Genomic DNA, 120,467 nt, shown 5'->3' with positions numbered 1-120,467 from the left:
AAGTGGCCTATATGTAGATCAACAGATGAAAGGAAAAGGAGAATATAGTATATATACACAACAGAGGGATAAATTTGAGTCATTTGTAGGAAAATCGCTGCACCTCGAGACCATAATGCTAAGTGAAAAAAAGCAGGTACAGGAGGTTAAATATCACATGGTTCCTCTTAAATGAAAAACTCAAAATACAAGTAAAGGGCAAATAAAAGTTAGATGACAGAAAACAGGAAGGTAGACTTGCGGGAGATGGGAAGGGGATCTGGAGGTGGGGGAGAAGGGAGAGAGATGAGGGGAAGGGGAAATAAAATGATTAAAGTGTGATACGTATTTGTACAACTCCCCAAGATGAGTGTGATTGTTAGGTATTGCAAACGGATGCTATTACAAATACTGTCATGTGCTGCTGCCATGTTGGAGGCAGCAGAAGGGGAGGGTGTTTCCAGGCCTGGAAATGGTGACAGGTGACCCTGGTCCCCCCTTCAGACCTGCAGCCACCTCTCTGGAAGTGGAAGATGCAGCTGTAGATCCTCAACGGGCTCCTGCCCTAGCCCACGGCTTCCACTTTCCTTCTAACAAGAAGCCAACAGGATGCTGCACAGTTATGGAAGAAGAGCAAAAGGAGATGGAGAATGCTGCTGCTGTCACCTCTCTCACCTTCCTAACCCAAGCCAGGCCTGTTCTCATGGAGATGAACTCACACACTTCTATCATGGCTGCAGTTTCTGCTGGGACAGGTTCTATATTTCTCTTTTTCTGGATATTTCTCTTATTCTTTTCATATATTATGGAGCATTTGCATTTTCCGTTTTGGAACACTATGCTTTTAAAATTTTCTGTTGAACTGTTTGTCACTCCTGTGGTTTGAACCCAGCACCTGTACATGCTAGGCAAGTGTTCTACTAACAAGTTATGAAACCAGACTTGTCTTTTTAAATTAATGTGTACTTGAAAGCATTCTTAAATTGGCATATGGTATCAATGTTTTTGTGAATTATATGAATTGCTGATTTCTTTAGATATGTGGCTCCCTTTCAATCATCTATAAAGTGTTCAGTGTATGCACAAAATCATTCAGTTTCAATATGGTTGAATTTGGCAATATTTTTCCTAATGACTTGTGATCAATTTTTTGAAAAAAAAAAGTTTGTGGTACTGGAAATAATCACAAGGTCTTCATATTGCTTTCTACCTCAACCTATTTGTTAATTTTTTAAAAAAGTTTCTTTCTAAGTCGTTAAATTGTTAAGACTGAGTTCAAACATGAAATCCTCCTGCCTCAGTTTTCCAAAGTCAAACGCCATTATGCTCCAATGTGCTTAATAATTCTTGATAATGAAAGCCATACTTACATCAGTACACTTAGAGCACTGACTTGTAGACTTGTAGTTTAGACATAATACCACCTGGAATTTAGTTTGCCTTTGAATTGAGTCAGAAATCTAGGGTCATTTTTGTGCTCAATTCACACATGAATAAATATCATTTAGATGATATTTTCTTGACATCTTTTCTGAACAATGGGATGATCATATTTATCCTTGCCCTAATCCTAATCACGTCTTAATGATTGTAGTAGCACAGTGCACGTGTTTTACTTTCTGTTTTTGGAGGATGATAACAAACAAATGATAGTTTTGTATTTTTGTATTGGGGATTGAACCCAGGCCTTTATGTATCCCAGGTGAGTGCTCTATCACTGATCTGTATCACTTTCTTCCTTTTATTTTTTTAATTTTAAAATTATTTGTTAATTTCCCCAGACTGGCTTTCAAGATTTGGTTCTCTCACCTCAATTTCCTAAGTGGCTGGGATCACAGGCTTTGTGTCATCACACACAGCTTCATGAGTTACTCTTAATTAAAAAAAAAATACTCTCCAAAACTCTCATTCTGTTCTTGCTACAATCTCATTCTCTCCTCCCTTTGAAACAATACCCCTCAAAGGTGTATTCACTCCTCTTAATTCTTCTATATTTTTCTGAGGTCAACACAATCAGGCTTTAGTGTGATTTTTCATCTTTCATTCTCCACCAGTCAGATTTCTGCTCCTGGTTGCAGCTTCTTGACTTCTGGTGCCTGATGATGTGGAATGTGTCCCCAATCCATCCAGCAAGGCAACAGTGAACTTGCATACATTCTTCTTGGAGACATTTCTGACCATTTCAGGTGTTCTGAATCTATAATCATGGGGTATAAAAGTAATATAAATAGGTCCCTAACACCCAGAAGGAAGCTCCCCCACCACTAACCCATGCTCCTAGGACAGAGAATGTGAGCCAGTCCCAGCACCCAGAAGGACGCTGCCCGGCCACCATCCTATGCTCCTAGGGCAGAGAAGGTGAGCCATGCAAGTGCAAGAAGCACCACCACCCCGGAAATGAAAAGACATGCAACCAAGATTCAAAAACAGACTTCCAGATCACCTACAGCAATCCCAAAGGGAAAGGAGATGGAATAATCTGATACTCAACCACCTGGACTCTCTGAACTGGCAACAAAAGAGGATCTGGAAAAAATGAAATCAGAAATAATTAATCAGATAACAGCAAAGATTATGCTTATAGTGAAGACATGATTAATAAATCTAGAGAAGACAAAGATGAAAAAATAGAGGATCTGAGGAACATGATGGAATCCCAACAAAGGAAACAAATGGAATGCATAAAACAGATACAAACAGATTTCCAGGAGATTAAAAACTCCATCGAAAGTCTGTGCAGCAGAATGAACAAATGTGAGGATAGAATTTCACATATAGAAGATAAGATTTCAATTAGTGAGGAGGAAAAGAAAAATTGTTATAAAATTGTAAGGAACATGAGAAAGCAATCCAGCAGCTGCTAGATGATGCAAAGAAGAATAACATAGGACTGATTGGAGTCAATGAAGAAAGAGGAGAGAGTGCAGATGACATAAAAAACTGTTCACAGAAGTGATGGCAGAAAACTTCCCAAGCAGGGGAAAAGAACTTGACATACAGATAAGTGAGGCATATAGGACTCCAGCTAGCATTGAGCAAAAAAAAAATCTGCACATAGACATATTATAGTTAGGATTCCAGAAGTCCAACAGAAGAACAAAACTCTACAAGCAGTGAGAGAAAAGAAACAAATCACATACAAAGGGAAGTCTATCAGAATCACAGCAGATTTCTCAGTGCAAACCCTCAAGGCAAGAAGAGCTTGGAGTGATATGTTTTAAACCTTAAAGGAAAACAGCCTCCAACCCAGATTGATGTACCCTGCAAAACTATCTTTCAAAATTGATGGAGAAATAAGATACTTTCATGATAAAGAGCACGTTAGGAACTTCATGAATACCAAACCAACACTCAAAAAAAAATTTTAGACAATATCCTAGGAAAAGACAATGAGGATCCCAACCCCAGGACACCCAGCAGAATGAATCCATTGGGCATGACAAATTAAATGCAAAGGAGGAGAATCCAACAAAAAGAAAAAGTCATGACAAGGCTTTTAAAACTTTTAATTTCATCTCCCTAATGAGTGTATAATTCAATCTTGTTATTGTACAGATTGGTATTTTTCTGATTCTAGAGTTGCGCACCTTTCCTTGTGCTATACTGGCTATTTATCATCTTCTTGTGTCTACTTTTTAATTGAGTTGTCTATTACTGAGCTGTAAGAGTTCTTTATATGTTCTGGTCATAATTTATATGCATTGTAAATATCGTCTAAGGACTAGTTTTCATTTTAATGGTGTCATTTAAAGTTCTAAATTTTGATGGAATCTCATTTATCAATTTTTTTTCTTTTATACATCATGGTTTTTTGTATCCTAGGTAGTTCTTACATACCCTAAATTCATAAGCATTTTAACTTACAATTTCTTCTTAAAGTTTCATACATTTAGGCTTTCATATTTAGTTTCATATATTCTTTCAAGTTATTTTTATGTATGGAAATAAAGGATTGAGGTTAATTTTTTACATATGGATACCAGGTGTTCTACTGCCATTTGCTAAAAACATTATCTTTTCCTCAGCTCTTGAATTGAGTTTATATTCTATAAAATGCTAATGTTAAATAATTTTTCAAACTGAGTGGACCATATATGTGTGGTTCTATTTTTAGATTCTCTGTTTTATTCCAATGTTCCATATGTCTTTCCCTACACCAACACTGCCTTGATTACTGTAGCTTTAGAAGAAGTCTTAAAACTAGGTACTAAACATCTTCCAACACTTTTTTTTTAAAATTTTTCTAGGCCCTTTTTACTCCCTACATAACTTTTAAATTTCAACATCCAATTCTTCATTTATAGCAAGTATACACAGACCTGAATTTGTATATATACCTTGTGTTTTTTAATCCTGCTAAATTCAAATACAAGTTCTAGGGGCCCCTAGAGATTTCTTACTATTTTCTCTGCAGCTAATCATTTCATCTACATATAAAGATTTTACTTCAATACCTTGCCAATCCTATCCTAATTGTGTCATTTTATTGCCAGACTATTTTGGTTGAGGCTAGGTTTCAAAGTTTAATGGACAGATAAAGAGTAAGCATATCTGCCCTTGTTTCCCACCTTAAGGAGAAATCATTGTATCTTTTCCATTCATATAAGGTGTTCTCACTGGAAGTATGGAGTATATGTCTTTAATCTGTTGAGAAGGTTCTGTTCTACTTCCAGTCTCCTGATAACTTTTACCATGAACAGCTGTGAAATTTAGTCCAATACTCTTTCTCCAACTAGTGACAGGATCATATGGCTTTTTCCTTTCCTCTGTTAAAATGATGACTTTTTGGGTTGGATATTCCAACGCTGAACCAACACTTCCATCCCTAAAACAAAACCACTTTCCACATACTGCCAGAACTGACTTCTAATAGTTTAATTTGTCAAACAAATTTCTATCTATGTTAATACTTTTTTCTTTTATTATCTTTATCCAGTTTTAGGATTAGCACAATGTTGATTTCCTAAATTGAAGGGAAAAGTGTTCCTTTCTTTTTCTGCCTTAAAATGTTTGATATAATTTGTCAGTTAAAATATATATGAGCCTGTTGTTGTCATATAGGTAGGTTTTCAAGCTAGGAATATACTTTATTTAATAGGTGCTATTCAAATTTTATATTTCCTCCAGAGCTAGTTTCATTAATTTGTCTTCCAAGGTACTTCTTAGAAGTTGTCAAATTTATTTCAAAAAGGATTTTTGTAATATGCTTTCTATATCCTTTTAAATTCTTTAAAATCTGTGGTAATGTCTCCTGGGTCCTGATATTTTAATCTTGAAAATGTATAATTGATATTGTGTAGTAGGATGTAAAGGTCTAAAGGAGCAGGGGAAGTGGGAGATGTAGGAGAAAGGAAATACAGGGGAAAATATGAGAAAAAGAAAAAAATGGAAACAAAATCTTTGAAAATGGGGAAGGGTGGAGGGGGTGAAGGGAGGGCAGAGGAAGGGGAAAAAAATAAGAACCAAGATGCTCATGTAATGGTACAAGATCCCAATGATGTATGTAAATGTATTTTATACCTAAAATGTATCAATAAACTTAATGGGGGAAAAATATTGAAAAGTAATATAAATAGGGAAGAAAGAAGTCAAACTGTCTTCATTTGAAGATGATATCATCCTTTACAAAAATGACCCAAAAATTCCACCAGAAGACCTTTGAGATAATAAACAATTCAGTAAAGTGGCAGGATACAAAATCAATAAAATTCAACAGTATTGCTGTACAATAACAATGAACCTACCTAAAAATTTATGAAGCAAATTCATTCTTAGTAGTTTAAAAAAATTAAATCCCTGAGAATCAACCTGACCAAGGAAGTAAAGATCTGTATAATGAAAAACAAAATCTTTGAAAAAAGAGATTGAAGAAGATGTTACAAAATGGAAAGACATCCACTTTTCCTGGATGGGCAGAATCTATATTATCAAAATGGCTATATCACCACCACTGTTATATCAATTCAATGCAACTCCAATCAAAATGCAAGTAGTATTTCTTTTTTTTTTTTTTTTTTTAGTACCAGGGATTGAACTCAGGTCCTTGTGTTTGTGTAGCAGGCAGTGAAACCACTGAGCTAAATCCCCGGCACAAGCAGTATTTCTTACTGAACTAGAAAAACCAATCCTAAAATTGATAAAATGTATAGGAAACCAGAAGAGACCTAGAATATCCAAAATAGTCTTGGGCATAAACTCCAAAGTGAGATATTTTATAATCCCAGATTTCAACTTACACTACAAATCAACAGTACTTAGAACATCATGGTACCAGCACAAAAATAGACATATAGACCAATGGACTATAATAAAAGACACTGAAATAGACCTACATATTGACAACGTTGTTGAAGACCCCTGTAGTGGGACAAAAATTTGAGTCGTTTGTAAGAAAATGGATGAATCTTGAGACTATAATGCTAAGTAAAGTAAATCAGACTAAGAAGGTTGAATATCACATGATTTCTCATAAATAGGAAGCCAAAATATAAATAATTTAAAGAGAAAAAGAAATGAAAGATGATAGGAAACAGGAGTTAAATATTTTAGAGATGGTGAAAGGGATAGGGGAAGGAGGGAGATGGTAGGGTGGTGGGGAAAGGTGATTAAAAGTGAACGAGATGTGATATGTATATGTATTGATTCTCCAAAATGAATGTAATTATTATTGCAAACATACTAAGAAGATAAAATATTATATCATCATAAAAACAAAAGACAAACATGGGTGATATCTCTCATAAGAGGAATGTAACTGATTTGGTCTGATGGAAGTGGGGAGCAAAATAATTATTACTGGAGTAGGGGAGAGTAAGAGGGAGGGGTGAGAAGGTGCTGTCAATCAATAGGTACCATATTATTGACTGAGAATCGTAATGGGTTCCAGTGTTCCAGGGCACAGCAGGGAGACCATACTTAGCAAAAATGCTTTGTATATCTCAATCTAGGTAGAAGAGGAAAATTTGAATGTACTCACCAGAAAGAAAAGAAACTGTTTAAGGAAATGGATAGGGTAATACTCTCAGTTGCTTATTACCTAATGAATACAAGAATCAAAACATCTCACTGTACATCAGAAGTATGTGAAAATATTAAGTCAATCAAAAAGGAGAAACATTACATGCCCATCTATATATTCCTGCCTGCCACACCATATGTATATATGCTTATATCTATCGATACCTATATTTCTGTCTGTATGTCCATTTACCATCTATCTATTATCTATCTATCTATCTATTATCTATTATCTAAAGAAGCTGGTTATCTTTTCTTGGAGACTCATCTATTTCCTGGACCTTTGGTTGTCATTACCTAAAAAGAACTACTTTCTTGCTCATGGAGATGAATCCATAGAGCCTTTGACTTCAGCCTGCTCAATGGGTCTTGTTTCCATTTAAAAAATTTTAATTTTCATCAAAGGAACAATTTTATCTACTTTTTAATGTAACTGTCCTCTCTGTGTTTCCTGGAAAATTTGAAATTATTTTTAATCCTGTTAATGATTTTCTATTTTTATTTGCTATTCTTTTTAAAAAAATGAATTGAGTTAAGATGGTGAATAAAGATACCACAAGCCCATCTTGCCATGAACTTCAAATAATTTTCCTGAAAATTATAAATTCATATAAAATCATTAAATGTGCTATAAACTCTGTTGATAGACACATGAAAATATTGACGTACTTTTCATGGAGCACCACCTATAATTATGAAATGATGGTTGAAATCTGAAATTATGTGCTGAGAATATAGACACATTTGCATAGTACTGCCATTTAGGGATTTTTTAATTGAGTTAACACCTTTCTTTATTAAAAATGAAGTACTGAGTTAGGAACGGTGATGCATGCATCCCAGAGTCCCAGCGCTGGGGGAGGTTCAGGCAGAAGAACCTCAAGTATGATCTCTGCCTGGGAAATTTAGCAGTCTAGTGAGAACCTGTATAAAAATACAAATTAAATGGCTGGATGTAACTCTGTGTGCAATCACACCAGCCCCAAATAAAACACAAACCATAACTTCCACTAACGTTCTCTTTTTGTGAAAAAAATTATTGAAACTATGGTGACAATATTGAAAAACCTGGTGAAATCAGGGCTTCTAATTCTAATTCTAATCAGGGATTGGGCGTCCTGTGTGTATTTCTAGCAATCTGTGTTGACCAAACAAATGAATTAAATCTTCCTTGTGAAATATAAAAAATAATCCGGTTGGGACATCAGTCTTATATAAAAAGACACTCCAGAGAGCATACATTTTATAATAATTGAAATAGGGCCAGGGATTTAGCTCAGTGGTGGCACTGCCTGCCTCACAATCACAAGGTTCTGAGTTCAATCCCTAGTACCAAAAAAAAATGAGATAATATTAATAACTATGTTGTTTGTACTGACATATATATGACATAGATTCATACCTAAATTGGGAATCGAGCTGCCTGATTTGAGTACAGTAATTACATACAGATACCTTCACTTGTAACTTTAAAGGAACATGGGAATATGTTAGAGAAGTGCTCTGTATTTTGTATTCAAGATCCACTAAATGGAAAGGAACACAGCAAACAACCTCAAGGAATCAAATTATTATAGAATTCTCACTTCAACAGATTTGGCCTATGAGAATATGCATCGTTGAGATCAGAGTGATTGTAAAGTAGCTGATCTAATGATGAGCTTTGGATATAGACACCCCCACCAGGATTGCAGAGACTTTGGGAGTCGACATGTGACCACCTTTTTCAGCAGCCTGTCATAAGGCAACACCTGGACATTTTCCAAGAGGTGATGCTTCCTGACTTAGAGGCTGGTGACTGTTTTATTCTATTTTCACTTCATGATGACACGGTTTCCATCTTACATATGCATGTCAGATACTACTGATCATTGTTCTTCTTGAAACCAACCGGGTAACAGAGTGTCCCTTACCAAACGCTTTGGAAGTGAGGACAGATATTCTACTAAAATTTCATTTTGTGAAGAAAGAAGGCATGCATAAAATGATGAAAAATAAAGCCTATGTGCCTCTCCCATCAAATATCGCCCATCCTCTTGGCAGTTCTCCTAAATATTTGCATCTACACTCATTACTCAATCCACAAGGACTACTTCTCATGAGAAATCAGCCCTTTCTAAAGTGTGATGAGCATTACAAAACATTTTCACATTCACTTTTATTCTCATGGTAATGTTGGGCAGTGGGGATTTGATGAGTGTACTTATGGGTAGGGCTCTCAGAAAGAATTACCAGAGATTACAAGAATTAGCAATAGAATTTATTTTCATAGTTTCAGAAGCTAAAGTCCAAAGATCAAGGTGCCTACAGAGGTGGGTATCTAATATATTTCCATCTATGCTGTACATATATTTTAATATTTACCCCATTTATATCAGATTCTTCAATAGCATAAAATGTATAAACTAAACAACCCTTCAGAATTCCTTCCCCTAGGACTATCAGATGACCCAGGGCAGCAACCTGTCATCTTCACCCTCTTCCCGGAGATGTACCTGGTCACCATCCTGGGAAACCTGACTCCCACCTCCATACTCCCATGTACTTCTTCCTCTCCAACCTGTCCATGGCTGACATCTTTTTAAGTACCACCATAATCCTAACGATGCTGGTGAACATTCAAGCACAGGATCAGAGCATTACCTAGAGGAAAATCCTCTCCCAGGTTGGCTTTATCATCACTTTTACATTCTTTGAAAACTCCCTCCTTGCTGTCCTAGCCTACGATTGCTATTTGGCCATCTGTCACCCCTTCAGGTACACAATCTTCATGAGCCTTTGCCTCTGTTGTCTGGTGGCTCTTTTGTCTCTGTTATTAGCATTGTGCATGCCCTGCTCCATAGCCTGATGCTGCTGCAGCTGTCCTTCTGCAGAGACCTGAGAATCCCCCACTTCTTCTGTGAACTTAGCCAGATTATCAAACTTGCCTGTTCTGATATTCCAATTCATAAGATCCTTATGAATGTTGTATCTGACATATTTGATAGTGTTCCTCTCTCTGGGATCATTTTCTCTTAATCTGCACTGAACTCTCTATTTTGAGAATGAAGTTCTCAGGAATATAGCATAAAGGCTTTTCTACTTGTGGATCTCACTTGTCTTTTGTTTTCCTGTTCTATGGGACAGATTTTGAGTGTGTACATTGGGTCCACAATTACTGATTCACCCAGGAAGGCTGCAATGGCTCCAGTGATGTATACCATTTTCCATCAAATGCTAAATCAATTTACCTACAGTTTGAGGAACAGGGACATGAAAAGAGCCTTGAAAATACTCAGTGGTAGGTTAGTTTCTTATTCATGATGATGTGTAATTTGCTTTGGACTTACGTTTCTAGAATGAGTCAAAGAAACAGCACCCCTAGTGATCTCGAATGTAAGAAACTTCTGTCACTATTACCTGTTAAATGACTAAGCAATTGACTGACCAGGTGCATTTCATGTTGCTTAGATATGGGCTACTGCCTGGACACATGTCCACCTCTGTAATGTGTAATACTTGATTTATATTTTCCAAACAGAGTCAATTTGTCCAAGTTCTACAGAAGCAAAATGGGAAGCAAATGTTCCAATTCTGTGAAATATTTTTGGTACACACTTTAGACATGGCAAGTTGGAGAAGATGTACAGGCTAGGATATTATTTAGCAAAGCCTTTGGCCATATCAAAAGAATAGCTTCTACCTGATAGTGTAGTTAAAGTCATGTGAATTGCATCCTACAGTGGGGCTAAGCAGTGGAAGCTCTCTGTATGTGAAAGAATTACTAGGACCAGCTCTTGATACATTATCTCTTTCTTATGCAAAAACAGAATCCACCATATTCAGGGTCATTGTTTATCAAACTGTCATTATTTGATGATAATGTTAATTTGGACAGATCATGTGATATTTGGAACTGATCAATAAACATTTTTAATTGTAATAAGAAAAAAAACCAAAACCTTAATTTCAAAGCACTAATATCTTTAAACAATAGAGTTGCCTTTTGTTAACAAGGACTCCAGGGGTCAGGTATATATCAGATCAGTGCTTAGAGCCTCATTGTAATCTCCATGAACTATTCTCATTGTAGAATTAGTTCTCCTTCATGTTAACAGGTAGTTGTGGTAAATGCAGATGTCATACCTGGTCATGATGCCAGAGACAGGAAACTGGTTTTCTTGGTCCATTGGTGGTTAAGTTTCTCACAGATCATTTGTACTATCTCTGTAATGGACAGAATTTAGGCTTGAAAATATGTCCAGATCCTGTCCCACTAGTATCATATTTTCTCATATGTCATACGGGTGCATGTTGCTTGTTGGCAGAAAGGACTAATTTCTTGATTGTATGTTTGACTCCTAAAACGTGATTATATATTTCCTTATTAGAGAAAGAGAGAGAGAAAGATAGTTCACTGGTAAAGTATGAGTTAACTATGGGGGCAGTAATTGGATTGATCAGCCCATACGTAATTGCTCCTATCTACTCACTTTTGCCCACCAAAGCCATTATTTCTCAGATCAGTTCCACAGACATCCCCAATTTCTTTAACTAGTCTTCTTTTTGAGCCCATGGAGGTTCAAACTGCTAGAAGGATCCTCTATCTTGTTATGTTCCCCGACATTGTGTTTCAGAATCAATTGGCTGGATTTAGATGTCATTTACCTGTTTTCAATGTTTTTTTTACATTGGGTTTGATGGCATTAAAAATAAGAAGCTTTATTAAAGTGTGTGTTAGTAATACAGAATGGTGTGCTTTGTTTTAGGAAGTTCATACACATATTTGATGTATTTTGACCATTTTTAATCTCATTACTCCACTATCTGTCTTCACCCTCTCACCTTCCCCATCTCTAAATATCTACATCCTATTTTCCTGCCAAATCAAGTAAGGATAATTTCTGATGTAGCCTAAGTGCTGAGGATTTTACCTACTCTTTGGATTGAAGTAAGGACCTCTGCACTGAGCTATAGACCCAACCTTCTTGTGTTATGTATGTATGCTTGTATGTATATATTTAGAGATTTGGTTTCACTAAGGTGTTAAGTTACCCAGATCAGGCTCTGATTCTCTTCCTATATGCTATGTACACATATCATCATCTTCTTACTCTTCCCTTACCATTCTAGTCCTTCCCTCTCCCTCCTTACACAGATCCCCTTCAAATCTCTACAGACTATCTCCTTATTCCTTCATGTGCTTCTTTATTTTCCTCTTTAAATTGTTTATATTTTGGGTCATTTATATTAAAGAGAACATGCAATATTTAATGTTTCATGACTGACTTATTATCCTTAGTATCACTGTGTCAAGATCCATCCATTTTCCTTGAAAAATTTCAGATTTATCCATTATGGGTCCAGAAATTTAGCTCAGTGTTACTGCACCTGCTTCATAAGCACAAGGTCCTGAGTTTGATCCCTGGTACCAAAACAAAAAAAAAATTATCCTTTATGTTTGGCTAGTGTTTCATTGTGTATACAAATCACACTTTCTTCATTCATTCATCTATTGATGGCTTTTTCCATGATTTACACATTGTGAGTTGTTTTTCTGTAAACATGGATGTGCATATATCAATGCAGTAGAATAACTTTAGCTCTTCTGGGAACATAACCAGGAGAGAGAGGTATAGCTGGGTCAAATGGAGTTTCTATTTTCAGTTTCAGGAGAAATTGCTGTGGCTATTTTCAAAGTGGTTACAATTGTCTACTTTCCCCTCAACAATGTAGAAGGGTTGTTTTTCACTCAACTTCTCTGGCTTTTGCTGTTTTTTGAATCCTTGATAGTGGTTATTCTTACTGAGGTGAGAGAGAATCTCAGTATTGTTTTATGCATTTACTAATAGCGAAAGATGGTGAACATTTTTTCATGTATTCATTGACATTTTGTATTTATTCTATATTTCATTAATATTTTGCAAAGTGTATATTTCAATTGCCCATTTTTTTGATTGGGTCTTTTTATTTTGGTGGTCTTTTCTTTTTAGTTCTTTATTCTAAATTAAACCTCTGGCCATAGAATAGCTGATCAAATTTTATTTTGTATTCTGTAGGTTGTCTTCACTCTGGTGGTTGTTTCCTTTGCTGGAGAGAAGCTTTTTAATTTGATATAATCCAAGTATTTGATTCTTGGTATTATGTCTTATGATTTTTTTTTCCAGTAGGTCTTTGCCTATGTCAATGTCTCCAGCAGTTTTATAAATTTTTCTTCCAGCAGATTCAGTGTTTCTATTTTTATATATAGGTCTTTAATCTGTTTTGATTAGATTTGATTGGATTATGGGATGGGAGATATAGATCAAGATTCATTCTTCAGCATGTGGATGACTAGTTTCCCAACACCAGTTGTTGAAGAGGGTAGCTTTTCTCCCATGTTTATGAGTAACATCTTTGTCAAAGATCAACTGGCTAAAGATGCTCTGTGTTATTTATCCACTGTGAATTCTATTTCATTTATCAATATGATGATGCCAGTACCATGTTGTCTTTACTGCCATGGCTTTGTAGTATATCTTGGAGTCTGGGATTGTAATGATTCCTGCCTTGCTCTTGATGTTCAAGATTGCTTTGGCTATTGTGTGTTTCTTCTGTTTACATATAAACCCTAGTTTTATTTTTTTCTAGTTCTGTATAAATAGCTGCTGTATTTTGATGAGGATTGCTTTGAATCCATATCTAATTTTTAGTAATAGGGCCATTTTGATGACATCTGCTTATTCAAGAACAGGAGATGTCTTTCCATTTTCTAATGCCCTCCTCAGTGTATTTTTTCAGAGCAATTTAATTTTTGTAGAGCCTTTTCAGTTGGTTAAGTTATTTACAAATATTTACAAAGTTTTTAATTTTTTGAGGCTTTTGTGAATGTGATTTTTTTTTTTTTTTTTTGTACTGGGGATCGAACTCTGGTCTTTGCACTTGTGAGGCAGGGGACAGAAACACTGAGCTAAATTCCAGGCACTGAATGGGATATTTTTGCTGATTTCTTTCAGTAGGCTCATTCTTAGTGCATAGAAGTGCTACTGTTTTTTATGTATTTGTTTTGTATCATGCCACTTTGCTTAAATTTCTTTTTGAATTTTAAGAGTCTTCTCATGTTGTTTTGAGAACCTTTATGTAAAGGATTCTATCATTTGCAAATAAGGATATTTTAACTTCTTTCTTTCCTATTCAAATTCCTTTTATTTATTATTCTCACTTAATTGCATTAATTGCTAAAATATTGAGTTCTGTATTGAACAGAATAATGTTAGTGGGCACCCTTGTATTTTTCTGTTTGTTTTTTTTTTTTGTACCAGGGATTGAACTCAGGACTTTGTGCTTGCCAGGCAGGCACTGGACCACTGAGCTAAGCCCATGGCCCCTTTTTCTGGTTTTAATGTGATGGCTTTCAGTTTTTTTGCCCAATTAATATGTTGTTGGTAGTGTGTCTTAAATGTTATTTATCATTTGAAGGTAAGATCCTTATAAACAAATTTTGTCAAGGTTTTTCTCATGAATAAATATTGGATTTTGTCAAAGTAATTTTTCTGTATCTATTGAGAAAATCATGTGAATTTTATCCTTACTTCTGTTTATGTGATGTATTATATTTATTGTTTTATCAGTGTTGATCCATCCTTTCATTGGTAGCAACTGGTTATGGTGTTTGATCTTTAAAGATCTTATTCTCTGGGACAGACTTGGGGGAGTAAATTTGAAACACAGTTACTGATCACCCAGGAAGATTTCTGTGGCTTCAATGATGTATAGTGTGGTACATCCACTGCTGAATCTCTTTATCTATAGTTTGAGGAACTTGAAAACAAAAGAATCCTTGAGTAAATTTATTGGAGGGACAGCTTTTTCTAATATGTCATTTAATTTGGATTTGTGTTTCTTGAGTAAGTGGAATACACAGCATCCCTAGTGATCAAGAGTATCTGAAACTTCTACCATGACAGTCTGCTATATGAATAATTTAATAACCAGGCTCATTTTCACTTGACTTTAACTAGGATATTGATTTTTGTCTAGCTCACTAATTTTTGACACCTGCTTTATATTTTTCCAAACATAATCCATGCACAATTACGTTGTTCAGGTTTCATAAAAGTACAATTTGAAGTAAATGTCCTAGTTTTGGTGAATTGGGGGGGCCCTTTAAATGTGATGTTGAAAAAGGTGTACAGAGCTGGAAGTGTTTTAAACAAAGCTTTGGTCCTATATAGAAAATATGCAGAGAATGGGTTCCACCGTGTGCATTGATTACTAACGTTAATCCTACTGCAGGAAAAGTAGCAGACATTCATTGTTTGTGAAGCAATTAGTAGGATCATTTGCTGGCAAAACACTCTTCTTTTAAGGTAATAATAATATGCACCATATTCTGGGAAATCATCCAAAAATTGGCTTAATTATATGTTCTTTCAGTATTGTGAATTATGTCACATGAATTGTCTATTCCCCTTGTTATGAAGGAAATAAAAGATACTTTTTTATTCAAAGGGGAACTATTGGCTGTAATAGAGTGGTTTTTCATGTTTTGATATTTCCAATGAATTTTCCTAAGTGATTTCAGTCACAATCTGTGCATATTTAATATTTCCATTAAGCTGAATGTCTGATTTAAAAGCTTATAATATTTCTATATAGTTGAAGTAGATCTTTGGGGCTTATGTGTGTGTGTGTGTGTGTGTGTGTGTGTATAATTCATTTTTAAGAGGGTATGTCTTTGTGGATACTTCTAGTGTTTAGTTCATGACCACAAATACTTAGTTTTAACATTGTTTAGGATTTTCCCTCATAGTCTGTGCTAAATAGGTCTTAATATCAAAATCTGTAGTTTTCTCAATATAAGATTTGTCATCTTGTGTTTAGTAAATGAGACTAAAAGCACCTGAAATGAAGGAAAACTCAAATCAAGAACAAGATAAGGGCATCCACTCTTACCACTCTTGTTCAAAATACTACTTGAAACACAAGAATCAGGCATGAGCAAGCAATAAAAGGGATCTGGATAAAAATGAAGTCATATCTTTATTTGCAGACGACATGATCTTTTACATAGAAAATTAAATATACTCCACCAAAATAATCTTAGAAACATGAAAAACTAGAAAATCACAGGTTACAAAACCAATACACAAAACCAACCACTTTTTGTATAGCAGCAATGAATGCACTGACAAATAAATCAGGAAGATAATCCCATTTGTAGCACTTTAAAAGTGTTTAATAAAAAGGAATTAAACAATCAAGAAAGGAAAGGCATCTGTAATGAAAAGTATAATAATTTGAAAAAATAAAATATTAGAAAATAGAAAGACAGTTTTACTTGATAAGTAGGAACAATATTCTCAAAATTAATGTATTATCAATGATACATAAATTTAATGCAATTCCAATAAATAAACCAACAACACTCTTTAATGAATACAAAAATCCTACAATTTATATGAAACCCAAAGGAGCCCCAGTATACACAAATCAAACCTGGGTAACAATAGCAAAGCAGGAGGTATCACAATCCCACACTTCAGATAATATAACAAATCTGTAGTGATAAAAAACCCTGATACTGACACTGAAACAGAAAAACTGATTAACTAAACAGCATTGATCATGAAGAAAAAACTCCATGCACTTCCAGCAATCTTATTTTTGATATAGGGCCAAAGACATACATTGTAGAAAAGATAGCCTCTTTTACACATAGTGTTGGGAAAACTGATTAATCTATATGCAGAAGAATAAAATTACACTCATTTACCTCACCCTGTAGGAAAATGAAATAAAAATGTATGCGAGACCTACATAGAAAAGCAGAAACACTGAATATACTGGAATATAAAATAGGTAAAACTCTTGAGATTATTGGTGTAGGCAAGGACTTTCTGAGCAGAAGCCTAATTGCAGGAGAAATAATACTAAGTAGCATGAAATGGAATTATATCAACTATAAATATGCACAGTGAAGGAAATAACCACAAGAGTAAAGAGACAACTTTTGGAAGGGGAAAAATTTGTTCAGTTATTTCTTGGATAGAGGAGTAACACCTAGATTATATAAAGACATCTAAAAACCAGATATAAAAAAAAACTACCTTAAAATTGGGTGATTGAAATGTATAGGCACTTGTCAAATGAAGAAATACAAATGGTTGATAAGTTAAAATCAGAATTAGACTATTATATTATTCACTACATAAGGATTCATCTGAAACTAAAGGGTAACACTGGATGTAATATATGTAATGAGAAGTATGTAATATATGTAATGTTTTCAGGCCCCATGAAATGGAGATGAACAGACAAAATGCTGAGAAATAAGTGATGGAAACATGTTCCCATGGGCCAGAAAATTCCTCACTTCTATAGAGTTGATCTTTAAGGATATGTACTTCTGGGAGCAGATTTATAGTAAAATAGCTGGCTTAATGAGGAGCTTTGGATATTGATCCCCTGGGGATCCAGATATTGTAGAAGTCAGCCTGTGACCACTTCCCCCACTGCCCTGACCAGTTAAGAAGAAACACCTGAGCTTCCTGCCAAAGATGGTCTTTGTTGACCAGAAGCGTGTTGATTCATTCAATCCACCAGTCCTTCTGGAGGACACATCTCCATTTGCAATACTCAGGTGAGATGCTGAGGATCATTTTTTAAAGACAACCAGGTAATAAAGTCTCATATTTAATGCTTTGGAAGTGAGGTCAGACATGACTCATATATCTAATTCATTTATTATTTATTTCACTTTAGTTGCTACATATTTTATAATATATCTATGCCAAAGGAATATTGGTATTATTGATGTTTCTTTTCTCATTTTTTCACCATGACCATCATAACCAAAGGTGGCTGCAACACATAAACACTTTCCTAGGATTTTCATTTGTTATGCTAGCAATGCCCTCTTTCTTTTTTCTTTCCTCAGTTGCCTTGGTACACTGCTTATTTATGAAGAAAGAATAGTTCCATGTATAATAGTACAAGACAACACAAAAATAAACCAATATGAAATGTGAATACAAACATTCCATGTGCTGATCTCTGTGTTGGGTGTTTGAATCTATTTGTTTCTCACCATATAACACCCCCATAGTTTTTTCCTGGTCTGTATAAAATCATTGAATAAAATGTATCCTTGGAAGGGATACAAAGTGGTGGTTGATACATATATAAAATGAAAAATGATCATTGCAATCAAACAGCAATCATATTTCTCCTGCTGTACAAATATGGGGTCTGGATTCTCATATCCTTGAAGATTTTCCCCTTTTAGAAAGCACGTAATAAGGCCTGGGTCGCATTCAACATGTATGACTCCAGTATTGCACCGAATGATAAATGATGTTGGAGCCTCTTTTTTATCTCTTTGAAAAAAGAGACCATTGCTCTACCATGACACTCCTGGGAGGATCCTGATTATCTTCTAGGTATCTTACAAATCTGTGTTTTCTTGTAAGTTTCTGTTTTCTGAATATGACCAAATAATTTTTGTTTTCATGTTCTAGAAGTCTATGTATGTCACTATTTCTCTCATTTAGCTGCTTTAGTAATGATATGTTACTTCTGAAATTAAGAGAAGAAATAGCCAAGAGACAGAGAATGATATATACAGAGGTGTCCAGTTTGTTCTAAAATTAATTGCTAAAGAACATGGCACACAGTTTGTAGAAGAGTCTTATGAACTTGAAGTTTAGAGGTAACCTTCTGTAGTCTTTGCTCAGGTCCACTGAATAGATGTCAAAAACCTGCTGCAACTAATTTCATAGGTAGAGATGGACAGATCTTGAAAGAAAAAGACTAGAGGAAAATATTAAAATAATGAGAATAAATGGTGAGATCGCAGTTATCAGTGTGCAATGACAATTCTGTCATAATTGTCATATGCTAGTGTAGATAATCATTTTGTGTAAGATGGAAATCATATAACTCTAGGCCTGAAGAGAAAATGAAGTGAAAATTTATTGTGAGAAAGAAACACAGCTGGGTGCTCCATTGATGGAGTCCAGAACAAAGGAGACATTTGACTCTTATGAAGTCTTCAAAGAATATCATTAGTCATTAAAGTTTTCAAAGGTTCAAGGGTCTACAGTTGGAGTGGAGTTTGGTTTCTTGTATGAGCTTCTCCAGTTTGCCCAGGAAGTCTGCTATCTTATCTCAAGGAGTGTAGCCAGCTGCCCCTTTGATGAAACATCCACTTTCTTTCTCTCATTATTGCACGGAAGTGTAACTGCCCTCTTGTTTCTTTCTCTCTCCCTCTCTTTTTTTTTTACCTCTTCTGTTCTGCATTTTTTTATTATATATTTATTTATTTATTTATTTTTGCTTAAATTCTTTTATTGGTACATTTTAGGTATACAATACATTTACATTTATCATTGGGTACCTGTACCTGTACATGATGTATCTTGGTTCTTATTTTTTTCTCCATTACCTGTCATCCCTTCACCCCCTCCACCATTCCCTATTTACATAGACTTTGTTTTCATTTTTTCTTTTCTCATAATTTTTCCTTTCCCTTCTTTCCTTTCCCCTTCCCCTCCCACTTCCCTTACACCTTTGGACCTTTTCTTACTATTTCAAATTATCAATTATTTGTTTTAATCCTTATGACCACTTGTTTCTTGCCAAGTTGTTACTTCAAAGTCTTTCCAGCTCCCTGCCTCAGTATCCAGAAGCATTAACAGTGCAAGCTCTAGAGAATTAACTCAGCAGTTAGTGTAGCTGAGGTCAAACATAGGTTTTTCCAAGTACTGTTTATTTCATATGCACAATGTAGCATCGCTCTACCTAAGGATTCTCTTACATAAATGGGGATGGTAGCAGGAAATCACATGTGCAATTTGACACAATCTGCTGGTTTTCTAAGGCAAGTTAGATTTAGGGAACCATTGCATTGGAAGACAGATTTCATAACTGCATTCTCATCTTTGGTTTGCCTGAGCCATGGAACATTTCTAATTGTCAGCTCATCCAGAAGGTTTATTGACACATACACTGCTGGCCCCATCAGCAGAGTTTATGATGAAAAAGTTTGGAGATGGGACAATGAACTTTCATTTTTACATGCTTCCAAGTGATACTGCTGATGGTGCTAACACATTATTTCATGCCATATTTCCATCAGATGCAATGTGGAAGCTAGAAACCAAACAGATGTTGCAATTTTTTTCTTCTTGCAATAACAGATGATCCAGCTCTGCACCTGCACATCTTCAGCCTGTTTCTGTCCATGTACCTGGTCACCATCGTGGGGAACCTGCTCATCATTCTGGCCATCAGATCTTACTCCCACCTCCACACCCCCATGTACTTCTTCCTCTCCAATCTGTCCTTCACTGACATCTGTATGAGCACCACCACAATTCCAAAGATGCTGGTGAACATCCAAGCACAGGATCAGAGCATCACCTACATAGGCTGCCTTACTCAGGCTTGCTTTGTTTTGTTTTTTGCTGGTTTGGAGAATTGTCTCCTGGCAGCAATGGCCTATGATCGCTATATGGCCATTTGTCACCCCCTGAAACACACAATTATCATGAACCCCTGCCTCTGTGGTCTCCTGGTTCTACTTTCCTTGCTCATCAGTACTCTGAATGCCCTCCTCCTTACTCTGTCAGTTCTGCGGCTGTCTTTCTGCACAGATCTGGAAATATCCCTCTTCTTCTGTGAACTTGCTCAAATCATCAAACTTGCCTGTTCTGCCACCATCATCAATAACATCCTCATATATGTTGCAGCTTTCATATTTGGTGGTGTTCCTTGCTCTGGAATTGTTTTCTCATATGCTCAAATTGTCTCCTCTGTTTTTAGGATTCCATCAGTTAGAGGAAGGTCTAAAGCCTTTTCAACGTGTGGGTCTCACCTGACAGTTGTCTCCCTGTTCTATGGGACAGGATTGGGTGTCTACATTAGTTCTTCAGTTATGGACTCCTCCAGAAAAACTGGTATGGCTTCAGTGATGTATTCTGTGGTCCTTCAAATACCAAAGCCCTTTATTTACAGTCTCAGGATCAGAGATATGAAAGAAGCATTAAGGAAGTTCTTCAGTAGAGTATCTTCTGTTCTGTGATATATCTTTTTCTTTGAACTGGGATTTACACAGTAAGCCACAGTGACACAAATACTGGTGTGTTAGAATGCTTGATTCTTCCATCACCAAGTTCATCAAAATGACCAGATCATGATATAAAGGCTAAATATATTTCAACTTTGTATTTCATTCAACTTTGTATTTCATGTATTGGTTCTGCCTATCCAGGGACAAGGTTATCTTTCCATTTATGTGTGTCCCCTTAGATCACAGTTCTCATTGTAGAGGGCTTTCACTTCCTTGCTTAAATTAATACTTAGGTATTTAATTGTTTTTCAAACTATTGTAAATGCTATTGTCACCTTGATTTCCTTCTCAGTGTGCTCACTGGCGATATACAGGAATGGTATTCATGTTTGTGTATTGATTTTCGTGTCCTGGAACTTTGCAGAAATTATTAGTTTTGGTAATCTTTTGGTGGAATTTTTGGGTCTTCTATGTATTAGGTTATGTCATCTGCAAATATGAATATCTTGACTTTTTCCTTTTCTATGTGTGCCTTTTTTATTTTTCTCTTCACAGAGAGCTCTGGCTAAAGTTTTTATTTCTTGAATACAGTTTTATTAATTCCATCCAGCAATGAAAAATTATGGTGAATGGCTAGTTCAGGCCCACTAAGGAAAAACACGTGACATTAGAAGTTTTATTCTTTGAACGTAGCAATAAACTCAATAAATAAAGTTTTGAATTATATTGAACAGAAGTGACAAGAGTGGAAATCTTTTCTTGTACCTGACTTTAGGGGAAATATTTCAGATTTTCCCCATTTAATATGATGATGGCATAGGTTTGCCATTAATGACTTTGATCAGACTGAGATATGGTCATTCTATGTGTATTTTTTTCTTCAGGTGTTTTTATTATAAGTGGATGTTGGGTTTTTTCACAGCCTTTGTATGAATCTAATCAGATGATCATGTGGCTATTTCCCTTGCTTCTGTTTACATGATGTATTACATTTAGTAATTTATACATGTGGAACCATTCTTGTATCATGAGGATGAATTCAACTTGATCATGATGTATGATATTCTTGATGGTGTGCTACATTCTATTCACTAATATCTTGTTGAGGATTTTACATAGCTGTTTTGTAGAAAAATTGGCCTGTAGTTTCTTTTTTACATAATTTTTTTCTGTTTTTGATATCAGGATAATGTTATCTTTCAGGAATGGGTTTGACAATACTCCTTCCGTTTCAATTTCAGTAAAATTTCTGAGGTGTATTGACATTAGATCTTTTCTAAAGTTCTTGGGATTTCAGTGGTGAATCTTTTCAGGCCTTCATCTTTTCTTTTTCAGTAGATATTTTATTACTGCCTCATTGTCTGTTATTGGACTATTCAGTTTTTTATCATCTTGATTACATTTTTGGAACTCATATGCATTTAGAAATCTACCCATTTCTTTTAGATTCTCCAGTTTAGTGGAGTACAAGTTTTCAAAGTAGATACTTATAAAACTCTGGATGTTAGAGTGTTCATAGTGATTTTGACTTTTTCATTTCTAAATGTATTGATACAGTTTTGACTTTCCTTCTCTTGGAAAGTTTGGGTTGGGATTGTCTAGTTTGTGTATTACAAGAACCACCTTTGTATTGATTAATACTTTGTACTGTAATTTTACTCTCAATTTCAGCTCCAATATTTAAAATTCTTTTCCTTGGGTTAAACTTGCATTGTTCTTGTTTCTCTAGGGCCTTCAGATGCCCTTAGGTTATTTATTTGGGATCATTTTCTTCTGATGTGGATATTCATAGTTATAAACTTGTCTCTTAGAAGTGGTTTCATTACCTCACATAAGTGATGGTAAGGTTTACTGACATTATTGTTTGATTCTAGAAATTGATTGATCTTTTATTCCTCTGTGACCCATTGTTATTATTGTTACTGTATTGCTTAATCTGAAGTGTATTAATAATTTTTGTGGTTTCTTTTTGTCATTGGTTTTTATTTTTATTGTGCCATGATAAAAATAACATGGGGTTATTTTGATCATTTTTATTTAAGCAAGATTTTTGGGCTGTTATGTATTCTATTTTGGAGAAAAGTTCTATGTGCTGCTGAGAAGAATGTATGTTCTGTTGTTATTGGGAAGAATACTGTACAGATATCAGTTAAATTCATTTGTTCTAAGGTGTGGCTCAACTCTGATATTTCTTTGTTGATATTTTATCTTGTGGATCTGTCTATTTTTGAGTGTGGTGTATTGAGGTCCTTACTACTATTGTATTGATGTTTGTCTGATGTTTTGTGTTCAGTAGTATTTGTTTTACAAAGTTGGAAGTGACAGTATTTGATACATTTATAATTGTTATCTCTTCCTGTTGAATTCTTCCCATTGTCTTTATGTAGTTTCTCCCCCCACCCCAACTTTGTTCTTGGTTTTCTGAGACAGGGTCTTGCTTTGTAGTTCTGGCTGGTCCTGAAGCTAACCTCGAACTCAGGCAATCTTTCTGCCACTGAGTCTTGAGTGTTGGGATTACAGAAGTGTGCCACCATCCCAGGCTTCTCTGTTTCTTCTGATCACCTTTGGCTTGAAGTCTACTGGATAGCTACTCCTACTTCCTTTAAGCCACCTTTTACATGAAAGATTGTTTTCCATATTGTGATATTTAATCTATATTTTCTTTAATATTAAACGTGTTTCTTGTATGTATTATACCATAGGGTTTTTTTGTCTAGTCTTCCAATCTGTGTCTTTTAACTGGAGAATCCAGATCTCTTACATTGAGAGTTATTCCTGAAATGCATTGATTGATTCCTATCATTGTGTTGTGTTTCTATTGTTGATTCCTTCATTTTCCCTTTTCCTTGACTCCTCATCCTGCTTGTTCTATTCATTCCAGTATCTGCCCTGGTGTCTTTATTGTCTCTGTCTAGGATATCCTTGAGTACTTTTGTAGCATTGGTTTTATAGTCATAAATTTCTTGAAGTGCTTTTTGCTGTGAGAGTTTTTTAGTATTTCTCCAGTTTTTATTCATTAATCCATTGGTACATTTTAGGTATACAATATGCTGCCATTCATTATTGGGAATTTGTACCTTTACATCTTATATCTTGGTTCTTATTTTAAAGATAGTTTTGCAGAATATATTAATCTAAATTAAAATTATTTTCTTTAAGCACTTGAAGAACTTCCCTCCATACTCTCCTTGCCTTTAAGTTTTGTGTTGAGAAATCTGCAAGAATTTTAATAGTTTTACCTTTATAAGTGATTATTGCTTTTCTTTAGCAGCTTTTAAAATTCTTTGTGTTTCACATCTAGGATTTTACTATGATGTATTGTGGGGTAGATATTTTCTGATCTTGGGTCTTCAGGTTTCTATATGTCTCACTTATCTGTATGTCAAGTTCTTTTCCCATATTTGAAAATATTCTATGATATCTCCAAATGTACTTTTATGCCATTTGTGCTATCTTTTCAATTCTTTTTAATTCCAAGTAATCTTAGTTTAGTCTTCTTTGTGCCATCTAGCAACTGTTGGATCCATTTTCCATGAACTCTGTTTTTTTTCAGGTATCCACGTGTAGCTGGCCACCTCATCTCATCTCATCTCATCTTATCTTCAAGTGCTGACACTCTCTTCTCACAAAGGAATTACCACAAAGGAATTATAAATGTTTAAGATGATGCAGATATAATGGACACATGAATGAAAGCATCACATTGTGGCCATAAATATGTACAATTATTGTGACAAAAATTTGAAAATAACAAATATTTGAGCAGAAATACAGATAGCAAATAAGCATCTGAAATACTGCTTAGCCTCATTTGTCACTAGGAAAATGCAATTTAAATTCACAATGACCATGAATATGCACTTCTAGAAAGGTTATAATTAAAAAGACTAAAAAAATCAGAAGGATGGTAGAATGTTGAACTAGAATTCTCTTCAAATATTATTGATCATATTTAAAAGAAAAACTGCATTGGAGAACACTATGGCCACTTCTGAATCAGGTTGTGATAAATCTATATCATTCTTTACATTGAGCAGCATTTACCCAAGAGAAATGAAAACATATGTCTATTTGTACACAAACATCCACAGTAGTAACATTGGTAATGAGCAAAAACTGAAAAAAACTCAGTTCTCTCCAGAGTGTAATGGAAAAGCAAAGCATGAAACATCCAAACAATGGAAAACTACTCAGCAATAAAAAGAAATGAACTACTGATACAAAGTCATGGGCAAATCTCAAAGCAATTGTGCTCAATGAATATACAAAGAATTATGAAAAAGATATAAAAATGTGGCAGATGATAGATATGACACTAGTTTTGGTGATAAAATTTCTCATATATCTTTATATACATGTATATACTTGTATTCAAGTGTGAATATATATATATATATATATATGCACTTTTTTTTTTAGTACCGAGGATCGAACTCAGCACCTTGCACTTACAGGGCAGGTGGCAGAACCACTGAGCTAAATCCCCAGCCCATATACATATACACACATGTAAGAGTAAATATCAGGTACATATCTATTGACAAGTCTTCTTCCTATACATAAATACACATTTTGGTCATGTGATGAAGAATGCTCAGATGTGTGACTATATATATATATATATTTATATATGATTTATCTATATATGTATTCAAAAATATAAAAATCTGAACACTTTTAATATATAGTTACTATTTTCTAATTACAATTCAAAAAGCTTTTAAAAACAATAATTTTTAAAAACAAAATATTTCCAGGTGAGGCAACCCCAGTGCCAAGTAGGAGACTGCCACCCACCATTCCACAGCTCTTAGGGCAGAGGAGGTGAGCCAGTCTCAGTGCCCAGGAGAAGGCTCCCCCCACCATTCCAACACTTGCTCCTAGGCCAGAGGAGGTGAGCCAACCCCAGTGCCCAGGAGGAGGCTAGTGGCTGCCATTCCAATACTTGCTCCTAGGGAAGAGGAGGTGAGCCACGCAGGCGCCAGCACCACTCTGACCATGGAAATGAGAAGACACATAAACAAGCTTCAAAAACAGACTTCTAGATCACCTACAGCAACCCCAAAGGGAAACAAGATGGAGCAATCTGATACTCAACAATCTGAACTCCCTGAACTGGCAACAAAAGAGAAACTGGAAAAAGAGAAATCAGAAATAATTTCACAGATAACAGCAAAGATTGTGCGCACAGTGCAAGACATGATTAATAAATCTAGAGAGGACACAGATTAAAAAAATAGAGGATCTGAGGAACATGATGGAATCCCAACATAGGAAACAAATGAAATCCATAAAAGAGATGCAAACAGATTTCCAGGAGATGAAAAACTCCATTGAAAGCCTATGCAGCAGAATAAGCCAATGTGAGGATAGAATTTCAGATATAGAAGATAAGATTGCAATTAGTGACCAGGAAAAGAAAAATTACTTCAAAATTGTAAGGGAACATGAGAAATCAATCCAGCACCTGCTAGATGATGCAAAGAAGAATAACATAAGACTGGTTGGAATCAATGAAGAAACAGGAGAGAGTGCAGATGACATAAAAAAACTCTTCACAGAAGTGATGGCAGAAAACTTCCCAAGCGGGGAAAAGAACTTGACATACAGATAAGTGAGGCATATAGGACTCCAATTAGCCTTGACAAAAAAAAATCTACACATAGGCATGTAATTTTTAGGATTCCAGAAACCCAACCGAAGAATAAAATTCTACAAGCAGTGAGAGAAAAGAAACAAATCACATACAAAGGAAAGCCCATCAGAATCACAGCAGACTTCTCAAGGCAATCCCTCAAGGCAAGAAGAGCTTGGAGTGATGTATTTTAAGCCCTAAAGGAAAACAGCCTCCAACTCAGATTGATGTACCCTGCAAAACTATCTTTCAAAATTGATGGAGAAATAAGATACTTTCATGATAAAGAGCACGTTAGGAACTTCATGAATACCAAACCAACACTCAAAAAAAAATTTTAGACAATATCCTAGGAAAAGACAATGAGGATCACAACCCCAGGAAGCCCAGCAGAATGAATCCATTGGGTTTGACAAATTAAATGCAAAGGGGGAGAATCCAACAAAAAGAAAAAGTCATGACAAGGCTTTTAAAACTTTTAACTTCATCTCTCTAATGAGTGTATAATTCAATCTTGTTACTGTACTGATTAGTATTTTTCTGATTCCGGTGTTGCACACTTTTCCTTGTACTCTACTGGCTATTTATCATCTTCTTGTGTCTACTTTTTAATTGGGTTGTCTATTAATGAGCTGTAAGAGCTCTTTATATATTCTGGTCACAGGTTATATGCATCGTTAATATGGTTTGCAAAACTAAATGTGGTTTCAATCATTCATACTTATTGTTATGATAGGGTTAAGGAAAAGTAGAATTCAGCAACAGAACCAACATGTGTAAAAGGGCAAGGTACTTGAACACCCCCGCCCCCCCCCAAAAAGAAGGTGGTTTTCCTTGGCCTATCCAGGAGAAAGAAGCAACCAAAGCCAAGTACTTCATCTCTCAGGCTTGCTCCCTATGGATTTGCACTGCCCTGTAATCACATGAGACTGTAAATTTTGATTAATGAGAAGCTTTGGATATGGAAGCCCAAGGGCCATAGCGACTGCAAATAGTCTACCTGTGGCTGTGCCCCCACAGCCTCACCCAGGTCTGGAGGCAGCACCCCTGACCAGGCCCAGCAACCAGCATTTCCACACAGGAGCCAGGTACTTCTCTACCTTTCAGTGTTCTCTGAGAACAGAGCTTCCATTTATCTCCATCACACCCAGCCAAGATCTGAATGTCCTTCTTCAGTGTTGGCATCCAGGTAATGTTAAGTTTGGTGCTTTACCTTTTGTCAACAGTGAGAAGTGTTTGTCTACAGTCTCTGCTGTGGGCTAGGAGATGAGACATGAGGAACATGAGCAGAGCTCGGTCAGTTGTGTGGCGTCTGCATAATTATCATCTCCAGATATTTGCCTCTTTTATGCAGCAATATCAGAGCAGTTTTCATTCTGCTTATGTCTAACACTGACCTGGGGTCCAGGGATGTCTTCTACCCCAACAGTAATCTTCTGTTGCTCACCTTGAGGGATGTTCTGAAATTCTGTATCCAGAATTTGGCAAGTGGCAAAGGTGTATGCCCATCTCTTCTTACTCTTCCCTTCCCTAATTATAGTGCACATCCTTAGCTGACACTTTTCCCCTGTTCTTGATTATTCTACAAGAGAGAAGGTGGAGAGGACAGCAGATCCCAAGACTACACACTAGCCTGCATGGCATTCTGTGACATAATGAAAACTGAAAAGGCAGAAGAGAAAGAGAGAACAAATAAGCTCATATCATTGCATTTAATCTTAGCCAGTGTTGACATTTTGCAAGCACAGAATCTTTCTTAAAATAACAAAAACCCACATATCCATAGACATAATATTTATGCTCCATTCCTTCATTTTGCAAAGTTAATTTTTCTTCAGATGTTACTGTAAGGTTTTACCCATTGCACAATATTACATCTGTTTATATTAATGTCCATAAATGTCCATGTGATGTACAAACATGTACGTGTGAACTTATGTAATGTATGTTTATTTAATGTGATGTAACTAGATATTAGAATTTGGTAAGGTCAGGGGCCAGGGATTTAGCTCAGTGGTTCCACTGCCTGCCACACAAGCACAAGGTCCTGAGTTCGATCCCCAGTATCAAAAAGAAAAAAAGAATTTGGTAAGGTAATTAAAATTAATGAACCAAACCAAAAAATATGAAGACCAAAAAGTAATTAAACATACTACTTTTGACAAACTAATGAGAAAATACCATGTTTAACATAACATTTCAGCAAGTTGATCTGTCTCACACATGAAGTCTATAAAAACTCAACTATACTGGTGAATAGTAGGCATTTGGAAAGATTTAGGGGGGAGGATAAAAGACAAGCATTGGATTTTATCAGGGCACTCTGTACGCAGGTATGGAAATACCACACTGAATTCCATTAATGTACAAAATTTATATGTATTAAGTTCTTTTAAAGGAGAAAGAAAACCAGAACATAGTTTCCAGGAAGAAAAATTCAATGTATTGAAACTGCAAAGGAATAATCATTGCCAAGTTCATGGTGAGCAATGGTTCCTTTGGGAAGAAAAAAACATGATCGTCATATGACTGAGACTATGTATAAGTAAATATGTATTATTTTATATCTAATGCAAACATGACAGTCTACTTTATGACTGGCATATACCTTGGTCTTTAATGCCTTTCAAGTGTTTTTTTAATTCAAAATATAAGAAATTAAGAATTAATATTGGCGGTGTCATGGTCAGAGATAGGAGGAGAGTCCCTGCCACCTGGGGCCTGACTCTCCCAACCACTCAGAAGGTGGTGGAAGAATCAGATACAGGTCAAATGTGTAGATACAAATTTTGTACTTTTATTCAGCAAGCATGCAAGAATACAGCTGCCTTCTCTCAGAGACAGACAGGGGTGCCTGAAACGGAGCCACTCTTGAACTGGGGCTTGAGGTATTGACTTTATAGTAGTCGGGGGCTTATCCTGTCTCTGCCTGAGGATACCCCTACTTGATCGGTTGATTGGCTGATTACTAGGGAAGATGGGGAAGGGTCTTGGGGGCTTTTCACACTTTAAGGTCAGGTTTCCTTTTTTTCCTTTTAACTTTTGCAAGTGAAGCTTTGGTGTATACAGCGTAAAGAGGAAGTGTGACCTCCGGATGTCAGCTCTTCACAGGTGGTTAAGCCTGTTTAACCATCTGTCTAAACTCCTTCCGGGGGTCTCCTTCATCTTTCCCTACCTACAGGTCTCTATCCTTACAGTGGTATTTTAAAATCTATGTAAATTTTATCATTCCATAGATGCTTTATAAGACAAATTACTTCGTTTTTTTACATTTCTCCTATGTTTGCTGCCACAGGTAGGTTATTTATTCTAGTTGCTTGCTAGACATTATCTTGTATGTACAAGCGAGGTTAACATGGAGGTGATTGATTTGTCCATTCTTCTTGCTTCCCTATATATCCAAGATTCCCAATGAGACTTTGAGTACATCAATCCTTCCCTCTAATGTGCAATTATCAGACTAAGGAGTTTTAACAAGGTATTGTATTATTCTTTCATCGTTCTACATTTTGTTCCACTCATCATTTTTCTTGCATTAGCAACCATGCCAAGCAGTCTGATCATATCCATGGCAGAAACAAATTATAACAGACCTATTAAGTGTCTCGTACATAATATTAAGTGTCTAAAGCATTTGGTCTTATTTCTCATTCTTGCAACATATTTGTAAGGTTTTGTAACATTTTCCCCATTGTACCAGTGAGAAGACTGAGATTTCTTACACAGTTCCAAACAATTTCTCACACAGTTCCAAACAATTTCTCATTTACAGAGCAAGCACTAGAGCAATTCTGTCTCAGTTGAAATCTGGATTGAAGCTGAGATAGTTCATTTAGATTTAACATTGTTTGGTTTGGGTTTTCCTGATGATTTAAGGTTTGGAGAATTTTCAAGGGGAAAGGTATATGTGTTTTTTCTATTTAATTCCTACTTGTTGCAATGTAGGTAAGAGTAGATTTCCACAAATAAAATTTGGTTAATAATATAGCATAGGACAGTAGAGGACAGAAAGAAAGGAAGGTATAAAGGGAAAAGTGAGCAGAAGATAGAGGGAAAGAGCAATATTTGCTTCACTTTAATATATAGCTGTAAGAATTTTCTAAAGTAAAAAATCTGATCTCTCTCCCATTACCTGTATTTTCCTATTAGTCTCCTCACAAATATGGAAGCAAAAAACCAAACAAGTACAGCAGAATTCTTACTTTTGGGTCCCTCAGAGGACCCTGAACTGCAGCCCCTTATCTTTGGACTGTTCCTGTCCATGTACCTGGTTACAGTGCTTGGGAACCTGGTCATCATCCTGGCCATAAGCAATGACTCCCACCTCCACATCCCCATGTACTTCTTCCTCTCCAATCTGTCCTTCAGTGACATCTGTTTCAGCTCTACCACAGTCCCCAAGATGCTGATGAATATCCTTAAACAGAGCAGAGCCACCAGTTAGAAAGGCTGCCTTACCCAGCTCTGCTTCATCCTGGTTTTCACTGAATTGGAAAACTTTCTGGTTGTAGCAATGGCCTACGACCATTACATAGCCATCGGCCATCCACTTAGATACACAGTCGTCATGAACTCCTGTCTGTGTTCTGCTGACTCTGTTCTCATTGCTCACTCACACTGTAGATGCCCTGCTGCACTGCCTGATGGTACTCCACCTGTCATTCTGTGCAGACCTGGAAATCCCCCACTTCTTTTGTGAACTGGGCCAGGTCATCAAGCTGTCCTGTTCTGACACCCTCCTCAACACCATCTTGGTATATGCAGTGACCAACATATTGGGTGGTGTCCCTCTCCTTGGGATTATTTTCTCCTACTTTAAAACTGCCTCTTCTGTTGTAAGAATGCCCTCAACTGAGGGAAAGTACAAAGCATTTTCTACCTGTGGGTCTCATCTTTCTGTTGTTTCCCTGTTCTATGGGACCGCTTTTGGAGTGTACATCAGCTCTGCAGTGACTGACTCATCCAGGAAGACTGCAATTACCTCAGTGATGTATACAGTGGTCCCTCCAATGATGAACCCCTTTATTTACAGTCTGAGGAGCAGAGACATGAAGGAAGCCTTGAAGAAACTGATCAGTACATCTCACATTTTGTAACTGTGCCTTCTACTTTGGACTTAGACTTCTAGAAAGAATCAAGGAACAGGTAGGACCCTTCTACCACTAAATGCTTAGGAGAAGGGTGTTTCAACATAGATTAGAAAACTGAATTGGTGTTCTATAGCATAGATTCACAAAAATTTGTTACATTTCTGAGCTTTATTTCCTGGTAAGTTTGCACAGAAGTAGAACCTGAGCAAATAATTCTACTTGTAGTGGCTGGGAAGGGGGTTGCTTCTCAGGAGAATGTTAGTAACAGCAGGATTTCAGGACAAAGCAAGGAGCTAAGTAAGTATTCCATTATAGTTAGAGAACCAGGCTTCATCCATGGATAGTGCCATATATATAGTCTCCCTGAATTATTCTTATCTGAAAGTGTGCTTTATAGCCCCCTGTAATATCCTCAGCATTGTTACCTGGGCTATGACATGGATTTCCAGACAGAGTTTTATTCAGCTGAGGTAATTTGCCAGAGAACAGAGCATCTATTTATTATCATCACTAAATGCTGGCATTACTGAGGCTGGGCTCAGTGGTTAATAAAATTGTCTGTACAGCAATAATATTACCAACTACACTTGGCTTCCCATCAATGAAATTGTTCTAAATTTCCTCTTGTAGAATTTAACATGATTATGAAATATTTGAATTCCACCCATTAGTATGGCTGTGTCCCAGATATTACCAAAGTGATTCCAATCCAATTTGCTCAACTGGAATGATCGTCTTCAATAAATTGAGTGAAGGAGGGGTCCATCCGGGCAGAGCATACTGTGTTCATCATGTCTGAGTGAGCTTTACCCTGTGCTATGTCTCCTCATGGCCAACAGATAAAGCCAGGATCAATTGCAGTTGTCTTATTCTGATGTGACACTGAGAGATAGAAAGGTGACTAGGTTTTTCTTGGGTCTCATTTTAATGGAGTTATTCAGAAGCCTTACTTTGACATATTGTAGGCCAAAATTGGGACCTCTGCCCATCTGAAATCTAACAGGGGATTATCATGAGCAGAGAAGACTAAACACCTCAGTGGTTCACAGCCTTTGCTATGTTATTTGAATCAGCAGGACACCTTGTGGAAAGGTTCTTTGGTCCAGTTCCATTGTTCCAGTCCTGAGAGATTGGGCTTCACTTCAGCACATGGAGTGGGCCATGAATGTGGCTTTCTAACATGACCTTATGTGATGCTAACATGAGCAGCCTGAGGATGATCCTTTCAATGCTACTGATGTAGTGTCCAATTTTGGCATGTCTCTTAGCAGAATTCCTGGAAAATAGAAAATACTCAATACAATTTGGTATGATCATATTCCACACCTAGCCCATTTCTTATTTTATTGCATGTGAAGAAAGGCTGAGACAAGAAGAAATATGATTATCTTGCTGTTAAATTATTTTATTGCTACATTTGATGTATACAACACAATTACATTTCTCATTGGAAATTGTGCCTTTATATAATGCATCTCAGTTCTTATTTTTTCCCCATATCTAGCCCTCCCTTCATCCCCTCCACCCTTCCCTATTTACAAAGACTTTATTTCCATTTTTTCCATTTCTCAGCATTTTTCCTTTCCCTTCTTTCCTTTCCCCTACCCCTCCCACTACCTCTACCCCTTTGGACCTTTTCTTCCTATTTTGCATTATCGATTATTCATTCTAATCATTGGTACATTTTAGGTATACAATATAATGACATTCATCATTGGAAATTTGCACCTTTATATAATCTCTCTTCGTTCTTATTTTTCACCCTTGCCCAGCCCTCCCTTCAACCCCTCCATTACTCTCTATTTACAAAGATTTTGTTCCTATTTTTCCATTTTCTCATATTAATCCTATTCCCTTCTATCCTTTCCCCTAGCCCTCCCACTTCCTTCCCCTTTGCCCCTTTTCTTCCTATTTCACATTACCTATTATATATTTTAGTCCTTTATTTACACTTTCAGATTCTCACACCAGAGAAACTATTTGGTATTTATACATGTGTGTCCTATTTATTTCACTTAAGAATATCACCTCAATTTGAAGCCACTTAGCTATAAATGTCTCTAATTTCTCATTTTTTGATGGCAGAGTAGTACTCTATTTTATTAAAAAACACCACATTTTCTTTATCCAGTCTCAAGTTGATGGGCATTTAGGCTGTTTCCAAGTTTTAGCTATCACAAACTGTGCTTCTATGAACATGGGTGCATATATATCACTGTGGTATGATTCTTTTGATTCTTTGGGGAATATTCCCAGCAGTGGAATAGTGAGGTCAAATGGGACTTCCAGTCCTAGTTCTTTGAGGTATCTCCATAGTGATTTCCACAGTGCTTGCACCAGTCTACACTCCCACCAGCAGTGAAGCATGGTTCCTCTTTCCCCACAGCCATGGCAGCATTTGTTATTGGTTGATTTCATGATAGCAGCCATTCTTTCGGGAGTGAAGTGGAATCACAGCATTGTTTCCATTTGCATCTCTCGAATGACTAGTGATGATGAACATTTTTTCATGTATTTATTTGCTATTTCTACTTCTTTGTGTGAAAAAATGTGTGTTCATTTCAGATGCCATTTTTGGATTGGGTCTTTAAATTTGGGAGGTCTGATCTTTTTAAGTTCTTTATAGATTCGAGATAGTAGACCTTTGAGGAGAAGCAAGTGAAGATTTTTTTCCACATTGTGGGTTGTCTCTTCACACTGCTGGTGGTTTCTCTTGCTGTGCAAAAGCTTTTTAATAAGAAGAGATCCCACTTGTTGATTGTTTGTGCTAATTCATGGGCAACTGAGGTTTTGTTCATAAAATCTTTCCCTACACCAATGTCTTCAAGGGTTCTACCTAACCTCTGTTCCACCTGGTTCAGAGTTTCTATTTTAATATTTAGAACTTTAATCCGTTTCATTTTTAGTGTAGTGCATGGCAAGGGATATAGGTCTAGTTTTAATCTTTGGCAAGTTGAAGCAAAATTTTTCCAGCACCATTTATTAAGGAGGCTATCTTTTCTCCAGTGAGGTTGCTTGGCTCCTTTATGAGAAATAAGATGGCTGAGTGTGTCTGGCATTGTTTCTGCATCTTCCAATCTGTGCCACTCATCCTCAGTTCTGTTTCTTTGCCAGTACCATGCTGTTTTTATCACAGTAGCTTTGTAGTAGAGTTGCAGGTTAGGGATTGTGATACCCCCTCCCATGTCTCTGTTACTTAGAATTGCTTTTGCTATTCTGGGTCTCTTCTTGTTCCAAATGAATTTTAGGATTGTTTTCTAAAGGTCCATGAAGTATGCTGCTGGATTGTCAATTCGAATGGCATTAAATTATATAGCAGTTTGGGAAGTATGGCCATTTTCACTATATTAATCCTTCCTACCCAGGAGCAGGGGATGTCTGTCCATTTTCTGATATCATTTTCAATCTCTCTTTTCAGAGTCCCGTAGTTTTCAGAGAAGAGGTCTTTGATTTCTTTCATTAGGTTGATTACTAGGTATTTCAGTTTTTTGGATGTTAATGTGAAAGGAATTATTTGTCCTATTTCTCTCTCAGTGAGTCTGTCCTTCATATATAGGAAAGCTATTGATTTTTGTTAGTTGATCTTGTAACCAGCTACTTGACTAAATTTGGTTATTAATTCTAGATGACTTTTGTTGGAGATCTTGGGGTATTCTATATAGAGTATCATGTCATCTGCAAATAATGACAATTTGACTTCTTTTTTTCCTATCTTTATTGCTATTATTTCATTCTCTTGTCTAATTGCCGTGGTTAATGTTTCCAAACAATATTGAACAAGAGTGGTGATAGTAGACATCCTTGTCTTGTTCCTGATTTTACTGTGGCAGATTTCAGTTTTTCACCATTTAGTATGATATTGGTTGTTGGTGTTTGATAGATGGCTTTTATCAGTTTGAGGTAGAGACCATCTGTTCCAATTATTTGTAGGGTTTTTATCATAAATGCATGTTGGACTCTGTCAAAAGCTTTTTCTGCATCTATGGAAATAATCATATCATTTTTGTCCTTGGCTCTATTAATATAGTGTATTACATTGATTGATTTGCATATGTTGAACCATCCCTGCATCCCTGGGATGAATCCCACTTGATCAGGGTCTATAATCTTCTTGATGATCTTCTGCATTCTGTTTGCCAGTATCTTATTAAGGATTTTTGCATCTATGTTCATTAGTGAGATTGGCCTATAGTTCTCCTTTTTGGTTGGGTCTTTCTCTGCTTTGGGGATCAAGGTGATGCTTGCTTCCAGGAATGAATTTGGGAGTATTGCTTCCCTTTCAATTTCATTGAAGAGTTTAAACAGTAGTGGCAGCAGTTCCTCTCTAAATGTCTTGTAGAATTCAGCAGTGAAGCCATCAGGGCCCGGGCTTTTCTTAGTTGATAAGTTTTTAATTACATTTTCAATTTCATTGGTTGATATTGGGTTGTTCAGAATTTTTAGGTCTTCTTTGTTCAACTTTGGAAATTCATATGTACCTAGGAATCTGCCCATTTCTTCTGTGTTGTCTATCTTATTGGCATATAGGTTCTGGAAGTAGGTATTGATGATCCTCTGGATTTCTGCTGGGTCTGTTGTAATTTCACCCTTTTCACTCCTAATTCCATGGATTTGGGCCTTTTCTTTCCTTTTTCTGACAAGGTTGGCTAAGGGTTTGTCAATTTTGTTGATTCTTTCGAAGAACGAACTCTTGGCTTCATTGATTTTTTGTATTGTTCTCTTAGTCTCCATTGCATTGATTTCTCCTCTGATCTTTATAATTTCCTCCCTTGTATGAGCTCTGGGTTTGTCCTGCACTTCTTTTTCTAGAAGCTTGAGGTGCAGCATCAGATTGTTTAATTGGGCTAGTTCTTTTTTCCTAATATGCATATTCACTGCTATGAGTTTCCCTCATAAGACTGCTTTCATTGTGCTCCATAGATTCTGATATGTTGTATTACCATTGTCATTAATTGAAGGAACTGTCTGATTTCTTCTTTAATTTCCTCTGTGACCCATTGGTTATTCAGAAGTGTGTTGTTCAATTTCCATGTTTTTATGAAATTTTTCCAGTTTCTTTTGCTATGAATATCCTATTTCTTTGCACTCTGGTCTGATAATATACAGGGGATAACTTCAATTCCTTTGCACATACTTAAACATGTTCTATGTGTCAGTATGTGGTCTATTTTGGAGAATGACCCACATGCTGCTGACACGAATGTGTATTCTGAGTTTGTTGGGTGGAATACTCTGTAAACATCTGTTAATTTCATTTGTTCAATAGTTCATTTGAGTTCTAGTATTTCATTACTTATTTTTAGTCTAGTTGATCTATCTATTTGTGACAGTGGGGTGTTGAGGTACCCCACTACAATTGTATTAGTGCATATAGGACTTTTCCAGTCTGTTAGTATTTGTTTCATATAGTTGGGTGCACTAGTGTTTGGTGCATAGATACTTATGATTTTCATCTCTTCCTCTTGGATTCTTCCCTTTCCAAGGATGTAGTGTCCTTCTTTGTCTCTCTTAATCAGTGCTGGTTTGAAATCTACTTGATTTGCAAAGAGTATAGCTACTCCTGCTTTTTTTCGGGTTCCTGTCGCATGGAATATTGTTTTCTACCCTTTAACTTTCAGTCTATCAGTTTCCTTTTGAATTAAGTGTTTCATGTACCCAGCATATTGTTGGATTTTGCTTCTTGACCCATTCTGCCAGTCTGTTTCTTTTGATTGGTAAATTGAGACCATTACCGTTGATGGTTATACCTGAAATGTATTGACTTGTCATGGCCATGACTTTTTCTTTTTGTTGGGTTCTCCCCCTTTACATTTAATTTCTTGTCATGCCAGATGGGTTCATTCTGCTTTGCTTCCTGGGGTTGTGATCCTCAATGTCTGTTCCTAGGATATTGGGTAAAATTCTTTGGAGTGCTGGTTTGGTATTTACGAAGTTCCTACGTTGCTCTTTTTCATGAAAGTATCTTATTTCTCCATCCATTTTGAAAGATAGTTTTGCAGGGTACATCAATCTTGGTTGGAGGCTGTTTTCTTTTAGGGCTTGGAATATGTCACTCCAAGCTCTTCTTGCCTTGATGGTTTGTGTTTAGGAGTCTTCTGTGATTCTGATGGGCTTTCCTTTGTATGTGATTTGTTTCTTTTCTCCAACTGCTTGGAGAACTTTGTTCTTCTGTTGTGTTTCTGGAATCTTAACAATTATATGCCTATGTGTAGATTTTTTTTGATCAAGGCTATTTGGAGTCCTATATGCCTCACTTATCTGTATGTGGAGTTCTTTCCTCCTGCTTGGGAAGTTTTCTGCCATTATTTCTGTGAAGAGTTTTTTTTATGTCATCTGCACTCTCTCCTGTTTAAGAAGAAATATGTTAACATGGAGAAACCCCAAGTTCTCAAATGCCTGCATCAGATATCATTTATATATTTTTCATCTGTCAAAATTTATGTGAAATAACTTTAAATATCTGTATGAATTGCTCTCTGTTTGAGAAATATAAACAGCAAACTTTGAAGCTACCATGTTTTGAACATGTTTTATTTATTTATTTCTTTTTGGTCTGTATATATGTGTTGTGGAAGACATATTGATTCTTTTACTTCCAACTAACTACAATTATGAACAAGTATACCTCACAGACAATCAGGTTTTCAACACTGTTATTGTTGGTACAGCTTTGCAAAACATAATTATATTCATCTTGGAGAATTGCTACATATACTCATCAAATCATGTTTATTATATTTTTAGTTTATTAGTACGTATGTATAGTAAGTATGTAATGCTTGTATTCATTTTCAATTATGGGTACATGTACATAACACATCTTATTTCCTTGTTTTATCATTTCTCCCATCCCTCCCTCCCCCTTGACCCCCTTCTTTTTCTGTATGTTTTCATATTGAATCTTGATCATGTTATACTTCCCTTGGCCTCCTGATACTCTCTTTTCTTCCTTTTCTCATATCATCTTCATGTGTTCATAGATTCCTCATCTCATTTTGCTACTACCTTTTAATAAGTATTTACATATTGAAGGAGATATGGATGATTGTTTCATGGATATATTTTTTATTAGGTAAATCTTTAATTTATGTTTATAATCCTATATATTTATAAATTTTATAGGTCTTGTTTTGTGGAAAGTTCTCTAATAGGGCTAGGAATGTGGCTCAGTGGTAAAGCTTTTGGTTAACATGTGCAAGATTGTGGGTTTCATTAGACTAGTGCATTAACTAAATGATGATAATAATAATAATAATGACAATAATAGTTTGTAATGAATCATCATACCAAGACTGTGAATGGTTTAATTTTCCACGGAATTCTGTAATGTTTTACAACACACCGGTGCTTTCCTTTACTATATGTTCAGAATCTTGCAGTTCTCTATGGTTTTCCAAGACAGAATTAACTACGTGTACTGTTGAACATTGGTAAAGATAAAAGGCACAATCAGTAGCCATGAACAACTCCTCAGAACCCATCTTTAGTAAATAATTCTCTGATTTCTGCTACTGAATGTAACTATGATGTGTATCCCAGGCTTTTTAATGGTTTTGTAAGTTACCTGCTGCAACACTGGCAAATTTAAAATGCAAACCTGTGTCATTCTAGTATATTTGCAGAGTTGCATGCATTTTATATGGAATATCATATTGAATTACTTATGCCCAAATTCTTCTGGTCAACATTATATTTGTGATACTCCCATACTTTATTCCATTAAGCAAATGTTTATTCCCATTATCCCATCCATTTCTACTCTGTGAGTATGCACAATTTATTTGTTTGTTTGGGTAGTGAGCTGTCTCCAGCTGGGATTGTATTTTTATTTTTAAATTTTTTTAGTTTTCTGAGAAATGATGTCACTGTGTATCCCAAGCTGGCCTCAAATTGCTGATCCTCCTACTTCAGACTTCCATGAACTGGAATTACAAATGTGTACCACAATGCCTGGCTAGAGCTAGAATATTTGCTCAGTAGCACTGCAAAAGGGATTCTCCTGCAGGCTGTTAAGTGCACAATTTTGCATCTTTAGGAGTCCAATATTTATATCTTAGGGAATAGATATGGGCACATTTATTAAATACCACCATACAATGCTCCAAAGCAGTTGCATCAACTTAAACTCTCATTATCTTGCATACATACTACAATATCTGCTTTTTTCCTCTTGACTATGATGATTAGTATAAATTTTTTCTTTTCTTTCCATGTATTTTTTCTTTTCTTTTAATTTTTAAAACGAGTGCTTTAGTGATCATCTCTACTTCAGAATGAACTGGGATTTTAAACTAAGGAGGATCCCTCCCACTGTCTAGAGGTCAGAGCCTGCATCCAAGACTGAGATCCCTGGAAGCAAAAGGAGATGTGGCAGGAAGAGAATGGTATGTACCTGTACTCTCAGGTTCAGGAAATCAGTCACCAAGAGTTCTGCCCTTCTATGATCTATACCTGAAGGCTCTTAGCTGCCTTGGAGGATAAATGAGAATGAGCCTCTGGCTAATGAGGAGCTGTGCTAATTGAGCCCACAAGGCTACAGACACTGAAAATAGTCAGCCTGTGACCACCTTATCAGCAACAGGGCTCAGGTCAGGAAACACACTTGAACCTGCTTCCAGAGATGAGAACTCTCACCCAGAAGCTCACTGCCCATTGGTCCATCTGCCCTTCCTGATGATCTATTTTCCAGCATCATCTCTCAAGATCCAGTGAACAGATTCATAACACCTAGCTGATATCTTCCAAGTATTCTGAAGTTCTTCCAAAAATTACAGTAAGATATTGAAGTAACTTTGTCTGTCTTTTCCCTCCCTCCCTTGTTCCCTTCCTTCCTCCCTCCCTCCCTCCCTCCCTCCCTCCCTTCCTTCCTTCCTCCCTTCTTTCCTTCCTTCCTGGCTTAATGTCTTCCTTCTTTCCTTCCTTCCTGCTTCCTTTTCTCCCTCCCTTCTTCCTCCCTTCCTTCCTTACATTTGCTTACATCTCCTTCTAATTCTTTTCTCTGTTTGTCTTTATTTTGTATGTCCCTTTTCAGTTTAACCATTTTTGAATCCAGTTTTCACCTTCACAGAATTCAAGTGCTCTTCTTTCTTTGAAAAATATTTTTGTTTATGCATATCAATAGTATATATTTATGGCTTACAATATAAAAATTCAATACATGTAATCCTGTTGTTACAAATCAGGATAATTAGAGTGTCCATGGCCTCCTACATTTAAAATTTCTTTGTGGTGAGAAATTGTTATTCCCCTCCAGCTATTTCAAATTAAACACAACCCTATTACCTCAGTCTCCCTAGTGTGCAACTGCACACTAACACCTGACTGAGAGGACACCAGAAGAGAAGGTTAAATCCACAGAATATCAAGGAGTTACCTTTCCACTCCTTCTCTTTTTGAATTCCAAACAAAATATTATGAAATATATTAAAACAATCAAAGTGCACAGTGTGCAGAAAAACACAATTATTAATCTACCTTCCAGATTTAATCATTAATTCTGCTAGATAGCCACAGACATTTTTATTAAAATTTAATTAATGTATCTCATTTAAAAATAATAAAGAATTCCAAACAGAGACAAGAAATCTTTATGCTACTACTTTATGCCCCTCCCTACTATTCCAGGAGCCCTCACCCTGTAATTTCATTAAAATTCACCATGTTTAGTATAACACTATTGTTATGTGTGAATGTAGTAGGTAAAAGTAATTTATGGCTAATACAAATTCCCAATCACACAAGAATATGTGTTGACATTAACGTATGGTGGCTGAAATCAATATTAAGAAACATAGGAAATACAGTGTCCACCTAAAAAAATTACAGTTGTTGAAATAAAAACACAGCATAATGTCATTTATAACCAACATCCACATGTGTTAAAGAAAGTTCCATAAACACAGGTTTTTTGTGGTTCTATCATAATGTTTATGAGGCCATACAGGAGAATTCTTCATGAAAAGTTCAGTCTCACAGTTACCTTGGGGAGTGGAGGTCAGTATTGAAATAATGTGGGAGTACACCAATGTACAAAAGACATCTGCAGAGCTTTATTTTTACTTTTGGTACCAGGGATCGAACTCCTGACCTCGCACTTGTGTGGCAGGCACTGGAATCACTGAGCTAAATACCTGGCCTTTACTTTAAAAATATAAAACAAATGTATCCAAATATTTGGATTTGATTTTGAGCATTGTGGGTGATATGGCTAAGCCCTTCAGCTTCATTCTTTATACTTCTCAAATAATTGAAGAAGAGCTTTATAAAAAGAATAATAGAAAAAGGAGAGATGACAGGAAAGCAAAAGGAAGACAATAATCAAAATGTTACATGCTTTTACTTACAAGTTAAGATTAAATTGTGTATCTAATATGCACTGATAAAATTTTGAAAATGAAAAATAATTATTTTAAGGAATATTAATATCACATAAATTACATACTGATGTAGTGTTTTAATATTTGTTTAGTGTAATTTTATACATCTACCACCAACTTAAATGTACAATGTTTAGCTGATAAATATTAAAACATAAGTATACTAAGTTTTATTAAAATAGTATTAAAATAACATGTCATTACCTTGCTGAGCCATAGTCCATCTATTCCTGTACTGACATAGTTTAATTTTTTTCCCCCTTCTTCATTGTCCTGGCAGGGTTTCCCCTGGTGTTTTGAGCAAGTCTCTGCTTGGCTCAGCCTTGTAATATTGTTCCTGGAGTGTTCTATGTCTCTCTTTCCTCCTTTCTCTGTCATCCTCAACATTCCACAAAAACATCCAGCCTTGTCCACAGCTGAACACAAACTGATAGGAAAATATTTATAGGGCTCTGTATGCCAAGCCCTGCACTTAGCACTTTTCATCTATGTTTCTTCTTGGCAATATCTCTGTACATTTTCATAGCACTTCCACTACATAAATGAGATGATTGAATCTGCTCGTAGTTTCAGAAACCTCCCTATGTTGCAGATCCATGTTACAGTTGGGGAACTCATGATAGGATTTGTACCTGTCTTAGTCCACATCTCATGTTCAAGGACTGATTCTCCTCTCATCACCTGCCTCTCTCCAAGGAAAGTAATCTGCATTAATTTATGACACATGGTGGCTCACTATGCCTGTAATCCAGGCCACACAGATCACTGAGATAGGTGGATGGCAAGTTTGAGGCCAAACTGAGCAACTTAGCAAGAACCTGTCTGAAATTAAAAATAAAAAGGGTTGGGATATAGTTCACTAGTAGAGCACTTGCCTAACATGCTTAAAGACCTAGGTTCCAAATAGATTAAAGTTGTTCTCCCTTCATTCAATAGCACTTATGGTGGTACTGGTATTTTATCCTGTCTCTTGGGACATTATGACAGAAATTCACTCTTAGTAAGACCAAGAGGCAGATGCTTTGACATTGCCAGAATATGCTATTTCTTTTAAGTTTAAATACCGTTTTTAAGTATTGAGTAAAAAATAATTTTCTTCTTTTTCCAAAATAAGCATGCTTAATTGACATCAATTGGCATACAATACATCTCCAAAGCATTTTCCTTCATTGAAATCTTAGCTTTATGAGATCTTAATGTTAAAATTTAAATTAAAAAACCCCTATTTTGTTGTAAGTATAGGACAAATCAGAATCTAACATAAGGAAGTTCAATAATACTTTCAGATCTTCTCCAAGGACCAGCATTGTTATATTATTTCCATTTAGCAAAGACTGATCTTATTTAGCAATCTTCCCTTCTTATGTGCCTTCAAATTCACTAACAACTTCAAGCAACATTTTGAGAAAGTTATTGAATCCTAGAAATGTACCAGCAAATTCCTTATCACCCCTCATCAGGTTGTGAATTTTTCATTCTGTACATTTGCCCACAGATTCTAGTAAAGATTCTATGAGGGATGGTGAGATACTCTACAACGGGCCTTCATCAGACTGATTCTTCATTGTCTATTCTGGGATGCCAAGATTCATTTCTTATGAATCTGAAAAATTCACAGAGTATATGAGAGACTTAAAGCAATTCCTGTGCTGGTCCACATAGGACTTCACCAGGGATCAGAGCTGAGTCTCCATCATACCTGAACCAGAGACTGAGAGGGCTGAACCAGAAATGAGAGGAGGGTGGGCATGATCCAGGGTGGACTCTTAACATTTCCTTTCCTAATTGTATGAACATGAAATCTAGGTTGAGATAAATTAAAAAAGGGGAGAGTTATGAACTTAGATGAAAAGTATTAGCACAAATTATGAGAAAGGGAAAATTATAGGAAAGAACTACAAAAAAGGGGATTCCCCTAAAAGGAAAAGAAAAGAGCAAATATATTTCTCTAAATGTATCTATGGAGAGTAATTATATCAACTACTGTTAATAATTAAGCACTTTTGCAAGTAATCATTCACCTCTCTCCCTTTTCAATCTGTACTCAAGTCAAATGTTAGCATTTTTAACTCTCAATGAAATAATGGATGCATGCAATCATTATTAGTAGAAAAAGATAAGCTGATAATATGTTATGCATTTTCACTTGAAATTACTGGAGGATACCTAAGAAATAATGATGTTAAGCCTACTTGAGCTTCTGGACAATCAGGAGTCAGAATTTTTCAGTGAAAATCCAGATAGCAACAAGTTTGGGTTTTGTGACCATATTATCTTTGTGACAAGTGCTGAACAATATTTTTGTAGCCCATAAGCAACTATAGAAAATACATAAAGGAGTGAATGTGTCCCAGTAACCCTTTACTTACAAAATCAAGCAGGCAGAATTTGGCCTAAATATTGTGTTATCCCAAACTCTACTATACAGCCTTGACAATATTATTCTAGAATAATATTTGTGAAGACATGCTCAGGGAGGAGAAATGCTTTCCTTTGTGTTTTATTCTTTATAAGTGGCTCTACTTGAAATATAACAGGTGGAAAATAAAATCATTTTTGTTATAGTTAACAAAAGTGAAATACGCATTTTCAAATAGCTGGAAGATAGGGTTTTGAAATGCTCACCTTGAAGAGAAAGTATGAACGGATGATTTGGTGGATGTGCTACATTCCTGATTAGTCAATGTTATTAAAATGAATATTTTGATAATTATACAATGTGTACATGCTTCAAAAGAAACCTTTATACCTCATATGTATGTGTAATTATGTGTAGATTTAAAATGAAATATAGAGAAAAAATTGGATGGGAGAAATATTGAGGGCAACAAAAGATGAGTGAAGGAGAGCGGGAAAAGTTAAGTGGGAGGAAAAGTCTGTAGCTGATTTTGTCTCAAAATATAGACAAGCTTGAGGAGGTTTCAGGCACTATTTGTTTCCTTATCACTCCCATCTTTTCTCTCAGACTCATGAAAAAAATGAACCCAGGAAACTTCTCAGAAACTACAGAGTTCTTTCTCCTGGGACTCTCAGAAGATCCAGACCTGCAGCCTGTACTCTTTGCACTTTTCCTGTCCATGTACCTGGTCACAGTGCTTGGGAATCTTGTCATCACCATGGTTATCATCTCAGACTCCCACCTGCACACCCCTATGTACTTCTTCCTCTCCAGTCTGTCCTTTGTGGACATCTGTTTCACCACCACCACCATTCCAAAAATGCTGGTGAACATCCAGGTGCATAGTAAATCCATCAGTTATACTGGCTGCCTCACCCAAATCTGTTTTGCCTTGGTTTTTCTTGGATTAGAAAATGGAATTCTGGTAACTATGGGGTATGACCGCTTTGTGGCCATCTGTCATCCCCTAAGGTACAATGTCATCATGAAACCCAAACTCTGCAGGCTGCTGGTTTTGCTTTCCTTCCTCATCAGTGTCCTTGATGCCCTACTCCACACCTCCATGGCACTGAGGCTCTCTTTCTGCACTAACCTGGAGATTCCCCACTTTTTCTGTGAACTGGCTCATCTTCTCAAGCTTGCCTGTTCTGATATCCTCATCAATAATATCCTGGTGTATTTGGTGACAGGCCTGTTGGGTGCTGTTCCTCTCTCTGGGATAATTTTCTCTTACACTCAAATTGTCTCTTCTGTCCTGAAAATTCCATCAGCTGGTAGAAAGTATAAAGTCTTCTCCATCTGTGGGTCACACTTAATTGTTGTTTCCTTGTTCTATGGGACAGGTTTTGGTGTATACCTCAGTTCTACAGGTACTCATTCCTCCAGAAAGAGTGCAGTAGCCTCAGTGATGTATACTGTGGTCACCCCCATGATGAACCCCTTTATCTACAGCCTGAGAAACAAGGACATGATAGGGGCTCTAAGGAGACTTATTTATAAAATAACACCTTTCCCTTAATGTGCTAGGTACTTATACTACTAGACCATGCCATAGAGAACTAGACAATGAGTGATTTAGAAAGCCTGACCAGTGACTTTGAACACACGAGACTAGAGATGTAATACGAAGAATGGGAATTGTATAACCAGACCATTTGTTTGAATTCTTCCTTTGGTATACAGTAGCTACATGTCTTTAGACAATTTTTGTCAACTCTCCATGCACTGTTTCCTCATCACTAAAATTAACACTATATTAGATTATATCATTTGTCCCTGAAACAGAGTCTCACAAATGCTTGGAAAAATGACTGTATCAAACAAACCCTTTGGGTTTTGTGATGTTCCAATGATGGTTATGTTATTGGTAACTTTAAGTTTCTTTTTGTTTCTAAGGTGATTTAATTTGTTTTTCCATAAGAGATCTGTGTTCAGCTCTATATGTACTTAATCTAGACCAATGCTCTTATTTGTACATTGAACTCATTTACTCTTTTCCACAGCTCTGTAAATTCTCCTGTCTTCTGCACAACTATTTATTTAATTAGACCTTGGCCAGTAGTAGTCAATATATATAAACTTCTTTGAAAAAGTAAAACAAATCTTTATTTGAACCTCTCATCCTGCTCCAGCCAGTGTCATTCTCTTCTCCCTTTGCAAAAAGCTCCCAAAAAGAAATCTTTTTGCTTGTGCTCCTCAATTCTTCTCCTCCCCTATTTTTTCTGAGGTTCAGCCAACCAGCCTTTGCTTTGATTTCTAAACCTCAGGTTTCCAGTTGCCTTAACTCATCACTGGACTGGTTCTACCCTGAACTCAGTATATTGATTTCTGATACTAGATGAGATGGAGAACATTTCAAATCCATCCAGCAAGCCAATAGTGAGCTTTGTTAAGTTCTTCCTTGGAAGATTGTCTCAAGCTTTGAGGTGCTCCAAGTTGATGGTCTGAGTGCAGGCAATGCAACACTCATAAATTCACCCAAATTTCTCAAATAAAGATGCTCAATCTCTGCCATTTCACACCTAGTCTCCTAAAACATATAATCCTCAGTATAAAGAAAGAGGCATCTTTTCTTACCCTCAGAAATGAGCCCATAGGACCCACACAGGAAGCCATATTTATATCTTTTTTGGTTTTGTAACCAGCATTATTTTATCATATTTCTTCAATATCATGTTTTGTTAACTACTGAAAAAATGGACCTTGTTTTACAAGGCCATTGATACATTTATACATTTTTCCACTTCCTATTTTTAATGTCAATAAGGTTAAGATGTTGTAGAAGTGCTTATCTAAGATGTGTGAGGCACTGAATTCAATCTCCAGTATTGAAAAAAAAGATATTGAGGAAAATCATCTCAAGGTCATCTCATCACAAATTTAAAATAGTAAACATTGTACATTATGTATTCTTATATCAAGAGTTTATTTACTCTTTCATTGGAGCTCTGGATATTGGACTCAGGGCCTTGGACCAGCTATCCAGGTCCTCTGCCATTGAGCTATACCCTCCAACCTTTTAAAATTTTTGATACAGGGTCTCTCTAATTTACCTGGGGTAGGCTTGGGCTTGGAATTTTCCTGCCTCAGCCTTCTGAACAGTTAGGATTAGTGGCTTGCACCACCCAAACCCAGCTGTGTATGTGTATTTCTGACTTGGACAGTATAATTTTCCCCTACCTTGGTGTGACAGTGATATGATATGATATCATAAGAATATGATACAGATAAGAATATGATACAGTGTCTATGTAATTGTTAGTGGTCCTTTGACTGTGTCCTACTATCCATAGTTTGGTAGTGTCTATGTTGTGACAATGATATTTCCACCCTTCTTTCTCTTTGTGACTTTATATACAACTAGAGTCAGTTCTGTGCTTGGATGGATATGTATATATGTATGTATGTACTGCAATGCTGAATACTGGACCCAGGACTTAGTGAATGTCACTAATCACTCTACCTGCTGGCTGTACTGCAGATCCCAGAAAGTGTAGAAAACGTGTAAATGTGGCAAAATAATTTCATAAGCACAATATGGATGTCTTTAAATACAAAAGGTTTAAAATCAGTGCTAAGAGGGAGCACCATCTCCTGTAATGAAATAATGAAAACTGACTAGTTGTGCTGAGGATATTATATGCACATTGTGCACTATTGCTTTCTGTTTCATTTTCAAATAAATTAACATCTCATTTAAAAATGAAGAACCAAATATTCAACCAGCCTCCTTAGTTAAAGAAAACTATTGAGAGCGCCTGTATCACACATGTGTGACCCAAGGGTCGTTTTGCTCAGGATGTGTAGAGGTAGATGGTGACCCCTTGCTTTTTAAACCATTTATGGAGATTTCTCAAGGCTGTGGCTCACTAAGAGGCCACAGGTGAGGTCCTTCTCTTGTTCAGCCAAAGAGGTGAAGAAAGCTCCTGTGATCCTGGAGAAACTGCACAACAGGGACATCCCCGAGGGCCACCCTGTGAGGCTGGAGTGCCCCGTGATTGGCATGCCCCCACCCATGTTCTACTGGAAGAAGGACAACGAGACCATCCCCTTCACCAGAGAGAGGGTCAGTATGCACCAGGACACAACAGGGTATGTCTGTCTCCTCATTCAGCCAGCCAAGAAATCAGATACTGGCTGGTACACATTGTCAGCCAAGAATGAGGCTGGCATAGTGTCGTGCACTGGTAGGCTGGATATATATGCTCAGTGGCACCAGCAGATCCCACCGCCCATGCCCATCCGGCCAAGCCACAGTCACTATGGATCTCTCACCAGTAAAGGACTTGACATTTTTTCTGCCTTTTCCTCCACAGAAAGCACAATGGTGTATTCATGCTCTTCTAGCATAGTGGAGAGCGATGAACTTTAAGGCTGTCTGGGTGGCTGCTGTGTAAGGGGTGGACTGTGTGGAGGGGGCAGGAGGAAACCGATGCAGTGGATTCCAAGGAGTGGACGTGATGGATTCCCATGCTGAGGCGTTGTAGCAGGAAGTACTTTGAATAAGGAGTCCGGGGTCTCCTACACTCTGTTGTAGGGCTGTGTCTCTTAAAAGAGCCCAACAAAAATGTAAGCCGGCAATACAGATGAACCAAAGATGTCCCACTGCTGCCATCCACTGCTGTGGGGAAAAGCAGGAATTCCCCTTTGGCCCAGTTGTGTTAAGGATGCCTAGGCTCTACTAGGAGCAATTAGGGGCCATGTGTCTGGGCAGAGACAGTTAGACAATAGTAATTTAAAATATAACTAATTCTGCTGGGTGTCGTAGCACATGCCTGTAATCCCAGCACTTGGGAGGTTGAGGCAGGAGGATCACTTTGAGTTCCAGGCCAGGCTGAGCTGTATGGTGAGACCCTATCTCAAGGAAAAAAAAAAGATATAACGAATTCACCTAACAATGCAAAGGAAAAAGGTGGGGAAGTCACCTTTCACTGATTACATATATAGCAATAGTTTTGGTGACTTCATTAAATCAGCTTCCACTTAGCATTAGGAGATCATGCCATGCCACTCATACATGTGGTGAAACACTTGATTTGCATATCCTGGGTCTACAGAGCTGTATAGTAAGGTGCCAAAATGCACTTGAGATACAAAAAAAATTCACTGCAACACTCAGTATCACACAATGTACTTATTCTGTGGTCAAACAGGGCCCCCGCCAGCCTTGGCTGTCTGCACCATTTTCCTTTGGATGGTGACTCGTTTTTCTTGTTTCTGATTTTGCATAGCTCTACACTCTAGAACTAAAGAGTTATTAATAAACCAATCCAAAAAAAATCTGCAGGGTCACTTTTAAAATTACCAACTTCAATTGCCACTTGCAAACTGCAAAAGTCATTATCACCTGCCCATAGAATACCACCCCAACGTGCTCCTGGCCCTCCCCAAAAGTCTGGAAGTGTAGAAGGCAGGAAGGAAGCAATGCAGACAAGATGGAGTGTGGAAAGAGCATTGGTTTTCACTTCCCACATCAGAGTAGTGGTTGTGGAAAGAGGAAGCCTTAATAGCTATGAACTGATTTGAGATCATTGATCAAATTGCATTTTCTATGTAGAAAATACTATGCTAGCTGGGAAAGTGGAGGGAAAGGGGAACAAGCCTCTCTAGTCTAACCTACCTATTCCAAAACTGCCTCTCAACTTAAGGAATTTTAGACTTCCGTTCACAGCAATATCCCTAAGGCTTAGAAGAGTACCTAGCACACAGTAGCCATTCAGGAAACATTTGCTGGGGAAGTGAATCTTACATTAGACACAAATATCTTCAAGCCCCACCTCAGTCCAAACACTGCACCGGCAATGGTTGTCACAGCACGGTTTGCTCCAGGCCACCAGGCAAATGAATTGGAAGTCCTGTCACCCATGCCTTCTGCTTGGATCCCTGGTGTTCTGTGTGCCAAACCCCCTCTGCTGGTATCTTATGTGAGCAAGTGATTTAGATAGAGGTAGTAAATGCTTGGAAAGGCTTGAAAATAATTTCTTCACATCAAGGCAAGGGTTTCCAATATAAGAATAAATTCATTCATTCAAAAAAAGAGAAAACTATTGAAAATTGTTAAAGGGATTTACCAGGTGCTAAACAGGCAGCCATGGTACTGTCTACATTTTTGGCCATCAGCAGTAATCATAGAAAAGTATTAAAATCTCTCTGGTAAATAAAAAAATTAAGGTTCAATCAGCATCAATGCCACATAGGAAAAGGCACCCCAAGTGTTTGCATTTTAATAAACTTTAACATTTATAATTTCATTATTTATACACCCATGTATAATTCTTTCCACTTTCAATAGGATATATACTTCCTCATATCATGGAAGAGTCAAGCCTTCATCTATAAATAAAAAGAAACACTAGACATTTTAGAAAAGTCTGTGTTCTGTGTAGAATGTCTGAAAAATTCAGATGAGCATAAATAATGTAGAAAACTGACTCATGCAAACATGGCCTGCAGAGGCCAGGAAATTATCCATCCTGATTTCTCCTCCTGCATGGTCTTTGTCTTTAAGAATGTGTCCTCCTGGGGTTAGAATAACAGTGAGGTAGCTCTTCTAATGAGGAGCTTTGGATATTGGGCACCCAGGGACACAGAGACCAGAGGAGTCAGCCAGTGCAAATCCTCACTCAAAAGTCCTGCCTTGTTAGGAATCAATACCTGAATTGCCACACAGTGACAACACTTTTGAGAAGGACTCTCTGCACACTTGGCCACAACTCACCCCTTATCAACCTGATGACCAAACACATCTTCTGAAACCATGTGTAAGCTCCAGTACAACAGCAAGGCCTTACTTATGCCTAACATGATAAAACTAGTCCATGGGGCCGGGGACTTAGCTCAGTGGTTTGGCCACCTGCAGTGCAAGCTCAAGGATCAGAGTTCAATCCCTGGTACCAAAAAAAAAAAAAAAAAAACCTATTCTGCATACCCACAGAAACACAAATTTCCTTCCTGAATAAAAGGCAAAGTTTTTCTTTGGGGGATGATTATACTTTTCCTGAGATTCCATAACTTAACTATTATAATGTAGATATAACATTAAATACTAGTATTAAGTCAATCAATGCTATGGTACAAAGAAAGAAAACAAAGATACTTGTTTATTACATGTGCATATATATTCATGAGAATATTCATAAAATAGAGAAATAATCAATTGGACAATTGAAGGTCCTGTCACTGATGCCCTCTGCTTGGATCCCTGGTGTTCTGTGTGCCAAACCCCCTCCACTGGCATCTTATGTGAGCAAGTGATTTAGATAGAGATAGTAAACGCTTGGAAAGGCTTGAAAATAATTTCTTCACATCAAGGCAAGGGTTTCCAATATAAGAATAAATTCATTCATTCAAAAAAAAAGAAAACTATTGAAAATTGTTAAAGAGATTTACTAGGTGCTAAACAGGCAGCCATGGTACTGTCTACATTTTTGGCCATCAGCAGTAATCATAGAAAAGCATTAAAATCTCTCTGGTAAAAAAAAAAATTAATTGATATTACCATCCTTGTTTCTGTAGCTGGTCACATGGTTGTAGCTAGTATTTATATTTCTCCTTCTATTTCTCATTTTGTATTCTCTTGGCCTTCAGCAAGCACCTCAGCAGGTCTTGTTCTTTACTTAGTACAGTGAAACATCACTGAAGATTCTGGGCCAATTCTCATCCTGCTTGGATTGGGTTGTCATAGTTTCACATTGACCTTAACAACAGGGCAAGCTAATACTAAGAGATATGTTATGGGATCTCCTGCAATTCAAATATATTCTTTTTACTTTATTAAGGAATAGTAGTCCAATTTCCCTTAGCATCAATCACACTCAGCAACATCACAACACCATAGCTTGTTCAGTTAGACATGTGTGGATCCCAGAATGACTAGGCAAACTTCTTAGCTTTAAGCTCAATGGAATCATTTTCACGCCTCCTATAACAAGCCTTACCCCTCTGGAACTAAGACTTCTAGGCTACATCAGTACAATGTCTTTAGATCAGGAAGTGAAAATTTTGCAAGTGAGTCATTAGGAGTAATTTTAATGGTACCATTCCCACTTCCATTGCCTCGTACCTGTGAATCTTGGCTGTGGGAGAAATAGTATCATATAGTGGAGGCTGACAGAAAGCATAAACAGCCTTCTGGAGAACTTTGCCTTAACCTTACAAAGTATTACCAATCAGATGGCACTATAATTGTTTCTTCTCTAGGACATCAAATCTTTCTAACAATCCAACTGGTTCTCAGTGGTGGGGATCAGGGTAAGACCAGTGAGCATGAACATGAGCCCACTGCCATCCTTCTTTTCTTTGGCCATGAAGTATGTTCCTTGATCAGAAGCAATGCTCTGAGCAATGCCTTGGTGGTGGATGAGCCATTCTGTAAAGTTATGGTTGGCAGTTATGGCCAAAGCATTATGTGGAAGGAAGGCAAATCCATACCTAGAATAAGTGTTTAGTTAATTAAAGACAAAGCACTGCCCTTTTCTTGATTAAAGTGAACCAGTATAACCAACCTGCCAGCATGTTGCAGGCTGATCACTCCAAAGAACAGTGCTATGCCAGAGACTCAGTGTTGGTCTTTGCAGCTGACATAATAGCTATTCAGCAGTGGTTTTGGCTTTGGTCAGCCTTGGTGAGGAAAAGGCTATGTCTTTGAGCCCTACCAACATGATAACTTTGTTCATGAGCCCATTGAGAAATGAGAGGGATGGTTAAGGCAAAAAGTTGACTGCTATTCACAGAAAGAGTCATCCTATCTGCTTTGTCAAAGTCTTCTTCTGTTGAATTTGGTGATCATTTATATGAAAAACAAATATCTTTAGAACCTTCAGCCATATGGAGATTTCCATCCATATAGTTCTCCCCAGATGTCTTTGTCATCAATTTTCCAGTCACATCCTTTCAATATCCCTGACCATCTGGCCAGATAATTGGCTGCACTCCATCAATTGGCATATATCTACACACTTGACCTTTTTTGCTTTCTAGCAAAATATATGACCTAGTGAACTTCCCAAAGTTCTTCTTACTGTCAGGATTTCCTTTCACTGCTGTCTTTCATGGATGTCCTGGAAAGGGGTGTGGTACTGAAGCAGAACACTTTGGATGGTGCCTGAATACTGTGCAGAACCACCTGTAAGCCAGGACCTAGTCCTCCCTTCCTGATGACTGATCATAGAATACATCCCATGAAGTGTATGTTGCAGGGCAGAAGGAAAAATAGCAGGAGTATAAAACATGGCCATTTGGAAAACTTCTTGCAACTTGCTTGTGACTTCAAGATCTACCCAGGCTTGCTGACATATATACCACTCCATTTGATGATGGGCTCTTGCTGTGCAGGTCCAAGTTTATGTTGTGGTGAATTAGATTCCACCCAGTTCATAATGGACAGTTCATTTTACAAAGTTATGTGGTGTCCCATGGTGAACTGTTCACTTTTATCAAGTCTCAATGGCAGGCCAGGAGGTTTGTGTCAAAGAGAAAGTAGTTTTGTGCAGATGACAGTACAGCCTTTCTCCAAAATCCTAAAGGCCTGCACTGTGATGCAATATGGTACCATGCTGGAGGCCCTAAATAGCACCTTTATCTGCCACTGAAACCTCAAGTGTTACTGTATCTGCTTGATTGTTTGTTTCAAGTGGTAGAGAAGCCTGTATAGCAGCCTGGCCCTGTTGAAAAGCGTTCTTTTGTTTTCAGCTCCACACAAAACAATAACCCATCTCAGTCATTTGGTAAATGGGCTAGAGTAACAAACCCAAATGATAAATGCATTGCCTCCAAAGTCCAGTTACAGCCTCAAGGCAATGTGCCTCCTTCTCAGTTGTAGAAGGTGCTAGATGAACACACTGCTCCCAGAGCAAAGGAGGTGAGTCAATCCCAGGGCCCAGGAAGAGGCCCCCAGCAGCCATTCCACTGCTCCCAGAGAAGAGGTGCGCCAATCCCAGCTCTCAAGAGGAGGCTCCACGGCTACCATTCCACCACTCACAGGGCAGAGGAGGTGAGCCACGACAGCACCAGTAGAAGCCCCTCCCCCACCCCGTGGAAATGAGAAGACACGTAAACAAGCCTCAAAAACAGACTTGCCCATCACCTATAGCATCCCCAAAGGGAAACAAGATGCAACAATCTGATACTCAAACACCTGGACTCCCTGAACTGGCAACAAAAGAGGATCTAGAAAAAATGAAATCAGAAATAATTTCTCAGAAAACAGCAGAGATTGTGCCCATAGTGCAAGACATGACTAATAAATCTAGAGAGGACCCAAATTTAAAAAAATAGATGAGCTGAGGAACACAATGGAATCCCAACCTAGGAAAAAAATGGAATCCATAAAACAGATACAAACAGATTTACAGGAGATTAAAAATTCCACTGAAAGTCTTCGCAGCAGAATGAACCAATGTGAGGACAAAATTTCAGTTATAGAAGATAAGATTGCAATTAGTGACCAGGAAAAGGAAAAATGCTTTAAAATTGTAAGGGACCATGAGAAATCAATTCAGGAGCTGCTAGATGATGCAAAGAAGAAAAACATAAAACTGATTGGAGTCGATGAAGAAACAAGAGAGAGAGCAGATGATGCAAAAAAAAAATTTTATGGAAGTGATGGCAGAAAACTTCCCTAGCAGGGGAAAAGAATTTGACATACAGATAAGGGAGGCATATAGGACTCCAGCTAGTCTTGATCAAAAAAAAATCTACACATAGACATATAATTGCTAAGATTTCAGAAACCCAACAGAAGAACACAATTCTACAAGTAGTTAGAGAAAAGAAACAAATCACATACGAATGAAAGCACATCAGAATCACAGCAGACTTCTCAATGCAAACCCTTAAGGAAAGAAGAGCTTGGAGTGACATATTTCAAGCCCTAAAGGAAAAGAGACTCCAACCCAGATTAAGGTACCCTGCAAAAGTATCTTTCAAAATTGATGGAGAAATAAGATACTTTCATGATAAACAGCACCTTAGGAACTTCATGAATACCAAACCAGCAGTCCAAAAATTTTTAGACAGTAGCTAGAAAAAAGCAATGAGGATCACAAGCCCAGGAAGCCCAGCAGAATGAATCCATTCAGCTTGACAAATTAAATGCAAAGGGGGAGAATCCAACAACAAAAAAAGTCATGACAAGGCTTTAAAAACTTTTAACTTCACCTCCCTAATGAGTGTATAATTCAATCTTGTTATTGTACTGATTAGTATTTTTCTGATTCTAGTGTTGCATACCTTTCCCTGTACTGTACTGGCTATTTATCATCTTCTTGTGTCTAGTTTTTAATTGGATTGTCTATTAAGGAGCTGTAAGAGTTCTTTATATTTTCCTGTCATAGGTTATATGCATTGTAAATATGGTCTGTTTAAGGACTACTTTTCATTTTAACGATGTCATTTAAAGTTCTAAAGTTCCTTTATCAAGTTTTTTCTTTTATACATAATGTTTTTTGTATCCTAGGAAGTTCTTGCCTACCCTAAATTCATAAACATTTTGCCTTATAATTTCTTCTTAAAATTTTATAGTTTTAGCCTTTCATGTTTAGGTTCATAGATCCTTTCAAGATATTTTAATGCATGGAAATAAAAGGCTGAGGTTAATTATTTATATACAGATACCAGGTGCCCTAGTGCCATTTGCTGAAAACACTATCTTTTCCTCTGCTCTTCAATTGAGTTCATATTCTATAAAAAGTTAATGTTAAATAATCTTTCAAAACATAGTGGACCATATATGTGTGGTTCTATTTCTGGATTCTCTGTTTTATTCCAATGACCTATATGTCTTTCCTTACACCAACACTGCCTTAATTACTGTAGCTTTAGAGGAAGTCTTAAAATTAGGTACTAAACATCTTCCAACACTTTTTCCTCTTTTTCTTTTTAATTTTCTGGGTCCTTTGTACTGCTACATAACTTTTGTCAATTTGAGGGGGGGGCATACTGGGGATTGAACTTGGTACCTTGCACTTGTGAGGTAGGTGGTGGCACCACTGAGCTAAATCTCCAGCCCTCCTACATAACTTTTAAATTTCAATATCTCATTCTTCATTTATAGCAAGTATACATAGACCTGAATTTTTATATATAGCCTGTGTTTTCTAATCCTGCTAAAGTCAAATACAAGTTCTAAGAGCTCCTAGAGATTTCTTAGTATTTTCTCTGTAGATGATTATTTCACCTACATATAAAGATTTTACTTCTACCTTGCCAATCCTATCATAATTGTGTCATTTTATTGTCAGACTATTGTGGTTTAGGCCTATGTTTCAAAGTTTAATGGACAGATGAAGAGTAGGCATATCTGCCCTTATTCCTTAGGGAGAAAGCATTGTATTTCCTCCATTCATATAAGGTTTTTTTGCTGGAAGTATGGGGTACATGTCTTTGATCTGTTGAGAAGGCTCTGTTCTACTTCTAGGCTCCTGATAGCTTTTATCATGAACAGCTGTAGAATTTAGCCCAATATTTTTTTCTCCAACTAGCGACAGGATCATATGGCTTTTTCTTTTCCTCTGTTAAAATGATGACTTTTAGGGGTGGATCTTCCAATGCTGAACCAACACTGCCATCCCTATAATAAAACCACTTTCTACATATTGCCAGATCTGACTTCTAATAGTTTGTTTTGTAAACCAAATTTCTATCTATGTTCATATTTTTTTCTTTTATTATCTATGTCCAGTTTTAGGATTATCTCAATGTTGATTTCCTAAAATGTGTGAAGTGTTCCTTCTTTTTACTGCTTTAATTGTTTGATATAATTTAAAATGTATATGAACCTGTTGTTGTCATATAGGTAGCTTTGCAAGCTAGGAATATACTTTCTTTAATAGGTGCTATTCACATTTTATATTTCCTCCAGTATTAGTTTCATTAATATGTCTTCCAAGGTTCTTTTTAGAAGTTGTCAAATTTATTTCAAAAAAGATTTTTGTAAAATGCTTTCTAGATCCTTTTAAATTCAGTGAAATATGTGGTAATGTCTCCTAGATCTTGATATTGTATTTTTTTTTTTTTTGGTACCGGGGATCGAACTTGGGTCCTTGTGCTTGTGCAACAGGCGACAAAACCACTGAGCTAAATCCCCGGCCTGATATTGTAATTTTTAAAATGTATAATTGATATTGTGTAATAGGAAGCAAAGGTCTAAAGGAGAAGGGGAAGTTGGAGGGATAGGGTAAGGGAATGAAGGGAAAAGAAAAAATATGAGAAAAGGAAAAAAATGGAAACAAACCTTTGCAAATAGGCAAAGGTGGAGGGGGTGAAGGATGGGCAGGTGAAGGGGAAAAAATAAGAACCAAGATACTCATGTACTGGTACAAGATCCCAATGATGAATGTAACTGTATTTTATACCTAAAAAGTACCAATAAACTTAATGTGAAAAAAAAGAAGGTGCTCAAAGCAACAACATGTCCTCTCTAATACCACATGACTTCTAAAGGTTTCACTGAGCTGGAAGGCCCTTGAAATTTAGGTGGATTTATTTCCCATCCTTTGACATACACATGCTTTACAAACAAGTCCAGCGTTATTGCTATTTTTGCTCACATGGTGATACTTTATGGAAGGGAAAGTCAATGAACAACTCTCTAAGATGTGACAAAAGAACGGACAACTGATATGCTCCTGGAGGTAAGGCAGCAAAAGAGTATTGACATTTCCAGCAGAAAGCAAAGTTTTTCTTCTGGGCTTTTATGGATAGTGGTGGAGAAAAAGCAATTTACTTCAAACCAAGTACTAGGGGATGTTAATGTGCTCTGGCAAAGAAACCAAATGCAGTACAGAGCTGCAATTCTAGTCACCCCTTGATTAACTTTCAGGTAATCCACCATCATTCTCCAAGATCCTTCCACCTGCACGGGTCAAATGGGAGCGGTAAATGTGGACTTGTGCACCACCCCTGCATAGTTCAAGTCCTTGGTGATGTCACCAATCTCTGCAACCCCTCCATCAATGATTTACTATTTTTACAAGTAGGGCCAACTTTTATATTTCCAGTTAGTCTTTCCTACCACAATATCCCTCACACTACAGGTTAGAGAACCAGTATGGGGAATCTTCCAAGTAGCAAGTATATCTATCCCCATACATTCTGGAACTGGGAAAATGAACACAGGATGGCTTTGCAGGCCTACTGGTCTCATTGTGAGTCAGATCTTCACTAAACCCCATTGTTCACCTGGCCTGTAAAGGTTCCATATTCTTTTTTTTTTTTTTTTGGTATTGGGGATCAAACTCAGGACCTTACACTTTCAAGGCAGGTGGTGGAACCACTGAGCTAAATACCTGGCTCAAAGGCTCCTACTCTTATTGAGGAGCCATGATGATGTTTTGGGTCTCTTGGAATCAGTTTCCAGTAGTTCCTGTGATTTAGAATTATTCCCTTTTCCCCAGAGTATGGTTACCTCGACAGAAAGTGTCTTTGTGGAAGAATGGGAGAAAGAGTGAGCGCATACATGTTTGGTGGTGAACGAGGCCCCTTCCTTCAAAGGACTCAATGGCCCCTTTATTCACTGGGTTCTGGGTCTGTGAACTGGCTGAAGTCTGGGAATTGGTTCAGGGGCCATGATTCCCTGTTGCTATGATTTAAGGTAGATTTTTGTGATTTTTGTCCCAAAATTTAATAGACTTCCTATCTATTTCACTTCTGGGAACACCATGACTAACTAGCAAACTCCACAGATGTGCACATGTCAGACCATTCTGATCATTGCTTTACTTTTGCTGTTGATTATGGTAAACATACCCACCTTGTCTTTCATGGTTGGCACTGCCACATAGCCCATGCTACTCCAGAATCCAGTTAAATCCATCTCTTCTAAGTTTCCTAGTTGATGAACTGTGGTCACCTTCATAAGCTTTAGCACACAGAGAAAAGCAATACCAGGGGCCTTCAAGGAGGCTGGCGCTCCCCTCTCAGATCTGTTTCTTAAGATATTAGTGGAGGGTACATATTCTGGATCCTTCCAATATGGACTAGATTTTACCTAGAAAATGCAGGTCCATTTTCCTGAGCCTTTGAATATCCTTCATTAACAGCAAGCAAAGGAATCTTAGATATTTCTATCTTATTGAAGTGGGTCATCTTTTGATCCATATTTCAGCCAACCAAGTAAATGAACTATGATTACCTTTTTAAACTCTACGAACTGTGATTTCAATTCAGAATATCTAGTTAATGGGTCTGTATCAAGAAATGCATCCAGATCCAAGTCTATGGTTTTTCTACCATCATTTCACACCCTTAAATTTTATTCTTATACTCATTTCTCAGACCTCAATTTTAAGAATTAGAAAACCCAAAAAGTCCCTTCAGAGTGTAGTGGGTTTCATCCTGGGTCATTTTGAATACTGTGCCTTTTAGGAACCTTCTGAAATATGGGCCTGGTTATAGGTCTAGGAGCAAAAATGAGTGATGACAGTGGGTCCATCAGCATCAGCATAATATAATTTTGGAAAAATTCAAAATTGCAACTGCATCTGGAATGGCCACTACTGTTTCTGTAGGCAACCCAGAATTGACTTACTTTGAAATAGGAGAGTCCCAAACTACAGGGCTGGGGGTGCCACACCACTGAGGGAGGAGAAATCTCTTCCTCTGGCAAAATAATCGCATCAGAATTTAGAAGTTTGGTGTCCCAGCCTCATCAGGTTTCTCCCAAACATGCGCACTTTAATTTACAGAATCCCAGTCTTTTTTGATCAGCACCATCACCTTAACTTTCTATACAATTCAAGGCTGAAGTTTAAACTTGCACTATACTTCAGCCATTCAAATTATGAAGGCTTGTGTTTGTTTTTTAGCAAATTAATTCCTATGGCTAAAAAAGAAAATTCTCCTTCAAGACCCTTTTGAAATATTTAGATTGTTTATGAGTGCCCGCAGCTGGGAATTGACTCTTTGAGAGCCTTCTTTTCCTCTATTACATTGTCTTCACATGTATAAGCACTTTACATGATTATTCATGTCTGCAGTTTATGATTTTCCCTTAGGACTTGTCCAGAGATGCTAAGAGAAACCAGCCAGCACCATTACATTTCTTCATCTTCACAGATTTTCAAAAGTATTGTATATAGAGCTTAAATTTATTGAATCTCAAAACTGGAACATTAGGATAATCAAATGGCTTTATATTTCATATTCCTTTCAACAGTTCACATCATTAGTACTCTCTACATTATCAGAAAGAGAGACCATGGCCACTCTAGGTGTCATCAAATTAAACAGTCAGCTATAGGAACCACTAAACTGATTAGACACATTCATCCTTACATTCTATTTCTCTAGAACCATTTCTGGTACAAAAGTCTGCATTATTTAAGGTTCTCTAAAGCATATATATGTAAAATTATATAAGAGGATATACTAGCTGACCTTAGATGATCAGAGACAAAAGACTCATAATGGCTCTCTATAGGATCATGGGTAGAAAAATGCAAAATTCCATCTGTGAATTAGTGAGACAGAGAATCCAGCAGCAGTCAAGTGTCAAAGGCTTGGAAGTTGGCTATGTAGTCATGGGTGCCAGCGTATATTGGAAAGCAGAAGAATCTTCATGGAAAGGCTTAAGAAACTGAAGAGCAATGTTCAAAGGCAATAGGAAAGGCTGGCGCTCTTCCAAAATAGGGAGAGTCTTCATTCTTCTTTCCCTCTTTATCCTGTCTTGGCTATAAGCCATAAACACATGGCAGAGAATGAGTGACTTAAACACAGTTCTGGTAGCTAACTGGCAAAAATCAAGATGTCCCACAGGAAGATTTTTAAACACATCCCTATTTTATATTGCTGGTACTGTTTAATATATTTATTATCTTTTTACCACTTTGTTTCCATGAGATTCTTTAGCATCATTGAAATTGGAAATAAATCAGCTATTTCAGTATTCTATCTCTTGGCTCTGACAAATAATGTAGAACTGCAGCCTTTCATCCTCAGCCTCCTGCTGTCCATGAAGCTGGTAACTGTACTGGGAAATCTATTCATCATCCCGGTCATCCACTGTGACTCTTTCTCCACAGCCCCTTGTATTTCTTTCTCTCTGTCTTTTACTAACAGGTGTTTAAACTCAAGCACAATTCCCAAACAGAGCCTGGTGAACATCCAAACTCAAAATCAGAGAATTAATCACACATGCTGCCTCATTCAGGTCTGGTTAGTCTTATTTTTTGATGGCTTGGACAACTGTCTCCTTACAGTGACAGCCTTGACTGCTATGTGGCCATTTGCTTACACTTAGGAGTGCATTAAGCATGATCCCCACATCTGTGTCTGTCTGGTTTTGCTCTCACAGATCATTAGCCCTGCAAGTGGCCTGCTCCACATTGTGATGGTGCTGCAGCTGTCCTTCTGCACAGACTTGCAAATCCTGCATGTCTTCTGTGTACTTTCTCAGATCATCAAATTTGCCTCTAGTGATTCCCTCATTGGTAACATCCTGATATACATATATTGCATCTTGGTTATTTGCTGGTATTTTGTTCCTTGAAATTATTTTGTCTTATATTCATATTATGTCCTCTGTCTTGAGAAAACTTCATCCAGAGAAAAGTATAAGACCTTTTTTACCTGTGGTTCTCACCTGTGAGTTGTATCTTTGTTCCATGGGACAACTTTTGGCAGCCACATCAGTGCTACTGTGACTCCTTCAGGAGGACTTTTGTGGCTTCAAGGCTGTACTCCATGTCTCTCACATGCTGAATCCCTTCTATTATGTCATTTGCTTTGGACTTAGGATTCTACAATAAGTCACAGTGACTGGCTTCCTGGTGAGCCAGATTGTCTGACTCTGTTATTATATTTCTTCTCCAATGATGGGATAACATAATACCCATATACATTTTAACTTGGCTGGAAATCTGTATCTTCCTTTACTTTTTCTAGCTCTGTGATATGATGTTTGACATTCTCAACACATTTTTAGCTCTCTGGTTCCACAGAAGCAGAGCCTGACCTGGGGTTCTAGTTTCAAAAAGTTTTTTTATGCTAAACTATCATAACAAGTTAAGTTAGTGAAGCAGGACAGGCAGATATGTAAATCAACTATGTCAGTATTCTCAGACAGCAAGTATTTTGCACAGGTGAGTTCATTGCTTAGCCATTTGTATTGATTCAACACTAAAGTTCCTTGAATGTAACAGCTGTTGAAGTGGCCAGGCTTACTTTGCTCAATGTCATTTTTGCAGGATCATCCTCTCATGAAATTTATTTTAATTTACATGTTATTAAACTTGTCCTCATTCTTCCTCCAGAGCACTTTCCTGTAAGAACTTCACACCTCTTGTCACCACACCCACCGTCTAGCACTTTGCAGGCACTCAAGAGATATTTACTGAGTTGAATATCTATTATGCCCTTTGCTCTTCCTCCATTTTAAATGTTTTTATTGTCATATGTTTGTGAATTATAGTGATTACATTCAGCTTGGGAACTGATACATATACATACTGCACCTTCATCATTCTCCTACCTCTTCCCCAACCTACCCTCTCCCTCTTTTCAGGTCTCTTTACCATCTCTAGAAAGTACACCTCTACGTTTTGTGTTCAGTGTTCTTCTTGAAATCTTTCTCAACTTTCTGTTCACATAGCTGCACAAACTTCCTGGATAGCTGTGTTTGGAGAATTTGTTTTTGTCCTAACATTCATTTTAGGACACACTAAGAAATACCAGATTCAGGAGTCAAGTGATGGGATCTTGTTCATGCTTCAGTATTTCCAAGCTGGTAATTCTAAGAGGTTACATCAAGTGGTGGTATGAAGTCAACAGTGCAGCTTGATATCAAAATTTCAAGTGTATGTATAAATTTCTCTTAAAATTTAAAAAATTCTGCCCAGATTTATTCTTCTACTTGAGCTACAAGCTCATTCTCTTCTCACTTGAGGCAGAAGTACTGAAAGAATATCATCCTACACTTTTCCTCTCATATTATTTTGATGTCAATCCACCCAGATATATTACAGTTTAGTATATATAAATGACTGTACATGTGAGCTTTGTGCTCAATTTTCATTGACAGTTCACAGTTGTTCCTATCATTAAAGTCAGAGCTCTGTTCCTAATTTCAATTTACCAAGACCTGCTGTTACATGAAGAATAGTAAAAATTCATCCAACAAGCCATGGTAAGATTGGTTAATTTCTTGTTTATAATATTTTCTGAAACTTGCAGGTGTTCAAAATCCAGTCATACCCAGTTTTTAAGTTCATTCATATTTCTCAAATAAAAAACTCTATGCCTGCCTTGGCAACAAATTTCTTCCTATGATACCAAATCTAACTCACACATAAAGGGGAAGTACTTTCTTGGTTATTGCAAAAGACCATAGGGACTCTTAGATTCTGTTTACTTGGCATGTTAGGTTTGAATTATTACTTTTCTGAGAAAATTTATCTTATTTTTAAAAATATTATTTCTTGAGTGCACAAGAAAATGAATATTGCTTTACAAGACCACTTATATTTTTTCCCTTAGTCTATTATTCTTTAAAAAAAATAATTAGATTAAATGGGGAAGAAAGTGCACATAGGGCCATCTTGTCATAAACTTATTTTGTGAATTCCAAATTCATGTAGAAACAAAATATGTTGTAAATAGAATTGATAGTCAGCAGCAAGCATTGAGCTTCTTAAATATCAAAGATGATAAAACATGGAGACCTGGAGAAGCATCTCTCTCTATGAAATGGTGATCAAAATCTGAGTACATGTGATGAGCATATGGACACATCTGCCCACAACTCTCTGTGGGAATTTTGTAATTGCATTCACAGCTCAATTAAAAATGAAGAAAGAGAAATCCAACTCACAGTAGAGTGCTCACAAAGATTAGCCACAAAATTTAAATAGGTGTTCATCAAACTCCAAGTGGGCCCTGTCTCTCTCTCTCTCTCTATATATATATATTTTTTTTCTTTTTTTTTTTTTTTGTACTGGGGATCAGCACTGCACTTGAGAGGCAGGCACAGTGCTACTGAGCTAAATCCCCAGCTCCCCCCTCTATAATTTAGCTACATGTTTTAGATAACTATACTCCATGGTAATTGTAAAGCATTAAAATTAAGGTTCATTCACATCAATGCATCAATGCTGTAGGCTAAAGACACCCATAAGCATTGCATTTTTCTACTCTTTAGCTAATATTTATATAATATTATTTATATCTATGCCCTGAAGATATAATTTCTCATTCAAAATAGGAGCCTGGCTTTCAGATACAATGAAATAGACAGAAAATTCTTAATTAATAACTAAAAAAGAACACTGAAATTACTTCAAGAGTGTGTGTGTGTGTGTTTTCCATGCAAGGCCCCCAAAACGGAGATAAACAGAAACAGTGGCGAGAACTGACAGTGAAATTTTGGCATCAGGAGTCAGGAAATCACCCATCCTGAACTCCTCTCCTCAGTAGTCCTAGTGAATGAGGCTATGTCTTCCTGGGATTAGATTGACATTGAAATGGCTGTTTTAATAAGGACAACTGGATATTGAACACCTCAGAGATAAAGAGAATATAGGAGTTGGCCAGTGAAAACACAAAACATCACTGCTCCAGTCACGGAGCAAGATCTGAGCCTCTCCTGATAGATGATCCTTCCTGACCAGTGTCCTGCTGGCTGATTTATTTTGTCTGCATTTCCTGAGGACACATTGTCCATCTTCAATTTTCAGGTAAAGTGTTCAACATCATTCACATTGAAGCCAAATAGGGAACACAAAACTTAGTCAATACTTTGGAAATGATGGCAGATGTTTTATATAATTTCACACAAGGAAGGAAAAGGAAACAACATGCATAAGTTAATGAGAAGAAAGTCCATCATGGATCTGCTATTAACTTTCTATCTTCATTCATTGTCATTTGTGAGCTATGATGAAAAGATACAGCTAATGTTAAATTTAAAATATCTATGACACTGTATCATTATCTTCAAAGCAGTTACTAAGATCAGTTCCTTCCACAAATCATAAGGACCATGAGATGTAAAACTTTTGAATCGATTCAGAACATCAAGGGAGCCACAAGAACACAAATTCAATCACTCATGAAATAGACCTAACAGAACTGCTTTAGAAAGTAGCAAGAATAATATGTGTTTAAAGTGAGAGGAATATTTGAATGATTATTAAGGAATGTGTCTCTTATTGTAATATTTTTTTAAATTAATCATTCTCAATGCCAAAAGGTGAGGCAGAGGGGAAGGGGAAATATGTAGAAGACAGTTTTATAGATAGTATGGTAATATATGTTGCAGCTTGCATCTTTGGTGGTGTCTCTGTGTTTGGAATCATGTTTTCTTTCATTAACATTATGTCATCTATCTCGAGAATAGCATCATCAGAAAGAACGTATAAGGGCTTTTCCACCTTTGGGTCTCACTTTTTAGTTGTCACCTTGTTCTATTGGACAGGTGTTGGGGTGTACGTTAGCTCTTCAGTGACTGATTCACCCAGAAAGACTGCAGTGGCTTCAGTGATGTATTCTATGATCCCTCAAATGCTGAACCCCTTTATCTACAGTCTGAGGAACAGAGACATGAAGGAAGTCTTGAGTAAACTCCTTTGTAGAAGAGCTTCTCTCATTTATTCTTCTCATTTATTTTCTACTTCAGTTTCCAAAGTAAGCTGTAGAGACTGGATTCCGGGTGAGACAGAATACCTGACCCATTTCTCACTATATGATAAGGTACTCTAATAGCCACGTACTTTTTAATATTTTTCAATGGCAGACTTTGTTTTTGTCTAGCTCTGTAATGTGATATTTGAAATAATATTTCAGTTTTCTGAACACAGAATTTTATTGGTATATGTTTGCAACACATAATAATTACATTCATCTTGGGAAATTGGGACATAGGCACATTGTATTTTGATCATTTTTGATTTGCCCTTTATATTGTTCTCCAGGTCACCTTCACATCTCCACAAAGTCCACTTCATTGTTTCCCTAACATTTATCATTTATTTTGCCCTGTAAAATACTTTGACTTTGGCCCTCTTCAATTAGAGAAATTGCAATATGCAAACTTCTGATTCCCTTTTAGTATTATGGTCTCAATGTCCACCCATTTTCATGCAAATAGCTCGTTTGTTCTTCTTTCAAGCTAAGCAGTAAGGTTTTGTTTCTCAGTTTCCACAGATGCAGAGCCTGAAGCACCGATTCTTGCTTTAGCAATTCATAAATGCCAAGTTAGTGAAGGACAGCAGAGATGGTAACTAAGAAACCTTGTGATCATATCTTCAAAATAGCTTCCACATGTTTGGAGCTCTAACTGCACCATAATGTCCATCTGATTGTGATGTACAGAACTGGAGTTCACACCTTAGAAAGCAACTACTGAGAGCTATTAAGGGCAACTCTATCTTTAGGAGGGAAAAACAATATCCACCATATTCAATGCCATTGTCTTTAGAATTGGCATAGTTAAATATTATCAATGACTTGGTGTGATTGTGACATATATGAAATTCACCAATGAAATTGACTTTTATTCTAAAAAATTAGTAGCAATAAACAGAGTTTCCTTTAGTTCACAGGACTTCCAAGGTAAAGAAAACCCTGAAGCAGAGCAGTCTCATTCTCTTACCCTGAAGTGGCCTCATAATAACACTGCTGCTCTTTCACAGCCCCAGGCATTGACAGCTGATGCAGTTGTCAGACTCAGAAATGACAGCAGAGACAAGAGCTGAGAGCCTGTTATGAGCTGACCTGATGAGTACATTCTCCAACAGTGAACTCAACTATCTGTGTCACACTCAGTGGGCCTCAAAATATGTGCACATTCTGTTTTGTGGATTTGTGATTAACTTACATTAGAAACAGATAAATGTCCCTTTTCTGTGAAGGGAATTCCAGAAGAAGAGAATTTAATGGACTATCGGCAGAATGTGGGCTTTAAATATATCATGTTTCCTTATAGGGCAGAAGTAGAGAGACAAGGAGTAAAGAAAGAGGTGTTATAACCATAAAGATAGGGACTGGGTTGATGCAGCCTGGTCATCAGTGTCAACATTTGGTCATTTTGCACCATGAAACTGTCCTTTCCATTTGATACTGAACAACTTGAAACACTTATGTGTAACCCTAAAAACCATATGTCATAAATGTGCTTCTATTTGACTTCATTAAAATTAAGATTGAATAATGAACTCCATATCTATAGGCTATTTTCATATTGCTTCACAATTTTCCTCTTTGTTTTAGTAGATTTTCCTTGATTTTCAAAGCACTATATTTTTATATTATGTAGGGTAGCAGTAAAAATAAAGTGCATTGCTGGCAGTGTTAAATTTTTGCCCGTGAACTAGCAAAATTAACAGGTGGGATCTCTTCTTACTAAAAAGCTTCTGTGCAGCAAGAGAAACCACCAGGAGTGTGAAGAGACAACCCACAATGTGGGAAAAAATTTTCACCAGCTGTCCCTCAGACAAAGGTCCACTATCTCGAATCTATAAAGAACTTAAAAAGATCAGACCTCCTAAATTTAAAGATCCAATCCAAAAATGGGCATCTGAAATGAACAGACACTTCTCAGACAAAGAAGGAGAAATAGCAAATAAATACATGAAAAAATGTTCAATGTCACTGGTCATTCAAGAGATGCAAATGAAAACAACGCTGAGATTCCACTTCACTCCCGAAAGAATGGCTGCTATCATGAAATCAACCAATAACAAATGCTGGCAGGGCTGTGGGGGAAAGAGGAACACTGCTGCACTGCTGGTGGGAGTGTAGACTGGTGAAAACAGTGTGAAAATCAGTATGGAGATACCTCAAAGAACTAGGACTGGAAGTCCCATTTGACCCTGCTATTCCCCTGCTGGGGATCTTCCCCAAAGAATTAAAAGAATCATACCACAGTGATATATATGCACCCATGTTCATAGCAGCACTGTTTGCAGTAGCTAAAACTTGGAAACAGCCCAAATGCCCATCAACTGGAGAATGGAAAAAGAAAATGTTGAGTTTTTTAAATAAAATGGAGTACTACTCAGCCATCAAAAATGAGAAATTACAGACATTTATAGCTAAGTGGAAGCACGCTGAGGTGATACTCTTAAGTGAAATAAATAGGACACATATGGAAATACCAAATAGTATCTCTAGTTTGAGAAACTGAAAGTGTAAATAAGGACTAAAAGGTATAATAGATAATCTGAAATACGAAGAAAAGGGGCAAAGGGGAAAGGGAAGTGAGAGGGGTGGGGGAAAGGAAAGAAGGGAATGGAATTAATATGAGAAAATGAAAAAAGGAAACAAAGTCTTTGTACATAGGCAGGGATGGAGGGGTTGAAGGCAGGGCAGGAGAAGGGGGAAAAATAAAAACCAAGAGAGAATGTAAAGGTGCATATCTCCAATGATGAATGTCATTATATTGTACACCTAAAATGTACCAATAAAAGGATATACAAAAAAATTTTTGGCACCTATTTTTCTGCTATTGTGAATTTAACTGAAATGTTCTCCTTCATATCTCCTAAAGAATGATAATATTAAAGGGAAAATGAAAATAGAAGCTTTGGTAAATGAGAAGGTGACCAAGAGTTGGAAGGATCAAGAAGGGATAGGGTAGGGGATTAAAATAGAGAGAGAGAGAGAGAGAGAGAGAGAGAGAGAGAGAGAGAGAGAGAATTAAGATGTATATTGTACAGGTATGGACTGACCATATAAATGTAATTGTTACATGTTGTAAACAAATAATAATTAAAAATTATGGTTTTGGAGTTTGGGATATACCCAAGTGGTGTTATACTCTCATAGAATGCCTGATTTTCTGGATTTCATTCCCGGAATCTGAAAAAATAAAATAAAAAGAAACACACTTAATACTTGGAATGAATTTACTGACTATAGTAGAATAGGTTTTTCACCTTTGGGGACTTTAAAGAGATTAACCTGGTTGACTTCCTGTTATATATTCCTGGGTTTGCATATCATCCCCCAAATATTTTTATTTATTCTGATATAAAGTTTGTAAAATATTGTTTTATTAACTTAGATATTTTGTGCTATGTAGTTTTCCCTCTTGAGAAATGTTATTATATATTTATTAAAATGATCATCATTTTATTAATTCATAATGTTTGTAGATATATTTGGCAATGCTTTGTATTTTAAATGCATATTGAAAATTTGTTACTTTTAGCGGTATTTGTGAAACTGAACCCAGGGCTTTGCAGTGAGCACCATCCCCTTATTATAATACTTTAAAATTTTGAGTAAGAGTCTTGCTAGGTTTTTGAATTGCTCAAGTTGGTCTTGAGAATGGAATCTTCCTTCTTCAAGTCTTCCAAAGTGCTGGGATTAGAGCCATGCATCATGTTGCCCCAGGTGCAAATTCATTCTTGCCAGGCAGGTGTGTCACCACTGAGCTAAATCACAGGCCCTTCTGCAAATTCATTCTTTAGGACTGTGGCTTCTCTTGAATGTTCTTTAAAGTGTTTAATATGTGCTTGCAAGTGCTTAGTTTCAATATAGTTTAATTTGAAACAATTCCCAACACATTCAGCAACCTTATCTTTGACAAAGGGGCCAAACACCTTCATTGGAAGAAAGATATACTCTAGTAAATGGTGCTGGAAAACCTGGCTTTCCACATGCCAAAGACTGGAACTAGACCCATGTCTCTTACCATGCACTAACCTAAACTAAAAATGGATCAAAGATCTAAATATTAAAGCAGAAACACTAAATCTTCTTGTAGAGAGAATAGGCAGAACTATTGAAGATATAGGTATAGGCAAAGACTTTATGAACAAAACCCAATTGCACAGAAAATGTTACAAAGAATCAACAACTGGGATTTTATCTTGTTAAAAACCTTTTCACAGCAAAACAAATCACCATGAGTGAAAAAACCCACAGAGTGGGGTAAATTTTTACCAGTTGTTCCTCCAAGGTCTAATAGATAGAATATATAAAGCACTCAAATAATCAGTCCCCACAAATTTAGACCCAAAACAAAAATGGTTGTTGAAATGAATATATACTTCTCAGATGAGATATAAACAGCAAACAAATATATGAAAAATATTCAGCATCACTGGTCATTCGTGAGATGAAAATTTTAAAAAAAGCACTGAGGTTCCATCTCACCCCAGAAAGAATGGCTATTATTAAGAAGGAAACCAATAACAAATGCTGTCCAGGCTGTCGGGAGAAAGGAACCCTTCTCCACTGTTTGTGCAAGTGTAGACTGGTAAAACCACTGTGGAAATCAGTGTGTATATTCCTCAAAATCTAGGAAAAGAGGTTCCATTTGACTCAGCTCTTTCCATTCTTGGTATCTTCTGGAAAGAATTAAAAGCATCATACCACAGAAATATAAACACACTCGTGTATAATGGCACAGTTTGTAGCTAAATCTTGCAAGCAGTTCAAATGCCCATTGATCAATGAATGGAAAGAGAAAATTATTTTTATACAATGGATACTAAGCCATAGAGAAAGATAAACTTGAGACATTTATAGGTAAATGAATGCACCTTGAGACTATACTCTTAAGTAAAATAAATTGAAAACACACATGTAAATACTGAATTGTTTCTCTGGTGTGAGAAATAAAAGTATAATTGAGGACAAAAATGTATAATAGATATTGTGAAATAGAAAAAAATGATCAAATGGGTAGGAGAAATAAGGAGGGGGAGGAGGAAAGGAAGGAAGAGAAGGGAAAAGAATGAGAAAAGAAGGAAATAATGGAAACAAAGCTTTTGTAAATAAGGAGGGGGAAGAGGGGTTGAAGGGAGTGGAACAGAATGGAAAAAATAAGAATCAAGATATATCATGTACAGGTACAAATTCCCGATGCTGAATGTCATCATTATGTATACCTAAAATGTACCAATAAACTTAATTAATTAAAAAAATCTAAATGTTTTTGGTGGAGTTTTGTGAGTCTTCTATTTAGAGTATCATGTCATCTGTAAATAGTGATAATTTAGCTTCTTCCTTTCCTATCCTTTTTCTTTTTATTTCTTTCTCTTATCTAATTGCTCTGGCTACCCAGAACTATAATGAATGGGAGTGGTCATAGTGGATGTCTTTGTCTTGTTCCTGATTTTAGGGTGAAAGTTTTTTTTTTTACAATTTAGTATGATATTGGCTGTGGGTTTGTCATAGAGACTTTTATCAGATTGAGATAAAGACTATCTATTCCAATTTCCTGTAAGGTTTTTATCACGAATGGGTGTTGGACTTTGTCAAGTGCTTTCTATGCATCTATTGAGTTATCATATGGTTTTTGTCTTTGGCTCTGTTGATATGATGTAGCACATTTATTGGTTTGCATGTGTTGAACCATCCCTGTATCCTTGGGGTGAATCCTACCTGGTCATAGTGTATAATCTTCTGGATGATTTGCTGCATTCTGTTGCCAGTATCTTATTGAGGATTTTTGCATCTATGTTCATTGGAGGGACTGGCCTGTAGTTCTCTTTCATGGTTGGATCCCTCTCTGGTTTTGTTTTCAGGATAATGATTGATTCCAGGATTAAGAATATTTCTTCCCTTTCAATTTCATTAAACAGTTGGAGCAGTAGTGGCATTAGATCTTATCTGCATTTTTTGTAGAATTCAGCAGTGAATCCATTGGAACCTGGGCTTTTCTTTGTTAATAATTTTCAAATTATATCTTCAATTTCACTGATATTGGTTCATTTAGAAATTTTATATCTTCTTGATTTAGCTTTGGTAACTCATATGTATCAAGGAATCTGTCCATTTTGTCTGTGTTCTCCATCTTATTAGCATACAGTTTCTTGAAGAAGGTACTGATTTCTGCAGGATCTGTTGTGATTTCACCCTTTTCATTCTTTTTTTTTTTTTTTTTCAGTATGGGGGATTAAACTCAGGATCTTGCACTTGCAAGACAGGCACGGTGCCACTGAGCTAAATCCTTGGCCCTTTTCATTTTTAATTGTATGCATTTGAGTCTTTTATTTCCTTTTTTTGTTTGTTTGGTACTGGGGATCGAACTCAGGTCCCCTGCACTTACGTAGCAGGCAGTGAAACCACTGAGCTAAATCTCCTGCCCTTATTTCCTTTTCTGATAAGGTTCGCTAGGGGGTTGTCATTTTTATTCAAACTTTCAAAGAACTAACTCTTCAATTCATTGATTCTTTGTATTGTTTTTTTAGTCACAACTGAATTAATTTCTGCTCTGATATTTATAATTTTCTCCTTTGTGCTATCTTTGGGCTTGACTTGTTCTTTTTAAGAAGCTCAAGCTTCAATATTAGGTGGTTTATTTGAGCTTGTTCTGTTTTCCTGATCTGGTAAGTCACCACTATAAATTTTCCTGGTAGCACTGCTTTCATTGTATCTCATAAGTTCCAATATGTTGTCATTGATATGTATAGATAGTTGTGCTAGTATTTGGCCCACATATATTTACAATACTTATCTCTTCCTCTTGGAAGAGATAATAAGAGCTATCTCTTGGAAGACATAACAAATATGTAGTTACCTTTTTTGTCTCTCTTGATCACTCTTGGCTTGAAGTTCAAGTCTGCAAATAGAATAGCTCCCCCTGCTTTTTTACTTGGTTTCTGTCTCATGAAGTATTGTTTTACATCCTTTGACTTTCAAATTATGAATTTCATTTTGAGTTAAATGTGTTTCTTGTATGCAATATATTGTTGGATTTTGTTTCTTGATCCATTCTTCCAGTCTATTTATTTTGATTGGTGAATTTCACATACATTGATGGTTATGACTGAAATGCATTATTTTAGCCAGTGTTGAGCAAGAAGCAAAAGACTCTGGCCAGCCAAAGCCCCTGATATTTATTTGTGACACAATTGTACTTATGTTGGGGGAAAGGGCCTATGCCAAGGGGCTAGGTTTAGTTGCTATGGATACATTGCTTATGAAGCCAAGGCTTATAAAGGAATAGAAAAAGCATTCTTGAATTAGGAACAGAACACACAAAATATAGGTTGTGGTTAATAATTAACCTTGTCTTTTTAGTAAAGGTTTTATTTTTGGGAATGGAATTTGGGTGCAAACCACCCTGACATCGGCTGTTACATTATCTCACATTAAGCCCCAATGCCTCACAGGCCATTTCTTTTGTCTCTGTTGTGGCCATTTGTGGAGAGGTTGTGCTAACTTGATACCACCCACAATGCTCCTATAAGTCATGTAGGCTTTCATCAGACTCACATCTTAATTAACCCAATTATGGAGTACTCTTTACAACCTGCACTGCTTATAGCCTGCTTTGGGCATCATAAATAGGCCACACCTTGAGACTATAATGCTAAGTGAAACAATTCAGAATGAAAGCTTAAATATTGCATGCTTTCTCCTATACAAGAGAATGAAATTATAAATAAAGAGCACAATAAAAGATAATAGGTTGTAGGGAGACAGGTCTTTCTCAAATGGGAAGGGTAGAGACAGAGAAGGAAAGGGGCATAAAAAGGAATTAGGATGAGTTATGTACATATACGAACTTCATACAAGGAATTTAAACATTATGCATTGCAAATAAGCACTAATAAAAATTTTAAAAGATGTTATGAGGTCATGTCATAAACTTCAAGTAACATATCTTGTCATAAGCTTTAAATAATACATTAAAATTCATGTAGAAACAAAATGTTGTTAATTAAGATGATCAATGTAGGCAAACTTTGAAGTTCTTAAGTATAAAAGATGGTAAAAGGAACACTAACATTGGGCAGCATCTCCGCCTGTGAAGTCATGGTTGAAATCTGACCACATGTGCTAAGTGATAAGCACATCTTCACTCTGCTGCTGCCTTCTAGAGATGTAGTAATGGAATTAATACCTCAACTAAAAGTGAAGAATCAGAAACTGATTTCAGTCTCTTCATGTGAAGAACACTTCTGTGACAAAATATTGTCTTTATCAAATTTGGTAATGTGCTGCCAAAGCAAGCACAAGTCTTTATCAAATTTGTAGCAGAATTTTTTACTACAGAGATTGTTAAAAGATTAGAATTTTCTGTGCTTATTATAAAGAACAAAAATTAAGTTTCAATGAACATTAGTGTTGTATAAGGAAAGACATGCATAGATGCTGCATTTTTCTAATATTTAGCTGACATGTACCACTACATTGTTGACACCCACATGTTTAGACCGTATTTTCACATTTCATATAGGGATAGGCTTCCAGATACCATGAAGTAGATAGAGAATTACTGATTTTAATCTGTAAATAAAAAATAATAGTGAACTCTATTAGGGAAATGTTATGTGTTTTGTTCAGCCGAAGTCCCTAAATGGAGATAAGCAGGAACAATGGAGACAAATAATGGGGCTTACTGGGGCTCAAGGCTCAGAAAATCACCCACCGTGGATTCATCACCTCTATAGCCTTGGCTTTTTAAGTGCATGCTTTTCTGGTATTAGAATGGTAGTGAAAAATAGTTTAACGAGGACCTTTGGATTTTGAGCACCCAAGGGATATAATGTCTGGAGGGGTCAGCCAGTGAAAACATCACAATACATTTCTGATCTGGTGAGGAAGCCACCCTGTGCCTCCTTCCACAGATGACACTTCTTATGCAGTATCCTGCTCATACATTTAGTCTGTCAGCTTTCCTGGGGACACATCATCCATCTTCAATATTCAAGTATGGTGTTGAAGATCATTCATTTTGAAGTCAAAGAGGGCCATGAAACTCGCTGATTTAGAAATGAGGGTTGATGTTTTAAGTAGTTTCTCCTTGGGGAGGAAAGATAAGAGGACAAACAGGTCAGTGAGAAAGATATCCACATTACTCTGTTGTCAACTCTTTCCAACTTGATATATTGTAAAATATGAGATGTTATCAAAATGTATGGTGAATGTTTATATTTTATTTTACTTTAATTTTTTAAATTTATATATTTATTGGTATACAATACATTTACATTTATCATTGGGTGTTTGTACCTGAACATGATGTATCTTGGTTCTTATTTTTTCTCCCATTACCTGTGCACCTTCACCCCCTTCACCCTTCCCTATTTACCCAGACTTTGTTTCCATTTTTTTCTTATAATTTTTCCTTTCCCTTCTTCCCTTTCCCCTTCCCCTTCCGCCACCCCCACACGCTTTTACCTTTTCCTATTTCAAATTATCAAGTATTCATTTTAATCATTTTCATCCTTATTTACACTTTCAGCTTCTCACACTAGAGAAACTGTTCAGTATTTACACATATGTCCTATTTATTTCACTTAAGAGTATGGCCTCAATATGCATCCATTTACCTATAAATGTCTCTAGTTTCTCATTCTTTATGGCTGAGTAGTACTCCATTTTATTTAGAAAACCCCCACATTTTCGCTATCCCATTTCCAGTCGATGGGCACTGGGCTGTTTCCAAGCTTTAGCTACTACAAACTGTGCCACTATAAACATAGGTGAACACATATCGCTATGGTATGATTCTTTTAATTCTTTGGGGAAGATTCCCAGTAGGGGAATAGATGGGTAAAATGGGACCTGTAGTCCTAGTTCTTTGAGGGATCTCCATACTGATTTCCAAAGTGGCTGCACCAGTCTACACTTCCACAAACAATGGAGAAGGGTTCCTTTCTCTCCACACCCCCACCAGTATTTGTTATTGGTTGATTTTTTTATACTAGCCAATCCTTGTGGGGTTAGGTGGAATCTCAGTTTTGTTTTCATCTGTATCTCTCAAATGACCAGTGATGTTGAACATTTTTTCATACATTTATTTGCTGGTTTTACTTCTTTGTCTGAGAAATGTCTGTTCATTTTGGATGCCCATTTTTGAATTGGGTCTTTGAATTTGGGGGGGTCTGATTTTTTTCAATTCTTTATATATTCTCGATAGTAGACCTTTGTCTGAGTTAAAGCTGTTAAAAATTTCTTCCCACATTGTAGGTTGTGTCTTAGCTCTGTTGGTAGTTTCTCTTGCAGTGCAGAATGTTGTTAATATGATGAGATCCCAGGTGATGATTCATTGTTCTAGTTCCTGTGCTACTGAGGTTTTGTTCATAAAGTCTTTTCCTATGCCAATGTCTTCAAGAGTTCTACCTGGCTTATCTTCCAGCAAGTTTAGTGTTTCTGTCTTAATATTTAGATCTTTAATCCACTTTGATCTTAGTTTAGTGCACATTGATAGGTATGGGTCCAGTTTTAATCTTTGGCAGGTTGAAAACCAGTTTTTCCAACACCATTTATTAAATAGGCTCTCTTTCCTCCAATGATGGTGGTTGGCTCCCTTGTCAAAGATGAGGTGGCTGAGTGTGTCTGGAGTTGTTTCTGCATCTTCTAACCTATTCCAGTGATCTTTGGGTCTGTTTCTTTGCGAGTACCATGCTGTTTTTATCACAGAATCTTTGCAGTATAGTTTCAAGTTGGGGATTGTGATACCCCCAGCCATGTCTCTGTTGCCTAAAATTGCTTTTGCTATTCTAGGTTTCTTCTGGTTCCAAATGAATTTTAGGATTGTTTTCTCTAGTTCTGTGAAGTATGTTGTTGGAATTTCAATAGGCATTGCATTAAATCAATATAGTAGTTTTGGAAGTATGGCCATTTTCACTATATTGATTCTTCTCACCCAGGAACAAGGGATATCTTTCTATTTTCTTATATCTTTTTCGATCTCCTTCTTCATAGTGCTGTATTTTTCAGTGTAGAAATCTTTTGCTTCATTTCTTAGATTGATGGTTAGATATTTCATTTTTTTAGATGCTATTATAAAGGGAATTATTTCCCGAGTTTCTCTCTCAATGGGTCTGCTATTTGTGTATAAGAAGGCTATTGATTTTAAGTATTGACCCTGTATCCAGCTACTCTACTGAATCTGTCAATTAGGTCTAGAAGACTTTTCACGGAGTTTTTTGGATCTTCTATGTAAAGTATCATATCATCAGCAAATAATGACAGTTTCACTTCTTCCTTTCCTATCTTTATTCCTTTTATTTCTTTCTCTTTTCTAATTGCTATGGTTAATATTTCCAAAACAATATTGAACAGGAGTGGTGATAGTGGGCATCCTTGTCTTGTTCCTGATTTTAGCGTGAAAGTTTTCAGTTTTTGACCATTTAGTATGATGTTGGCTGTTGGTTTTTCATAGATAGCCTTAACCAGGTTGAGATACAGACCTTCTATTCCAATTTTCTATGGCATTTTTATCATGAATGGGTGTTGGATTTTGCTGACTGCCTTTTCTGCATCTATTGAGATGATCATATGGTTTTTGTCCTTTACTCTGTTAATATAGTGCATTACATTTTTTGATTTATGGATGTTGAACCATTCTTGCATCCCTGGAATAAATCCGACTTGGTCAGGGTGTATGATCTTCTTGATGACCCTCTGGATTCTGTTCGCCAGTATCTTGTTGAGGATTTTTGCATCTATGCTCATTAGGGAGATTGCTAGTTGTCTTTTTGGGTTGTATCTTTCCCTGGTTTTGGAATCAAAATAACACTTGCTTCCAGGAAAGAATTTGGAAGCCTTGCTTCCTGTTCAATTTCCTTGATGAGTTTAAAGAGTAATGGCGATAGTACTTCTTTTTCAAAAAATTATATTGGTATACTTTATTGGTACACTTTCAGTGTACAATTCGTTTACATTTATCATTCGGTGCTTGTACCTGTACACAATATATCTTGGTTCTTATTTTTTTCCCCATTACTTGTGCGCCCTTCACCCCCTCCACACTTCCCTATTTACATAGATTTCATTTCCATTTTTTTTCTTTTCTCATAATTTTTCCTTTCCCTCTTTTCCTTTCCTCTTCCCCTCCCTTCACTCTTTCATCCTTGGACCTTTTTTCCTATTTCAAATTATCAAATATTCATTTTAATCATTTGAACTCTTGTTTACACTATCAGTTTCTCACACTAGTGAAACTATTCGGTATTTACACATGTGTAAAATTTATTTATTTCACTTAAGAATATTGCCTCAATATGCATCCATTTAGCTATGAATGACTCTAATGTTTCATTCTTTATGGCTGAGTAGTACTCCATTTTATAAAAAAACCCCACATTTTCTTTATCCTGTTTCCAGTTGATGGGCACTCGGGCTGCTTCCAAGCTTTGGCGATTACAAAGTGTGCTGCTATGAAGATGGGTGCCCATATATCACTGTGGTATGATTCTTTTAATTCTTTTGGGAAAATACCCAGCAGAGGAATAGGTGGGTCAAATGGGATCTCTAGTCCTAGTTCTTTGAGGTATCTCCATACTGACTTCGACAGTGGTTGCACCAGTCTGCACTCCCACCAACAATGGAGAAGGGTTCCTTTCTCCCCACAACCCTGCAAGCATTTGTTATTTGTTGATTTCTTGATAGCAGGCATTCTTTCTGGGGTGAGGTGGAATCTCAGGGTTGTTTTCATCTGCATCTCTCGAATGATCAGTGATGTTGAACATTTTTTCATATATTTGTTTGTTGCTTTTACTTCCTTGTCTGAGAAATGTCTGTTCATTTCAGATGCCCATTTTTTAATCGGGTCTTTGAATTTAGGAGGGTCTGATTTTTTTCAATTCTTTATATATTCTAGATAGTAGTCCTTTGTCTGAGGTACAGCTGCTAAAAATTTCTTCTCATATTGTAGGTTGTCTGTTAGCTCTGTTGGTGGTTTTTTTTTGCAGTGCAGAAGCTTTTTAATAAGATGATATCCCAGTTGTTGATTCTTTCTGCTAGTTCCCATGCTGCTGAGGTTTTGTTCATGAAATCTTTTCCTATGCCAATATCTTTAAGAGTTCTACCTAACTTTTCTTCTAGCAAGTTTAGTGTTTCTGTCTTAATCATTAGATCTTTAATCCACTTAGATCTCAGTTTAGTGCATGGTGATAGATATGGGTCTAGTTTTAATCTCTTACAGGTTGAAATCCATTTAATAAATAGGCTATCTTTATTCCAGTGAGCATGGTTGGCTCCTTTGTCAACGATGAGGTGGTTGAGCATGTCTGGAATTGTTTCTGAATCTTCTAGTCTATTTTACTGATCCTGAGGTCTGTTCCTTTGCCAGTACCATGCTGATTTTATCACAGTAGCTTTGTAGTATAGTATCAAGTTGGGGATTGTGATACCCCCAGCCATGTCTCTGTTGCTTAGAATTGCTTTAGCTATTCTAGGTCTCTTATGCTTCCAAATGAATTTTCGGATTGTTTTCTTTAGTTCTGTGAAGTATATTGTTGGAATTTCAATTGGCATTGCATTGAATCTATATAGTAGTTTTGGAAGTATGGCCATTTTCACTATATTGGTTCTTCCTACCCAGGAGCAAGGGATGTCTTTCCATTTTCTTGTATACTCTTTGAACTCTTTTTTCAGAGTGCTGTAATTTTCAGTGTAGAGGTCTTTTGCTTCCTTTGTTAGATTGATTCCCAGATATTTCATTTTTTTGGATGCTATTTTAAAAGGAATTGTTTCCTTACTTTCTCTGTCAGTGAGTCTGTTATCTGTGTACAAGAAGGCTATTGCTTTTGAGTGTTGACCTTGTATCCAGCTACTCTTCTGAATCGGTCAATTAAGCCTAGAAGTCTTTTGGTGGAGTTTCTTGGGCCTCCTATGTAAAATATCATATTGTCAGCAAATAATGACAGTTTAACTTCTTTTCCTATCTTTATTCTTTTTATTTCTTTCTCTTTTCTAATTGCTGTGGCTAATGTTTCCAGAACTATATTGAACAGGAGTGGTGATAGTGGGCATCCTTGTCTTGTTCCTGATTTTAGCGTGAAAGTTTTCAGTTTTTGAGCATTTAGTCAGATGTTGGCTGTTGGTTTTTCATAAATAGCCTTAATCAGGTTAAGATAAAGACCTTCTATTCCAATTTTCTGTAGGGTTTTTATCATGAATGGGTGCTGCATTTTGTTGAATGCTTTTTCTGCATCTATTGAGATGATCATATGGTTTTTGTCCTTGATTCTGTTAATATGGTGTAGTACATTTGTTGATTTACAAATGTTGAACCATCCTTGCATGCCTGGGATAAATCCAACTTGGTCAAGGTGTATGATCTTCTTGATGACACTGTGTATTCTGTTTGCCAGTGTCTTATTGAGGATTTTTGCATCTATGTTCATTAGGGAGATTGGCCTGTAGTTATCTTTCTGGGTTGGGTCTTTCCCTGGTTTTGGAATCAAAGTAACACTTGCTTCCAGGAATGAATTTGGCAGTATTGCTTCTCTTTCAATTTCCTTGATGAATTTAAAGAGTAATGGTGTTAGTTCTTTAAATGTCTTGTAAAAGTCAGCAGTGAAGCCATCCGGACCTGGGTTTTTCTTTGTTGGTAAATATTTTATTACATTTCCATTTCACTCATTGTAATTGGGATGTTTAAAATTTCTATATCTTCTTCATTTAACTTTGGCAATTCGTATGTATCTAGGAATCTGCCCATTTCTTCTGTGTTTTCCAGGTTATTGGAGTAGATGTTCTTGAAGTAGGTATTGATGATCCTCTGGATTTCTGTTGGATCTGTTGTAACTTCACCTTTTTCATTCTTAATTGCATGTATTTTTGCCTTTTCTTTACATTTTTTTGATAAGGTTGGCTAAAGGTTTATTGATTTTATTTATTCTTTCAGAAAAACAACTCTTTGATTCATTGTTTTTTTGTATTGTTCTCTTAGTCTCCATTGCATAGATTTCTGCCCTAATCTTTATAATTTCCTCTCTTGTGTGAGCTTTGGATTCATTATGCTCTTCTTTTTCTAGGAGCCTGAGGTTCTGCATTAGGTTATTTATCTGAGTTTTCTCTGTTTTCCTAATATGAGCATTCACTGCTATGAATTTCCTTCATAGAACTGCTTTCATTGTGTCCCATATATTCTGTATGTTGTACTGGGATTTTCATTTACTTGTAGAAACTGTTTAATTTCTTCTTTGATTACTTCTGTGATCCATTGGTTGTTCAAGAGGGTGTTATTCAGTTTCCATGTGTTTGTTGGGGCTTTGTGGTTTTTTATGTTATTGATCTCCAATTTTATTGCACTATGGTGTGATAATATACAGGGGGTAACTTCAATTCTTTTACATTTACTTAGATATGTCCTATTAGCTAGCATGTGTTCTATTTTGAAGAATGACCCATATGCAGCTGAAAAGAATGTGTATTCCAATTGTGTGGGGTGGAACACTGTGTAAACATCTATTAAGTCCATTTGTTCAGTAGCTTGATTCAGTTCTAGAATTTTATTGTGAACTTTTTGTCTAGATCATCTGTCCATTTGTGATAGTGGGGTACTGAGGTCCCCCACTACAATTGTAGTAGTGTTTATTTTGTTTTTCATGTCTATTAATATTTGTTTTGTATAGTTGGGGGCATTTGTGCTTGATGCATGTATATTTAGGATTGTCATCTCTTCCTCTTGGATTATTCCCGTCACAAGGATGTAGTGACCATCTTTGTCTCTCTTAATTAGTTTTGGTTTGAAATCTACTTTGTCTGCAAATAAGATTGCTACCCCTGCTTTCTTCTGGGTTCCTGTGGCATGGAGAACTGTTTTTCATCCTTTTACTTTCAGTCTATGAGTTTCTTTTTGAGTTAGGTGTGTTTCTTTTATACAGCATATTGTTGCATTTTCTCTTTTAATCCATTCTGACAGTCTATTTCTTTTGATTGGTGAATTGAGGCCATTAACATTGATGGTTGTAATTGGTAGATATTGATTTATCCTTGTCATGCTGTTTTACTTTTGTTGGCTCTTTTATTTCTTATTTTTCCCCCTTTCTCTTTAGTGTCTTACCTTGCCTGTTGGCTTCCCTCTGGTGAGCCTCATGGAGTTGTGACATTAATTGCTTTTTTCTAGGATATTGTTTAGAATTGCTAGGAGTGCTGGTTTGGTGTTCATGAAATTTCTCAGGTGTTCTTTGTCATGAAAGTATCTAATTCTCCATCAATTTTGAAGGATAATTTTGCAGGATAAAACAGTCTAGGTTGGAAATTATTTTCTTTTAGGTCTTGAAATCCTTCACTCCAGGCTGTCCTTTATTTGAGGGCTTGTGTTGAGAAATCTGCCATGATTCTGATTGGCTTTCCTTTGTAGGTGATTTGTTTCTTTTCTCTAACTGCTTGTAGGATTTTGTTTTTATGTTGGGTTTCTGGGATCTTGACTATTATATGTCTAGATGCAGATTTTTTTTGATCATGGCTAGTTGGAGTTCTATATGCCTCACTTATCTGCATGTCCAATTCTCTACCTTTGTCTGGGAAGTTTTCCACTATTACTTCTGTGAACAGTTTTTTTTTTAATGTCAATTGAGCTTTCTCCTGTTTTTCATGGACTCCTATCAGTCTTATGTTATTCTTCTTTGCATCGTCTAGCAGTTGTTGGATTGATTTCTGGTGGTCCTTTACTATTTTTAAGAAATCTCTATTCTCTAACCACGATCCTGTCTTCTATATCTGATATTCTATCTTCAGATTCCCTTTATCTGATGTGGATACTTTCAATGGAGTTTTTGATCTCCTGAATATCTCTTTGAATCTGTTTCATGGATTCCATTTCTTTCTTATGTTGGGCAATCATGGTTTCCATTTCTTTCTTATGCTGGGTATTTATGGCTTCTAGCATGGTTCTGAGCTCATCCTTTTTTTATCTGTTTCTGTTCTAGATCCTCTAATCATGTCTTTCATTTTGCTAACCATCTCTGTGGATACCTGGGAGATTATTTCTGCTTTGAATTTTTCTAGAGCCTCATTCATCTGTTTTGTTACTTCCTGTGCTATCAGTTCAGAGTATCCAGGTGGTTGGTTATGGGGCTTTTCCATCTCATTTATCCCAGGATTTACCCTTGGTGGGGTGGAAGTCTGAGTTTGTGCCTTGCTTAAATGTCTTCTCATTTTTGTTTTTGGTACTGTCCTTGGTTTAACTCCTGAGTTGATTATTTGAAATTGCTTATTGTAGGTATCTTCGTTGCTTGTAATTAAACTCTTATGGAATGATTGTTTCTCAGGATTGTCTTCCAGATATAGCTGGTCTTTAAGTTTTGAGTCTCTAATGACTCTAAGGCTGTCTCATTTTCCTTATACTTGGAAGGTTCATTGGCTAAATCAATAACAACACCTTAGCCCAAGTGATACAATCAGCAACACCACTGCATCAAGTACACCTTTGAAAATGACATTTTGTGGTAGTTATTAATCTATCACCTTTAGCTGTGTGAATTAAATCAAGAACGAGCACCAACCCAACATACAGTGAGTAAACTCTTCAATACAACAACTTTACCCTTTGGGATGGGGAGTTAGAAGGGGTTGGGGAGGGAGGGATAGATGTGAAGAAGTATAGGGGAAGGTTACCAGTGTGGTCAGAGGACACAGGTGAGAAGGAAAAAGAGAATAACAGGAAAATAAAGAACTCTGACTGAGGACCAAAACAGGAACAAAAAGGGAAGATAAACAATGTGGGAGAGCAAGAGAGTGAGTGCAAGAGAGAGAGAAAGGAAAGAGAAAAGAAGGAAGAAAAGAAAAAAATCGAGAGAAAAACAAACATTTGCAAAGAGTAGGGAAAAAATAAGGATAAGAGGAGCAAAAGAAAATAAAAGAGAAAAAAATCAAAATAATAAAACTAATTTTGGGAACAAAAAATAACCATGAAGATGAAGAGCCTCTTTCAGCATATGACTCTGCTGTCACAATAGACAATGTGGGTTGCAGTGTTCAGATATAAGTCAGTGAGTCTTATAGCAAGCTAGTCACAGACCCATGAGATTCTGGCAGATTTCTGGCTGCAAGGCCCAAGTTGAGCTCCCTGTCCTCCTTTAGGGTTGAACTCTGCAGAGTTGTATTGCAGATTCCAGCTGCCCTTCCCCTGAAGATAGTCCCCATCCTGATGGGATGGAAGATGACTCCAACTTACCCAGTACAGTAGTCTGGTGGTCCAGTGTCCTCTGCATCTTTGTAGTGTGGAACCAGGTGGCTGTACAGAGGAGCAGGAAAGGGCAGTGTCCAGTGGATTGCTGCTGGGGCTTCAGTGCATTCTGTGGGACTCGCGATGTTGCTAGGGCATCCTCAGACCTTGCGATAGTTCTTTAAATGTCTTGTAGAATTCAGCAGTGAAGCCATCAGTACCTGGGCTTTTCTTTGTTGGTAAATTTTTTTATTACATTTTTAATTTCACTCATTGTTATTGGGGTGTTGAGAATTTCTATATCTTCTTCATTTAATTTTGGCATGAATGTTTATATTTTAAAAACTCATTAAAGTAAAAGACATATTGCCATCAATCCCCTTCAAATAACTCCCCCTTGATTCAAATACATTTATCCTATTTTTAATTTTTTGAAATTGTTATGAAATTTCTGTGCTACATAATGATTACATTTCTCATTTAGAGTGGGTAAATGTGCATAATACATCTTAATTTTTTTGTCATCCCCTCCAATCCTGACCACTTTTCCATCCCATTGTCACCTTTTATTTGCAAAAGATCTATCTCCCTGACTGCTATTATCTAAATTTTATTTTACTCTTTAATTGATTGATACTTTTGGTTTCTCATACAAGAGAAAGCATACAGCATTTAAATTTGTGTGTCTGAGTTATTTTTCTTAATATTATGGCCTTAAGATGCATCACAAGAAATCAGATAACAAGTTTTGATGAGGTGGTAGGGGAAAAACTGAACCCTTTTACATTGTTGGTAAGAATGTAAACTAGTACAACCAATACTAGTATGGAGTACTAGTACTATTATGGAAATCAGTATGGAGGCTCCTCAAAAAGCTAAAACTAAAAATTCCATTCAACTCAACCTTTTCCCTTCTAGCTATCTTTCCACAGTTTTAAAGACATCATATTACAGTGATCAATGCATAGCCATATTGATAGCTGCACAATTCATAATAACTAAGACTTGAAAATGGCCTATATGTTCATCAACAGAAGAATGGTTAGAGAAAATGTGATATTTATCTCCTTGTCCTTGGCAATTTCTGAAGCACTTATGGAAGTCCCCTTTTCTGAGTGTCTTTATGAGGTGTGATAAAAATCCAGTGAATATTGTTACCAAGTGCATTCCGATGGAATAACAGGCCTGAAAAAAACACTATGCTGTGTTCTCATCTCCTTGTTCATTACATCAGGCACTGAGCAGCTTCTGGTTTTGCCAAAACTCAAAATGAAAATGGAAGATGAATGTTTTGAATCAATGCACGACATGGAGGCAGCAATGGCACTGGAATTAGACACACTTGAGGGCCGGGAATTTAGCCACTCAGTAGCACCATGCCTGTCTCGCAAGTTCAAGGTCCTGAGTTCAATCCTTGGTACCCAAAATAAAACAAAACCAAACAAAAACTACCACTCCAGAAGCAGGGCACCCTGAACAAAATGTGTGTTCAAAGTGAGGGGCAGCATTTTGAGGGTGATTACTGGCAATATACTTTCGTTGTAATATATTTAAAAAACTTAAAGCATTCACTATATTTTTATCATACTTTATATGTTTGAACTGATTCTCATTAACTTCTCATTCTGCTGGACTTTCACTTTTCCAAGGATACATCCTATCTCCTTCAGAGAAAAATCAGTCTTTTTCCAATCACAATGACTTTTATAAAATAATTTTCCATTTGCTTTTTTTATTCTGTATGTGTTAAGAAGAGAGATTTGTGAGTGTAATACTTATTAGTGCTGCCATAAACAAATTCCTCACAATAGTAGAGTCAGTAACAAAAAATTATTCATTCACAATTGTGAAAGCAAAATCCAAAAGATCAAGAAAGATGTCCATGGGATGATATTCTAACACATTACCCTGTTACATGTATCTTCTGCAAGTCTATATATTTTAATATCTTTTCATTACTTCTTTCAGATTATACCATGAGCTCATGGAATCTAGAAAAACCACTGTCTCAGAATTCCTTCTCCTGGGACCGACAGATGATCCAGAATTTCAGCCTCTCACCTTCAGCCGGTTTCTTTCCATATACCTGGTCACCATCTCTGGAAACCTCATGACCATCCTGGCTATTAGCTGTGACTCCCACCTCCACACTCCCATGTACCTTTTCCTTGTCACTCTGTCCTTTAATGACATCTGTTTAAGCACAACATCAGTCCCACACATGTTGGTGAACATCCGAACACAGGATCAGGCTGCCTCGCCCAGGTCTGTTTAGTCTTGGCTTTGAGTCATTTGAAAAGTTGTCTTCTTGTGGTAATGGCCTATGCCCTCTATGTGGTCATCTGCCATCCACTTAGGTACACAGTCATCGTGAACCTGCACTTATGTGTTTTACTGAGCCTAGTCTCTTTGTCTATTAGCATTATGTATGGACTACTCCATGGTCTATTGTTACTGCTACTGTCCTTCTGCACAGATCACCAAATCCCCCACTTGTTCTGTGAACTTGCTGAGATTATCAGGCTCACTTGTCCTGATATGCTCATTGATAACATAGTAATATATGTGGAAATGTGCATCTTTGGTGGTGTTTCTGTGTTTGGAATCATGCTTTCTTTTTCTTTTTTTTTTTCTTTTGTACTGGGAATAGAACTAGGGACCTTGAGCTTGCGAGGCAGGCAGGGGAACCACTGAGCTAAATCCCCAGCCCCCTATCATGCTTTCTTATATTCACATTGTGTCATATATCTTGAGAATGCCATCATCAGAAGGAAAGTATAGAGCCTTTTCTACCTGTGACTCTCATCTCTCAGTTGTCACCTTGTTCTGTGGGACAGGTTTGAGAGTGTACATTGGTCCTTTAATAACTGACTCATCCAAAAAGGTTGCAGTGGCTTCAGTGATGTATTCTGTGGTCTCCCAAATGATAAACCCTTTTATCTATAGTCTGAGGAACAGAGACATGAAGGCAGCTTTGTGGAAGCTTATTGCTAGGATAGATGCTCTTCTATTGTATGATTTGCCTGGATGTGTGGATACTTTATTCAAAATAAAATATTCCTGGTTAATAAAATGTCACTAACTAAAATGATCAGAAATGTAATGTTAAAGTATATTACATTACAGATTCAAACACAACATTGCTTTTTATCCAGTCTATGATATTTTCAACATAATTTCATTTGTAAATAAAAAATTTGTTCATGTTCCCTGAAAGATAGACTGGAGAGAGGAGAGAGAGAGAGAGAGAGAGAGAGAGAGAGAGAGAGAGAGAGAGAGACTCTAGTCTTCACAATTTTATGGATGTGCATGCTCTTAGTAAAGCAAGTTGGAGCAGGAGATGTGAAAAGGGACAAAATTTTGAAAGAAAACTATCATCATATTTTAAAAATAGCTTCTTCCCAATCAGATGGTTGGGTCTTTAGAATTATATCCTAGCATTATTGCTCTTGGAAAGCAAAGCAGTGGACTTTCGTGCCTTGTGAAGTTAATAGTGGGACCTGGTGCTGCAAAACTGTTTCCTTCTGAAGTAAAAAGTGTACTTAGCATTATCAGTTTGATTTTTTTCAAGAAATAGCCCAATTACATGACAGTGATTTGAGATGATTGTGAAATTCACCAATGAAGATATCTTGAATGCTAACAAGAAAAAGAAACCTTATCATTAATAAGCTCATGAAATTAAGAGAATTACCTATTATTACAAAAACTTCTGAGGTAGGGAATCTAGTAAAAAATGTAGGACTTCATTCAGTCCTCTGTGAGAGTTGTTACCCTTGTCTGTTTGTCATCCAGGTCACCCAATGACTGCAGGAAATGAATGTTTCAGGTGTCACACCCACTCCGGATGTCAGAGACAGAAAACTGCATGTCTTTCCCTAGGTACCTTCAGATGCAACTCTTCTATGGGTCCACCATACTCCATCTGTATTGTGCATTAAATGGTGGTCTTCAATATACCTTCAGATCCTATGGCACTGACTTAGGATGATCTTATGTGATAAATGAATGAATGATTGTGTTTGGGAAAGAAGGATTTACAGATGAAGGATGTGTCCTGCAGTATCTGATGAGACCCTCTGGTATCTGTAATAAGACAGTAAGAAGGGCAGAAATAAATAAATGAAGAAAGAAAAGAAAAAAGAGTTGTGCTCACTCACAAAAGAATGAATTGTTGTTATCAGGTTAGCTTGTTCTGATACATGTATTGATAACAGAGGAATATATGTTGCAGTTTGCATATTTGGTGCTGCTTCTCTGTTTGGAATCATGTTTTCTTACACTCACATTGTATCATCTATCCTCTGGATGCCACCGTCAGAAAGAAGGTATAAGGCTTTTTTCACTTGTGGGGCTCACTTGCCACTTGTAACTTTGTTTTATGGGACAGGTTTGGGGGTGTACACTAGCTTTGCTGTAACTGACTCACCTGGAAAACTGAATTGGCTTCAGTGAGGTATTCTGTGGTTCTTCAAATGCTAAGTCCCTTTATCTATAGTCCAAAGAACAGGACATGGAGGAAGTCTTGATGAGACCCCTTTGTAGAACTTCTCTCCTCCAATGCTCGTTTGGTTTCAACATCAGTTTTCTGTATAAGTCATAGTGACAGGATTCCTGATAAGCCAGAATATATGACACTTGCTTCACTTTATTCTTCTCAAATGATGAGATGGTGTAAAAACCAAGTATGTTTTAGCACACAGTAAAACTCATCCTTTTTTAATCGAGCTCGGTGATATTTGACTCATGATTTCAACGGTGAGCACTGTTTTTTATTAGTATGTGTTTATAATACATAATAATTATATTTATCTTGGGAAATTGGGATATATACATACTTGTATGTCCATCATTTTCATCTCTCCTATTCTATGTTGCCCTCCACTCTTTTCTTTCCCTAAATTGCCTCCCATCTCTACAGAGTCTAACTTTCCAATTTCTATCATCTCTCTTTTATTTTAGTCTTTACATGTACAGTTACAAATTCTCAATGGGGAATGTGATCATAATGTGTACCTAAAATGTACCAATAAACAATGAATAATAATAACAACGAAATTTTGTGGTTAGAACTAGAAATTAGCTTCTACATATTGGCTAAGTTGGGTGCCAAATTGCATCATACTGTTAGTTGCACTGAGGGCCAGAAGAGTGGATATCCATAGCCCATGAAGGAATTACTGAAAACTATTGAAGACAAATCTATGCTTCTGAGGAAAATACTATCCACCACATTTAATGCCATTGTCTTTAGAATTACCATCATTAGATGGTATCAGTTGTTTCTGATGACCTTGACATTTTTGAAAGACATTGTTCAAGATGCCCTCTATCCTAAAAGGAAAAACTATACCATTAATATTCTTAAACAATAAAGAGAATTCCATTTTCTTCCCAGTACTTTAGATGTTCAAAATTCACCGGAACTGAAGAGAGTTTAATTTACTTCTTCTGAAGTGGCCTCATTCTGGTATTGTTTCTCCTTCAGATTCCCAGGTGATGACAGCTAATGCAGTTGTCTACCTCTGGTCCAGATGACAGTGACAAGAATCTAAGAGCCTGTTTCAGGGTTATTTGATAAGTACATTTTCCAAGGATCAAATGGATTACATCTCTGTGTCAGTCTGAATGGTGACACGTGAACCACTATCTTCATTTGTGATTAACTTAAATGATAAATATTTGACTACTACATTTTTGAAAAGGGAATTTTTTAGCAAGAGGAGAATTTAATGGAATATTCATGTGAGCTTTAAATATACTCACACATTTCTCTCTCTTTTTTTGCTTAAATTCTTTTATCGGTAAATTTTAGGTATACAATAAGTTTACATTTATCATTGGGTGCTTGTACCTGTACATGATGTATCTTGGTTCTTATTTTTTCCCCATTACCTGTGCTCCCTTCATTCCCTCTACCCTTCCCTATTTACATAGATTTTGTTTCCATTTTTTTCTTTTCTCATAATTTTTCCTTTCCCTTCCTTCCTTTCTCCTTCCCCCCCCCCACTTCCCCTACCCCTTTGGACCTTTTGTTCCTGTTTCAAATTATCAATTATTCATTTGAATCATTTTAATCTTTATTTACACTTTAATTTTCTCACACTAGAGAAACTATTTGGTATTTACACATGTGATTCACACATTTCTTTATGAATAGAGAGAACAGAATAGAGAAGACAGTGCAAAGAAGGGATTGCTGCAACTATGGAGATAGGAATTGTGTTGATGTAGCCAGCTTTTGAATGCCAGAAGTGGATCATTCTTCCCCCACAAAACTTATTTTCAGAGAACTCTAGCATTTTCAACACTTCTGTTGCTATTCCTGTACACTACTTTACATAAATGTATGTCTATTTGACCTCACTAAAGTTCAGACTGAGGGAACGAACATCTGTCTGTTATTCTTATTGTGTTTCACAATCTATCGTGTCATTGGTTTTAGCAGATTTTCTTGCAAAGCACTATACATTTATATTACGTATGCTGGAATTAAAAAATAAAGAGCATGTTTGGTGATGGTGTAAATTTGGTCCTTGTTTTTCTGCTACTGTAAATTAGGCTGTTTGAGTAGTTGACTCCGTATCTTCTAAGGAAGGTAGCTTCAGGGTTGGGAGCAGAGCTGAGTGGTAGTACATGTTCATAAAATGGTCATGTCATGAACTTTATTTTCAGGACCTTAAAAAGGGGAAAAAATTGTTTTATACTTGGGGTAGAATTATTGAATATAGAGGTGTGGTATTTATTTTGGAATAGTTTCAAAGTTGAACATAGTTATATCTTTGTTACTTATTTCTGGGGATCCACAACATTCCCAAAACATTTTAATTTACTTTGAAAATTCATGTGTATAAAAATAGTTTCCTTAATTTATGTTTCATTTTCATGTGCTTATGAGTCATGTTCATTTAATGGAAGAAGAGAGGCCACTTAATCTTCTTCCTTGGGACATATTTAATTATTATATCTCAATCTCATCAAAAAGATACTCATCTTTTTATTAATTCATAATAGTTACATACATATTAAAATAGCAACACTTTGTACTTTAAGTAAATATTGCCTATTTATTGGAGATTTTTGGTATTGAGGATTGAACCAAACACTTTCAGGAGGAACTGGAAGCCCAGCCCAATTTCCTGTTTATTTATATTTGTAGCAAGGTCTAACTAAGATGCTATGTTACCCAGGCTGGGCTCAAAATTTTAATCCTGCTGACTCAGCTTCCCAGGGTAATGAGATCACAGGTCTGTGCCAATATATTTAGGATGTAAATTTATTCTTTAGGACTCTGTTTTCTTTTGTATTGTGGTATATGTTGTTTAAAACTTGTCCATGACTACTTTGTTTGAATACAGTTTAATATGTCAATATTTATCCTCATAGTTTTAAATAGGTCATGGCAGTCAAGGCTGTAGTTGTCTCTACAAATGACTTTTAGTCTTGCACTTTTGTGAGATATAGCTTATCTCTCTCTAGATATATTTTAAAAAATTTTAACTGTAATGTCAAATTTTGTGATTATGGGAGCATGAGTGTGATGCTAAGCATACTTCTAGAAAAAGACCTAGAATTCAGGGAAGAGTGGTGAGTCTATCTGTGAATGGCCCTTGTGATTGACATGACCAGAAAGAGCTGAGAGGAAGATGATATGCAATTATGGGGTCTGGAAATAAGAGATCAGCCAACATAAGGTTGAGAAAGTTAAGGAATTTCTCAAATTACTACCACATTTCCTCCATCCATTATCTCAATAACCATGCAGTGCAACAATTTCACACCCACCAGGTGAGTTCCCTGCTTAAACATTTGTACAGATGAAGTGTTCAACTATCCTTGGATATTGCAGCTCTTGGCCTGCCCTCCTTGTCTTTGAAATCTTTCTCAACTTTCCTCTCAGTTGCACAAGATTCCTGGACACTCGTGTTGGGAGAGGGTGTATTTGTCCTTCTAAGAATCACTTAAGATGCAGTGAAAAATGTTGATAGTTTATTCAGCTTTGAAATCCCCACTGTTTTATCTTTCTTCACTTTTCCGTAGTTCAGAAATAATATGTGCTGAGCTGGGGATTTAGCTCCGTGGCACTGCATCTGCCTCACAGGCACAAGGTCCTGAGCTCAATTTCCGGTACAAAAAAATAATATGTGCAACATATTGGTTTAACAGAATGTGATGTAAATTAATCTTAATAAAATATGCAAAATTTTGAACTCCTTAAATATAGAAGATGTCATAAAAAGGAGTAACATGAAAAGCTAATCCACCCATGAACCATCTTTCCACACATGCTAAACATATGGACAAATCTTCTGCACACAGTGATCTTCTGTGTATTTTGTAGTTGAATTCAAAATTCAAAATTCAAATATAAAGTCAGTCTCTATATGTGCAGAAAACTATTGTGAAAAATTTAAGGAAATGTTTATCAAAATTATAAGAAGGTCATGTCTATATCTTTGGTCAGCAGCAGTGATTATAAAAAGCAAATTAAAATACTCTGAATTAATTATACAGAACAAAAATTAAGATTCGGTCAACATTGATGATGTCTAAGGAAAGACACCCCTGAGTGTTACATATTTAGTTAGTGTTTGTAATGACTTATACTCACAAATATGACAACTATTGAGGTATCCAGGCTGACTATGATCAATGAGATTTTTTTTTCTTGTACAGATCACTTTTCTCATAAAATTGATTTTAATTAGAATTGTTATTAAACTTGTCTTCCCATCCTTCCTCCATAACACTTTCCTATAAGCACTTCACCCTTCTAGGTCCATAGTCCAAGATCCAGCTCCTGCCAAGTGCCCAACAAATATTTATTTAATCAGATTTCTATAGTATGCTTTGCTACTTCTGCATTTAATTTTTTATTCATATATATGTGCAATAAATGCAGGCTACATTCAGCTTGAGGATTGACACATATCGTATCTTGATCATTCTTACTTCCCTTGTACCTACCCACAAGCCCATCTCTGTGTTTCCCAAACCCCCTTTCCACCTTTACTGACTCTACTTCCCTGTTTCTCCTCATCAACCCTTTCTTAACTCTCAGCTCTCAGGTCTGCACAAGTTGCCCAGGTAACTGTGTTCAAAGATTATGTATTTGCCCTAAGATTTATTTTAGAATACAATGACACATGTTGAAACATTTGCAGGCTTTTGATTTCTCACTTATTTATCTTTCCTTTCCTTTCTCTGGTTTAGAAAAATATGTAGAACATATCACTTTAACAGACACTAATATAATCTTCAAGTACTTATTAAATAGACACCTCACCCAAAGAGTAGTGATGACACCTAAATTGTGAAGATTTCATTCTGGAAATTGCTAAATATGACCACTTCATCAGATATTTGGAGACCTGGAAAGCTAAAGTACTTCTGTGTGTCATTATTCATGTGTAATATTCAAGAGTCGGGTAATGGAATTTCATTTATCCATCACTATTCTCAATCTGGTATTTCTCAGAATCACATCAAGTGGTAGTATAAGGTCAACTGTGCAGTCTGACATCCCTAATTTAAATGTACATTAATTCTTCTGAAATTTTTTTAAAAACCTGTCTACATCTCTCATTCTGCTCTAGCCACACACACATTCTTTCTCCCTAAAAGGAAAACTCCTCAAAAGATACTTTGCACCAGTAATCAATATCTTTTCCTCTCACATTTATCTGAGGTCAATCCAACCTGATATATTATAGCTTAATGTATATAAATATTAATATAACATCATTGCAATACAATTGAAATTTGTGCTCCTTTTTCATCTGTCATATTAATACTTCCTCCTAGCCATCACAGGTCAGATCTCTGCTTCATAATTCAATTTTCTGATTCATGATGCGGGAAATTGTATAAATCCATCCACCAGCTCCCCGTGAGCTTGGTTCAATTATTCCTAGTAGTGTTTCCTAAAACTTTCACATGTTTGGAATCCAGTCATGAGTCTGAGCCATGACCAACTCTTTTATATTTCTCATATATAAAATCTCTATGTCTGCCTTGGAAAATAATTTTACCTAGGATACTGAATCCATTTCACCAAGAAAGAGGTAGTATATTTTTTGGTTGTAGAGATAAACCATACCCTTAGATCCTGTTCCTCAGGTATGCTATGTTTGAATTCTTCCTTTGTACATGTGGAAATTTATCTCTTTATAATATTATCCTTTCTTCATATTACATGAAATAATTAAAAGCCCTCTTTTTTTTGTACTTTTATCTGTTATTTTTATTTTTAAACTGAGCTGGATTAAGAATGTGAAGAAAGACAGTACAAGGCCATCTTGTAGAAATCATCCAGTAATCCAACTTGTAAATTACAAAGTCACATAGAAACAGAAAATGTGGTGTAAATGAAGTTGATAAATGTATGCAAAATCTGAAATTCTGAAATAGAAAAGATATTACATGGAGCATTAGCATGGAGTGACTTCTCCACTCATGAATTGGTATGTGAAATCTGCCCACGTGTGCTGAGTGATGGCCTCATTTGCACAGTTACCTTCTGGGGATGTGGTGGTTGAAATAACACTCAATCAAGAGTAAAGAGGGGCTGGGGATGTAGCTTAGCTGCCCTGTGCCTTCCTGGCAAGTACAGGGTCCTGAGTTCAATCCCTAATACCAAAAAATAAGGGACAATAAAACTCATGTGAATACATCCATTGTAACAAAATATAAATAGGTGCTTAACAAATTCAAAGCAGAAATTTTTTTACCATAAGCAGTTACCATAAAAAGTACTTAGAGGGCCAGGGATTTAGCTCAGTGGTTCCAGTGCCTGCCTTGCAAGCACAAGGTCCCGAGTTCAATCCCCTGTACCCACCCCCAAAACAAGTTATTAGAATTTTCTGTGCCAGTTTTGAAGAATAAAAATTAAGGTTCACCCAACATCAATGTTATATAAGGAAAGACACCCCTAAGTGTGGCATTTTTTTCCCATTAAGTTTATTGGTATATTTTAGGTATAAAATACAGTACATTCATCATTGGGATCTTGTACCATTACATGAGTATCTTGGTTCTTATTTTTTTCCCCATTCCCCTGCCCTCCCTTCACCCCCTCCACCCTTGCAAAGACTTTGTTTCCAGTTTTTTCCTTTTCTCATATTTTTCCTCTTCCCTTTTTTCCTTTCCCCTACCCCTCCCACTTCCCCTGCTCCTTTAGACCTTTCTTCCTGTTACACAATATCAATTATACATTTTTGAAATTACAATATCAAGATCTAGGAGACATTACCACAGATTTTACAGAATTTAAAAGGATATAGAAATCATATTACAAAAATCTGTTTTGAAATAAATTTGACAACTTCTAAGAAGTAAGTTGGAAGACAAATTAATGAAAATAACTCTAGGGGGAATATAAAATTTGAATAGCACCTATTAAAGAAAGTGTATTCCTAGCTTGAAACCTACCTATACGACAATAGCAGGTTCATATACATTTTAACTGATAAATTATATCAAACAATTAAAGCAGAAAAAGAAGGAACACTTCTCTCCTCATTTTAGGAAACCAACATTGTGCCAATCCTAAAACTGGATAAAGATAATAGAAGAAAAAAGTATGAACATAGATAGAAATTTGCTTAATAAAACAATTAGAAGTCAGATCTGGCAGTACGTAGAAAGTGGTTTTGTTATAGGGATGGCAGTGTTGGTTCAGCATTGGAAGATCCACCCCCAAAAGTCATCATTTTAACAGAGGACAGGAAAAAGCCATATGATCCTGTCACTAGTTGGGGAAAAAGTATTGGACTAAATTCTACAACTGTTCATGGTAAAAGCTATCAGGAGACTAGAAGTAGAACAGAACCTTCTCAACAGATTAAATATTTTTTTTTAAAATTTAGCTATTTGCAATTACATCCTTTATACTCACAAATTCAGGCCATATATTTTCAACTTAACCAGGCCTCCTGGTATCATGAAGTGGGGAATTAATTTGTAAATAAAAAGTAATGCTGCACGCTATGAGGGAAGTGTTTTGTGTTTTGTTCAGGCAAAGTCCCTGAGTCAAGATAAGCAGGAACAAGGGAGATAAGTGATGAGGCTCACTGGGGATCAAGGTTCAAAAAATTACCCATCCTGAATTCTTCACCTCCATAGCCTGGGGCTTTAAGGGCCTGTCCTTCTGGGATTAGAATAAAAAATAGTTTAATGAAGACCTTTGGATTTTGAGCACCGAAGAGGTATAAAATCTGAGTAGGTCATCCAGTGGAAAATCACAATACATGCCTACTCTCTTGAGGAAGGCACCTCTGAGCCTCCTCCCATAGATGATACTTCCTCTCTAGTATTGTGTTCACACATTTAGTCTGTCAACTTTTCCTGAGGACACATCGTCCATCTGAAGTATTCAGGTATGATGTTCAGTGTCATTCATTTTGAAGCCAAACAAGGAATATGAAATCCTTTATCTAATACATTGGAACTGAGTAAAGATAATTTGTGTAATTTCACCCCTCAGAAGGAAGAGGAGAGGAGATGCATAAGTTAAGGAGGTGAAAGTCCATGGCTCCCTCAACCTGCACACAATGACATATATGAGATATGATCAGATATACAGTAAACATTTAATTTTTTAAAATTCATTACATGAAAAGACACATTGCCATAATACTCTCAAATTACTACCCATTTCTTTAAACAGAATTATCCCATTGTTAAGCTTTTTGAAATTTTACTTTTTAAAAATGTTGTTAGTTCAGGTTTGTAGTTCATAGTGCTTACATTTATTGTGTGAAGTTGATACATGTTCATAACCCATCTTAATTTTTATATGCCCCTCCTCACTAATTCCCCTTTGTTTATCTCTTGGTCACCTTCTCATTTGCAAAAGATCTATCCCCATGTTTCCTATTATCTGTGCTTTATTTTTCCCTTTAATTTATTTATACTTTGAGTTTCTTGTATAAGAGAAAGCATGTGATATTTGAGCTTGTGAGTCTGATTTATTTCACTTAATATTATGGTCTCAAAGTTCATCACAAGAAATCAAATACTAAAAAATTCTGATGAGACTGTAAGGGGAAAAAGGAACCATTCTACATTGTTGATAGGAATGTAAACTTGTACAACCACTATGGACATTTCTAAAAAAAAAAAACTTACCACAGAAATTCTATTCAACTCGGCTATTCTCCTTCTAGATATCTTCCCCAAAGTGTTAAAGACATGCTACAGTGATACACGCTTATCCATATTTCTAGCAGTGGAATTCAGCTAAATCTTGGAAGTGCCCTATATGTCAATCACTGGATGAATGGATAAAGAAAACGTAGTGTTTTCCCATTGTTCTTGCCCCTTCCTAAAGCAATTCTAGAGGCCCTCTTTTGTGAATGTCTTTGTGAGGTGTGATCAAAAATACAGTGAATATTGCTACCAAGTGTCATCCAATGGAAAGGCAGGCTCTATAAAAGACTACAGTGTGTCTACACCTACTTATCCACCAGACCTGAAACTGTACAACTTCTGACTCTTTTTAAATTCAAAATGATCATAAAAGATAAGTAGGAATCAAAGCAAGATATTGAGGCAGCAATGACAGTGAAACTAAAGACACTCATGAGACAGGACTTTCTGAACTGATTGAGGAAATGGTAAGAACAAAAATGAGTTTGAATTGAGGGGGAGTATTTTAAGGGTGACAACTGACAATGTAGGCTTTCACTGTGCTGGACTGATACTCTTATGAAGGACAAGTCTTTCTTGTTCAGAGATAAATCCACCTCTTCTCAAAATCAATGACTGTTACAAAATAATTTTCCATTTACTTTTTTTCTCCTTCATAAGATGGGATGAAAGTTTTGTGAGTGTGTTACTTATACCTTTCATAAACAAATCTCTCAGAAAGGGAGACTTATTAGAGAAAAACTTTCTCACAGTTGTGGAAATAAAATTCTAAAGATCATACTGCCTCTGTTTGTCTTTATATTTTATCATATTTTCCTCTGTTTATTTTAGATCAGATCGTGAATTTATGGAAGCTAGAAACCAAACAGCTGTGTCAGAATTCATTCTCCTGGGACTGACAGATGATCCGGAGCTGCAGCCCCTCATCTTCAGCCTGTTCCTGTCCATCTACCTGGTTACAGTTCTGGGAAACCTGCTCATGATCCTGGCCATCAGCTCTGACTCTCACCTCCACACTCCCATGTACAACTTCCTCTCCAACCTGTCCCTTAATGACATCTGTTTAAGCACCACCACTGTCCCAAAGATGCTGGTGAACATTCAAGCACAGGATCAAAGCATCACCCACACAGGTTGCCTTGCTCAGATCTGTTTAGTCTTGGTTTTTGGTGCTTTTGAAAGTTGTCTCCTTGCACTAATGGCCTATGACCGCTACATGGCCATCTGCCATCCAGTTGGGTATGCAGTCATCCTGAGCACCTGCATGTGTATATTATTGACTCTCTCCTCCTTTTTCATTAGCATCATAGATGGACTGCTCCATAGTCTGATGATACGAAGGCTAGCCTTCTGTGCAGAGCTGTGAATCCCACACTTCTTCTGTGTATTTGCACAGATCATCAGGCTCGATTGTTCTGACACTTTAGTTGATAACATAGTAGTATATGTGGCAGCTTGCATCTTGGGTGGTGTTGCTGTGTTTGGAATCTTGCTTTCTTATATTCACATTGTATCATCTATCTTGAGAATGCCATGATCAGAAGGAAAATATAAAGCCTTTTCTACCTGTGGCTCTCATCTCTCAGTTGTCACTTTGTTCTATGGAATGGGTTTCAGTGTGTACACTAGTTCTCTAATAACTGACTCATCCAAAAAGTCTTCAATGGCTCAGTGATGTATTCTGTGGTCCCTCAAATGGTGAATCCCTTCATCTACAGTATGAGGAATGGGGATATAAAGAAAACTTTGTGGAGACTTATTAATAGGATAGCTTCTTTTCTGCAATGTGACAGTAACCCAAACTTGTGGGTGTAGGGCAGGTCAAAATAACACTATTTGTGTTGAGTGAAAATGTTTCTAACTAAAATGATCAGCAAACACAATGACAAGTGCATTATATCACAGATCGAAACCCAACATAGCCTTTTATCCAGTCTATAATATTTGCAAAATAATTTCAATTGTAAATATAATTTTTGCTTACATTCCATGAACAAGAGCCTTTAGAGAAGATTTTTAGATGTGCACGTTCTTAGTAAAGCAAGTTGGAGCAAGACATGAGAACAGGAACATATTTTAAAAATAGCTTTCTTCTGATCATACATTTGGGCCTTTAGAATTATATCCTAGTGATATTTCTGTTGGAAAGCAAGGCAGTGGACTTTCATGCCTTGTGAAGTTAATAATTCAAACTACTATTGGCAAACTGTTTTCTTCTGAGGTAAAAATAACATCCAGCATCCTCAGTATGATTTTTTTTGATAAATGGCCTAACTAGATGACAGTGATTTGAGATGATTGTGAAATTCAGCAGTGAAGATGTTTTTAATGCTAACAAGAAAACAAATCCTTACCATTAATAAACTCAGACAACTGAAAGAATCACTTTTCATTACAAGAACTTCTGAGGCAGGGAATCTACTGGAAAACAGTTGGACTTCATTTAGTCCTCTGTGAGAGCTGTTACCCTAGTCTATTTGTTATCTGGGTCACTAAGTGACTGTGGGAAATTCATTTCTCAGATTCTTGATGCCAGAGGCAGAAAACTGCATGACCTTCCCTAGGTTCCTTCATAAGCAACTCTTCCATGTGTCAACCAGACTCCATCTCTGTGGTGCATTAAATGGTGGTCCTCAATATACCTTCAGATCCTGTCCCACTGACTTAGGTTTATCTCATGTGATAAATGAATGAATGGTCATGTTTGGGAAAGAGGGATTTGCAGTTGAAGGTGTATCCTGCACTATCTGATGAGACCGTCAAAATTTTCTAAGGCAGTAAGAAGAGTACAAAAATATAGAAAACAAAGAAGAGTTGTACTCATACACACAGGAATGACTTGATGCTGGCAGTATTAGATTGCCAATATTTGATCACTTTTGCCACATGAAACTGTCCTTTTTTAGAAATCTCATGGATTTTCTCAATCTTCTATATATTCCTATACAATTTTTAAACAAATATACTTCTAGTTGACCATATTCAAATTTAACAGATGAATTCTATATCTTCTTGTTATTTATATTATTGTGCTACAAATCAACCCAGTGGTTGTATTCATTTATTTTTAAAGCCCTAAAGTTTTGCATTATGCATAACATTAAAGATTAGGAACAATTCTTATGTTGATGAAATTTTCTTACTATTTTTCTGTTATTGCAAATAAAATTGTTTGAATATTGTCCTCCATATTTTCTAAAGGAAATTAGTGAATGTTTTATAATTGGGGGTACTCAAATCTGTTTTGATTTTTTTCTGGTACCTGGGATTGAACTCAGGACCTTGTGCTTGTGCGGCAGACGCAGTGCCACTGAGCTAAATCCCCTGCCTAAATCTGATTTCATTTTGAAACCCCTATTTACCTTGCTCAAGAATTTTTAGTCTTCCCTTCTACAATTAAGGTTAAAAACAACTGAAGTTTATTCTTGCCTTTGATATGAGAAAAGAATCCAGTTTCATTTTTATTTCTTACCATCTTTAAAAAATTGTGCATTTATTCACTGTAAAGCCATCTAAGCAATAATGCATTGTGATGGTTAAGCTTAATTTTGTCAGTGCAATTGACTTTAGAATCTGCTTAGGATATTGGTGCAGCACACTTCCGATGTTGCTTGGCTCATAGAGGTGTGATCTGGGTGCTTCACTTGGTCTTTACCCATTCCTCTCTGACACTGATCCTCTCTTTTGCTTCCCACACACCATGAACTAATAAATTTTGTTCCACCTTACTCTTCTGCCATAATGTCCCTGCCTTGCAGCCAGCTTACCTTGGACTGAATCTCCTTAAAATATGAGTCAAATTAAAACCTTTCCTTTAATTTGTGATTGTTAGGTATCGTGTCCAGAAACAGGAAATCTAATATATGCCTTGATATTTTTGTAGATTCTCTTTCTGGAAAAACAGCTTTGTGCTCTAATGGCACATCTCTTAAGGACTGTGCTTTAGAAATTGGCAGAATTAAGCTGCTTGTTACAATACACAAGTACAAACAGTTTTTAAAATTTACACTCACAAAGTACAACTCACAATAATTTAATTGCTTTCCTAATAATTTATTTCCTCCAATGTGACAGTATTTGTAGGTAGGACTTGTGGAGAAAATCATGTTTCTATGAGGCTATGTGTCTGGAGCCTGTGATGGGACTGGCATCTGAACCTCTTCCCTAGGCTGTGGATGATACAGCAAACAGGTGGCCATTGCAAACCTCAGGGATGGCTGACATCCTTTGAATTTCTAGCATCTCAACTTTGGGTTTTGCCATATCTACAACTTTCAGATATAAATATTTATTGCTTAACCTACTCAATCTAGGATATTTTTAATGTAAGTCTGTTGAGTGAGAATTAGATTCATCCATGAATAGAAATGAGAAATAAACAAGAAAGTTTAGTGTGAAAGGTAGAGTTATGCTGTTATATCTTTAATAGTAATGTGAAGAATTATTTCCTCCATAGTTATTTATTGGTTTACTCAATCATTTATTCCCAAACAGGAAATAAAAATACAGTATCTCTGTACTATATTGTACATGCTGAGAAAATAACAGTATACATGCTGATGGAAACCCTTACATTCAAGGACTATTCACCCATGAGTTAAGAAACAGGCAAGAAACAAGTAGTATGGGCGTGATGGTTATGTTCTGCCTCATCTGGATTTGCTGTCTGATGAGGAGGGGTGGAATTATCACCTCAGTTACTGGAAATGCTGGGAGCAGGCAGACTTTTGTTGTCAGCCACTTTGTGAGACTGACCCAGCAGAAGAGACACTGTACTCAAGGTCACACTTCCTTCCCAAGGTTGCAACAAAAATTAATCAAGCAGATTTTAAAAACTTGAGCCTCATAGCTGAGCTCACTCTTAAGTCTGCTTCTAAGGTGCATGAATACTAGTAGATGCATGCATTGAGGCCAGTGAGCCCAGGTGAATTTACCAGGATTTTGTGCCACAAGCAGATGAACTGTAGGTGACACCTCAGCTTTATCAAGGGTTTAAGGACAAGGTCATCTTTCTGTTTATCCATTCCTGCTTGATATTCTGATTTTGGCCAGATAAGTGCAATCATTTTTGTAGAAAAAATTTGTCTTGCAGTATCTGGAAATATCTGGATACAATGAAGAATATTAGCTCCAATTTCTTCCTAATCAGTGCAATAACATGTTCTCCACTCACAAGAGAAGAAAATCAAACCTCAACTGATGACTTCCATTCTCCACCAGGATATTACTAAAATTTCTGAGAGTTATGAGATTTGCAGGAAAAGGCAAATTCTCAGAAAGAAGGGTGGGGTTCTATTGTGGACATTCTGAAAAGACACCATCAAGTGGAGCTGTCAGGCCTAGACAGTCTAATAGTAGGATGAGACCCACTCCACAACTGGCCTGTGGGTAGTTCAAATATGCAGTAAGATTTGTGACTCACCAGACCAATAAATCTCATCTACTCACAATCATCCCACTCATCACCCCAGGGGTTAATTTACAAATGGAAGAGGTCTTAATTTTGGACTAAGTGAAAAGATGTCTCCTTGAAGAAGTGTTTTCTCTGTTGAAACAAAACCCAAAGAAAACATACTCAGCTATCTCTAGAAAAATATAGGCATCTGAAACTTGCCACAGATGCAGGTTAATGAGATGAGTCAGCACAGGATGAAGCTCACAAATGGAATAATAAATGAGCCCAGGTATCTTCTATCTGCAAGCACATCTTCTGAGCTCTTATATATTCAAGTACTTATCATATTTCAGCTAATTTGAGTAAAAGCATTTTTATCTTATTTAAGCTAGAGCCATCCTAACTCATGAAATTCAAACATTCCAGAATAATATCAAGTCATGCAATACAGCATTAAGGTAAAATTCACCCTTTAAGCAGATAAATGTCCTAGGTTCTGTGGGTGCTATGCATACAGCACAACTATCAATCTCTCAGTCAACAACAATGCATAGATACTCTGTTCTCTGGAGAAGGACCTCAGCTCAACAGATGCTATAAAGGATAATCGATTGTTGCAATCCCAGTAAAAAAAAGCTCAGAATCTAATGGGGCTATAAAACAGGGCCAAAATGGAATGATTTGGGAAATCCATACAGTGGTGTGGTACATGTATTAGACGGAGGCTATTTCTTCTATTCTAATGTTCTTCTGAGATATCTTTCTAAAATCAATAGAGCAATATTCTTTCTATGTTCTTCTATTCTCTGACCAACAAATCAAATTTGGAAGATCAAGAGTTATCAAAGTTTCCAATGCCAGAGAAGATGAGATCAGTTTGCGAATCTAACTTCAAACACCTTCCATCATTATCACCTCAAGTCATTGAAGTACAAGAAACAAGTTGAGTAAGTGTCTACTGTTTTGTGAGCCCAGTGTTCCTGTGCTTTGATTCATTCCAGAAGACCATATTTAAAGCAGATGATAAAATTACAAAACTGGAGATAATCTGATTATTTTCCTCAAGGCTTTCTTCCTCAGACTGTAGATAAAGAGGTTCATCCTTGCACAGAACACAGTAACATCACTGAGGTAACTACAGTACTGTTGGAGAACTCAGTCACTGCAGAGGTGATGTACACACCAAATCCTGTCCCATAAAACAAGCATACAACAGAGAGGAGTTCCACAGGTTGAAAAAGCTTTATACTTTCCCCCAGCTGATAGCATTCTGAGAACATAGGAGATAATTTTAATCTAAAATAAATTATTCCAAACTCAGTAAGACTGCCTACTATGCTAGTCAGTAAAAACATGAACATGTTACTGTTCAGAGTATCAGAACAGATGAGTTTAATGATCTGAACAAATTTGCAAGAGAAGTGGGGGATTGTCAGGTCTGCAAAGAAGGAAGGCACAACACCATCAAACTGCAGCTAACCATCCACAATGCTAGTGGCAAGGGACAATAGAACCAACAAAACACAGAGACTAGAGCTTTTGATGACTGCCTACCTAAGTGGATGGCAGATGGCTGCACAATGATCATAAGCCATCGCTGCAAGAAGAAAGTTTTCCAAACCAACGAATACCAGAACAAAGCAGAGGTAGGCAAGGCAGCCTTTGTAACTGATGGCTTTGCTCTGTGTCTGGATGTTCACCAGCATGTTGGGGACCATAGTAGAGAGGAAGCAGATGTCAGTGAAGGACAGATTTGAGACAAAGAGGCACATGGGGGTGTGGAGGTGGGAGTCAGAGATGACAGCTTGGATGATGAGCAGGTTCCCAAGCACTGTGACCAGATACATGGACAGGAACAGTCTGAAGATGAGAGGCTGGAGTTCTTGTTTGTCTGAGAGGCCCAGGAAGAAGAATTCTAGTAAACATGTTTAGTTCTGTATTGAGGAGAAACTCGTGTTATTGAGGTGGTTGCTGAGATAAATAAAGATAACAGTAATGAAATCAGATTCACAAAGAGCCCTCTTATAAGAAAAATGTTACATCTGTAATAAAATGAAACAAATGTCATTAATCTCTGTTTGCCTTTGCCTCACTCTCTCTGTTTCAAACTCTTTTATTTCTGATTTCAACTCCCCTACACTATGTACCTGATAACTCAAAATTTAATTCACTTAATAACAATTGTCTTCCCATATTGTCTCACCTAGTAGCAATGGAACTTTTAAAAATATGGCTTTTTATTGAGATTGTTCCCTATACTTAAACAAGAAGTAAATCAATGCAAAAATACAAAATCCAAGCAAAAAACAGCTGAGTTGAGTTTTCAGTTCAGACACTTTAATTCTGGCTTCATTGCTTGCATTGGAAAGAAGAAGAAAAAAATAACTTTGTCTGTCGCCTACATTTTCTTTTTCATATAATGGAATACCATTATAAAACTTCATGGGAATGTTGCAAGGATGAGTAGCTTGACATATAAGCACTCATTAATTTATTGAGATTTTTTTTCCACCAAGGACAAGACCAGAACACCAAGGACAGTCCATTACAGAAGAGACAGGATGTGTGGAACAAAATGTAGAAAGATGAAAGAAAGATGGAGCATGCTTAGTTCAATGAATGCAAATTTCAGTGAAAAATCAGTCCTCAAACTCTTACTAAGAAACTTGCACATAGAGAGAAGCAAGAACAAACAACTTGAAGAACATTAAAGAAATTCATGGTATACACACAATAAAATTGAGTAAACAAAATGAATAAATCAGAGCTACATGTATCCACAAAAATTATTTTTTCATTTTCATACTTTATTTTAAACCATTCACATTTTTAATTATTTAATTTTATTGGTACATTTTAGATATACATAATGATCACTTTCATCGTGGGTAATTTGTACCTGTACATGATATGTCTTGATTCATTTTTTTACATTCCCCTCTCTTTCAATCACTTTTGTCCTCTTTATTTATGAAAGCTTTGTTTCCATTTTTCCTTCTTTTGCTTCTTTCTTTTTCCTGTCTAGTTTTCTTTTTTGTTTGAACATTTTATTTTAATTTCACAATATCTACTATATATTTTGGTCCTTATTCACACTTTTGTTTTCTAACACCAGAGAATCCATGAAATATTTCAACATGTGGGTCTGATTTATTTTACTTAAGAGTATGGTCCCAAGGTGCATCCATTTACTTAGAAATGTCTCAAGTTTTCCCTTCTTTATGGCTGAGTAGTACTCCATTGTACAAAACAACACACATCTTTATCCATTCATCAGTTGATGAACATTTGAGCTATTTCCAAGATTTATCTATTACAAACTGTGCTGCTATAAACATGGTGTGTCTCAGGAACAATACTACATAATTTTGGGGAAAAATCATTTCACAATTAAAATTATGATTAGGCCTAGTTCTCCTGCCTACAGGCCAGCTATGGCGTGTCCAGGCATAACTCCATTTTGGCCTCCAGTAACAGGTAAAACCTCAATGGTACAGTGTGCTGTGATGCTCCAGGACAAGATTACACCAACTGAAGACTTCATGGGAGGAACAAAATCTTCATCTGCATATTTCCTCATTGTTCTAGGATTTTCACAGCTGCTGCCCTTTGAGTCACCTTTTACATTTGTTACTCTCCCAATGTACTGAACTGTCTGCCCTGAGTCATCTGTTACATTTGTTTCTCTTGATATACTGAATAAAAGTGTGGCAAGTTCCAGTGCTTTTGTCTTTGCCACCCAGAGCAGCATTGATCAGGCCCAAAAGTACAGCTTCTTCTCTAAGTCTTATTTCTTATATCTTTTCTAATAAATAGAAAAAGTCTGGCTTGCTGGAGACTAGGACTTACTGCAGAGGTTCTAGTAACGTCTCCTTTCCCTGTCCCCTACTGGTGTGCATATATTGCAGTGATATGATGGTTTTAATACTTTTGGGAAAATACCAAGAAGGAGAATAGTTGGATTGAATGGAACCTCTAGTTTTAGTTTTTTGAGGAATCTCCAAACCAGTTTTCAGTGCTTGCACCATTTTACACTTCCACCAACAGTGAAGAAGTGTTCCTTTTTTCCCACTGCCCCTTCAGCATTTGTTATTGATTGATTTCTTGATAATAGCTATTGTTTCTGGAGATGAGATGGAATCTCAATGTTGTTTTACTTTGCATCTCTCAAATGATCAGTGATTTTGAACATTTTTTCATATATTTATTTTCAGTTTGTATTTCCTCATGTGGGAAGTGTGTATTCATTTCAATGTCTACTTTTGGATTGGGTCTTTAAATTTGAGGAGTCTGATTTTTTTTTAGGTTTTTATATATTCTAGATATTAGTGCTTTGTCTGAGGAACACCTAGCAAAATTTTTTTCCCAATCTGTGGGTTGTCTCTTCATTCTGTTGATGGTTTCTTTTGTTGTGCAAAAGCTTTTTAATAAGATTAGATTCCAGTTGTTGATTCTTTGTAATATTTCAAGTGCATTGGGATTTTGTTCATGAACACTTTGCCTACACCTATATCTACTAGAAACTTCATTGCCCTCAAAAGACGTTTAAAGCATGGTAAAATTTTAAAGTTATAAAATAGCACAGATATGAAAAATATTTATTTGTTATAAAATATTTCATGTATTCAAAATATACAATAAAAATAAAGACCAGTGTATCTATCATTTATTATTGAAATATATTACATTGCCTATTCCTTTAGTACTCTTCAAAATCTATAAACATTATATTCCATATCCTCAATAGATGAAGATTTTACATTTTCCTTCCCCCAAGTGAATTAAACTATTTAAATTGAGATTTCATTATTTCTTTGTAATTTTAATGCATCCTGGAACTCTTTTTCTAATCCATTTTCTTGATTTGCATTTACAAGGCATTTTCTCATTTAAAAAATGATAAGAGAATGACTTCTTAACCTCTCTACATTTTTCATTTGGTCATTTACATTATCTTATTGGAATTTCTTATAACATTACAATTTATCAATTTCCTGCTAATGAACATTATTACTGTGGAATATATATATAATATATATTATGTATCATATATAAAATGATCATTTTATGAATCTATAAAGACAAATGAATAATACATATACAAAGTACAAAGTGTAAATCAAAGTACTGTGTTGAAGACAATTAAAGAATTGTTTTTTTTTTATGAAAGGAAAGACAATGGTGTGGAACTTAAAGATTGCATACGTTATTATAATGAATGCTATTTTGTTATTTTAAAATAAGAACATTAGTGACTAGATATCAACATTGGCAATTCTGAAACCATTAATATATGCATTTTCTTGTTATTCTGTGATATCATGCTTTATGTATTTCAGTAATTCATAAATTAACTAAAACAAAAACAGAGGACTGTGCCATCTTGGGTAGTACTTTTCTCTACTTGTTCATTCTGGAACTATTCATAAATAAGAAAGAGTATCAGCCAAGGATCTGATATTATAAACTAGGATACAAACAACAAATATAATATGAAAAAACTGGCTGCATTATCATTTCACTTTTGCTTTTTGCTAAACACATTTTCTAAAATATTAGTGAAATACAGAACACCATTCAAAACTAGGAAAGAGTAGTTTGCTGTTCAGAATTAAAAAAAACAATTCTTTGGTGTTGAGTCAGATGGAGACATTAGCAGAATGAAAGCTACTCAGATATTGGTGCATAAATAGGAGCAAACGTGAATATGATGAACAATCAGGCAGATACCTAACAAATCTAGTTCTGCTCATTTTCATATCACCACTTTCTATTCTGAACTCATAGACAAATGCCTATCACTATTAACAAAAACATAAACCAGCAGGTTTAAGATTAACTCAGTGACAAGGGAGGTGATTTAATCATTCCTGGTTGTAATGGAGAAACAGGAAAGCTTTATTCTTATGTAACAGGAAAAAAAATCAGTGAAGCCCCTGGCTCCTGAGTAGGACTAATGGTGCCTGACACTGGGTCAGATGTCCTGCTTCTGGAAGTGGGCAAGGCTTTGGAGTGCATGACGACAGGCCAACTATGCCCTATTGGGACCAATGGAAGCTTGAATATCCAGAGCTCCTCATTAGTCAAACTCTTTAGTTTCTGATGATTACAGAACACAGAAAATCCTTAGGGAGCAAGTCTGAGCAGTAGATAATCTTTGATTGATTCTCTCTCTTAGAGAGGCAAAGTAGTTGCTGCTTTTTTCTCTCCACTCTTTTTCAGATGAAATTCATTTCAAGTACCTTACACTTCTCAACATGTCTTGGTTTTCTGATTAAATTCTACTCTTTATTAACTCTACCCTAATGACAATGTAAGAAAGATCTAAACCACATGTAATATTATAGATATGATATTTTTATGACTAAATGTATATAAAACATATGAACTATTCCTCAGTAGTGTATAGGACCTGCCAGCATACAAGTCTTATCATTCTCAAATTTATCCTTAAGGATTTAACATTTAAAACAATTGAAAGAAATCATTACCCATGATTTATTCCTGATTGAAATAAACAACAACAACAACAAAACAAAACAAACTTCCCATAGCAAAAGAGAAAGAGGAGAATAAGGATCACCTAGGAAAGCTCTTCACTAACATCACACTTAAAGTGAAAGACTGATGGTTCTTCCTAACATAAAGAAAAAATACGTCTTAGGCCTCCTTTTTTTTGGTACCAGGGATCAAACTTGGGTCCTTGTGCTTGCGAGACAGGCGGCAGAACCACTGAGCTATATCCCCAGCCCAGGCCTCCTTTCTACTACTAATTATACTGGAGGTTCTGGCTAATCATGAAAAAAATATATTCAAGCTGAAAAGTAAAATTTATGGTAGTCTATTCAAAAAGTGTTTATGTGTATTAAAAACTGATGGAATGCAAAATCTATTTTCTAGCTCTAGCAAGTTTGTTTAGTAAGACTTCAGGATAAAAGGACAATATAAAAATCAATTGATTGTCCATCATAAAGTAAAAGGCATTTTATTACTTTAAAAAATTTCAGTCCTGTACCAACTTTTTCCAGTTAAACAGACATAGGATTAATATCCAGTAGTTTTTACATTATAGACCATCAGTAGAAATTACTTCTGATTGAGTGGCCGAAGCAAGATGGATCAAAGTCAGAGTGGTGTTCATTGTATTAGAAGTGGTAAGAAGGATAATAAGGACAAGGAAAAAAATACAAACTTCCTGTACCAACTAGAGTGGGGAAGAAGGAAAAAACAAAGGGACCAGATTCTGTCAGCAAACTGCCCCTGACGACAACTCATATTCAGTGCTGCTTAAAACTACTCAATAAAAGAGAAGTAAAGACTATCTTCTCATGGAATAAGAATTTATTAGAAATCAGGAACAAATTAAATCCTTAGAAGACTTATGTAAAGGTGCAAATTTCCAATGATGAATGTCATTATATTGTATACCTAAAATGTACCAATGATTAGAATGAATAATAGATAATGCAAAATAGGAAGAAAAGGTCCAAAGGGGTAGGGGTAGTGGGAGGGGCAGGGGAAAGGAAAAAAAAGGAAAGGAAAAAATGATGAGAAATGGAAAAAATGGAAATAAAGTCTTTGTAAATAGGGAAAGGTGGAGGGTCTGAAGGGAGAGCTAGGAATGGGGAAAAAATAAGAACCAAGATGCATGATGTAAAGTACAATTCTCAATGAGAAATGTAATTGTGTTGTATACCTACAATGTACCAATAAAAGAATTTAATTTTAAAAAAAGAAATCCTTAAAAGAAAAGCAAGAAGAGGAAATGTCAAAGGTGGATGATCTGAGCGGGACCCCAATGTCAGTAGGAACCTTGGAAGAGATCATTGATGACAATCATGCCATTATGTCTACATCTGTGGGACCAGAATACTATGTCAGCATCCTTCCATTTGTGGAGAAGAATTTGGTGGAACCAGGCCACTCAGTCTTGCTCAACCATGAAGTGCATGCCATGATTGAGGTGCTGATGGATGATACAGAGCCTCTGGTCAAAGTGATGAAGGTGGGAAAATGCCCCCCAGGAAATCTGTGCTGACATTGGTGAATTGGATGACCAAATCCAGGAAATTAAGGAATCTGTGAAGCTTACTCCCACCCATCCTGATTACTATGAAGAGATGGGTATAAAGCCCTCTGAAGGAGTCATTCTATATGGCCCACCTGGCAGAAGTAAAACCTTGGTAGCCAAAGCAGTAGCACACCAAATTTGGCTCCGAACTTATTCAGAAGTACCTGGGCAATGGGGCCAAACATTTATAGGAATTTTTTCAAGTTGCTGAAGAGCATGCACCTTCCATCATATTTATTGACAAAATCGATGCCATTGGGACTAAAAGATATGATTCCAACTCTGGAGGTAAGAGATAAATTTAGCTAACAATGTTAGAACTGTTGAACCAGTTGGATAGATTTGATTCATGGGGAAACGTGAAAATTATCTTAGCCACAAACTGAATAGAAACTTTAGGTCCAGTACTGATTAGACCACAGCACATTGACAGGAAGATTGAGTTCCCCAGTCTGATGAAAAGAATAAGAAGAATAAGAAGTGCATCTTTCAGGTTCACTCAAGCAGGAATCACCCAATGATGTTACATTGGCCAATGATGTAACCCTGGATGTTCTGATCACAGCAAAGGATGACCTCTCTGGTGCTGACCCTAAGGCAATCTAACAGAAGCTGGGCTGATGGCTTTGAGAGAATGTAGAATGAAAGCAACAAATGAAGACTTCAAGAAATCTAAAGAAAATGTTCTTTATAAGAAACAGGAAGTACCCCTGAGGGGCTGCATCTCTAATGAACCACAGCTGTCTTCAGGCATGTGGTTGGGACTTTTCTCAACACTTGAGCAGAACGAGGTTTGGGAAGATGCCATGAAGAGACCATGTTACAGTTGATTTTTATTAGCAGAACACAGTGTGTGCTCTCCAGTGTGATGTGAAGCATGCCTACTGTATGGCTTTGTCTATGATCACTGTGCTGTTTGCTCTCTGCTTCCGAATGAAGTGTGCTGCTTCTTTCACAAAATTTACATCTGATTACCATTATTGTAATAAACTACAAATTATAATAGAGGTACTTAGTCTGTGATACAGTGGACTTTTGATCATATAATCAAGTAAGATTTTTGTCATATTTGGTTGTGACAACAAATGTATTTTGCTTGACTCATAGTAATTAAACCAGAATACAATGATACAGATATGGACACATAAGACCACTTTATTAGACATGAGAAACCACAAAAAATCCTTGATGAATGGAAATTTTGCTTATTGAATACGTTGAATTATAGTAAATGAATGTATTATTTCATAAAAGGTGTAGGAACATAAAATATATATGGCTTTTTTATAACACATCAAAGACAAATAAATTTCAGGTGGGTTTATGCCTAAAATATACAAGATACAACTATAAAACCTTTATTTTGATGAAAGTATAGATTAGTTAAAAGGAGACATATTTGAGATTAACATATTCAACAAAATATACACAAATTTAATTATGATAAATCAAACACTGTTGTTTGGCAAAAGCTTATTACTAATGACTTCACATAAGCCCTCAGGGCAAGAAGAGCTTGGAGTAACATAAACATATTTCAAACCCTAAAGTAAAACAAACTCCAACCTAAATTGATGTATCCTGAAAAAGTATCTTTCTAAACTGATGGAGAAATAAGATACTTTCATGACAAAGAGCACCTGAGGAATTTCATGAATACCAAACCAGCACTCCAAAAAAATTTTAAACAATATCCTAGGAAAAGACAATGAGAATCATAACTCAAGGAAGCCCAGAAGAATGGATGGTTCATGCAGGACAAAAAATTAAAGTTCAGTATGTAGCCATACAGTTCAGGATTCTGAGACTTGGTAGTTTTTGTTACTGCCTTTATTTCAGGCTTTCATTGGATTATTCTGTGTTTTTATATCTTCATGCTTTAGTTTTTGTAATTTATATGTGTCAGAAATATCAATTTCCTCACATTATGGGTCATCAGTTTAAATTGTGTCACCTGGTTATCAATATTTTTACAGCATTATATGCTGTTACAAAGAGTCTATGAGACAATCTACTTTTCCTACATAATCAAGTAAGCTTTGAGTCTTGTTTGTTATGTCAATAATGAAGATGGAATAAATAGCATGGAGATCAATATATGGGACATCTTTTAAAAAGTGAGAAACCACAGGAAGACTAACAGATTAATGAGTAGTTTATTTATTCGAGAAGTGAGATTACACTGAACACATTTATTATTTTATATAAGGCAGAGAAATAAATTTATTTGGCACAGCATTCATCAAAGAAAAAAAAGAAAAAAGTCCAGGTGGGTTTATGCCTCAAGGACAAAAGACACAACTATAAGCTCTTTATTTTGAGGTAAGTATATATTCAAGGAGACCTATCTGGGATAAACATAATCAACAAAATATTGACAAATTCATATATGTTAATGTTAAAAAATGATGTTCAAGAAAAACAGAAAGCAAATGAAAAGTAACATAAACCAAACACCTAATGAATAGGTTCTTAATGCATAAACCTGAAAATTTATTATAATTAGGTAAAAACATTTTAAAAATTCAATAGTAGTAATATCACAAGGTATTTCACAAAAGATGAAAATTATATGGTCCATTATGTGTGAAAAGACTCAAAATCAAATAACAGATACATAAATGTAATTCAGTACTATTTCATACATACTTGATTTTTACAGTACGTGAAGACATATGCTGGTAATTATTTTGATCACCAGAACATTCTGTAAGTGTAAAATCATTTAAGTCCTTAGGAAAACTCTTTGAAACTACCCAAAGACATATAGGTGCCCTATGTATACCCAATAACTCCACTTCAGGTGTATAATTCCTGATGGATTCTACCAGGAGACACATAGGACATTATTGAAACACTTTTATTCATAACACAAGAAAATATAGAGTGCAGATGTACCTCAGTTTTGGAGTACATGCCTGAGAGTGAGGCCTTAGGTTCTAACAGCATCATAAAATAAAAACAAACCTCCAAATACCAATTAATCAGTGAACATCATGCCAATGTCAGAAGAACAATTATACTGTGATTTTTACCATATGCAGTGTAAAAATGTATGGGTGTAAAATTGAATGAATTTTTATTTCCTCCAAAAATAAACTTGTCTTTCAAAAGGACAATGATACAAATAAACAACTATAAACAGAAATCATAAATTAAAATTAAATTTTAAACAGATCAAAAGAACGCAGTTGATTTATTACATGTCCAGTTAATTTTGTATAGATACATACAAGGGTGATAAAATATGCAAAGGGATTCCAAAAAAAATAGTGATGGTATTACACAAACTAACAACAGTTAATTTCATAGGATTCTATATATTTGAATAAGATCACTAAAATAATAAAAATGGAATGCAACATAGCTACAGAGGAAAGATAGAAGTAGATGTGAGTAGGAGATTCTTAGTCAACTGATGAGTAAGCATGTTCTCATTTTATATTACCACAATTCTAATATTACAGATACATTTTATAATTACTTACTATATGGTATTTAGACAAAACAATTTGATATAAGGACTTAAACATTCCAGATTTCAAATATGTTCTTTGAATATTGTAGTGCTTCTCAGACTTTGGACAGCAGCAGAATCACAAGTGAATTACCTTGCAGATATTTTCTCAAAAATTGCTGAGCCAAAGATCTCTGGTGAGATCAGTGACCCTGCAGTGGGAACAGAGGTCTCTGGAGCCTCCTCTCCTCAGGAGTTCTGGGAACATCAGTTCCAGAAGTTCTGCTCTAGGAAAACACCTGGGCTGAAGAAGAGGGATGTCCTGCATTATGGTGCTGAATGCTTTTCCTTGGACCAGACTATGTCTGCTTGGCCCAATGAGGGATGGTCTTCCTGGACACTCTTAATTCTCTTGTGAGATATCCATTGTTCTCACTTCCACACCTGCAGAGATGATTCTTTTTTTTTCCACTAAGATTATTGGTACATTTTAGGTATACAATACAGTTACATTCATCATTGGGATCTTGTACCTTTACACGATGTATCTTGGTTCTTACTTTTTCCCTATTCTCCTGCCCTCCATTTACCCCCTCCACCCCTCCCTATTTACATAGACTTTGTTTCCATTTTTTTTCTTTTCTCATATATTTTTCTTTTCCCTTCTTTCCTTTCCCCTACTCCTCTCATTTTCCCTACTCATTTAGACCATTTCTTCTTATTTCACAATATCAATTATACATTTCAATTCTTATTTACACTTTTAGTTTTTCACACCAGAGAAACTATTCAGTAATTACACATGTGTATCCTATTTATTACACTTAAGAGTAGGTCCTCAATGTGCATCCACTTAGCTATAAATGTCTCTAATTTCTCATTCTTTATGGCTGAATAGTACTCCATTTAATAAAAAAAACCCCACATCTTCTTTACCAACTCCAGCTGATGGGCAATTGGGCTATTTCCAAGGTTTAGCTTTTACAAACTGTGCCACTATAAACATGGGTGAGCATACATCACTGTGATATGATTCTTTTAATTCTTTTGGGAAGATACTCAGCAGAGGAATAGGTGGGTCATATGGGACTTCTAATCCTAGTTGTTTGATTTCCACAGTGGTTGCAACAGTCTCCACTCCCACCAACAAAGAAGAAGGGTTCCTTTCTCCCCACAGCCCCACCATCATTTGTTATTGGTTGATCAGGAATAGCAACCATTCTTTCTGGGGCACCATTCCTTTCTTGAGCATGGCTCGAGGTGGCTCCACTCCTCACTGGTCCACTCATGGCTCTGCAGAGATAATTCTTCCTTAAGGGTAGCTTTCACCTGCTTGTGGGTTACTGATGATCTTTAAACTCAACAGTTTTCCTATTCTCTTGTGCTGCTTTTATTTTCTTACACCTATCACCCCCTTAAAAAAGCAAAGACCTTCCCCACAGAAAATGGGTCTCCTGATAAAGATACATTAATGATTTTAATGTGAGATTCCTAAATAGTCATTTGGATGCATTCCAAAAAACTGGTTTAAATTGGTGATGATCATCCCAAAATGCCATTTTCCTCATTAATTTTCTCATAGCTTTTTTCATATCCTTTTTCCTCAGGGTGGAGATAAAAGGGTTCATCACTTGAAGTACAACATTGAAGTCACTGTAGACAACCTGGATGAGTTAGTAACAGCAGAGCTAAGGTATATTCCCCAAACCTGCCCCCATAAAATAAGAAAACTACTAACAGATGAGACCAACAAGTGGAAAAATCTTTATATTTTCTGCCAAATGATGACACTCTCAAAACAGAAGAGACAATCTGGGTATAAGACAGACTGATCCCAAGGAAGGAACTACCATACAAAACAATAGATGACAAATAAACCAAAATGTTATAAATCAGTATATCAGGAGAGGCAGGCTTAGTGACCTGAGTATGTTTACAGAAAATGTGGGGGACTTCCAGGTCTGTGCATAAGGACAGCTATAGCAGCAGCAGTGTGTGAAGCAGGGAATCCAAAATGCTAATGGATAGAGAGACTAGGGCCAGACAGACACAGAGGCAGGTGTTCATGATGACAATATACATTATTTGGTGACAAATGGCCACATAGATGTCATAGGCCATTACTACAAGGAGACAAATTTCCAGGACAAGAAATGCCAGGACAGAGAAGACCTGGGAGAGATAGGCTGTGTAAGTGATGCCCTGACTCTGGGATTGAATGTTCACCAGAATCTTTGGGAGTATACTTGTGTTTAAACAAATATCAGTAAATGACAGATTGGAGAGGAAGAAGCACATGGCAGTACTGAGGTGGGTGTCAGAGGTGACGGCCAGGATGATGAGTAGGTTTCCCAGGACAGTGACCAGGAACATGGACAAGAAGAGGTTAAAGATGAGAGGCTGCAGCTGTGGATCATTTGTCAGTCTAAGGAGAAGGAATTCTAAAGAAGCTCTTTGGTTTATGGATTCCATGCTAGTGATGAATCTGATGGAAAAGAAGACAATGAGATCTATGATACTTGCTTGGGCTGTAGCGGTATCATTTGGGAACTTGTTAGAAATGCTGAGACTTGTACCCCAGTCCAATCCAACTGACAATATATTCGAGGGATGAGGATCAACAACATGTGACTTGAAAAGATCTCTCACATAGGATAACCTTTGAGAATTATGGGGTTGAAAAACTCTCTGTTCTTCATTGTGAGGCCCAGAGAAAATTGAAGTCTTTCTGTCTGCCTCTCTCCTTCCCCTTTTTCTCTCCTATGCTTTCTTTCCTGTACTCAGTCTACATGACTTATTTTGAGCACAAATTTACTCACACATTGTGCCAAGTGCTTATCATAAAACAAATAAAATGGGATTATATTCTTTAAGAAATATATTATACCTCCAAATAAACAGAAATGCAAAAATAAAATCACAAGACATAATTCATTCGTAGTGAATTTATTGGGCTAATTGGTAGGTAGCATATGAGTAAAAGGAAAATAATAAAGATAAAGATAGGAGAAAATAAAATACATAGGCTCCTAAAATTTACGTGAAAAAAGGGAATTTGCTGGTCCTCAGAAAACAGATAAACACAAGATAAGACTGACATAAGGTGAACTAATGGGATTGACCCTACTCTAGGATCTCCTTGCTCTAGGAGATACTAAATCATAAGCACTCAACTAAATCCAGTCTTCAGTACTTGGTTTGTAAAAAGGCAAAATATCCAACTGTGTTTTAGTCACAATGTCCTATTTTTATAAAACCAGGAATATTGGAAATTTTATGGGGCTGTTGCAATGATGAGATTGAACAGGAGTCAAGCAGCCAGTATAGTGCTCAGCATGTAGAATCCTCATGGTGACATTGCCTACTGGAATGTTTTCTTGCCATGACTAATGTACTCTTTTACTTCCAGCCTAGGACAGAAATCATAAATGAGGCAAAATGAGAAAAGGGGAAAGAAAGATAAATTTATAAGTGCAAATTTTAATTGTGGCAAATTTCCTGTACTCATGGGAAGCTCACCAAAGCAAAAGGCTGGCAGAATGGGTCAAGAAGCAAACTCCGAAAATATTCTGCATACCAAGAAACACACTTAATTCAAAAAGAAACTCATACACTGAAAGTTAAAGGGTGAAAAACAATACTTCATGTGACAGGAACAACCCCCCAAAATGGGAGTAGCTATCCTGTTTGGAGATCAAGTGGATTTCAAACCAACACTGATTAAGAGAGACAAAGAAGGCCACTAAATGCTTGTAAAGCAAACAATCCAAGAGGAACAGATGACAATCAAACATTAGTGTGCTTAACTATATAAAAAGTACTAATGGACATGAAAAATCAAATAAGCACTAATACAATAGTAGTGGGGGGCCTCAATACCACACGACCACAAATAGTTAGATCAACTAGACAAAAAATAAGCAATGAAATACTAGAACTCAATGGAACTCTTGAACAAATGAACTTAACAGAGGTTTGGAGAGTTTTCCACCTCATAAAATCAGAATACACTGTCTTTTCAGCTGCACAATGGTTGTTCTCCAAAATAGACCACATACTCATGCATAAAACATGTGCAAGTAAGTATAAAGGAATTGAAGTTATCATCTCTATATTATTAGACCATAGTGTGGTGAAATTGGAGATCAATAGAACGACAAAATGCCAGAATTTCATAAACACACGGAAATTGAACACCACACTACTGAATGACCAATGAGTCCCAGAGAAAATTAACAAGTCAATCAGACAGTTCTTACAATTAAATGACAATGCCAATACAACATATTGGAATCTATGGGACACAATGAAAGCAGTCTTATGAGGAAATTCATAGCAGTGAAAACTCATATTAGGACAACAGAGAAAGCCCAAGTAAACAACTGATGCTGAACCTCAAGCTTCTAGCAAAATAAGAGCAGGACAAGTCCACAGGCCATACAAGGTAGGAAATTATGAAGATCAAACCAGAAATCAATGATAATGATACAAAGAGTCAGTGAAGCCAAGACTAGTTTCTTTGAAACAATAAACAAAACAGGCAAACCAGACCAGAATACCAAACTTATCAGAAAAATGAAAGAAAAGGGCCAAATCCATGCAATTAGGAATGAAAAGGATGAAATTACAATTACCCAGAAGTAATCCAGAGGATCATCAATACCTGCTTTGAGAACCTATATGCCAATAAGATGGAAGACACAGAAGAAATGGACAGATTCTTAGATATGTATGGAATCAAAGTTGATCAAAGAAGACCTAAAAATTCTAAACAACCCAGTATCAATCAATGAAATTGAAAACGTAATTAAAAACTCATAAACTATGAAAAGGTCAAGTTCTGATGGCTTCACTGCTGAATGCTACAAGATATTTAGAGAGGAACTACTGCCACTACTATTTGAACTCTTCAATGAAATTGAAAGAGAAGCAACACTCCTGAATTGCCTCCTGGAAGCCAGCATCACCTTGATCCCCAACGCAGAGAAAGACCCAACCAAAAAAGAGAACTATAGGTCAATCTCACTAATAAATATAGATACAAAAATCACTAATAAGATACTGGCAAATAGAATGCAGAAAATCATCAAGAAGTTCATATAACCTGACCAAGTGGGATTCATCCCAGGGATCCAGGCATGGTACAACATATGCAAATCAATAAATATAGTACACTACATGAATACAGACAAGGACAAAAACCATATGATCTTCTCAATAGATGCATAAAAAGCATTCAACAAAATCCAAAATACATTTATGATAAAAAACCATAAAAGAATTAGAGTATACTGTCTCTACCTCAATCTCATAAAAGTCATCTATGAAAAACAACAGCCAATATCATACTAAATCGTCAAAAACTGAAATCCTTCACCTAAAATCAGGAGCACGACAAGGATGTCCACTATCACCACTCTTGTTCAATATAGATTTGGAAACATTAGCCACAGCAATTAGACAAGAGAAAGAAATAAAAGGAATAAAGACAGGAAATGAAGAAGTCAAATTGTTATTATTTGCAGATGACATGATACTGTATATAGAAGACCACAAGAACTCCTACAAAACTCTTCTAGACTTAATATCCAAATTCAGTAAAGCAGATGGATACAAGCTCAACACACAAAAATGAATAGCTTTCCTCTACTTGAACAACAGACTCACTGAGAGTGAAATAGGACAAACAATTCCTTTCACAGTACCATCCAAAAAACTGAAATACCTAGGAATCAACCTAACAAAATAAATCAATGACCTTTTCTCTGAGAACTATAGCATTCTGAAAGAGAGATTGAAGATGATATCAGAAAATGGAAAGACATCCCTTGCTTCTGAGTAGGAAGAATCAACACAGTGAAAATGGCCATACTTCCAAAACTGCTATATAGACTCAATGCACTCTCAATTGAGATCCCAGCAGCATACTTCACAGACCTTGAGAAAACAATCCAAAAGTTCATGTGGAACAAGAAGAGACCTAGAATATCAAAAGCAATTCTAGGCAACAGAGGCATGGCAGGTGGTGTCACAATCCCCAACTGTAAACTATACTACAAAGGCACTGTGATA

At 36.4% G+C, this 120,467-nt stretch overlaps 1 protein-coding gene and 7 pseudogenes across 1 annotated transcript; 7 read left to right on the top strand and 1 right to left on the bottom strand.

Moving 5' to 3' along the window:
• Window positions 1-451: 451 nt before the first annotated feature.
• Window positions 452-21,037, top strand: LOC101699382 (olfactory receptor 7G2-like; annotated as a pseudogene).
• Window positions 21,038-30,819: 9,782 nt separating this feature from the next.
• Window positions 30,820-31,756, top strand: LOC106008733 (olfactory receptor 7G2-like; annotated as a pseudogene).
• Window positions 31,757-43,337: 11,581 nt separating this feature from the next.
• On the bottom strand, window positions 43,338-43,583 carry LOC110347577 (U6 snRNA-associated Sm-like protein LSm5 pseudogene; annotated as a pseudogene).
• A 1,521-nt stretch (window positions 43,584-45,104) lies between these two features.
• On the top strand, window positions 45,105-46,043 carry LOC101699028 (olfactory receptor 7G3). Its single transcript, XM_004875420.2, has one exon. It carries the CDS (start codon window positions 45,105-45,107, stop codon window positions 46,041-46,043), a length of 939 nt encoding a protein of 312 aa, XP_004875477.2.
• Window positions 46,044-46,090: 47 nt separating this feature from the next.
• On the top strand, window positions 46,091-48,928 carry LOC147820583 (myopalladin pseudogene; annotated as a pseudogene).
• A 1,397-nt stretch (window positions 48,929-50,325) lies between these two features.
• Window positions 50,326-87,405, top strand: LOC147820582 (olfactory receptor 7G2-like; annotated as a pseudogene).
• Window positions 87,406-98,319: 10,914 nt separating this feature from the next.
• On the top strand, window positions 98,320-99,287 carry LOC106008732 (olfactory receptor 7G2-like; annotated as a pseudogene).
• Window positions 99,288-109,981: 10,694 nt separating this feature from the next.
• Window positions 109,982-111,668, top strand: LOC101697531 (26S proteasome regulatory subunit 4-like; annotated as a pseudogene).
• The last annotated feature ends 8,799 nt before the right edge of the window (window positions 111,669-120,467 follow it).

The sequence above is a fragment of the Heterocephalus glaber genome, unplaced genomic scaffold (genome assembly GCF_053883595.1).
Source record: "Heterocephalus glaber isolate CG9 unplaced genomic scaffold, H.glaber_assembly_v1.0 deba00001845, whole genome shotgun sequence".
NCBI lineage: Eukaryota > Metazoa > Chordata > Mammalia > Rodentia > Bathyergidae > Heterocephalus > Heterocephalus glaber.
This window is presented reverse-complemented; position numbering and strand designations above follow the sequence as displayed.

Excerpts from the sequence above, each read along its gene's own strand:
- LOC101699028 (XM_004875420.2), top strand. The coding sequence starts at position 45,105 with ATGAACCCAGGAAACTTCTCAGAAACTACAGAGTTCTTTCTCCTGGGA.